Genomic DNA, 136,550 nt, shown 5'->3' with positions numbered 1-136,550 from the left:
ATTTATTTATTTGGCTATACCCATTCTTAGTTGCACCATGTGGAATCTAGTTCCTTGACCAAGGATCAAACCCCAGCCCCCTGCATTGAGAGCTCAGAATCTTAGCCACTGGACCAGCAGATAAGTCCCATGAATACACCCTTAAAATTACAATAATGAATATCATTCTCTGTGTACTTACCCTGTGCTGACTGTTTAGCAAACATCTCACTTAATCTTCTCACTAACCCTGCTCTCTACTAAGATTATTCTCTAAGGAGGGGATATGAGTGGTATCAACATATGAGGAAATCAAGGTTCTGTTAGGTAGGTAGAATAGGGAAAAGGAGTCCTTCAGGCAGAAGTCTTCACTCTGGTCCTCGGACCTTCCTTGTCTTTTAGCCACCGCCATTTTGGACTCCTTTTCCCTATTCTACCTACCTAACAGTTCCAAGAACTGTGTACTCATCAGTGTGTACAGTACTTGGAACACAGTAGGTATTCAATAAATATTATTGAATGATGGTAATTAAGTCTCTTGTTAAAGGCCATACAACTAGAAGTGGTGAAGTTAAATTTCAAAACCAGATCATTTGACCCCAAAATCAAAGGACTTCAGAGAAACACCATGAGCACAGGCAGGGCAGGAAATTTGTAACTTGGAGTTTAGGCAGTTGCACCTCTGACATTTCATCTGACTCCTGCATGAGGTAGGCCAGCAAGACAGAGCCTGAAAAAATACCGATAATTCCAACAAAGCCTGTCAGCCTCTGGTACAGCTCCTTGAAAATGACTTTGAGCAATTGAGCCACACGCATTGGCAGACATTAGCTCTGGTACTGTTTGACTCAGAAACTCAACAGCCCCATTCCTGGCATGATTCTGAGCATAATTGTCTCCTGGGTTATTAATTCATCTTTTGTTCATAGCTGGAAAGATGGGGACAATGTATGTTTCAAAGCTGTCAGCGCTCTCTTGATGAACAGTGTTCTGTTCGTGGGAGGTGAAGCTGAGGGAGGAGGTCTGGTTATTAATTTCCAGAAGTTACGTTGTTCAGCCTCAGTGAGATGTTTATCAAGGGGCTAACACTCTTCCCAGTAACTTATTAGCTATATTTGGAGGCATGTTAAGTTTTGGAGGCCACAGGGCACTGTTTGATATGCGTCAGCAGTGATTCAGGACACAGAAGGTATTGTCATCACCCCCCTGAGTTGCTTCTCAGCTTTCAACCCAGGGGCAACTTTTCTCTAGGAACACTGGCCTTGAGCATTCCTTGGTGTCTCCCTGCCCTGCTCGCTTCCAAGGCTATGCAGAATCTGTTTTTTCATCTTCAACGAAAATGTGTAAATTAATTTTAAAGGGGCATTTTGCTACTTCGTCTGAACTTGCCAAAGACTTGATAAGATCACAAAAAGGACAATGAGGTTCTTTCAATTATTTGACAATGGGTGGTGAGCAGTCAGAAGGGAGGAAAGTTGGGCATCATTTGAGAAAGAAGATTCATCCAGGCAGAGACCTGTGGAAATGCCCTGTTGTCCAAAACCAAAATGAGTCAAAGGAGAACAGATAATGGTTGTTCCTGGGAGGGACATGTTGACCTTCGACCTAAACCTGGAACTGGAGCCAGAGCCTTTGTTTTGGGCCATATCTCTTTAGGATATCATGTTTGTTGCTATGACCCACCTTCAAATCACATTTGGAATGTGGTTTTGCCTCTTCTCACCACAGCTCATCTGTACGCCCATCATCTCCCCTGGTGTTGCGCAGATATCCATATCCTGGCCTCCCTCCAGGCCGTTTTCCTCACAGCAGCCTGGGTAATCTGTTAAACCCGAGTCAAACATGCCTCTATTCTGCTCAAAAGCTTCCTGTGTCTCCTCACATCTCTAGAAGTAGAAGCCAGGGTCCTCTGCACCCTCCATGACCCAACTGTGTGATCTAGCCCCTCTCTTCCCTCGCTGACCTCCTCTCCTACCCAAAGGTAGGACCCAAAGTAAGGGCTCAGGTTTCACTCTCCAATCTTAGATTGGCGGTCTAGGCTTCACCTCAACGCATCCCTCTCAGGAACAACGTCTGCCTTCCTCACACCTCCCTTGCCCTCTGGTCCCGTCATGTTTTAGGCATGGATCCATTTCCAAGAGCCTTTCTCTCCTCCTTGCTTGCTCTGCTCCAGTACATTGGTGTCACTGATCTTTCTCAAACACACCAGGCTCTCTCTGCCTCAGGGCATTTGCACTTGCTGTTTTCTCTGCCTGGAATGCTCTTCCCCCAAATAATTGTATGGCATGCCTCCTTATCTCCTTTAGGACTTTGTTCCCATGTTTCTCTCTTCTCTGACTATGTTATTTCCAACTCCTTCTTCCTCCCATCCCTGCACCTTAGTGCTCCCTCTCCTGATTTATTTTTCACATGAGCACTTTTCATGACCTAAAACATAATTATATATATTTTATTTATTATATCTTACCAATTCAGGGGGCAGAGTTTTTTTTGTCTATTTTGTTTATTGTTGTATCCTTATATCCCTAAAGCTCAGAAGTGTACCTAGCACATCATAAACACACATTACATATTTGTTGAGTGTGGAAATGAATACATGGAGCATTAAATGAACAACTAAACTCTGCATGGTGCTAGTGGTAAAGAACCTGCCTACCAATGCAGGAGACAAAAGAGACATGGATTTGATCCCTGGGTCGGGAAGATCCCTGGAGAAGGGCATGGTAACCCACTCCAGTATTCTTGCCTGGAGAATCCCCATGGGCAGAGGAGCCTGGCAGGCTACAGTCCCTGGGGTTGCAGAATAGGACATGACTGAAGTGACTTTAGTGCAAACTCTGCCCAGACTTGAGCTACATGTGCATGGTGTAGAAGATATGCTGTCTGCTCTAAAGAAATGCATGATCCATTTGGGAAGACAGTAGTAGGGGAACTGGTCATTCAGATGTTTTTGCTGCGAGACACAGGAACTCACTCAAAAATACTCTCAGGACTGAGATTGATTTTAAGGACAGCTGTTAACTAAAGCTGGTCCAAGAACCAGTAAGCCATGAGGAGCCAAAGGCCGCAATGGAAATCCCCTCTGCTCCTTTTCCCCATGGTTTCTCTTTCCTGTAGAGCCTCTGGCCCAACTCACAGGTCCAAGTTTGTTCTCTTCAACTGCCAGACTTCCCCCCCTCCATTCCTCACTCTGTCATCCAGATCCCAAGAGAGTGGTTCTGTCAGATGTTCACTGTCCCCGTGTTGGGCAGAGGCCCTCACACCTCATGGGTCACTGGATATGCCCATGGGTGAGCTGCCCTTGACCAGGTACCTACTCTTGAAACAGCCTTGCTCTAATTTCCTGAGCAGATTTGGGTCAGTCAGTCATGCTCAGGACAGGAAGAATACAACAGTTTGGAATTCTTTGGATTTTTACATGGATTATTTATAATTATAGATAAATTAAAAGCATATATAAGGAAAACTAGTCTAGAATCCTAAATACCATTAACACCTTGGTATACCCTTTTCCTTGCATGTATGTATGCTCATTATTTTTTATATTTTTTAAAATATACTTTTTAATAAAATGATATCTACTATATCATTTTATATTTTTGGTTTTTTTATCACTTATTAACCATATTTCATGAACATCAGTTCAGTTCAGTCACTCAGTCGTGTCCAACTCTTTGTGACCCCATGAACTGAAGCATGCCAGGCCTCCCTATCATCACCAACTCCTGGAATTTATTCAAACTCATGTCCATCAAGTCGATGATGCCATCCAACCATCTCATCCTCTGTTGTCCCCTTCTTCTCCTGCCTTCAATCTTTCCCAGCACCAGGGTCTTTTCAAATGAGTCAGTTCTTGACATCAGGTGGCCAAAGTATTGGAGTTTCAACTTCAATCAACACCAGTCCTTCCAATGAATATGCAGGATTGATTTCCTTTAGGATGGACTAGTTGGATCTTCTTGCTGTCCGAGGGACTCTCAAGAGTCTTCTCCAACACCACAGTTCAAAAGCATCAATTCTTCGGCGCTCAGCTTTCTTTATAGTCCAACTCTCACATCCATACATGACTACTGGAAAAACCATAGCTTTGACTAGACGGACCTTTGTTGGCAAAGTAATGTCTCTGCTTTTTCATATGCTGTCTAGGTTGGTCATAAGTTTCCTTCCAAGGAGTAAGCATCTTTTAATTTCATGGCCACAGTCACCATCTGCAGTGATTTTGGAGCCCCCAAAAATAAAATCTGCCACTGTTTCCACTGTTTCCCTATCTATTTGCCATGAAGTGATGGGACCAGATGCCATGATCTTAGTTTCCTGAATGCTGAGTTTTAAGCCAACTTTTTCACTCTCCTCTTTCACTTTTATCTTGAACATCATTTCATGTCATATCCAGAGATATATTGGTATTTAATTATTGAATAGTATTTCGTTTTTTTGGATATATTGTAATTTATTCAACCAATTCCTCATCCATGGATATTTAAATTGTACCTAGATTTTTAAGTTATGAAATATGCTAAAGGAATAGTTGTGTTTTTTTTAAATACATCTACAGTTACTTTCTTAGAAAAAATTCCTAGAAGCAGAATTTCTGGGTTAAAGAACATAAACATTTAAAAAATAATGATATTAACCGCTGACATTTATTGAGCATGGTATATACCAATCACTTTACATGTCACAATTACAACATGCATACGAAGTAGACACACCTATTGTACCATCCTGCAGATGAGAACACGTTCGCAGAGACATGAAATTACTTCCCTAAGATCCTATGGCACGTAAGTGGCAGAACCGGGATTTGAATGCAGTAACTCTAGCATAGAGCCCTTAACCTCTAAATCATACTGCCTCCCAGGAAAAGTAGGACCTTTTGGTAGAAGGAAAGGCCCTATTAGGGTCTTCAAGGGAGGTTAGCCAGCTATAAGCAGGACTGACCCAACAGGCCACGTGCTGCTGGTAGATTCATTCTTTAACAAATGACGTCTGGAGGGCCTCTAATGAACAACAATGTGCCCCTTAGCAACATGCAGCTAAGGTGTTTCATTTTTGACCTTTCAAGGTAGAGTTGATTTGGTATCCAGCCAATAGACCCCTGGTTGGGAAAATATTGACTTTACTCATGAAAGGACTGGCAGTTTAGCTGGCAAGATCATTCACTCGTCTTGATAACTTGTGTTTCTGGAAAATTACTAGCCTAGAGGAGCCTGGCAGGCTATAGTTCATGGGGTCACAAAGAATCAGACATGACTGAAGTAACTGAGCACTCATGCACTCTAAAAATTGCAACACAAGGTTGATAAGTCCAACTTCAGGGTGATAGAAGGGATGCATGAGTGCATGCTAAGTCATGGGTTGCCATGCCCTCCTCTAGGAGTCTTCTTGACCCAGAGATCAAACCTGCATCTCTTACGTCTCCTGCATTGGCAGGTGGGTTCTTTACCACTAGCACCACCTGGAAAGCCCAATAGAAGAGATTAGAATGGGCAAAAGGGAGCTATAAGTGACTTTCAAAAGGCGGACTGGAGTGGGAGGCCAGGTGGCTGCTGGGCGGCTCTCTCATGGTTGAGTCATAGGTGAGCAGGTGTGCACTTGGGGAGGGATAACAAGTCTAGACTTCATGAAATAACAGTCCTCCAGCCAACAGCGAGAGCAGGACTAGGTGTGACCCAGAAAACCAAACATAGCTTTTTTTCCTGGAGATAGTTTATGATGATGTGGAAATGGCACCTGAAAGGTCTTGGCTTCCTTACAGGTACAGGGATTGCACATTCCCAATGAAGAATTAGTACAAGTGGTCTGACACATAGTCATCTAACGAGTCAGAGTTTGTAGAAGACCATGCCAGGAAATCTTACAGCCCAGGTAGAGAGTGCTTGACACTGAGAATTCTACCCCTCTCATCTTTTTAACTGCATGTTGCTGGTGTCGTTTACTCGCAAAGTTGTGTCCGACTCTTTGTGACCCCATGGGCTGTTAGCCCATCAGGCTCCTCTGTCCATGAGATTCCCAGGCAAGAATACTGGAGTGGGTTGCCATTTCCTTCTCCAGGGGATCTTCCCAACCCAGGGATCAAACCCGGGTCTCCTGCTTTGGCAGGCAGATTCTTTACTGCTGAGCCACCTGGGAAGCCCTTTTAACTCCATACTTTGAAGATATTTATACAGATAAAATACATACATCTTTTGGGTACATACTTTAAGATATTTATGCAGATAAAAAATGCAAAACTATGTTACACATGCAAGCATATACTGAAAGGACATCCGCTAGGTTTGCCTTTGTTCCTTGCCCATACAGTTTCCTAAAACAGAGCTCCCCTCACCTGTGTGGAGAATGAGGAGCAGGCAGCAGCACCCCTGAAAAGAGCATCCTGCCCTGAGTGTACTGACTTGCCCATCACCTTCCATCCTTCCCGCAGCACTTTCTCAGGTATGTGGCTAGGTGTCTGCAGCGGGCACAGTTGATTGTCTCCTCCCATGGGCCTGGTACCACCCTCCTTCCTAACTGAATCCCAGTTCTATTCAGTATCCCCTCCTTAGTGAGGCCCTTGTGCTTCCAGGTGGGCTGTGACCATCCCCAGCTTCCTGAGGCTGGGTTTTGATGAAGTTAAGCTACTTCGAGTGACCCTTACTCTTCCTCTTACTAGAGACAGTGTAAGCCTGAATATGTGATACACTTCAGACCAATAAGAACCGAGAAGATTAGCTCCTTCTTAAAAGAGAAAGAGGGATATTTCTTTTATTTGACATTTTTATGTTTTTACGTGATACTTACAGCAGTGGCTGCCATTTTATCCCCACAAGCTAATAACGTAAGGGCAAAGCAGTAGACTTGCGCAGAGGGCAGCAAAGCAGAAAAATGGAGAGAAACTGGGTTCTTAGTGATGTCACTAACTTGGGAGCCACCCTATCACAGGGCTTTTTGTTATGTAAAATAAGAAATGCTTCTTGTTGTGTGAGTCTTTTTGACTTGAAATTTTCAGTTACTTGCAGGCAAAAACATTTTAATACAATCCCCCAATATTCTCATACCCAAAGAGCTTCTGGCCAGCAGTAGGTGATGTTAGAAGCATCTGGCATCTCCTCTCCTCCTCCCTCTCTCCCAGGGAAAACATTCTAAGAGGCATCTTGGCTATGAAAACAAATTAAACAGAATTTCACCACATTGATTGGAAGAGGTGGCGTTGATTGATACACATCCCACATCAACCAAATTAGTTCTGAGAAATGTCGCCTGGAATTCTCGAAACCAGGATTCTGAGCTCAAGACTTCAAATGTTGGTGGTAAGCCTTCAAAAATTATAATTTTTGGCACACCAAATGTTTTCAGACAGCTATTTATCTCACTCTCGGGTGCTGGGTGCCAATAAATTTTACTAGTTTATTACAATAACATGTAGTGTTTCAGTTCAAGACAAGATTAGTAATAATTGATGATGTGGATAATCTGGCTCTAAAACTCATAAAAATCACAATTCCAGTTCCATTTAAGGAGAGTCAATGCCATTTAGATTAAGAAATGACCTAAGCTTAATCCAAAATGGTTATAAAATTTTGAAAGATTTCTCCCTTAACTCTCATATAAAACCTAGACATCTGATGTATCACCATTCTCTGACTATAAGATGAAGACATGTTTCCTATTTTAATGTCCAGTAAAATGACCCAGAAGCAGCTCTTCTTTCTACAGTACTCTGGAAATCTAGTATTTTATACTCATAGTGTGTGAGGGCAATGAGAGATAGTTTTACCTCAGCAGACAGCTAGATCCATGACTATCACAGATCAGGTGACCAGGAAGTTCACAAAATCTCTAAAATTATCCTCTCTTAGCCTCTCTTAGGATTCAAAAAGAACAAATATAATTCAATATCACAGATGTTGCTAAAAGCCAGCAGCAGGCAAGGGCCTAGGACTTGTATACTACTAGTTGGTGAAGTTGGGTGCACATACCCTCTTCAGGGCTTGAGAAGAGACTAATTTGAGGGAAGTTGGGGCTCTGAGTTGCTATGATATGGACATTAAGTAAAGGAATGTGACTTTATTTTTTAATCAAGGGATCACTGCATAATCCTCATTTGCTTTTTCAGATGGGTTTTCCTTCCTTTCCACCATGCTCTGTGCCCCAGGAGGCTGGAGATTTGTATCCACAGGCTTCTTGGTCCTCGAAGCCTCTGGTTGGGTTTGCCAAGGAGTTCTCATAAAAGGCTAGAAGGCTGACAGAGAGTGAGGATGGGTCTTTATTCCCTCCAGCTCCCTCTCGGCTCCTGTGGGCAAGCCCCTGCCATCTGTTATTCCCAGGTTCTGGTAACCCCTTCAGGCCTAGGAGCAGGACCAACTTCCCATGTTGCTAAGCTCTGGGCACCTCATCACCCCTGACTGGTTTCACTGGACAAGAATTAACCCCTTCTCACCTTTGTCAAGGGCCTCTCAGGTGGCACAGTGATAAAGAATCCGCCTGCCAATGCAGGAGACACAGGTTTGATCCCTGGGTCGGGAAGATTCCCTGGAGGAGGAACTGGCAACCCACTCCAGTATTCTAGCCTGGAAAAAAATCCCATGGACAGAGCAGCCTGGTGGGCTACAGTCTATGGGGTCGCAAAGAGTCAGATACAACTGAGCACACACACACACACACACACACACACACACACACCTTTGTCGTTGGTCCCTTTGTTGATCTTTCCTCAGTTACTGTCACAATTACAGTTCCAATTACAGCTGCTGTTGGTCTCCTCTTGGGCCTTGACTGATGATATTGTTCAAATGCCCAGGCTGCTCATGAAATAAGAGCACTGAACCAGCAAAAAAAAAAAAAATATATATATATATATATATATTTAACTTAGAAAATTTTTCTTCTTGAAATTAAAATGTTTTTATTTAGGCAAAATATGAGGTCTCATTTCATGACGATTTTGGCTATAAGCTACTGTCATTTCTTAATCCTGATTGCCCCTCCTGTCCCTAATTCCTTCCAGGTACTTGCTGAGTTCTTATGAATTTGTGATTTCCAGACAGCTTGCTGTCCCCTCTTCCCCCTGGTGAATCTCTGAGTCCTTAATATGGAAGTCTGGCAAAGAAGAAACATCATTGGCTTAGGTTTCTGCCTATGAAATCATGAAGATAATGAATCAAATAAATGAGATCTGTCTCCTAAGAAGTTATCAACAGTTTAGTTAATTTCCACCAAGGTTTACTGAAAGCCTATAATATACAGGCTCTGGGGGTTCAGAGACATTTAATATACACTGTCTGACTTAGAGAACTGAAGGCCTGGTGGAGATGTTCTAACCTTTCACAAAGGGGAGAGCAGGACAGTGAGTTGTTTGGAAATCGTGAATTGGTCGCCACTAGCAAATGCCACTTAGAACTCAGCAATAGGTGGGCAGTTTAGATGCAGAACACCAGTTTTTAGCCAAAATGTTCATGCAGCGGGAACTCAGATTTTTCATACACACACCCTCAGTTTTAAAAGGGAGGGGAATAGAGTTAGGGTCCAGGAAGGAGTGGACTCATAAACACATGAGTGTTGCCATATGCACTAAATGCTAGAATGGGATTGCATGCAGTGTTATGGGAGCACCAAGGAGCACTGGGATCTACCCGGTATTTGAGAAAACTTCTATAAGACAGTAACTGGGCTGCACTTTGGAGAGAGTTATCCAAGTGAAGAAAGATGGGCATCAAGTAAGGGAGGAGAGGAACAGTGAGGGCAGGCACAGCGTGTGAGGACAGCTAACCACAGCTGCATGCCCAGAACAGAAAGAGGCTCTGGCAATGAGCAGGACGCAGAGGGCCAGGTGAGGCCTGAGACCCACGACCGTGTGCCACACTTTGGGTGTGCACCCAGCCCCTTCATTTATTATGCTCCTTAATCCTGCTGCTTCCCTGGGGCTTAGAACAAAGGATGACAAATTATTAGAGACTTATCAATGGAGAAGACATCAATTAAAGCCTGTATAGCAAACTGTACTTTTACACTTTTCCTCATCTCCTATGTAACTGACTCCCCCACACCCTTGTTTCTTTGATTTAGCTGAAGATGGTATTTGAACCAGAATTCTAACATACCTCTTTGTGAGTTTCTCATTTTTTCCTGGGTGTCTCCCGTGAGATACACATGTTAAATAAACTTCTATTTTTCTCTTATTAATCCATTTTGTTACAGGGACCCCACTGAGCATTTAGAAGGATAGAAGGAAAACAATTCTTTTTCCTCCCCTACTTTATCTATAATTTATCTATCTATCCTTCTACCTATCCATCTATCCATCCATCTATCTTATCCATTCATCCTATCAGCTCTATTCCACTAGAGAACCTCGTGTAATACTGGTAACCTCCATCAACCACTATAGGAATGGTGCCAAGGCAGGGCAGACTGCCTCCCCCTAACTGGTCACTACTGTTAGTAGTCAGGAGCCATCATGGTGACGGGCAGCAGCCTCCATGCATAAAACCTACCTGGTGAGTGCTTCCTTACAAAGCCAAGGCTTTCTCCAGGCATCTGGAAGGGGATGACCACCCTTTCTCCTAGGATACTGCTTCTTACCTGTGGGAGGGGAGATTACAAGGCTTGGCCGGTTCACTGTGATATGTGGGCTCCAAAGTGAGGGACTGGATTCTTTATGGAGTTCTCCAGATGACCAAAGGACCCCCTCTCCCCAACCCCTTCATGCTTGCTCAGATGCTTCAGAGCGACCAAACTGGGTCCCTGTAATTGTCATGGGACACCTCGCAGGTGCACAGTGCTGTGGCCCAAATAAGTTGAAAAGGAAGCCAAGTAGAGCTGCATCCCTCACAGGAATGCACCCCTCCTGCCTGCTCTGGGGAACAATGCTCAGGCCCTGGAGAGGCAGCAGCTACAGGAGACGCTTTAGCTGGACAGGGAAGCCTGGCATGCTGCAGTCCATGGGGTTGCAAAGAGTTAGATACAACTGAGTAACTGAACTGAACTGAAAGGAGACCCTTGTTTCCTTATCTAACACAGTGAATGTCATCTAATGTAGGAGTTACTGCAAGTCACAATGTGGGGCCGATGACGAACTAAACCCTGCAGGGACCCCTTTCCTGTGTGATGGCCAGCCCAAGACAGCATTTCAGGGGGCTACAGAGATATGCAGAAATGTGTTGCACAGTTCAGTTCAGTTCAGTTCAGTCGCTCAGTCATGTCCGACTCTTTGCGACCCCATGAATTGCAGCATGCCAGGCCTCCCTTTCCATCACAAACTTCCAGAGTTCACCTTGTCCATCGAGTCGGTGATGAAATCCAGCCATCTCATCCTCTGTTGTCCCCTTCTCCTCCTGCCCTCGATCCATCCCATCATCAGAGCCTTTTCCAATGGGTCAACTCTTCGCATGAGGTGGCCAAAGTATTGGAGTTTCAGCTTTAGCATCAGTCCTTCCAAAGAATGCCCAGGACTGATCTCCTTTAGAATGAACTGGTTGGATCTCCTTGCAGTCCAAGGGACTCTCAAGAATCTTCTCCAACACCACGGTTCAAAAGCATCAATTCTTCAGCACTCAGCTTTCTTCACAGTCCAACTTTCATATCCATACAGGAACACTGGAAAAACCATAGCCATGACTAGATGGACCTTTGTTGGCAAAGTAATGTCTCTGCTTTTGAATATGCTATCTAGGTTGGTCATAACTTTCCCTCCAAGAAGTAAGCATCTTTTAATTTCATGGCTCCAATCACCATCTGCAGTGATTTTGGAGCCCCTCAAAATAAAGTCTGACACTGTTTCCACCGTTTCCCCATCTATTTCCCATGAAGTGATGAGACCAGATGCCAGGATCTTAGTTTTCTGAATGTTGAGCTTTAAGCCAACTTTTTCGCTCTCCTCTTTCACTTTCATCAAGAGGCTTTTTAGTTCCTCTTCACTTTCTGCCATAAGGGTGGTGTCACCTGCATATCTGAGGTTATTGATATTTCTCCCGGCAATCTTGATTCCAGCTTGTGCTTCTTCCAGTGCAGCATTTCTCATGATGTACTCTGCATAGAAGTTAAATAAGCAGGGTGACAATATATGGCCTTGATGTACTCCTTTTCCTATTTGGGGCCAGTCTGTTGTTCCATGTTCAGTTCTAACTGTTGCTTCCTGACCTGCATACAAATTTCTCAAGAGGCAGGTCAAGTGGTCTGGTATTCCCATCTCTTTCAGAATTTTCCACAGTTTATTGTGATCCACAGTCAAAGGCTTTGGCATAGTCAATAAAGCAGAAATAGATGTTTTTCTGGAACTCTCTTACTTTTTTCACGATCCAGCGGATGTTGGCAATTTGATCTCTGGTGCCTCTGCCTTTTCTAAAACCAGCTTGAACATCTGGAAGTTCATGGTTCACGTATTGCTGAAGCCTGGCTTGGAGAATTTTGAGCATTACTTTACTAGCGTGTGAGATACATGCAATTGTGCACTAGTTTGAGCATTCTTTGGCCTTGCCTTTCTTTGGAATTGGAATGAAAACTGACCATTTCCAGTCCTTTGGCCACTGCTGAGTTTTCCAAATTTGCTGGCATATTGAGTGCAGCACTTTCACAGCATCATCTTTCAGGATTTGAAATAGCTCAACTGGAATTCCATCACCTCCACTAGCTTTGCTCGTAGTGATGTTTTCTAAGGCCCACTTGACTTCACATTCCAGGATGTCTGGCTCTAGGTGGGTGATCATGCCATTGTGATTATCTGGGTCGTGAAGATCTTTTTTGTACAGTTCTTTTGTGTATTCTTGCCACCTCTTCTTAATATCTTCTGCTTCTGTAAGGTCCATACCATTTCTGTCCTTTATCAAGCCCATCTTTGCATGAAATGTTCCTTTGGTATCTCTAATTTTCTTGAAGAGATCTCTAGTCTTTCCCATTCTGTTGTTTTCCTCTATTTCTTTGCATTGATCGCTGAGGAACGCTTATCTTATCTCTCCTTGCTATTCTTTGGAACTCTGCATTCAGATGTTTATATCTTTCCTTTTCTCCTTTGTTTTTTGCTTCTCTTCTTTTCACAGCTATTTGTAAGACCTCCCCAGACAGCCATTTTGCTTTTCTGCATTTCTTTTCCATGGGGATGATCTTGATCCCTGTCTCCTATACAATGTCACGAACCTCTGTCCATAGTTCATCAGGCACTCTATCTATCAGACCTAGTCCCTTAAATCTATTTCTCACTTCCTCTGTATAATCATAAGGGATCTGATTTAGGTCATACCTGAACGGTCTAGTGGTTTTCCCTACTTTCTTCAATTTAAGTCTGAATTTGGCAATAAGGAGTTCATGATCTGAGCCAGATCATGTCAGTCAGCTCCCAATCTTGTTTTTGCTGACTGTATAGAGGTTCTCCATCTTTGGCTGCAAAGAATATAATCAATCTGATTTCGGTGTTGACCATCTGGTGATGTCCATGTGTAGAATCTTTTCTTGTGTTATTGGAAGAGGGTGTTTGCTATGACCAGTGTGTTCTCTTGGCAAAACTCTATTAGCCTTTGCCCTGCTTCATTCCGTATTCCAAGGCCAAATTTGCCTGTTATCCCAGGTGTTTCTTGACTTCCTACTTTTGCATTCCAGTCACCTATAATGAAAAGGACATCTTTTTTGGGTGTTAGTTCTAAAAGGTCTTGTAAGTCTTCATAGAACCGTTCAACTTCAGCTTCTTCAGTGTTACTGGTTGGGGCATAGACTTGGATTACTGTGATATTGAATGGTTTGCCTTGGAAATGAACAGAGATCAATCTGTCGTTTTGGAGATTGCATCCAAGTACTGCATATGGGACTCTTTTGTTGTCCATGATGGCTACTCCATTTCTTCTGAGGGATTCCTGCCCGCAGTAGTAGATATAATGGTCATCTGAGTTAAATTCACCCATTCCAGTCCATTTTAGTTTGCCGATTCCTAGAATGTCGACGTTCACTCTTGCCATCCCCTGTTTGACCACTTCCAATTTGCCTTGATTCATGGACCTAACATTCCATGTTCCTATGCAATATTGCTCTTTACAACATCGGGGAGCCTGCAAACCAGCTGGGAGTGGAGATCACCCAGCATACCACTGAGGCTGAGACGGAGGTTTAAGCCTAGAAAAGTTAACTTCAGAAGGAAGGAAAGATGGTGGAAAGAATGAAAAAAAGGGAGAAGGAGAGAGAAAAGAGAATTAAAAAAAAAAATATTCCTGCACTTGCTCTGGGCTGAGTGCACACATTTTCTCATTAACCCTCACCATAGCTCCACAAAGAGAGAGCTATTATTACTCCCAGGGCATGCAGACACAAAAGGGAAGCACAGGGGTCAAGAGATTTGCCCACCGTCACCTGGCAAGGATTCTAACTCCCACATGCCTGGCTGCAGGGCTTGGGTATATATGGAAGAAGAAGGTGAGATGGAGGGGACAGAGGACAACGTTGGGGGCGAGATGTACAGAGAGACAAGCTCCTGGGTGCTAGGCATAGAGGTTCCTGGGGTCACAGGGCTAGAAATGAGAAGAATAGGGAATGGAGTGTCTGCTCCCCCAGGGTTAAGAGGGCACTTCCTTAGCATATAGGGTGAGGGCTCCAGATAACCTTTGACTGTTTTTCCTGGATTCTTCTCCCTGGAAACATGTGCTTTGTAAGTTGCACTCTTTCTTATTGATGTTTGTCTTCTGTTTATTGACCTGTTCCCTTGGAGCTGCTCAGAACGGTTGTGGCCTGTGGCCGCTTTTCCTCGAAGTGGAACCGGAAATTGGGAGCAATGGGAGCAAGAAGGGAAAGGTGGGGCCATCATGGCTGTGGGTGGCCAGGAGACTGCTCCTGGCCTCTTGGGAACCCGGCCCACCCACGGAGCCCTTCCCTCCGTGGAGCTTTCTCTATTACCGGCAGACCCAGAGGCCTTTCGGCAGACTCAGGTCCTCTGCAATTTCCATGGGCCCAAATCCTTCTCCTGAGGCCTGTGCCTTTGCCAAAATGGGCAAAGGATCCTGTGGCTGGAGGGATAATTGGAGATGCGTGGGCCGGGCAGATGTCCACATCTGACAAGACCAGCACTTTAAACAGCCTGGAGAGAATTTCAGTCAGGCAGGAAGACTTCTGTACCGACATCCCACTGTTCCCTGGCCATAACCTCATTCTGGGTATTACTCAACAGCCCCTCCAATCACACAGAGCCTCAATCTGAAACCATATGGAAAGGAAATCTTTATCTCACCCACTGCCTGGAAAGCCTGCTTTCAGCCTCCAGGTCTTGGGGGCAAGGAGGCTGCCATGGTGGCGGGGATGACGGGCAACCTCTCCCCACCACCCCCTCCTCCACTGAGGGTTTAGCATCCAGACCTGCATCCGGTCTTGCTGTCTTCCAAGAACGCGTGCAGGCCTGAGAGGAAATGGTCAGCCTGGAGCAAAATCAGGTGGGTGAAAGCGAAAATGAATCTCCTTTAGGTTCCCCTTGGGTTTCCATTTGTGGTATTACTGAAAGCAGGGTCAAGAGGTTGTCTGGTTCATAACCCGGGACGAATCTGCTTCAGAAGCCTACTGGGGGCCAGCAGGGAGGCCCTGTGGGGCTGAGTCACACTTGCCAAAAGTGGTAAGGCAGGCAGCCCCCTGCATCTGGAGAGGTGGCCTTACCCAGGAAGGGTCCTTGTCCCTGCTCCAAGCCAGCTGATAACCAACCCCTGAACTTGTGCGTGTGTATCTTTTAACAGCATTGTTGAGATGTAACTATATAACAGCGTTGTTGAGATCTACCATGTCATCTACCATTTAAGGTAAACAATTCAATGACTTTCCGTATATTCACAGGGTTGTGCAGTTATCACCACACTCTAATTCTGAAAATTTTCATCATCCCCAAAAGCAATCCCACACACCTTAGCTGTCACCCCCTTTATAACCTTCCCCACCGCCCACCCCCAGCCAGACCTAGGCAACCACTAATCTTCTTTCTTTCTCTTATCTACTCAGTTGATTCTGAATATTTTCTATAAATGGAATCATACAGTATGTGTTTTTTTCTGGCTGGCTTCTTTCACTTTAGCACAATAGTTTTCAGGCTCACCCATGCTGTAGAATGTAAAAGTGCTTCACTTTTTTGGTGAAAAACATTTCATTCTGTGGGTGTACCATGTTAATTTAGCCATTCATCATGGACATTTGGATTGTTTCTACCTTTGAGCTATTGTGAATTATATGCAATGAATATTCATGAACAGATTTTTGTGTAGACATGCATTTTCAGTTCTCTTGAGTATATTCCTAGTAGAGCAACTGCTAAGTCATATGGCGAACTCTGTTTAATCTTTTGAGGAACTACCAGACTTTCCCAGTGTACCATTTAGCACAACATTTTGCATTCTTTCCAGCAGTTTATGAAGGTTTGAATTTCTTCACATCCTCAACAAGCATTGTTTATTTTCTTTTTCTGATTATTGCCGTCTTAGTGGGTGTGAAGTTGTATTTCATCATGGTTTTCATTTGCATTTCCTTGATGGCTTGACCTTTTGTTTTTTGAGAGTTCAAATCTGTTTTAGAACTTTAAACCTTTCATCTTGCAACCTAGTCTCCTGCTCTTGGCAGCCAGAGGAGTGGAAACTTTTCCCTGAGCCATGACAGCATCAGCTTCCTGACCACCCTGAAAAACTGGGGGTTCATTCTGCTGTTTTTTTGAGATTTGCTCACCACTAACACCTTGCCTAGAAAATCCCATGGATGGAGGAGCCTGGTAGGCTACAGTCCATGGGGTCGCTACTAGTTGGACACAACTGAGCGACTTCACTTTCACTTTTCACTTTCATGCAATAGAGAAGGAAATGGCAGCCCACTCCAGTGTTCTTGCCTGGAGAATCCCAGGGACGGCAGAGCCTGGTAGGCTGCTGTCTATGGGGTCGCACAGAGTCGGACACGACTGAAGTGACTTAGCAGCAGCAGCAGCAGCAACACCTTGTCAGTTGCTCTTCATTGAACTTTACACATCTCTCTTTATAAAAACTAGGATTCTTCAACAAGTTAATAGCAGGGGGAAAAAAGTGAGGAAATACTGTTCTAAATTTAAAAACACATGAGACATAACAACCAAATGTAATGTGGGCATTGTATCTGTACCAGGATTTAAACAAATAGTAAAAAGACATTTGGTGGGTATTCTGAGAAAATTGAATATGTACAAAGTGTCAGATGACAGCAAAGAATTGTTTCTAATTATGTTCTATATGATGACTGTGATGTGGTTAGACAAGGAAAAGTTCTAAACATTTCTAAAGAAAATGTTATTAAAGTAAGTGGGGATAAAATGACATAATATCTAAAATTTACTTTAAAATATAACAAAAAGGGCGGAGAAGGCAATGGCACCCCACTCCAGTACTCTTGCCTGGAAAATCCCATGGATGGAGGAGCCTGGTAGGCTGCAGTCCATGGGGTCGATAAGAGTCGGATACGACTGAGCGACTTCACTTTCACTTTTCACTTTCATGCATTGGAGAAGGAAATGGCAACCCACTCCAGTGTTCTTGTCTGGAGAATCCCAGGGACGGGAGAGCCTGGTGGGCTGCCATCTATGGGGGTCATACAGAGTTGGACACAACTGACGCGACTTAGCAGCAGCAGCAGCATAACAAAAAGGGAAAAAGAAGAAATAGATGAAGCATGGAGAGCACAGTTTGGATGATGAAATATTGAAGTTTACTGTTCTCTCTACTTTTATACATGCTTAAAAATTTTTATAATAATAAAAACAAACACAATGGAAACACCCTAAGATCTGAATATAAACTATAAACTGAAAAACTTGATCCAATATTTGAGTCCCAGACGGAACACTCTGCATCTATATTATTAGGTCTGCTACTTGAAAAGTAACTGATTTCAATGTATCATTTGTGCTGTATTTTAACTTACAAGCTACAATATTAGCCAATGTTTTAATATTGGCTTAAGGCTTTTTTTTTTTTTTTTTTTTCTTTTGAGTATGGGGCCTTTTGATTGGCATTTGTATTGTTTCTCTTACATAGACTCCAGCCATAGTATCTCATCTACAATTTTCGATTCTGGTTTCTTCAAAGGGGAACAAGAAGATACAGACACTGCAGAGCAATCTACATGTTGAATATCTCTACATATTTATTATCTTTCACCAAATACCAACATTTATTCCACATGCCAAAACTGACTGCAAATATCTATAGGAATCTAGCTTAGTTTACTCCTCATAAACTAACCAACAGCTCTGTTTTGCAGTCATGGTTAATATAGTGGGCTAGAAGGAGATCAGAAAAGCTTCTTCTCTATCTGAAAAAATTTGAATTAACTGACTGATTTCTCATCTTACATCAAGTTCTTTGAGTGATGGGTACCTGGCTAACAAGTGTGCCGAGTCTGGGGTAGGTCAAAGTGGTGCTGGCAGACTGTAGTTCTTTCCATAATTGGACACGTGGCTGGGACCAGAAGCAGCGCACAGGGGAAGGGAGCTGGCACATGAGGTGAGGAGGGGGAGCTTTTCCATCAAGTAGTGTTAGCGACTACCCTTTCCTCTCTGGAGATTTAATTTGCTCACCTGGTTCCCACAACAACTTATACAGAGAATGGGGACAAGTGACTAAAATTCAAGCCCTCTGGACTCAGTCACAGCCTCTTCAAAATTCAGCTCACCCTGGGGTGAGGGTGGGCATAGCTGAGTATCTGTTTCTCACTCTCAGGTGGCTTGGTGGCCACATCCTTGTAGAACATGATGTGCTCTTTGTGGGAGCAAGAGAGAGAATGCCTGCGAATCACTGAACATCACAATTGGCAGGGGCTTACTCCAAGCATCCCATTTTACTGACGAGATTATGTTCTAGACAGAGGGTGCGGCTTGTTATCAACTTGACCGCAGTGCTGACCATGTTCAACTAATAAAGATATGCTAATCATGGATTAATTCCAAACTTCTGCCTTCAATTCTATCAAACTTAGAAGGACACTGTGTTTCTGGATGATAATAAAGGAACAGAGTGACCACTGAAGTGCTAGCAAAGTGACGACAGCATATAAATGAGACCCATTGTTGAATGAGAAAAGATCTTCTGTGACCTTATAGTACAAAGCTTTTTGCTTTGTAGATGAGGACACCCAAGCTTGGAGCAGGTAGTGAATGAATTAGCTAAAGAATGAACTAGGAAGAGCCAATATCCTCGAAATTCATCATTTGAAATAGGTACTAGCTGGTCTTCTAAGAGCCTCATGTTGGCTGGGTTAATTTTATCTCATGCATCTCGAGGCTTCCCTGGTGGCTCAGTGGTAAAGGATCTGCCTTCAGTGCAGGAGATGCAGGTTCGATCCCTGCATTGAGAAGATACCCTGGAGAAGGAAATGGCAACCCACTCCAGTATTCTTGTTTGGGAAATCCCATGGACAGAGGAGCCTGGTGGCCTATAGCCTATGGGGTTGCAAGAGTCGTACATGACTTAGCAACTAAACAGACTTTAGACAGACTTTCTCTGTCTCCAGTGTCTGGCACAGCACATAGTAGATTCTTGATAAATGTCCTTTAACTGAATTATTATTTAAGGCAACACAGCATAAGGCACAATATATATTCCATACAGAGATTAAAAGGTAGTCAAGACCACAGATGGCTGAAGGGGTAGGACATACTTCCTGAAGGAGATAGCATTGAGGTGGACCTTGAAAAATGGGAGGAATTTTGAGAGGTGGGTTATTCCCGTAGGAAGTGGGAAGAGCATGTTCTCCACAGAGGGAACAGCGTGTTAAGGACGCAGAGGGCAGGGTGTCCAGATGTTTGGGAAGCGTCTAGACATCCACCTCCATCCAGTTGGCTGCAGTGCAGCCCTGTAACAGGGGAGTTGGTTCCCTGATGGGCTTGCCACCAATGGCCCAGAACTCCGTCCTTCATCATCATGAGGCTCTGGAGAGGTTTATCGTTTTGCGGGTTGGGAAGGACATACAGGATCCATCATTGGAAAGAGACCTTGCAAGACAGTTCAGAGACAGGAATTTCCCCACTTCATCCAAATGCTCTGGCTGTACGAAAGGTTAGAAAAACACTGGTGACTGTCTCTTACGGAAAATACTTTCAGACCATTTAAGCTGTCAGGGAGATAAGCGTCCTTATGATGGTTCTGGTGATCCAGGCCCGTTCTGGCTCAGAAAGTACAAAGACGCACAAAGATTAAATATGCCGGAGGAAAATATTTGCTAAACATCCTCAGATCTTCAGAAAAGTTCAAGAGAAGTTCAAATTTGGGGCTGAGGTTGGAGTCAATGTTGATTTTATCAGCACCTGTTTGCCCAGAGACTTTAGAAGAAATGTGGTTTGTATTAGTACTGTTGGTGATGGACAGGGAGACCTGGCGTGCTGTGATTCATGGGGTCGCAAAGAGTCAGACACGACTGAGCGACTGAACTGAACTGAACTGATTGATGCTGATGGAGGAAACTGCAGTGACCATTGATTGAGTGTCTTCTTTTAGGCTCTTACGTATGTCTTCCCTAATCTTTTCGGTAACTTTGAAAGGTAGATAGCTTTAGAGGTAAGTGGTAGGGGCTGATTTTGCCTGCTTAGCAAGCTTTTCCATCACCCTCCTATTGGTGGTGGCCACGTGACGGCGGATTGGCCAATCATAATCATTCATCTCCTGGCCACAGTGATTGGACCCAAGGAGTGGGCGATGACCCAACCTGCACCAATCACAGACCTTTCCTGAGACCGTTACCTTGATGATGAGAGAGAGAAGCACCTCCTGCTGGGCTGAACTGAGATATGTGTGATGACGGTGCTGCAGTCTGGTCTCTACCTCTGCCCAGTCCTGCTGCCTTTACTCCCTCGCAGGTGTGGGGCCTGAGCACTCATATCAAACACCTTCTTTCTTATTAATCTATTTCTCAGCGTGATCTCCCAGGGAATAGACCAAAGAGGAGGAGAAGGAAGAGGATGACAGTGGTTGGGATGAGGAGCTGATATCCAACTTCACAGAGGATTTTTCTTCTAGTCCATAGTATAATTAAACATAAAAATACAAGCATTCAGGAAGCCCTCAGAGCCTATCCAAAATCTTTATTCGCGGAAGGCTTAAACTAACAACTTTCCATCAGCTGCCAAGAGGGCTAGGATAGTTTGGAGGTGGTTTTGCCTAAAGGCTGAGGAGTGACCCAGGTGGCCTCTCAAGAATGCTTCTGGCTTTGAGTCTCTGTCAGTTATGTTTTATGTATCTGAGAGATGTTTTGAATGGATTATTTCAGAGACACTTGTAGTTTGCATGGGTTGAGATTCAGTGCCCTTTGTGCTGAGCAGGCACTGGTGATGAGTGCCTCAAAAAAGGTATGGGATTTCAATGGCAGTCCAATAGAAAGGATTCTGCACTCCCAATGCAGGGGGCCTGGGTTCGATCTCTGATTGGGGAACTAGAATCCCATATCCTGTGTGGTGTGGCCAAAATTTAAAAAAAAAAAAAAAAAGAAGAATACAAACTGGGGATGATGCAGCCTTTGGCCAGCCTGCTAACTCCAATCAGTCACTGTCACCGCTCCATTGCCGACATGATTGCTGACCTCAGGTCTAGGGTGGGCAAGTCCCAAGCAGGCATTCCAAGATCTAAGACACTAAGAACCCTCTCCAGAGCAGGGCAGAGACCATCTCAGCAAAGCTATGTGGTCTGGGGCTGGGGCTGCCTCACACAAGGGGCCAAATGGGGTCTGAAATCAGCCTGCACTCTGCTTGCTGAGCCGTGTGCCCAGCAGATGCTGTGCCCACCTGGAGGACACATTGTCTCTTTCTGGCTCACACAGGCACCACACTGACTAGTTTCTCCCACCAGGAGCACACCTTCCTTCTTTCTAATCGTTTTCCCACATGAATTAAAAAGGAGTCTGAGGCCCCAGCATGAATGATCGCCAGGGACGGGGACACACCTATAGCAGGCAGGTTTGTTCACAGTCCACAGGCAAAAAGATTTAATTTGTTTTCACATTGAATAGGCTGATTACATTTGACAACTAAATTTCTCATTGTCCTCTCATCAACAAAAAGGATTTGGAGCCCTAGAGAAAGAACTTGCCTTTTGTTTCATGCAGGAAGTTCACAGTGTTCCTGTGAACTTAGCTCACAACCAGACAAAAAGATTAGAGCTGGGCGTATGGAGTTGACTCAAAAGCTTAGAGTGAGACCAAAGAAGAGCCAATATAATTTTTCTTTACTTCTTTTCTTGTGGCCATGCCAAAATAGACACATTAGTCAACATCTTGAAATCTTTCCTACCTGCACTACAGGTACCTGAAGCTGAGGTCTTGCCAGAGGCTTGCTGCAGCCCAGGCCTCATGGCATGGCCTCTTGGTCACTCTTAAGGGGCACACGGATACCGTGTAAGGGACAAGACTGGCCACTTCTGGTAAGTTGCATCCACTGCAATGACACACAGACTGAGGGCCTGGGGCTGGTGAGAGCGTTTAGCACATTTGTGCCCCAAAACCTTATTCTGAGTAAGTTGGGAAAAGCCTCTCTAGAGATACTAGAGAAATGAGAATAGAACTTGGCCTTGAGCTGTTCTCCGGGTCAATTTGATTGAATAACATTAGTAAACAAATGCATAAAAATAATATCTCAGATGAACAAGCTAGCCTGAATGATGGGGCCTGGAGTATCACTTGTTTGCTGTAATTTGAGCAACTTTGCCTCTGAGTTTAACATTTGCTCTTACTGAGGAACTTCCCTCTAATGGGAAAGGAACATAGTCACTATACCTTAGCAAGAATGAGTTTGTCATCTGGAACCAAGGGAATAAGAAGAGAGGTCTGGGGGTTGTATGAGGGTTGGAATGATTGTTACCAAATGCAAGTTTGTGTACCTGACACACGGTGAGGCCAACAAACCAAAACATCAACTTTTGGAGCAGAGAAAGGTTTATTGCATGCAAGGAGATTGGATTGTTCATGCTTAAAAAACCCCAAACTCCTCAAAGTGTTTCCGAAAGCATTTTTTAATGGCCAGGTGAGGGAGAGGTGTCCCAAGGTATGTGATCCTCTCGAGCACAATATTCTTTATTTTTTTTTTATTTTTAAAAATTAAAAATATGTAGTATTTATCGTTATTGGAGTATAAGTGCTTTACAATGTTGTGTTAGTTTCGAGCATGATTTTCTGATTGGCTGAAGGTGATCAATCCTTAGGCCCCAGAAGGTCTGGGGACTACATGCTCATGATCATCAAGTAGTTAATTTCTTCCATTTGGTGGTGGTTTTTAGCATCTGAAAAACTCAGGAAACATGCATCAAACACTATTTTCTGGATACTTCAGAGAGGAGCTACAGAAGATATGAGGATGGATCTGTCCCAGGAAGGCCCCATAGGGTCCTGCTGGGTCACACAATGATGGAGGAAGAGGAAGTGAAGCGGGGAGAATGCCTGCTGTGTAAGTTTGGCCCCATCCTGTGAGCTCGCCTGTTCCATGAACTTGTTCTGGGTTAGGCTATGTCCAGACTTAGCCTCTGTTTTGCAGCAGGGAGTTAGGAGAGGTGGAATTCCTTGTTTCTGCACAACAGGGGTGCCTCCGACTTCGAGACATAAACAACAAATGCCACAGCCTGAGTCAGACTTGGGCTGTGGGACCCCACCAGGATCAGGGAACAGCCAGACTGAGAAGAGACTGAGCTCCCTGAGCAAATCTATTTTGAATTCCAAAGTTAGCCAGAAGCATCTAAGAAAATAAATGCAGCAGAAATAACTGTCAGCAGAACACAGCTGCTCTGTTTGTTCTGTGGGACTAGGTGCCGACAGAAAGCCCTCCTCTTACAGACAGAACAGCACCCAGTAGGATTTGGAGAAAAGAAGCAACAAAACATCCAGAGTGTTTATAACTTTGAATTACCTGAGTTCCTTGTGTTCCAAAGTGTTTTTCTGCACAAAAGATCTTAAATCATGTGGAAGTCCACTCATCGATTTACCCATCATCCACCCATCATGCACTTACCCACCCATCTGTCTGCCTATCCATTACCTGCCCACCATCCATTCATTCATCCCTCCATCCATCCATCCCTCTATCCACCAAATGATACTTGATACCTAGTACATGTGTCAGTCCAAGGACAGTCAGCCACATATACGCATCTACTCACTGGGTGGGTAGAAAGTAGATAGCTCTTTTCTTTGGTAAAGGAGATAGCTGGCAGATATACTAAGGCCCAGTATGATGCAGTATATTGTTGTTGTTTATTCACCATGCTGTGTCCAACTCTTTGCGGCTCTATTGACTGCAGCCTGCCAGGCTCCTCTGTCCATGAGATTTTTCAGGCAAGGATACTGGAGTGGGTTGCCATTTCCTACTCCAGAGGATCTTCCCAACCCAGGGACCAAATCGGAGTCTCCTGCAGTGAAGGCAGATTCTTTACCACTAAGCCAACAAGGAAGCCCCAAGATGCAGTATAGCATAGACATAAAGAGCATAGTCACTGGAGTTAGCTGTGTTTTAATCATGATTCTGTCACTTTCTAGCCATGCAGGAAAGTTATCTAACCTCTCAGTGTCTCAGTTCCACTCTATAAAGTGAAAAATAATAATAGTTCCTACCCTACAGGACTATTGTAAGGCTAAGATGAGACTATGAATGTAAAATGCTTATCACAGTGCCTGACACATATAATGTGCTCAATGCAACTTAACCAGTGATGTTCAAAGTAGGAATTTGAACAGAACCACAGTAAATTCTGCAGTGTCTAAAGAGGTAGTGAGAAAGGGGAATTTTCCAAAATGCAGAAAAATGTGTCAAAGGCCACAACCAAGCTCTGGGGACACTTTCCAATGCCCCAGCCTCTGGTCATGGAGAGAGGAAGCTGATGGTGGGGTAGAGGGGAGTTAAAACCTGGGGCTTTTTTTCCCCCAATATGTTTGTCTTCATGGAAGAGACCTAGCAACAACTGAAGCCAACAGTTCTGTCAAAAAGCATTCTGGTGGGGAAAGCCAGGGAATGGAGAATGTTCCCAGAAGATCAGAGGAAAAGATCAGAAGACCTACGAGGCAGAAACCTTGCAGGATCCTAAAAAGGGCAAACTGACAGCCAGGGGAGCCTGCAGAGACTTTGAGAGACAAGACACATCAGAGCCTGAGAGCCTGCGGGGCCCTGGCTCTTCTCTATTAAATATTCCCCAAGGAAGCAGTGATAAAGAGGAGAAGTTAAAGGAGAGACAAAGCCCAGGATCAGACTAAGGGTTTCTATAGCTGTGACCGCAGTGACTTCTATAATCCCACCTGAATGTCTGGAGAAAGGAGAGACCCTGGTTTAGTATCACACATCTGGTGATACAGAGAAGCCAGATACTGTCTCTGGCGGAGAAGAAAGGTAAACACCCTAAAGAAATCCCACCTGGTCTCTGGAAAATGGGAGTTAGGGTCGGGAGAGGGGAGGATGCCATGATGAGCAGGAGAAGACTCTCTCTGATCCTGCGACCTGCAATTCAACTTCTCTGGGACTCTTTCTGTATATCTTGAAGATAGATGGTAGGTCTCTGGACACCCCCTGCCGATGGCAGTGAGGCCCACCATCTGGCTGCCTCCACGTCAGAGGGACAGGATCAAGGCAAAGCCCGAGGAAGACTGGAGACCCAGGGCAAAGGAAAGAGGATTACTGGAGAATTCCGCCTGCTAGTGGTGGATCTGCTCTGGGAGAAAGCCAGGCTACCAGGGCGTTCAGTTCAGTTCAGTTGCTCAGTCATGTCTGACTCTTTGTAACCCCATGGACTGTAGCACGCCAGGCCTCCCTGTCCATCACCAACTCCGGGAGTTTACTCCGGGATTATTTTTCCCGAATTATCAAAAAAGTAAGAGAGTTCCAGAAAAACATCTATTTCTGCTTTATTGACTATGCCAAAGTCTTTGACTTGTGTGGATCACCACAAACTGTGGAAAATTCTTAAAGAGATGGGAATACCGGACCACCTGACCTGCCTCTTGAGAAATCTGTATGCAGGTCAGGAAGCAACAGTTAAAATTGGACATGGAACTATAGACTAGTTCCAAATCGGGAAAGAAGTACATCAAGGCTGTATATTGTCACCCTGCTTATTTAACTTATATGCAGAGTACATCATGAGAAACGCTGGACTGGATGAAGCACAAACTACAATCAAGATTGCCAGGATAAATATTAATAACCTCAGATATGCAGATGACACCACCCTTATGACACCACAGCTACCGGGGAAGGTGCTGGTTATCTCGAGGCTTACACAGCATAGAGCGCACTGCTTTGAGGGCAGACAGTCCTGAGATTCCAGCAGGGCTGCCCTGAGGATTCTGGGACAAACTGTTTGAGTTTGTCCAGTATGTGTCCTGTGCAAGACACACACAGAATCCCACCTTATCCTTTGATACTCACCAGGGTTGACTCAAATACCCAATCAAAGACCCTGGAAAGTACAAATCAACCCACAGATATCTGCAGATTCTAAGAAGGCTTATTCATTGTCAGCCTCGAATTGGCTTCATGTCTGACTCTGCTCCCTGTTCTACAGCTGCTATCCTGGTTTTGCATCACAGTGACCTTTGTAGAACTCATTCCCTTCCCTTGGTTTCCAGTAAAAAAGCTGGATCCACCAGCTTGTGTAAACACTTGTGGTATAGACTCTTCTGAAGGCACAAGGAAGCTGTGGAGGTGGTTACTTTGGAGCAGAGCGACTGACTGAAGATTCTGAAGTAGATTTCCTTGTTTGTAGGGGTTCATTGGCCTCTCAGCAATTAGGCTGGTCATCTTTCTTCTCTCTCCACTCCCCTCCACAACTGGTAAAGACCAAGACGCTGACGTAAAAGGTGCATTGGAATAGTTTGTTCAAACGTATCACATTGTGGCTCGGTAAAAGCAATATTTCTACATCATAACCATGCTGTGGTTTTTAAATATATGCTTTAAACTATTAACCTCTTAATCAATATTTATAAATTAACACACATTATATGTGATTTGGGACTTCCCTGGTAACTCAGACGGCAAAGAATTCACCTGCCAATGCAGGAGAGGCCGGAGACGTGGATTCGATCCCTGGGTCAAGAAGGTACCCTGGAGTAGGAAATGGCAACCCACTGCAGTATTATTGCCTGGACAATCCCATGGACAGCAGAGCCTGGCAGGCTACAGTCCACTGGGTCACGAAGAGTCGGATACAACTAAATGATTAACACTAACATTGCCTAAATAATAAGTGATTTTAAGTATGTATATGTAATTAAAACAACACATTAACTATTATACACAGATGTGTCTGTTTCATTTATATCCTGACACATTTGTATATTCACAGCAACAAAACCTTAAATGCTCCCTGGATAAATGGAGATGCTCTAATATCCAGAGTTACCTCATCCTTGTTACTTGCCCAGTGTTTTGTGTCCACTGCTTCACTCTCCTGGAAGTGGTAGCTATATCTCCACACACACTGTCCAGTGCAACGTAACAGTCTGTCCTCAGTCAAAGGTTGTTGAGTTGTTGCTGTTATTTTAGAGATAAGAAATGGCAACTCCAAAGGGTTAGAAGGAGCCAAAGCACACAGCCATTAATGAACAGAGGTGGCTGATTCTAGAATAGTTTCCAGCATCCCAGCCAGGGCACAAGCCACTCTACCAGGCAAGGACTCATTCCTCCTACGCCTTTGGGAACAGAGCCCCATAATGAGGCACAGATTCTGCAGAGCCTTGGATTGGAAGCCACGGAGCTGGAGATATCTGGAGATGTGTTTTTCTTGGATATGACCGTTGCCCAGGCCACACGTAATTCTGGCCTTTGGATAATTTGTTATCAATTGTGATAGCTGGGAACCAAAATTGGCAACATTTGATTATTTGGTTTAGAAAGTCGCATTTTTTTTTCATTTCAGACATTATCTCTTTTATTTTCACATTCTTTTCAACACATGATAGTAACATTCTCTGTGGCCAGCAATGTGCTTGTGGGGAGAGCACATCCCTGGGACTCACTTTTCAGAGGGGACAAGCTCAGTGGAAAATTTGCAGATGTATGGGAATGTACGGAATGCGAGGAAAAGGGCTTTGACACAACAGGAATTGCAGCAAGGTTGGTCATGCTGCAAGCTGGTGTGGTTTGATTGCCAACAGTAAATTTAATTATGGAATAAAGAAGGTTTTTTAAATCAGTTTTTTCAGATTTTGGAAATATATTCTCATGAGTTGAAAAAATGTAGTCTCCAAATATAGTTTTAAAAACAACACTTTAGACACTTCTGGTGATCCAGTGGTAAAGAATCCACGTTGCAATGCCGGGGACATGGTTCGAATCCTGGTTGGGAACTAAGATCCCTCGTGCCTTGGAGCAAATACTAAGCTGGCGCACCATAAGTAAAGAGTCCACGTGCCACATCAAAACATCATACATGACGCAAGGAAGACCCTGCATGCCTCAACTAAGACTCAACGCAGCCGAATTAGTTCATTAATTTAAAAAAAACACTTTAAAGGAATGCTACCATTCTCCTAAATAGGAAGTGTGTGTGTGTGTGTGTGTGTGTGTGCATGTGTGCGCTTGTGCATGTGGGTATGAACATGCACATGTTTAAATCTCCCTGACTTCTGGAGAAGGGGACAAGTCAAGCTTTCACAGGCAGAACCGTCTCTGGGTGGAATCATGCCGTTGCCATAGGCTGTTTCCTATCTTGCTGCCTTCCCCCAAGTTAGTGGATCAAAAAGTCCTTGTTGATGTCCCACCTCTCCCCCTTCCCCTTCCATCCCTCTCTAGGCCCTGGCTGGCTCTCAGGGTCATCCCCCATGAAACACTCTCCTAGGGAGGCAGCTGGGGAGGACACACCTCAATTAAGTGATTAGATCCCAGACCATGAGGGTGAGAGAGACCTCAGGGAATCCTCTGAGGCAAGGCCTTCATTGTACTCATGGAAAAAGGCTTAAGGAACAAAGGCCTGAATTGTCAGTGGGGACATGAGGGTGGACTCTGATAACGATGTTTGGGGGTTCCTTAGTGCTTCCCCAGAACCCAGGACAGCTGGATTCTGATGGAGGGGATCATCCTTGAGATACCAGCACCAGTCTATTCTTGGCCTTGTCTCTCTCCTCCCACACCCCTGCCCCCAAATCTCTGTCTTTGAATAGGCCTTGAGGATCATACCTCTGAATACAACTGCAGGAAGACCCTTCCAGATTCAGACCGCTGGCAGAGCAGGAGAGTGAATACTTCCTCTTGAGAGGATTGTTGTTTAGTCACTAAGTCGTGTCCGACTTTCTTCTGTTGCCATGGACTGTAGCCCACCAGGCTCCTCTGTCCATGGGATTTCCCAGGAAGACTACTGGAGTGGGTTGCCATTTCCTTCTCCAGGGGATATTCCTGACCCAGGGATCAAACCTGAGTCTCCTATGTTGGCAGGCTGATTCTTTACCACTGAGACATCAGGGAGGCCCTCTTGAGAGGATTACCCAGGCTTAAACCATCCTTGTCAAGAACAAATATTTACCGTGAGTGCTTTATTTGCCTATTCTGACTGTGCTGGGTCTTGGTTTTGACATGCAGGCTTTCTGTAGTTGAGCCTAGTTGCCCCGCAGCATGTGGGATTTTATTTCCCCATCCAAAAATCAAACCCTTGTCCCCTGCATTGGAAGGTCAATTCTTAACCACTGGTTCACTAGGGAAGTCACACCGTGAGCCTTTAACCGGCAGCCTCTAAGATATGGCAAATTTACTGTTTCAGAAAGATGAAGAACCAAAAAGGAAGTTGTTAATTCTAAACTTGATTTATAAAATTTGTTGGCATAAGTGTCATTCCCTTCTTTCCTGACTTATACACACATATAATTCAACACCCTCACCCTACAAAGGAGTCTCATCATTCCAAGGAGATTCCAGGTCTGTAAAGGGCCCTCGAGATGGGATCTTGCTTACCTCTCTGGCCTCATGCTGGACCTCTGGCCCTTTCTCTGCATCCAGCCATCTTGTCTTCTTCCTGGGGGATGCTTTTTCTGATTCCCCACTTCCAGTCTGGACCCCCGACCCCACCCCAGGTATCCACTGTCTTAGCAACTTTTCAATCTTTGTAGAATTTATACAATTATATTTAAGCAAGTAATTGAGTAACTAGCTGGTTATTGACTCCACAGTCCTGAATGCCAGCTCCCAGAGGGCAGGGACATCTCTGTTTTATCCCTCAAAACCTTAGGACTGTGCTTTGGTACATAGTGGGTGTGAAACATTTGTTTGAATGAGTTGTAGGTGTGGGAGGTTGGAAACGTCTGGACAGCCACACTGAAAATGCAATGAGTTTGGCCCAGCTGATTAGCTCTGGGAGCCAGAAAGATGCAGCCTGGGTGGGTGGGGCAGGCAACCAGGGGCCAGGGAGAGGGAGGCTCAGCCTTGGAGCATCTCACAGAAAGGCCTGCACTGCCCTGCTGATCTGGCTCCTCCAGTGTTGAGCAGAGATAGCACCCAGGGATGTGACCTCATGTTCCTTGTTTTTCTGAGCAAAACAGAACTAGAAGGAAAAACAACACAACCTTAATGTGTTCCTTGAAGGCCTGGGGATTACAAGGAACAGGACAAGTTGGTGTGACCAAATTCCCTCACACTGCAACCCCAGAGGGCCCTGGTGTTCCATAGGCTTTAGGTGTTTGTGGCTCCTGTTGACTGTGGGCTCGGGAGTCAGAAAGACTCAGGTTCAAATCTCCCTGTTTCTATATGCTGGCTGTGTGAACTCAGCCAAGTGACATAACCTCTTCTCCAGCTTCAGCATGTTTTTTGGTAAAATGGACATGATTCCTGGATTACTATTGTAACTAATAAATCATAGATGAGGCATATGACATAGAGGAGACACTGTAAATAAAGATTATGATGGCTTGTTTACTCTATTAGCTCCTGGAGGAATGTGGATATTTATTTCTGAGAACTTTGACCCTTCTGTTACTGGGAGTTAAATAATAACTCATTGTGTGACGGGTGTTTATATATCTGTTGTGTGTGTGCTCAGTAACTCAGTCATGTCTGAGTCTTTGTGACCCCATGAAATATAACCTGCCAGGCCCCTCTGTCTGTGGGATTATGCAGGAAAGAATATTAATTAGAAAGGTTTGCCATTTTCCCCTCCAGGGGATCTTCCGTACCCAAGGATCAAACCTGCGTCTCCTGCATTTGTTGGCAGATTCTTCACCATTGAGCCACCTGGGAAGCCCTTATATAGCTGTTGAAAGTTTGTTTTTCAAATAATAAGAAAGTTGCTTTTTCTCTAACTAACTCTTTGGCCCCATTAAATCCAAGTGTAGCACTGACTCTGAGGCTCTGTGGTTGGGGTTATCTCCAGCAATCAGGACTCTCTTGGCTTGGTGAGAAGAGAGCTCCCCGTTCTGCTGTCTTAGAAAAGCAGGTGTGGAGCCTGCTCAGGTGTGGAGCCCCATCGCCAGGTAACATGAGGAACACATCAGGAAGCCCACACATTCTTGAACGATGAGCTGAGCTCTTTGTCTGCTCCTTATAAGGAGCGAGTTATCATCAGTCCTGCAGAAAGGTCACTGCTATTTCTTTCTTTCTGTCTGTCTCCTCAAGCGGCTGAAATGTTTTATTTTTTATTTTTTCCTCAGAGGGGTGGGGTGGTGATTAAACAAGGTAAATATGCCAGTGCTTCAGCTATCCAACTATGGGATGTTGATAGGCCCTGTAGTCAGCTTTTTTTTTTTTTTTTTTTTATCCTAAGGACTCTAGAAAGACGGATATTGGAAGCCTCCCCTTCCCCTAAAGATGAGTCAGACTGGGGAGACTTGTTTTGTAGCCAGGGGGCAGACACAAAAGATTTTTACCTTCCCACAGCTGCTTGTTCCTTTCCTCCCTCTATGGTAGCCCTCTGCACTGATGATGAAGTAAGAGGCTGCTGGGAAGTGCAGGGGACCCAGGAAGTGCCAGGTGGTACTTTTCCTCTCAAAAAGACCCGCTTTTCACACCTGTACAGAAGTAAGGATGTGAGGTCCCCACTCCAGAATCACTGAAGTTTGAGCCTCCCCTCCTCCCTGAAGCCCCTATCCTGCTGACCCCTCCTCAGTCTTTAGGATGCCCGCCACACCTCCTCACGCCCAAGTCTGACATTCACCTGCCAGTCTTTTGAATGGATTGGGGTGCTTTCCTGGTCACGTGGGTCTTAGCTCCTCACCAAGCCCACAGGTTCCTCACAGGCAAGTGTGTCTTCTCCTTCTTCTGTGGGCCTGCCTTAGTGCCGGGTATTAAGTGGCTGCTCAGTGAAAGATGGTTGATGGCTTGAGGGAAAGTGAATAAGGTGCCATGAAAGAAAGCCTGGATGCTCACCTTTCTATGCTTTGCTGAGAAGGACCCCGACGTGGTTGAGAACTGGCTAGCTATCTGAAGGCATGTAAGTCTCCTCCACCTGACACTTCTCCTAGCTGCCCCTGGAGCTCGCCAGGCCCAGCAGTTCCGCTCTCCCTCCCTCTTGCAGGTGTCCAGTGGTAAAGTCTACTTCCCAGTTGCTCCTCCAGTCCCATGTGACTGAGTGCCAAAGGGCACCCAGGCCTGTGCACAGACTCCAGTGTAAAGGAAGCAGAGCTACTGTCCTCCCCAGGAACCTTCTGTGTAATTCAGGCATGAAGACGCACCCTGGACAGTATCTACACGGGCTCCCCCTTTCAACATCAGCCTTTCTTCCATCCCTGAGGGATGTTTACAAAGCTTTTATCATCTTATCCAATTTCCTGCTGTTCCTTTCCACAGCCTGAGAACATGGACCAACTTCTCAATGTTCCCTTTGTGGTTCTCTGACATCCCTCACGGACCTCCTTGGTTTTTTATGGATTTTATTGTTAATCATCATAGGAGCAAATCAGAGTAACAGGCATGGGAGGTTACAATGTTCCCTAAATTGTTACTTTTTTTGTTCAATCAATTAAATGAACTTTATAATCTGAGCAAATACAGGATTTGACACACATACACACACAAACAAGCTTACAATGTAAGCTGAAGTAAGGATCAGAACAAAAATACAAAAATAGGATATATAAGGACAAAAAGATTATTTATTTCTTGTTGGAAAAATTCAGACCCAAATCATTACTTTAAACTTCTGCTTAAGGAAGGTAAATTTGGTGCAACTTTTCTAAACAGGAAGTTGGCAATATTGCCTTTAAAAGATCACATACAACCAAATGTAAAAATAAACTCAAAATGGATTAAAGACTTAGATGTAAGACCTGAAATCATGAAACTCCTGTAAGAGAACACAGGCAGTAAGCTCTTTGACCTTGGTCTTAGTAATAATATTTTGGATGTGTATTCTCAGGCAAGGGAAACTAAAAGCAAAAATAAACAAATGGAACTAGATCAAACTAAAAAGCATTTGCACAGCAAAGGAAACTATCAACAAAATAACTAGGCAGCCTACTGAATGGGAGAATATATTTGAGCAAATAATATATCTGATAAGGGACTAATATTCGAAATATACAAAAAAACCTCATACAACTCAACATCAAAAATCCAAACAATCCAATTGAAAAATGGGCAGAGGACCTGAAAAGACATCTTTTCAAAAAAGACGTAAAGATGCCAACAGACACATGGAAAGATCCTCAATATTGTTCATCATCAGGGAAATGCAATTTAAAACCATGATGAAATGTCACCTCACACTTGTTAGAATGTCTATTATCAAAAAGACAAGCAATAACAAGTGTGGACAAGAATGTGAAGAAAGGGGAACCGTCATTCACTTTTGGTGGGAATGCAGGCTGTGCAGCCCATTATGGAAAACAGTATGGAGGTACCTCAAAAAAAGGTGTGGCTTTCACTTCCCCCTTCCTGCCTCCATTAGACTGAGCCCACCCTGGCTCCAGAAGGACCCTGCCTTCCTGAATGCTCACTGCTATCGGGATGCCCAGTGCGGCTTTCAGGGCAAACACACGTGAACCACGGATGCACACATGCCCCAGCCTATTCCTGCAAAGCCCCCATCTCTGTCTCCTGTGGTCGCTCTTCCCAGTCCACCCCTTCCAGGTCTTTCCCCACCTGCCATACAGGTCACAAGGGCATGAACTCCTGTATCCTTTCTCCACCTTTGGTCAGATCTGTGGCTTCGCAAGCTGTGAACTGACAAATTGCTGGTGGGGACTCTCTTTCCCACCATTGTTTCACTGGGGAAACCCACTAACCGGTGCAGGGAGGGGAGGGGTGCAGCAGCTCTGAGGCTCCTCAACGCCTCCTCCAGCAGCTGTGACCCTTGGCTAGCTGTTTAAGAAGAAAGTGCAAGTGGACTGCAAGGGCACTGCTGGCATGGGCATCAAAAGAGGTGGATGGAATCCCGGATCTGCCTGTGCCTGCAGGCAACACTCCCAGCGTAAGGATGGCCGTGAAGGTTTTAGGAGCTGATACAGGAAAGCACATTGTAAATTGTTCAGCTCTAAGTAAATGCCAGGTGTTGTTACCCAGAAAGGGACATGAGTCAAAGGATAAGACCAGAAAAACTGTGTGGTTCTTGTCTGCTTTACTCACGGCTGCATCCCCAGCACCGAGAATGGTGCCTGACACATGGCTGGTGCTCAGTAAAAGTTTTTTAAATGAATGAACAAATGAAGGCACTGTCTATGGGGTCTTGGTGGTTTCTCCATTCTCTCTTTTGACCTGTGGCATTTCAGACTTATCCCCCAAGAAAGCAGATGCTGTGGAAAAGTGGGAAAAGGTACTGGAAGAGCATGGTTTGTTTCTTGCTGTGTGAATTTGGGCTAGTTTTTCATCACTCTGGGCCTCAGTTTCCACATCTAGCAAATGGAAATGATAATATGACCCACAATCTTCATCCCAGGGGTAGTGATAATAGCAAATGAGAGCACTTAGGTTTAAAGGCTTTCCTGGGGCTTCCCTGGTGGCTCAGTGGTAAAGAATCTGCCTGCCAATGCAGGAGACATGGGATGGATCCCTGGTCTGGGAAGATCCCGCATGCTTTGGAACAAAATATCAATAACCTCAGATATGCAGATGACACCACTCTTATGGCAGAAAGTGAAGAGGAACTAAAAAGCCTCTTGATGAAAGTGAAAGAGGAGAGTGAAAAAGTTGGGTTAAAGTTCAACATTCAGAAAATGAAGATCATGGCATCTGGTCCCGTAACTTCATGGGAAATAGATGGGGAAACAGTGGAAACAGTGTCAGACTTTATTTTTTTGGGCTCCAGAATCACTGCAGATGGTGATTGCAGCCATGAAATTAAAAGATGCTTACTCCTTGGAAGGAAAGTTATAACCAACCTAGGTAGCATATTAAAAAGCAGAGATATTACTTTGCCAACAAAGGTCCGTCTAGTCAAGGCTATGGTTTTTCCAGTAGTCATGTATGGATGTGAAAGTTGAACTGTGAAGAAAGCTGAGCACTGAAGAATTTATGCTTTTGAACTGTGGTGTTGGAGAAGACTCTTGAGAGTCCCATGGACTGCAAGGAGATCCAACCAGTGCATTCTAAAGGAGATCAGTGCTGGGTGTTGTTTGGAAGGAATGATGCTAAAGTTCAAACACCAGTACTTTGGCCACCTCATGCGAAGAGTTGACTCATTGGAAAAGACTCTGATGCTGGGAGGGATTGGGGGCAGGAGGAGAAGGGGATGACAGAGGATGAGATGGCTGGATGGCATCACCAACTCGATGGACATGGGTTTGGGTGAACTCCAGGAGTTGGTGATGAACAGGGAGGCCTGGCGTGCTGCGATTCATGGGGTCGCAAAGAATTGGACACGACTGAGCGACTGAACTGAACTGAAGCCCGTGAGCCTAGAGCCTGTGCTCTGTAACAAGAGAAGCCACCACAATGAGAAGCCCTCACAAAGCAACAAAGAGTAAGCCCCTGCTCACCACAAGTAGAGAAAAGCCTGAGAAGCAATGGAGATCCAGCATAACCAAAAATAAAAATAAAAACAATTTAAAAAGTCTGTCCTATGGTGCTTTTTAAGGATACCTTGTTGTTTTTAAGAAAACCTTTTTAAGTTATCCTGTACCGTTGGAATACAGCAGCCCAGAAAGGAACCCTTAAAAGACCCTTGTAGACCCTCAGCTAGGTTCCACTAACTAGTCAGTCTCAAAGGTGAAAAAAAAAAACCTTTTATTTATTAGAAGTTGCCTGTACTAAAATGAGTGGAGTTGTGTGTGTGTGGGTGGAAATTTGTTTGGTTAGAAATTGAATTCCTGGTCTGTGGCCAACCTTCCCTAATGATCCATATAAGGAAAGGGAAATACTCCCACACAGAATCAGTTTACAAAGTCTTGAGAAATCAATAACTCTCTAGGTTTATCTAACAAACGCGCCCGCTCCTGACTCAGCTTGCTCTAGTCAGGAGCCTTTCGGGAACGCAGCGAGCTTCCTAAACAGACATGAGAGCTCTTCTGTCATCACTGAAACACGTCTTCTGAGAAGCAGGGCTGAGCCCCAGCACACAGACCAGCTTGGACACCCTCCATCCACAGGGCCCAAGGCTGCTTGCAGAGATGGCCGCACTCTTATGCATATCAGATTTCCCGTCTCCTCTCCTCCCACCTTTGCCCCTGCTTGCTGGCTGGGCCTGAAGTCTCTTTGAGGAAAACACGGTTTTTCACTGATGGTTGGAGAGAGAGCCTACATGAACATACATACCCCAGAACACAGCTTACATTCCTACCAGGCGGTCCCCTGTCAGAATCTGAAGAAGAGCAAGGGACCCAGAAAGGGAGACTTAGGAACAAGAACAAGTTTGACCTGCTTTAGAATTTGGTCAAGCATCAGCTCTGGACCACAGTAACTGAGGCACTTTTTTGCCCATGTCCATCTCACCCATCCACACAGAACACCTTCCATCACTGTCTGCTTCTTGACCTCAGAGAGATTCAAAGAAGGTCTCCAAGAAAACACATGCCCTGATTTTTAGCCTTTTGTCCGTGAGGCCCAGGACGTAGGTTCATGGTTCGCTGTGCTGAACAGGGACATGAACTATGTAGGCACATGGAACTTCGGAGAAACCACCTGACCTCTCTAAGCCTCAGTCTCCTCATCTATAAAGTGAGGTGGTTAAACTGGAAAATTTCCAAGTTCTTTTCTAGTTCTAAAAGACTGCTCCACTCCCCAGGTCAACTGGTCCTGTTTGGATTCAGTAGAGCATCGGTGATTCTGTCTGTTGCCCTCCCCAGTGAAGAGTCACAGGGCACACCCGATGTAGTCCTTTGAACCTCTACAATCGATCATGCATGGGTCCTCAAGCACATCAGAGCTATCTGCATTCCTGGTCTTTGAAGCTTCCTAGCTGTGTGTGACCTTGGGAAACCTTTGTACTTCAGCTTCTTTATCGCTAGAAGAAAGCGAAAGCCCCTGCCTGGCCAAGTCAGTGGGAGATTAGAGTTGATGGATTTCTTTCTTTCTTTTTTTAGAATAATGCTTGGCTCATCACAAGGCAGCCAAGGAGTTATTGGCTCCCTTCCTTCAGTCTTGCTAATGGAGTCATAGTGGACTGAATGTGTTAGGAGAAGGTAAATTCCGAAAGTGCTTCACAGATGTATCAGTTAGGCTATTGGCTAAGCTGCTGTAACAAAGAGACTTCGAAATACAGTGGTCCAAATGTGTTCAAATTTAATTTCTTTCTTATTAACAGAGGTCATAGCTAGAGGTAGGAGGTTGCTGAGCAACTCTGCTCTGTGAAACTTTGATTTTCCACACCCTGCTCTTTTTCGAGACCAGCTCAGAGCCCATCTCTCTCGGAGGCCCTGGGTCCCTCTTGTCCACAAGGATCACATGTAGTCAGTTCTCCTCAGCAGACACTGCACTCACTGCCTCACAGGGCTGGATAACTCTGCAGGTGAGAAAGCTTTATCTCTCCCACCAGACTGGGAACCCCTTGAGGTCAAGGGTCATGTCTTCTTGACATTTGTCCTCATGATGCTAGCATGTGGTAAGCTTTCTGGGAGGGTTTGCCCCGGGGGCGGGGGTGGGGGGAAGCATTCCTGGGAACTTCAGCCAGCCACAATCATGAAAGCTGAGGTGTTTGCTTAGTCATCACCGCTACATATTTTTCAGATTAATTACCATGCAGTTTCTTCATATCTTCCAATAAATGAAAGAAAAAATGTGTGTTGAGAGTGTGTGAATATTAACTCATAAAAATCCCCGACTCACCACGAAATTTCAAGAAATGTCCTACACTTGAACATGGAAATATGGATTCTCCTGTCGTGTGTAAGTTAAGAGCCTTTGGGTGGCCGAGTTGACTGTGGTGCCCAGTGGAGTGAATATTTTCACTCTATGGGAAGTTTATAGAATCAAATTTCATAGTGGAAAAACTTGCTGCAGTGGTTAGTTGTGGTAACTGCCCCTATTTAACTGGTTTATGGCTAATCCCGGGCTTCCCCAGTGGCCCAGTGGTAAAGAATCTGCCTGCAACTCAGGAGACATGGGAGATGTGGGTTCAGTCCCTGCATTGGGAAGATCCCCTGAAGAAGGAAATGGAGAAGGACAGCAAGGAGGCTGGTGTGGCTCTGCTGGTGGAGCAGAGTGATTGGGGAGTAGTGATGTGGTCAGACAGGTCTGGAAGCCAGACCGTGTAGGGTTTGGAAGGCTGTGATATACTCAGACAATGTGCTATATCAGATGAGAGGTCATCCAAGGGTTCTGACCACGGGGGAGGTGAAAGTTTAAAAAAATCACTCTAATAAGTTGAGATCAGACAAAGGAGACAAAAGTAGAAGCCAGAGAGCAATTAGGAGAGAATTGCAAGGAGGTGACGGTGCCATGAGGCAGCTTGGTAGTAGGAGCAGGTGAGCAAGGGTCTTGTTCTGAATATATTTTGTAGGTAGTGCTAACAGGACTTGTTGACAGATGCAATACTGGTATGAAAGAAAGGGAAGAGTTAAGGTTGACTATGAGGGTTTTGGCAGGCTGGAGCTTTTCAAAGTACAACATGCTATATTGTACTTCCCAGGAAGTACAATATGGGACAGTAGATTTGGGTGTGAGGGGCTGGTTAGACACCAAGTAAGGTTGGGGCTTCCAAGATAGTGCTAGTGGTAAAGAACCCATCTGCCAATACAGTAGACATAAGAGTCTCAGGTTCAGTCCCTGGGGTCAGGAAGATCCCTGGAGGAGGGCATGGAAACCCACTCCATTATTCTTGCCTAGAAAATCCTATGGACAGAGGATCCTGGTAGGCTACAGTCCATGGGGTCACAAAGAGTTGGACACAACTTAGCAACTAAACAACACCAAGAACAAGTCAAGTATAGTTGAAACCAGAGCTACAGCAGTGACATCAAGTCATCACGTCAATGACATCATGTCATTTAAGAAAATCTTTATTGAGAGCCTGTTATGTGTGGGCTTTTGCAGCTGGGGATAACCAGCCAGCCTCCACCCCCAAGAAGCTTCTATTGCAGTTGAGGAAAATTACACTACCTGACATGTAGATAAATACACAAGAAACATAAATTCAAATTGCAATGGATGCTGTGAAGAAACTAGAACAGATAAAGGAAGAGAGGGCAATTCAGGACAGGAGCGGTGGTTTCTCTGAAGACATACTATTTGAACTGAAACCAAGGTGATGAGAAGGAGGCATATGGTATTCGGGGAAGGAGGGAGCGTTCCAGGCCAAGGGAGCAGCCAGTGTGGAGGTCTGAGATGGGAACGTGCTTGGCTGTGTCAGGATGACAGAAAGTAGACAGCTGGTGTGGCAGGGACACAGTGAAAGGGGAGCTGTGTGGGGGACAATGTTAGAGAGGTGGGCAAGAGGTGGTGTGGTCCAGGTTGAGTCTTGCTAACTTGGCAAGAACACTGGGTTTCATTTCCCAGTGGGGGGAGTGGTGGTGGGCTTCGGTTTATCCTGACGGCTGAGTGTGGCACGGCCTGTGAACGAACAGGGAAACAGGCATGAGGGATGTCCTAAGTGATGAGAGCAGAAATGGTCACGTGAGGGAGGGGCTCAGGTGATCTTTGAAGACCTTGCTGATGGACTGAATGAATGAAGAGGAAAGTCTAGGATGACTTCTAGGTTTTGGCTTAAGTAACGGAATGGCTGCTGGTGCTGGTTACAAGACAGGGGCAGACTGGAAGAGGGCCAGGTGTGGGGGAGAAATGAAGAGGTCCACAATGACTATGACTATAAGATGATGTTAAATTTGAGATGTCTGTTAGCCACTTTGCAATTCTGTGTGTTATCTACAAAGGAAGTCACATATACATTCAATTAATAATTGTTGAATGAGTGAGTAGACGCAGGCCCTTTTTAGATGAGGGAGGCCAGACTAGGAGTTAAAGACTGGCGATTCAGAGTGATGATGCTAATGTGACACAGTGGGAAGTCATGTCCATGATGTCATTGTCATCATCTGGAAACAGTGATCTCTCTTTATAGGTGAAGGGTTTATGTCAGGGAGACACTGCAGGACCAATGCGCCTGCCCCTGGGGGCAGATCCAGACCCTGTACCTGTGCTTCTTCCACTATCCTACACTGCCGGCTGCTGAAAAAGCCGCCACAGGATGTCCCACATGATGGGGAAACAAGTGTGGCCTTGGGGACATGATGGGTGACTCTGGCCGGACAGAAGCTTGGGACCCAATGCCAGCCAGAAATGGCTGGGGCCATCAGCCTTTAGTAGGCAGCCCAAAGCTGGCCAGAGCTTCCAAACAGGCCTGACCCAGCTCAGTGACAAAAGTGATAACACCCTCAGGCAAGGCTCCTCTCCAAGCCCTGTGAACCAGAAATACCTTGGGGGGAAGGTTAGCTCTGGCTTCAGGAATGGAATCCAGGCCAGGTTTCTTCTGCAGGAGCCAGGCCTCTTCTCTGGGCAGTTGACTTCAGTAGAGCTAATTAATGAGGGGGAAGGAAGGGTGGGTGTGGTCCCTGGCCAAAGCTATAGCCTCTCACGTCCCTGTCTTCAAGTCTACAATCTTACAACTCTTTCAGAAGGAACTGAAGAGTCTCTTGATGAAAGCGAAAGAGAAGAGAGAAAAATCTGGCTTGAACATTCAAAAAATGAATTTCATGGCATCCAGTCCCATCACTTCATGTGAAATAGATGGGGAAATCAGAGAAACAGTGAGAGATTTTATTTTCTTGGGCTCTAAAATCATTGCAGATGGTGACTGCAGCCATGAAGTTAAAAGACGCTTGCTCCTTTAAAGAAAGGTGATGACAAACCTAGAGAGCATATTAAAAAGCAGAGACATTACTTTGCCAGCAAAAGTCCATCTAGTCAAAGCTATAGTTTTTCCAGTGGTCATGCATGGATGTGAGAGTTGGACCACAAAGAAAGCTGAGCGCCGAAGAATTGATGCTTTTGAACTGTGGTGTTGGAGAAGACTCTTGAGAGTCCCTTGGACTGCAAGGACATCCAACCAGTTCATCCTAAAGGAAATCAGTCCTGAATATTCATTGGAGGACTGATGTTGAAGCTGAAACTCCAATACTTTGGCCACCTGATACGAAGAATTGACTCTTCGTGAAAGATTGAAGGTGGGAGGAGAAGGGGATGACAGAGGATGAGATGGTTAGATGGCATCACCGACTTGGACATGAGTTTGAGCAGGCTCCGGGAGTTGGTGATGAACAGGGAAGTCTGGTGTGCTGCATTCCATTGGGTCGCAAAGAGTCAGGCATGACTGAGCAATTGAACTGAACTGAACACTTTCAGAAAATTTATTTTGGTAAATGTTCACATCAAAGTTAAAAATCTAGATATTTATTTTGCAGATCAAAGTAATGAATTAAATAGTAACTGTAACAATGAGTCTCAAGCGTAAGAATTAATGGGGAGAAGAGATGATGTCTTAGTCCATTTGGACTGCAGTAACAACATACCACATATCTGGTGGCTTATAAACACCATAAATTTATTTCTCACAACTCTGGTGGCTGGGAAGTCCAAGATCAAGGCATCAGCATGGCCATGTTCCCTTGAGAGCTCTCCTCCTCGATCATAGCTGGGACCTTCTCTCTGTGTTCACATGATGGAACTTCTGGAAGCTCTTTTATTGTTTACTCACTCAGTTGTGTCTGATTCTTATGACTACATGGACTGTAGCCCAGCAGGCTCCTCTGTCCATGAGTTTTCCCAGGCAACAATAGTGGATTGGTTTGCCATTTCCTTCTCCAGGGAATCTTCCTGACCCAGGGATCGAACCCACATCTCCTGCACTGGCAGGTGGATTCTTTACCACTGAGCCACCTGCGAAGCAGGAACCTCTTTTATATAAAGGCACTAATCATTCATGAGGCTCCCCACTCATGACCTAAGCACTTCCCCCAAAGCCCCACATCCTAATACCATCACAGTTGGGGCTTAAGATTTCAGCATATGAATTTGGGGAGACACAAACATTGTATCCATAGAAGATAGTATTGTGAAGTGATCAAGAATTCAAAATCTAAAGCCAGAATGCCTGCATATGACTCCAGGCTCTATTACTTACTAGTTACGTGCCTTTGGGAAAGTTTCTTCATCTCTTAGTTACCTCAGTTTATTCATCTGTAAGATGGGGATAATAGTAGCACCCTATCATAGATTGTACAGAAGATTAAATGAGTTAAATAATGTTAGATACTTGGGATAGTGCCTGCACATAGTATTCTATAGGTAAAGCTACTATTAAAATAGTATTGTTTTTATTGCTCAGTTCAGTCGCTCGGTCGTGTCTGACTCTTTGCGACCCCATGAATCTCAGCACGCCAGGCCTCCCTGTCCATCACCAACTCCTGGAGATCACTCAGACTCACGTCCATCGAGTCAGTGATGCCTTCCAGCCATCTCATCCTCTGTCGTCCCCTTCTCCTCCTGCCCCCAGTCCCTCCCAGCATCAGAGTCTTTTCCAATGAGTCAACTCTTCACATGAGGTGGCCAAAGTACTGGAGTTTCAGCTTGAGCATCATTCCTTCCAAAGAAATCCCAGGGCTGATCTCCTTCAGAATGGACTGGTTGGATCTCCTTGCAGTCCAAGGGACTTTCAAGAGTCTTCTCCAATACCACAGTTCAAAAGCATCAATTCTTCGGCGCTCAGCCTTCTTCACAGTCCAACTCTCACATCCATACATGACCACAGGAAAAACCATAGCCTTGACTAGATGGATCTTTGTTGGCAAAGTAATGTCTCTGCTTTACTGCTAGAAGCTTATTAAAGAGGCAAACTTCAGAGTCATACACATAGAGTTTCTGTTTCGGTGGGTCCCACTGAATTTTTCACAAGCACTACAGGAGATTTTTTATGCAATTGCAACAATGCGATGCTTTGAGAAAGCCCTGGATTATAAGGCAAAAATAGGCATCCAGGAACAGGGCAAGGTGTGATGTACCACAGAGAAAAATGGAAGTAAAGAAAAATGTGCGTGTGTGGTAAGTTACTTCAGTCATGTCTGACTCTTTGCAACCCTATGGACTGTAGCCTGCTATGTTCCTCCATCCATGGGATTCTCCAGGCGAGAATACTGGAGTGGGTTGCCATGCCCTCCTCCAGGGGATCTTCCCAACCCAGGGATTGAACCCACATCTCCGGCATTGCAGGCGGATTCTTAACCACTGAGCCATCGGGGGAAGCCAAGATTAATGTACTCTTCCCCGATTCACAATTTCATATACTTCAATGCTCTGTGTTTACAAAGGAATCCATTGAGCTCTTGCAATAGATGGAAAGTGGTTTTCAAAGAGAATAATTTAATTGTAATAATGATTTTTTTCATATTATTTTATTTTTATATATATCTCTCTCCACTAGATTATTTGAGATATAATTCACATACCATAAAATTCAACATTTTAAAGTATGGAATTCAATTTTTTTTTAGTATATTGGCAAAGTTGTACAATCATCTCCACTATTGAATTGCAGAATATTTTCATCACTATCCACTGAGAAAAAAATTATATATATATATATACACACCCATTAGCACTCCCCATTCTCTCCTCCCCCCAGGCCCTGGCAACCACTAATCTCCTTTCTGTTCCTATGAATTTGCCTCTTCTGGTCATTTCATATAGAAAAAATCTCACAATTATGGACTTTTGTGATTGGGTTCTTTTATTTAGCCTGCTTTCAAGGTTCATCCATTTTGTAGCATGTATCAATGTTTTTTCCCTAGCCAAATAATATTCTATTGTAAGGGTATATGACATATAATTTATCCATTCACAAGTTGATAGGCATTTAGGTTGTTTCACTTGTTTGGCTATTATGAATCATTCTGCAGTAACATTTGTGTACACATGTATATGTAGATGGGGGCTTCCCAAGTGGCTCAGTGGTAAAAGAATCTGCTTGCCAATGCAGGAGATGTAGGTTTGATCCCTGGGTTGGGAAGATCCCCTGGAGAAGGAAATGGCAACCACTCCAGTATCCATGGACAGAGGAACCTGGTGGGCTACAGTCCATGGGTTGCAAAGAGTTGGGCCTGACTGAGCGACTAAAAACACAGCATATGTGTGGACAGATGTTTTCACTTCTCTTGAGTATATGCCTAGGAGTAAAAGTGCCCATGTGGTTATTCAATGTCAATTTTTTTTTAAAGTACTGTTGTCCAAAGGAATTTCACTATTTTATAGTCTTAGTAGCAATGTACGAGTCTCAATTTCTCCACATCCTTACCAACACTTGTTTGTACACTCTGTCTTTTTTATTTCAGCCATCCTAGTGGCTGGATGGCATCACTGACTCGATGGACGTGAGTCTCAGTGAACTCCGGGAGTTGGTGATGGACAGGGAGGCCTGGCGTGCTGCGATTCCTGGGGTTGCAAAGAGTTGGACACGACTGAGCGACTGATCTGATCTGATCTGATCTGAGTTTGTGTGAAATGTTATCTGACTGTGGTTTGATTTGTATTTTTCTAGTGACTAAAGATGTTGAGCATCTTTTCATCTGTCAGTTTCTGGCCCTGCCAGGTTTGGGGTGCCCAAGCTGGGATACCAGGACGTGATAGTATTTACAACACTGCTGTTGACTCCTTCCCATCAAGCCTAAAGAGGTACATATTTTATCAGGGTAGGAGCAAATATTTAGGCTCTTTCTGCAACAAATGTGGTTTTTACCTGAGAGCATAGCAAAAGAAATTAACCAAAAACTTTTAAAAAATCATTTCACAAACCAAATGAGTAGTTAAAGAAAATAAACTAACATAAATAAGGTTTAAGAGAAACTCTGTTGGAATAAATTTTATTATTAAAATACTTGCTAGAAAGGTATTTATTTGCAGTGAAACCTGCTGAGCTGGCTTACCCGCCTGTACTTGGTGAGGGGCACCACTGCTCCTGTGGACAAAAAAAATATCACCGCCGTTTCAGTAAACAAAGGATGCTGCAGCCATAAAAGTATCAGCCACTGCAGCTGCCCCAATAGTGCATTCAAGGGGAATTTAGGATGGAGAAAAACTGGATTCCAGGCCTAAGTAAGATACATATCGAAGGAATAATTTCAATGAACACAGACTTTTATACCTTCTCATACACAGAAAAGATTAAAATCATTAACTTGAGATGTCTGGGTTTGTGTGTGTGTGATTAGCAGTTATCTTTTAATGTTCGACTGTGCAGGGAGTTTTGCTTGTTGTCTCTTCCTCCAGCAAAAACTCCTATATATCCTAGCTCCTCCCATAGCTCGTTGGAACAGTCCCTCAGGGCTATCTGCCATCTTGGGCTATAGTTCTCAGTAACGCCCCAGATAAAAGGTAATTGTCAACTTTTAGGTTGGACATTTTTTTTCAGTTGACATCCCGGACTTACAGTGATCCTGTAATATACAAAGATAAACAGGCATTTTCTTGGAACTAGGAGTTAAACTTCTTTCAGAGAGATCTCATGACAACTAACTCACCCAACGGGATGTTTCCTGACTGCCGAGGCGTTTATTGGAGTCCTCAGTTGCTCAATCCTAAGAATTTCAAAGTGTTCCCAGTCTGCCGTCTGGGGATTAGAAGGCTAAATTCCTGGGGGCCTGGAAAGGGGAATATATCACACAAAAAAATCTAAGCCTAAATTTGATGGGAAATGGATTTTATTTTCACTTATAGTGCAAACCAGGAATTCTCTACAAATGAGACAGCAAATCTAGTGGGACTCCTACCTAGGACATTCTGAGAGGTTCCAGAACTTTTGTCGTTGTTCAGAAAATTCTAAATTTGGATGTCTCCTCTCCAGGCACGTTCTCTCATCCTGTGAGTGTCATGATGAATTACTCTGCTTTTTAAGAGCTTATAGTGTAGAAATCTCAAACCAAGGCAGATTAAAAAAAAAAAAAAGTTTGCAGTTGTTTACACAATATTCTATTCAATGAGGGACTTGTATCAGAACCTGAGTGTTAGAACAGCTTTTCCGTCTGGGAAGCCGGCTAACTTGGAGAGACAATTACAGAGAAAGAAGGGCCAGTGACGGCTGCTGTAGGTGATATTTGTATATCTCATAAAAGGTCTGGCCCTTACCACTTAGTGGCCATGTGGTTTTGGGCAAATTACTTTCTGTGAACCTCCATTTCTTCCTTTGGAACATCATGATAAGGCTGCTTGCCTCAAAAGGTTAATTTGAAGCATATATAAAAAATGAAGGGAGCACTTGGATTTGTTTTGCTTTGTTTTTCTCCTCAAACTCCTCCCAGACCCCAGCCCCAAACCCAGGGAATAATTCCAGGCATTCAGAAAGTATTCTACAACAATTTTCTTAGATGAAACAAATCCAGTTTTCTGGTTGGATAAAATATTGAATAGATGAGGCATTTTGTCATTTAACAAATATTTATTGGGTGCCTCTTATGTTCTGGAGACTGTTCTAGTACTGAAGAGACAGCTGTGAACAAAACAGACAAAAACCCATGCCCTCATGGAGCTTCCATGCTAGAAAGGAATGAGAGAGACTCTAAATAAATAAATCTTGAAAACAAAATGGATATTACTTCGAGAAGAGTGTTTTGATCAAAAATAGAGCAGAGTAGGAGAATGCAGAGTGGCAATGGGGAGATGAGGCTAGAGATGGGTCAGGGTACTCTATTTTTTTTTTTTTTTTAGATACTTAAAATTTATTGAAGTATAGCATACACAAAGAAAAGTAGACCAGTCATGAGTGTACAGTTCAGTGAGTTACTGCAAAGGTAAAACATCAATGTACCCAATATAAACAACTTAACCCAAAGCTCAGAAATGTCCCTTGAGATACTTCCCAATCACCAGTCCCTTCCCCTTCCCTAAGGTCAGTGCTACTTTGATCACTAATGAAAAAGATTAGCTTTGCCTGTCTTTAAACTCTATCCCCTGGTGGCTCAGCAGTAAAGAATCCGCCTGCCAATGCAGGCGATGCAGGAGATGGATTCAGTCCCTGGGTTGGGAAAATCCCCTGGAGGAGGCCACGGCAACCCTCTCCAGTATTTTTTCCATGGGCAGAGGAACCTGACGGGCTACAGTCCAGGGAGTCGCAAAGAGTTGGACATGACTGAGCTACTAAACAACAAAAACAAACTCTCTATAGTGGAATCATCAGAAGGTCGAGATGTTTTTAAGGGCTCCACTTTATAGTTTCAAAGGCTAGATTCTTTGGGAGTGAGTTAGTGTCCCAGGGCTCATTTCTAAAGAGGCGTCATCTTCCAGCTCAGTGGTCATTCGACTGGTCCCAGGCGCCGGGCGGACAGGCGCAGGGTCAAAAGCCAGGCAGCAGTTGTGAGGGAAGCAGACAGGCAGATGGAAGGAGACCCTGGGGCCATGCTCCAGGATACCCAACCCTGGCAATTAGATCATTTTGGGAAAGATTCTCCCACCTTGGTTCTGTCTAAAATGCCCCATACTGTGTTTCCTTAAATAGCAATGGATGGAGACTGGCTTCACGCACTTCAAAGCCCTTCCCTGTTTGCATTGCACGAATGACACATTCCTGTCCAAAGTCAACCAGACAAACAGCTGCTAATTTCCTAGCAACACTGCCCTAGCCATTCTTGCATGGAATGGAATTAATCCTGGCACAGAAATAGAGGTTTATATTCAGAAAAAAAATAAAAAAGAAAGAAAACAACTCATAATTCCTTCTCCCCGCCTGCCCTGCTACTCAATCTCCACCCCCAGGGACCATCTTGGACCAAGCTCAGCCAGGGATTCCCGTTCTTCAGCAACTTGAAAGCCCTGACTATGTGATAGCTTTGTTGAGAGGACTCACATAAGTATTAGTACTTACAACACTTGAATTTGTGGAAAGCTGCCGTGGACTGCTTCTTGACTTCAGGGAATCATCAGTTTCTGCCTCATGACAAGTTTATCAGGAAGTCTGGGCAAGTGATTTAGAATCACATAATATCAGGGTAAAAAGGCTTTACCGAACTGTCTGGTGAAGAATGGAAAGTAGGTTGTATCCTGCTTGTTCCAGTGCTTGCTGTTGGCTCCAGGTAGCATGTCTGTGACAGCATCTCAGGCAGCTGGGTGGGAAGGGAAGCAGTGAGTGATTGATTGGCAATGTCTGCCATGGATGAGAGGTAGCAAAGGGCCGCCTCTTGGGTATTTACCATGCCTGATCTGGATCCAACCTCTCATTTTACAAATGATTGAACTGAAATTCAGAGTTGGAGTGCCCCCATTAAGATCATCCCCCCAGTGAGAAGCAGAACGGGACCTCAAATCCAGCCCTCTAACTTTTCACCTGAGCATTGTTTTTAACACCAACTCATTTGCTTCTGTTCATAAGGTCTGGAGAGGGCTGATTTAGTGAGGCAAGGGAAGATCAGGGAGCTGGCTGGCTCTAACACCTAACACGAGGCTCAAGGGAATGAGCGGTCCAGCTTGGTTCCTGCTTACCCACCCCCACCAGTGCCAGCGGGCTGCATCTTCAAGCTGTTGTGGATCCAGCAGGAAGAATGAGGGATCCTCCCCATGCAGAAATCCACGGTGATGCCCGGGGGCCTGAATTCCTGATCCAGAGCCTGACTTTATTCCCTCCTCCCTGTAATTATATTGCCCTCATCCAAGAGTCGGGCACCACTTAGCAATGAAGCACCCACCCATCATTCTTACCATCCCAGCTTGGGTGTGCTCAAACTTGTGATGGTATGCACAGAGAAGCTTTTACTTTTTACTCAGAGTCATGTTGACATAAATTGCATTTACTTCTATTTTAAAACATAGCCTTCTTGTCTAAGAATAACTGATTTATTTGGTAAGAAAAGACTTATGTATGTGGATGTCACTAGAAGGGCAAAGGGACAGAGAGGTTTTTTCCTTTTTAAATTTCATTTTAACTTATCATGAGAAAACTTTTCTTTAAAAATAAAATAAAATAATCCCTGGCTCAACTGAGAATATTTGCCCTTTCTTTTGGCCCAGGACCTGGTCTCATGCTAAGCTCCATGCTGGTCATCACCTCCTCCTGAAATGCTCCGCTTTCTCGCCAGGCAGAAGCCATTCTTCCCTTTCGTGTCTAAAGTTCTCCTTTGCCTTGGGATAAGAAGAAAATATATTTAGTTCAACAAACACTTACTGAAGTACCTTCAGTGTGTCAGCCTCCGTGCTCAGTACTCAGGACTCAGAAATGAATGCACTAAACCCTCAGCCCTTGAGAAATTTAACTGGAACTTGAGACAGAGAACCACAGTGCTTAGCTTTGTGCCCTGTTATCTCATTTAATCTTCACCCTAAATCTGCTCTTCTAGTGGTCAAGGCTATGTCTCTTTTCTCCACGTTATCCTCAGCACCAAGCACAATGCCATGGTCCTGGGAAAAGCTGTGACTCAGAGAATAACTGATTGCTTAAAACCTCCCTGAAAGGTAGGCACCTTTTGCTTTTTTACAGATGAAGAACTGAGGTTGACAGAGACTAAGTAGCCTCTCCTAAGGTTTCCTAGTAGTGATGACTTTGGTCCTTTGTTTCCAAGCCCTTGGTTTTTTCCTCCCTTGTAGCACTTCTTCACCTTCTAGGCCCGGTTTTCTCACCTGTAAATTCAGGGGATCAGACTGAATGATTCTGGATGCTCTAGACAATTCTGGATGATCCTGGACTATCCCTTCAAGTTCTGAATTTCATAGCCAATCTCCAAAGTTGATGTTAGAATGCATATACCCATTTTCTCTGGAAGGATTTTTATATGTTGTTATTTTTAACTTGCATTTCTGTTACCCTTATTACACCACCAGCTCTTGGAGCTTAATATTTCATTTTGTAACTCATTTGTAGCACCCTCAGATCTGTGTTCTATGCTCAAAGACTTCTCATTTTTTATAGTTCATGACTCTCTATAAACATGCTTTATTTATGCTAAGTAAGTCATACACACTTCACTTCCCCAAACCAGATTTTTTTCCTATTTTCTCTCAAAAATGGCAGCATGATTTGAGTGCTCTTTGGCAGGCATCAAAGGTTCTCATGTCATAGGATGCAGAAAATATTTATTGCAAATAATGATTCTTAATTTTGAAAGGAAAAACACAGACTTCAAAATTTTGTGGGATCATAAAAATTCCATTTCATACACTAACAATGAAAAAGTGAAAAATGAGGTTAAGAAACAATTATATGTATGGCAGAAAATGACACAACATTGTATTCTATAAAGCAAAGCAATTATTGTAAAGTAATTATCCTTCAATTAAAAATAAATAAATTTCAGAGAGTGTTTTGCCTATGTTCTCCTCTAGGAGTTTTACATCACAGCAGGATCCTCTATGACCCACCTCCCAGAATATTGGAAATGAAAGCAAAAATAAACAAATGGGACCTAATTAACCTTAAAAGCTTCTGCACATCAAAGGAAACTATTAGCAAGGTGAAAAGACAGCCTTCAGAATGGGAGAAAATAATAGCAAATGAAGCAACTGACAAACAACTAATCTCAAAAATATACAAGCAACTCCTACAGCTCAACTCCAGAAAAATAAATGACCCAATCAAAAAATGGGCCAAAGAACGAAATAGACATTTCTCCAAAGAAGACATGCAGAGGGCTAACAAACACATGAAAAGATGCTCAACATCACTCATTATCAGAGAAATGCAAATCAAAACCACTATGAGGTACCATTTCACACCAGTCAGAATGGCTGCGATCCAAAAGTCTACAAATAATAAATACTGGAGAGGGTGTGGAGAAAAGGGAACCCTCTTACACTGTTGGTGGGAATGCAAACTAGTACAGCCACTATGGAGAACAGTGTGGAGATTCCTTAAAAAACTGGAAATAGAACTGCCTTATGATCCAGCAATCCCACTGCTGGGCATACACACTGAGGAAACCAGAAGGGAAAGAGACACGTGTACCCCACTGTTAATCGCAGCACTGTTTATAATAGCCAGGACATGGAAGCAACCTAGATGCCCATCAGCAGATGAATGGATAAGAAAGCAGTGGTACATATACACAATGGAGTATTGCTCAGCCATTAAAAAGAAAACATTTGAATCAGTTCTAATGAGGTGGATGAAACTGGAGCCTATTATACAGAGTGAAGTAAGCCAGAAGGAAAAACACCAATACAGTATAATAACACATATATATGGAATTTAGAAAGATGGTAACAATAACCCTGTGTACAAGACAGCAAAAGAGACACTGATGTATAGAACAGTCTTATGGACTCTATGGGAGAGGGAGAGGGTGGGAAGATTTGGGAGAATGGCATTGAAACATGTAAAATGTCATGTATGAAACGAGATGCCAGTCCAGGTTCGATGCACGATACTGGATGCTTGGGGCTAGTTCACTGGGACGACCCAGAGGGATGGTATGGGGAGGGAGGAGGGAGGAGGGTTCAGGATGGGGAACACATGTATACCTGTGGGGCGGATTCATTTTGATATTTGGCAAATCTAATACAATTATGTAAAGTTTAAAAATAAAATAAAATTAAATAAATAAATAAATTTTAAAAAGAAAAAGCAATTCTATTTACAATAGCATCAAAAAGAATACAATATGTAGAAACATATTAGCAAAAGAAGTGCAAGATAAAAATTTTAAAACCTTGTTGAAGAAAACTGAAGATCTAAATACATAGAAAGACATTCTGTGTTTGTGGACTGGGTTAATATTCTTAAGATGACCACTCTCCCCAAAGTAATTCACACATGCAACACGATCCGCATCAATATCCCACATGGCTTTTTTCTTTTTGGAATTTGACAAACTAATACTAAAACCCATATGGAAGTGCAAGAGACCCAGAATAGTCAAAACAATCCTTAAAAAGAACAAACTTAGAAGACTTATACTTCCTGATTTCAAAACTGCAAAGCCAAAATAATCAGGACAGTATAGCATGAGAATAAGGGTAGACATATAGATCCGTGGAATGGAATTGAGACTATAGAAGCAAACTCTTAAATTTAGAGCTAGTCAATTTTGAGAAGATGCCAGGGCAATTCAATATGGGAAAGATAATCTTATTAACCAATGGTGCTGGGATAAATGCATTTCCACATACAAAACAATGAAGTTGGACTCCTAGCTCACATCATGTACAAAAATTAACTCAAAATGACCAAAGACCTAAATATAAGAACTACCATTATAAAACTCTTAGAAGAAAAGATAGGTGTAAATTTTCACGATCTTGGATTGGGTGATCGTTTCTGATATGTGACACCAAAGGCATAAGCAACCAAAGGCAAAAAACAGGTAAATTGGACTTCATAAAAATTGAAAATGTTTATGCTTCAGAGGGCACTATGAAGAAAGTAAAAAGACAAGCCACAAAAGGAGTGAAAGTATTTGCAAATCATATATCTGATAAGGGTCTGCTATACAGAATATATAAAACCACAATTTAAAAATAAGCCAAGGAGGAATTCCCTGGCAGTCCATGGTTAGGACTCAGTGCTCTGACTGCCGGGACCAAGGTTCAATCCCTGGTCACGGAACTAAGATCCCACAAGCTGTGCTACACAGCCAAAAAAGTAGGCCAATGATTTAAATAGTCAATTCTCATAAGAAGATAGACAAATGTTCAATAAGATAAGCGCATAAAAAGATGCTCGACATCATTTGTCATTAGGAAAATCTAAATCAAAACTGTAATAAGACGCCACCTCATAAACACTAGGATGACAAAAGTAAAAATACAGACAAAAACCAAAATAGGATGAGGACAATGTGAACCTTCCTTCACTGATTGTGCAAATGGAAAATAGTGCAGGTCTTTGAAAAGTAGTTTAGCAATTCCTCAGAAAGATCAACATAGAGCTGCCATATGACCCAGCAATTCCTCTCCTATTGTGTATAAACAGGAAAACATTTTTGCACACAAACTCTTATATATGAATGTTCAATATTATAGCCAGAAAGTAAAAATTGCCAAAATTTCAATTAACTGATAAATGGATAAACAAAATATGGTATAGTCATGCAATGGAATATTATTTGGCAATAAAAGGATGAAGTACTGATTCCTGCTACAACATAGATAAACAATGAAAACATGTCGCGTGAAAGAACATACTCAGAAAAGACCACATGTTATATGATTTCACTTATGCTGTACAGAATAGGCAAATCCATAGAAATAGGAAAGAGAATAGAGTATAGTGAGCATACTATAAAGCGCTGAGTTTTGCACTATAAAGGGGTGACTATTACATATATATTACAAATATACATTATATCTCAATAAAATTTTGTAGAGTTGAAGAAATTCAATAGGAAAATGAGACACTAACAGAGCCCTGGCTAACCACCATTCTTAGCACCCAGGAGGCTCCCCACAACTACCGGGGCAAGTCGCACCCACAGAACTAAATCTGCATGGATCCTCAGAGGTTGTCTTGTCTACTTAGTTAATGATTCTTCAACCACCTCTGCAATAGTCCCGCCGGTTAATCATCTAGCCTATCCTTGACTAGGCTCTTTTTCTTTCTCTCCACGCCTCTGTTGAATGCGTACTATGGGCTCAGCTCTGGGCTAAGCACTGAGAATATACTTTGCAATGTTGTCTCTAATGTAATAAACATTTATTTGAATATTGTAATGTGTAAGATGTTTTGTTTCTATTCCTTTGTGTTTATTGATATCCATTTTAGTTTGGATTCTACCAGAGGAAGATCATGAGGCAAAGATTCAAGTGAAAATTGTTTATTTGGGGAGTACAGTAACACTGGTAGAGAAGTGAGAAAGGGATCCAGGGAAGGAAAGGAAGCCAAGAGATCAGCTACCACAGTGAGCCACAGAAGCTTAATCCAGAGGGAAAACTCTGAGACAAGGTGTAAAACACTCTCCTGAAAAAGGATTTCATCCAAGAGCCAAGGAGCTGGGATATTTATGCATTAATTCCAGAGTCCCTGGCTGAGCACTCACGCTGCATGTATGTTACATCCTAGCGTCCCTGGCTACTGAAGGAAGCAAGGACTATTCAGCCTTCCCCAGATCTAAATTGGACGATGGGAGAACCCTCAGGCACGTATGCAGATTCTGGCAATTGGTGTTTGACGGTACCTGTGGTCCAGGGGATACAGATGGGACGCTGACAGCATCAGCTAGAACACCTTCCTCCTTCCGCACGCAGGAGATGGTGTACGGGAATACACAGAATGCCATGAATTAGGTAAAGATGAAGAGAAAAGAAGATATAAAGAAAAATTAGCCTTTCCGGTGAAGGCAAAGATCCTGTTCTGTGCTCATTTGCTCAGCCGTGTCTGACTCTCTGTGACCCCATAGACTATAGCCTGCCAGGTTCATCTGTCCTTGGAATTTTCCAGGCAAGAATATTGGAGTGGGTTGCCATTCTTTTCTCCAGGGGGTGTCATCCAGACTCAGGGATCGAACCTGGGTCTTCTGCATTGCAGGAGGATTCTTTTACATTGAGCCACAATGATCCTAGTGGGCTCAAAAAACAGATGCTATTTCTTAGCATATCCTTTAAACTCTGGCTCTCCAAAAATACAACACCAAACTGCCTTTTGAAAAGGCAAAACTGAGTTGCCTGCTTATCACAAACTTGAAACAGTCTCAGTGGCATCTCACAGGTGAGAGGTTTGGTGGGTTGGAGATTTAGTTAAATGTTAAGCCTTTCTTGCAGGAGCATGCTTAGAACTAAGGAATCCAATATAGAGAAGACTGGCCAACATGGAAAGGCGATGGTTCTGATGGGAAAGGCAAGGATTTTGAGCTAAGAGTTTCCAAAAGTCTTGTTGGGTGTTACTTACTAAAAAGTTGGACAGTCATGAGTTCATTTAATGGTTTTGAGGCAGCAGTTCCTGAGGTGAGCAGAGTGATTTGCAAGGTTAATCCTCCTGAGCCAGTGTTTTGTGGGATGGGGAAGCAGTGCTGTTGCTGCAGTAAGCCATGTGGGCAAAAATGATTTCTGTTCATAGCTTCAGCCCCAGCTTATGACATCACATGGTAAAACATAATGAAAGTAGTTCCCTAGAAGTCAGCCACACGCAACCCAGGTACCCAGAACTCTTGCTAAATAAAGGGATAAAAACGTGCACACATTCCATCTTCAAGGAGGGGTAGGATTAAAGCGGAAATCAGGATGCAGGTGTGTGACAGCCTCTGTGGGTGTCAGCAGGCTTGTGACCCTGGGCCTGTGGGATAGACTGAGAACCTAAGAGCCATTTTAATGTTTCCTCAATCAGGGGGTCCCCAACTTCAAGGACCTAATGCCTGCTGATCTAAGGTGGAGCTGATGTAATAATAATAGAAATAAAGTGTACAATGAATATAATGTGTTTGAATCATCCTAAACCCCCCATCACCACCACCACTACCGTCCATGGAAAAATTGTCTTCCTCGAAACCAGTTGCTGGTGCCAACAAGGTTGAGGACTGCTACCCTAAATGACTCCTCTGGTGGAGAGGTGCCCCTGCAGCGGGTCCTGCCTGCCTGACTGCTAGGTTGGGCAACTCTCTCACTGGGTCCAGAAAGGAAGTCACAGCAAGCCAGGCTTCCCTCAGCAACCCCTCCCAGCCCCTGCTTCTCCCTGACTCATCCTGCCATTGTGGCGACTGTCCTGTTCTCTGTGGGGACGTTCCTGGGGGTGGCCGGAACTCTGGGCAGGACTCTCTCCACTACCCTAGCCTGGCAGGATCACCGAAACCGCAGGGCTGCTCCATCACTTCTCCCCGGGGCCACTGATGCCAGCATGTGATGCCGGGCACTGTACAGACCCCAACATGCATGCGCCACTGCCCTCACCAGGGGCTCGCCGCGCCCCGAGCAGGCAGGCAGGTAGTATCATGCTGTTCTCCCTGGAGAAGAAGGAACTGGGGCTCAAGGTCAAGTGAGTGAAACAGCAGGTCAGCCACCAGGCCTTCTGTCTTAGTGCAGAACTGTTTCTGGGGTCAGAAACATCCTTGTATTCGTATCTCTAAAATAACTGTGACAAAATTGCCGTGTGAGGCTGTGGTTCCACATCCAAACAAGAGAAACTGGTTTGCATTTGGCTGCTGTCTATTCGGCCTTGCTGTTTAAACATTCACAAATACACGTGATTATTTTTTCCATGATGATAGTAGTAATAGAGCTCATTACAGAAAATGTGATTAGAGAGTAGATTTCTGTGCTTCAGGAGGAAAACTTTTGGACTGTTTTTTGGGGAAGGTGACCTCATCTTGAATGAATGCTCCAGGGGAGGGCGGGTCCGGTTCAGGGGTTTTGTATTTCTAAGGAAGGACCCACCAGGCCCATCTTACTCTTCAGGAGGGTAATTAAGTAAATAAGTACTTATGTTTTTAAGGGCTTAACAGACCATCCTGTTCTTTCTAACAAGCTGTTAAGACTTATTGCGTAAGATAAGAAAGAGCTTTTGTGTAACGAAGCTGGGGGTGGTGGGCATTGCTCCAGGGGGACAAAGATCGGTAATGGATGGCTCAGCAGCCACACTGCATCAATGAGGGTGGTCTGAAGCTGGGCTCGTGTCCTCAAAGTGCCCAGTGACAGGACAGTGGGGAGAGCAGTAGGGGGAATGTTCTGACATCCAGGGGCTGTGCTGGACCAGAAGCTGCTGGACCCATTAGTAAGGGAGAGAAGACCACCCTCCTGACCCCAGAGTACATGACTGACTGATCCATATGAAGCTTCACAGAAGCCTGCCCATCACACCTCCCAGCCTAGGACACCTATAAGGCCTGGCAACCTGGTCCTAATTTGAGGGGTGGATTCCTTCTTCTGTATTTGGAGGTCAGACAAGAACACCTAGGGCAGCCTGAGCTGGGAAGGGAGGGGAAGAGAGGCCAGTGTTGAAACATACAGAAAGTTGCAATTCCACACACTTGCCCCTCCCAGCAAGCTCAGTTAACAGTCCCAGGCTCTGGAGAGCCTTCCACCGGTGATCCTCCCTGGAGATCAGGAGGAGCTGGCTCCAACTCTTTCTCCAACACGGGCTGCAGCACCTGTGCAGATGCAGCCTTTAGCCAGAATGTTCCACCCTAGGAAAAAGGCAAGTCTCAACACTCAGGAGTACCAGTGACAGCGCCTTTCACCACCTTCCTTCTTCTCTAAGTCAGCAGCCTCTTGCAGCACCTCAAACTGATCAAAGCTGCCTGGGATTTGGCAATCCAGATCCTTGCAACAGAAGGCACTTATCAGTGGAAAGGGTAAGCCCCAACGTCAGTAGAGCAGTGAGTGTAGTAAGACGTTCCGAGCCTCTTAGCTCCAGGGTGCATGCAGGGCCTGTGATCCTGCTGTTTCCCCTGCTTGGGGTCTCAGTGGGATGGAGCAACTTTGGGGTGACCCTTCAGACTTGATGAAAGTCCAACCATCTCTGTCTACTGCCTCTCTAGTTCCCAGAACCCCTGTGAGGCAGGTGATGGAATGTGACTGAATCTTGGCTTGCATATTGTAAGGATCACACACATTTTTGTTTAAATTGAATTCAGTAATGTGTAAGCCACATGGGGGAGGGGAATAACGGCCCCCTCCATTGTTGTTTATGTCTTGATCCCCAGAACTTGTGACTCTGGTAGGTTGCATGGTAAAGGAGAATCAAGATTACAGATAAAATTTAAGCTGCTGGGCCTTACGAAGCATCACTACAAATAAAGCTAATGGAGGTGATGGAATTCCAGTTGAGCTATTTCAAATACTAAAAGATGATGCTGTGAAAGTGCTCCACTCAATATACCAGCAAATTTGGAAAACTCAGCAGTGGCCACAGGACTGGAAAAGGTCAGTTTTCATTCCAATCCCAAAGAAAGGCAATGCCAAAGAATACTCAAACTACCACACTATTGCACTCATCTCACAGGCTAGTGAAGTAATGCTCAAAATTCTCCAAGCCAGACTTCATCAGTATGTGAACAGTGAACTTCCAGATGTTCAAGCTGGACTTAGAAAAGGCAGAGGAACCAGAGATCAAATTGCCAACATCTGTTGGACCATCGAAAAAGTGAGAGTTCCAGAAAAACATCTACTTCTGCTTTATTGACTATGCCAAAGCCTTTGACTGTGTGAACTGCAACAAACTGTGGAAAATTCTGAAAGAGATGGGAATACCAGACCACCTGACCTGCCTCTTGAGAAATCTGTATGCAGGTCAGGAAGCAACAGTTAGAACCGGACATGGAACAACAGACTGGTTCCAAATAGGAAAAGGAGTTCGTCAAGGCTGTATATTGTCACCCTGCTTATTTAACTTATATGCAAACTACATCATGAGAAATGCTGGACTAGATGAAGCGTAAGCTGGAATCAAGATTGCCAGGAGAAATATCAATAATCTCAGATATGCAGATGATACCACTCTTATGACAGAAAATGAAGAACTAAAGAGCCTCTTGATGAAAGTGAAAGAGGAGAGTGAAAAAGTTGGCTTAAAACTCAACATTCAGAAAACTAAGATCATGGCATCTGGTCCCATCACTTCATAGCAAATAGATGGGGAAACAGTGGAAACAGTGACAGATTTTATTTTGGGGGGCTCCAAAATCCCTGAAGATGGTGACTGCAACCATGAAGTTAAAGATTCTTTCTCCTTGGAAGAAAAGTTATGACCAACATAGATAGCATATCAAAAAGCAGAGACATTACTTTGCCAACAAAGGTCCATCTAGCCAAAGCTATGGCTTTTCCAGTAGTCATGTATGGATGTGAGAGTTGGACTATAAAGAAAGCTGAGCACCAAAGAATTGTTGTTTTTGAACTGTGGTGTTGGAGAAGACTCTTGAGAGTCCCTTGGACAGCAAGGAGATCCAACCAGTTCATCCTAAAGGAAATCAGTCCTGAATATTCATTGGAAGGACTGATGCTGAAGCTGAAACTCCAATACTTTGGCCACCTGCTGTGAAGAGCTGACTCATTTAAAAGACCTTGATTCTGGGAAAGATTGAAGGCGGGAGGAGAAGGGGACAACAGAGGATGAGATGGTTGGGTGGCATCACGGACTCAATGGACATGAGTTGGAATAAACTCTGGGAGTCGATGATGGGCCAGGAGGCCTGGCATGCTGCAGTCCATGGGGTCGCAAAGAGTTGGATATGACTGAGCAACTAAACTGAACTGAATTGAACTGAGCCAAACAACTTTAAGATTGGAAGAATCCCAGATTATTCAAGTGAGCCCAATATGGTAACTAGGTCCTCAAATGTGGGGGAAGAGGGGGCGAGAGGAAGTTGAAGTGGTGAAATGTGAGTGCTCAGTGTACCCCTGCCGAAACCTTGATTCTAGCCCAGGGTGACCCATGTCTGACCTCTTACTTACAGAACTGTAAGATGATAAGGTTGTGCTGTATCAGCCTCTACGCATGCATGCTAAGTCATTTCAGTTGTGTCCAACTCTCTGTGACTCTATGGACTGTAGCCTGCCAGTCTCCTCTGTCCATGGGATTCTCCAGGCAAGAATACTGGAGTGGGTTGCCATAAGAATCCCATGGACAGAGGAGCCTGGTGGGCTATGGGTCCATAGAGTCACAGAGAGTTGGACACAACTGAAATGACTTAGCACGCATGCATAGAGGTTGACACAGCACAACTTTATCATCCTGAAGTTCTGTAGGTAAGAGGTCTGACATGGGTCACCCTAGGCTAGCATCAAGACTGTGGTAATTAGTTACAGCAGCCAGAGGAAACTAATACACTGTGTAGTTACAAATCTTCAAGAAACAGCTCTCTAAGCATTGATGAATGCTTCAGAGTTTTCAGATCTCTGCTTCAAACAAGGAGATCACTCTTGCTTCATTTTCTAGGTTTCTCCAGATCTTGTGTTTCAAGAAGAAAATATATTCTTAAAGTTCCTAGAATTCCTGGCTGCAAAAACAGCGAGGAATCTCAACTAAGTGGAGAGCGAGTCTAAGAAGGTGTTCTTTTCTCCAGTCCCCGTCTCTGCCCATCCTGTATTGATGGAGGTTCCATAACCCACTGATCACACTCAGTATCTAACCCAGTCTGGGTCAAAACTCCAACCTCAGATGAGTTTAAATCTCCCCTTTCCTGTCTCGATGGGGAAGTCAGGCTTCAGCTCGGGACTTGAAGTAGTTTGGTGTGTGGTACGTCCTCTCTTCACCATCCCTTTCGAGGTCAAGTTGCTATAAGCTAGAGGGGGACAGGGAAGAGGAGGAAGGGGGAATCAGGTGATCTAAAATGACAGCTCACCTGTCTGTGCTGGGAAGATGTTGCTAGTCTCGCCTTGGCTTAGTCATGGTCCACATGATACTGGATATTTTGGCTGGTGCTCTGATCTCAGCATGGGTGGGGGTAAGATTTTCTCTGGCCCATTCCAGCCACATCCGTGGACTGAGTTCCCCCTTGGAGCAGCTGTATTTCCTTTTGGCTAACATTGTTCTGTGCCTTTTCCGTGCTCACTTGGCCTATTGGCTCATGGCCAAGCAGCTATCAGACAGGCCCCTCCCACCTCTACCCAAGCTGAGCCTGCAGGCCTCTGCCTGCAGAAACCTTCAGCTTTTGGTCTCCACACTCCAGGGACATGTGTTGGCCCCCTCAAGAAATTCCCCAGTCTCACGACATTCTGCTTCACTCCAATGGCCCTCTCAGTCTTCCAGCACGTCCAACTCTCCATGTAGCTTTGGGGAGGAAGTAACATTTTCCCATGAACACTGCCCTGGTGAAAACTTGTCCTCTCCCTCCTTCCCCCGGTTCTCCACTTACGATGTACAGGAGAGCCCAGAGAGGCTGGGGGAGCTGGCAGGGCCAGTTCTGAAGCCTCTTATGAAGCCTTGAGTGAGTGGTCTGGCCCCTCCTTAGAAGGAGGTTCCTAAGGCTCATGTTGTCAAGTATAGTGTGGACCTCCCTTTCCCATTCAACTTTCCAAACCAGCAGCTTTTCAAAAACTCCCATCTTTTGGTGATGCCTTTTCTAGAAGCCTGGGTTAATTTTAACAACCACCCTAACTACTAAGACAGAGGACTTGAAACAAAGTTGTCTGTGAGCAAAGTCTTTAGGTTTTGGGTGTAATGAGATGAAAAAACCCAGCCCTATCAAAGTAGAAATGGGAAAGAACTGGAGAGTTTTTCTAAATATGAAAGAACAGCTGGTGGGGAGAAACCAGACCTTTGAGCTCTAGGCACCTCCCAGGACACAGCCCTTACCTTCTCCGCACTTCCAGCTGCTAAGAAACTGACTTTGACTCTGGGAGGAGCCCTGCTGGGGCTTATACCGGTGCCTTACCAGTCAGCACTGTGAGTGTAGATGAAGCCACATTAACGGTAATGTGAATCTACTTGTACCTGCCTCTTACCCTCCCGTACAACACTCTCTCCTGGCGCCCACCGCCCAGTCCCAGAGGCCTCTGCGTCCCAAGACAACCCCCGCCTGCCTGTGGAGATCCCTGGGCGCAGCAGTCACTGTGCTATGCCCTGCTCTCTGCTAAGCTGGAGCCTCAGGTGGTCTGTGGAAAGGACGTGGTCCTTTCCCCTCCATGCGCCCCAAGCTTAAGGGTCCCCAAGTAGTGCTCTTGTGCCCTTGGGTTTCCTCACTTTGACAAACACTTAACATGTACGGTGTTCTAAGCAGTATGAAAGCCTTCATTCATTTGACTTCATAGCAACCTCTGAGCCAGGAACTACATATCACCAGTGGACAGCCAAGGAGCCCAGCACAGAGGGGCTTAGGTAGCTCACCCAAAGCCACTAAGTGAGTGAAACAAAACTGGAATTAAAATAATAATGCCCTTCCTCTTCCTGTGACCCAGATAATACATCCAAGGGGCCAGACTGAGGTTAGATTCCACTGGGCTGAAGTAGGAACCACACCCGATCTCCAACACCTGAAGCTGTGTTCCAGGTGTGGCTCACTCTCCCTGGCTCTCTCCTTGGAACAGGTTCTCCAGAAGGTTCTCAACCCCTTAAAAGCCAACCGCTGGCAGGCAGTCCAAGCAGGCTGAGAGGCCCGAGCTCCCCACAGAGGAGGAAGAAACTGGCTCTGTTGAGGCGAGTGTGGACCCTTTGATCTGATACAGGATTTGGGGTCTAGCTTAACTGCTTTCTTCTCAGGCAGGATCTTTGGGGAATGACCCTTCATTGGCCTGCAAAAGACCAGTGAGGTGGAGCACCATGGGCTCCACAGGCCAGGCTGGAAGTACCCCCTCCCTATCTCCAAGCTCAAGGAGACTCACTTCAGAAAAGTCCCTGGGCTCTGCCTGCTCAGGAGGGGAGCCCAACGCAGAGTGAGCACTAGGTCAGGAAGGGATATGTACCCTTTCCTGCCCTCCACTGTCTCCTGATTAGACAGTTCAGCTATGATGCTGTTGAAAAGAGGGAGCTGACAGTACACCTCAGGGAGCTTCAGTCTGTTCTAGTGTGAGGATGAAGGGGGTTTACACTGGGAAGTTCTCTTTGCTGCATTCAGAACCTGGGAGAAGTGGGAAGGGGATGGCTGCCTGCTCGTCCTAAGGCCACTTCTACCCTAGGCTACTTTGACCCGGCAGCCCCGGGTCATGCTGAGCAGCATCACAGACTCCACCAACTGTAGGGTGGCTGACCACAGGCCAAATGTTTAGACGAACACACAGGGTGAAGGCAGACTCCTTCCCCAGCCCTTCCTTCCTGCCAGAGTTTGGGCTGACCTCCCCCAATGCTAATGAACAGCTCAGAAATACTAACAAGTGCCTTGGCACCCGGAATCCAGGCAGCATCACTTCCAACGTGAAGCTGGGCCAAGTCTCGGCCCCAGTGCAGTCTCAGGGGTTTCCTAGGCCCCGTGGAGCCTGGTGGCGTGGGACAAGCAGAAAGGCTCATGACGTTCCCAGAAGGCTGGCTCATTAGAGCCAAACGGGCCTCACACAGACCCATTTCTGGGTCACAGAAACTTCCACCTGCCAGGTAGGTGTGAACCCCGGCCCCTCCCTGATACTTGGTATATGGAGCAGGTTCAAGAAAGCCTGAGGTCAGATCCTGATCTCAGAGAACATTTATGTGAGGATGGAAAACAAGAATCACAAGACATTTCTCCCCAGGGCCTGCCCCTTACATGGGGAGATGCTGTGGAAATTGTACAGGGGACACGCTGAGCCCATCCTCAGGCCGTGAAGGCTCCGTGTGTAAGGTTAATTCAAACCTGTTTCCCTGAGCCCTTGTGTGTTTTCAGAAGGAAACTGCTCTCCAGGGAGAGCTGTATGAAACAACACCTCCATTCCCCCGGCTCCCACCTCCCTACTGCCTGGTGGAGACAGAGGCCCACACCCCTGGGGTCACATTCCTCTCCCGGGGGCTGGGTATCCATTTCACCGTTCCCACACATCCTGCTGGCTTTCCTCTGAGTGTGCACACCCCTGCTCAGCTGGGGCTGCGGGAGATGAGGCAGACAGAAGCTATGAGGCCTTGTCCAGCTCCACTCCCACTCCCCTTTCCGTACCCCTGCACATTCTGCAACTCTGGATCTCTCTGTCTGCAGGAGCTCTGGCCTACAGGTGGGGCAGACTTACCAGGGGCTGGTGCCCTCCACCAGTGAGTGGCAGAGGGAACTGACCGACGAGTTCTTCAGCTTCCTCACCCAGGCTAGGGGGAGTCAACACCAGGACAGGTCTAGACCGTCTCCTAGAGGTCCCCGGTGGGAACGGAGCATCTGTCTACACAGCACCCTGTCTGGTCCACGCACTTGGAATTTTATCCCCTTCATCATGAGCCCATTTAAATCCACAATGGGTAGAAAGTGTAGAAAGAGGGAACATCAGAGAAAAAGTGTCTCCTTTAGGACCTCATCAAGCCCAAATCCAAGAGCAGATCTGGGTGAGGACTTTATTTGAGCAGTGGGTTTGGGTTATCGTGTCTTTGGGTCAATAATGACCTCGCTGGGCTGCATGTCATCTGAGGCCACCAACAACAGAAACCGTGGCACAGTTATCCTTTTCCTAAGGTGCCTGGCACGGGCTCGGTACAAGTAGGTTCTCAGTAAACATTAAACTCAGTGGAGTTCCCTCACTCCAGGGAAGTTTGGAAGCAGCTTTCCAGAGACACCCACGTGAGAGAGAATGGCTCTCGGACTTTCTGTCCAACTGAAGCCACCAATGAACAATAGTTGAGGCATCCCAACATCTCATTCATCTCCATTACAGGAGCAGTCTGCATGCAGGTTCATGAGTGGATGTAGGGCCCTTGTGTGAGGACTCTGGGATCATCTTCACAACAGGGAAACTTAGAGCCCAGCCTCCCTCCAGGGCAGAAGGCCAAGGCCTAAACTGAGTATTGCCCTGTGCCCGGAATGGCAACCAGGATGACCAGGGCTCTTTTATGTGCTGTTTCTACAAGGCCCACTCTGAACACTGATCCATGGTATAATAATATTTGGTCATAGCATTTACTTATTATGCATAATTTATTATCGCACAGGGAACTGGGAGGGTGTGGAAAAATCCTGATTAGAATCTGAGCTTGGGAAGAGGATTGAGGAGTCCATTTTCTATAACCCTGCTGAAAAATTCCCTAAAAAGTTAAAGAAGGAAAAAGGAGAAAAAAATGGCATTGGCACTTGCAGTGAAGACCAGATCATCAAGTAGTATTTGTCACCTTCAGGTCTTACACAACTGGTCCCCAGAGACTCCCAGTTACTGCCTTGAGATCTCAGTGTCTGCAAACACTGCTGGGTTAGTAAGCTTGGGAGGAATTGGTGAACCACCATGTCTGGGCTTTTCACTTCCTTGGCCTGAGTCATGCCAGGCAAGCTCACCTCTACTTCCCAAGAAATGCGGAAAAATGAGGAAGGCACACATATCTGGGTGTGGTGTTGCTGGGACCCAGCCAGCCCCCAGATTCTCTGGTTGCAGAGCGACCTGGCCAGCTCACACAGGTAGCACTCTTGTACTTTTAGAAGAAAAAAAAGCATCCGAGTAAAAGTGGAGGTGGAGGGAAGGCTGGACAGGAATATTTTCCCAGTCTACTCTGCTTAGGAATTAAAAGTTTGCTGGGACACACTTCTGATGGCTTTAAATATTACAAATGATACATTCCAGAGGGAACACAGTCCCCACTGGATATGGCCCCTGGAAAGTATTTAATATCGCTGACTGCTGTGTTTTTCTACAACCAAACTAGACCTCCTTGAAAACAGTGGCTGATTTTCACTGCTCATCTCCTATGCAGTGGTCCCCAACATTTTTGGCACCAGAAATGGACTTCATAGAAGACAATTTTTCCAGGGACCAGGGCAGAGGGATGGTTTCAGGATGATTCAAGGGTATTACATTTATGTGCACTTTATTTCTATTATTTTTACATCAGCTCCACTTCAGATCATTAGGCATTAGATCCCAGAGGTTGGGGACACCTGACCTACAGGTCCTTTCATGCATGTGCTCAAGAGTATATTGATCTACTTTGATCTCCTGTTGTGTAAGACAATTTCCTGCAGGAAAGAACAAGTGGTGAATTCATGAAACTTGGTACAGATTTTGATCTCGATTTATAGATGGGACCATCTATAAAATGAAGCAGGTTGGGCCAGTCTGTGAGGCCAGTTCTGGCTCCAAATCGTGAGTATGGAAGAGTGTGGTCAGAGGGAGGCGACCGGCTGCTGGCCAGTAGGGCAGGTGGGTGCTGGGGCCCAGGGTTCTTCAGAGACCAAGTCCGCATTCCCTTTTTGCCACCACCAGGATGTACACACAAATCACATCCCAAGGTATTATCTCTGGGTGTATAGGCAAATACTGATTTAAATAATTTAACGAATTAGTATTTGCTGAGAACCTCCTGCAAACAATGGACTGAGGGGCTGGGTTGTGAGGGATACAAAAGGTGAGCATGTCAAGACCCTTGTCCTCAAGGAGGTTGGGCCCAAGTGCCAGCTCCATCTGCAGCAGGCTGTGTGTCCCTGCACACACAACAACCTCTCTATTTCCTCATCTGTGAAACAAGGAAAATCAAAGCAATTTTAGTTGTTAGGAAAATGAGAGATAATATTAATATATGTACAGCTTGTTGGACTGCTTCTAGGACTGGATTGCTGTTAAGAAATAGATATTACATGTTGAGTTTCCAGACAGTGCCTAGCACTTGGTAGGTATTAAGTAATTGGTAATGTGGGGAAGCAGAATTTGCCACCCCAAAAATAGGTCTCTTTAGCATAAAGATTATTTTAGGCTGGTTATTTTATATTTTGATTTTTTTCCCTTTTTTTAAATTAAAATACAATTGATTTATAATGTATTAGTTTCAGCTGTATAGCAGTGATTCAGGTCTCTCTATATATTCTTTTTCAGATTCTTTCCCCTTATAAGTTATTATAAAATACTGAATATAGTTTACTGCGTGCAATACAGTAGGGCCTTGTTGGTAATCTAATTTATATATAGTAGCGTGTATATGTTAATCCCAAACTCCTAATTTATCCCTTCTCTCTTTCCCCTTTGGTATTGTCTGTTTATTTTTTAAAAAACTGAAGACATAGAAGAAGCTCTGAAAATCAAGAATTTACACCTTGTAGGAGACACTTACCTGTATAAGGGAATCTTGACTTGTAGGGGTGTCTCCCTTGCAGAGGGAGGTGACTCAATTTCTTGAAACTCATCTGTGGAGAAGGCAAGGACTTAGATCTGCATGATACCTTACTCTTATTACTGTGCTTTTCCTGATATCCTCTCATAACTCCCCTCTCCTCCAGTATCTTCTTTTATCTTCAGCTGAGAATGGTATTTTGGATGAGGGTTTCTACCATTTCAAGGAACTACTTGGTTTTCCTGGGTCTCTCCCAAGTATACAGGACACAGACATATTATTAAACTTTTGTTTGTCTTTCTGTGTGTCTCACGGCAATTTAATAATTAGACCAGCAGAAGAACATACACTGGAAGAAGGGAATGTTTTTCCTTCCCTACAGTAATTGCTGTAGCTGCTGTTAATAGGCTCTTATCATTTTCTTAGCATGGGCCAAAGATAATAATACTTTCTGAAGCGAGGAGACCTGAGAGGCCCCAAAGGAGGGGAGGGCTCAGTGAACGGAAGCTCCAGCCGAGAGCTCTTTGTTTACCAGACGCACCACCTATAGCCATCACACCCCCACCTTCGTTCCTAAGAAGCTACTCACATGCTTGTCATTCATTCTCCAGAACCCTTTCACTCACCCTTCCACAGGTCTTTCTAACAGGAAATACAACTGTCAGCAGATTTCTTTTTTTTTAAGTTAAAATCAAGTATTAAGAAGAAGAGGTGGCAAGAATACACAGAAGAACTGTACAAAAAAGACCTTCATGACCCAGATAATCACGACAGTGTGATCACTCACCTAGAGCCAGACATCCTGGAATTCGAAGTCAACTGAGCCTTAGGAAGCATCACTATGAACAAAGCTAGGGGAGGTGATGGAATTCCAGTTGAGCTATTTCAAATCCTAAAAGATGATGCTGTAAAAGTGCTGCACTCAATATGCCAGCAAATTTGGAAAACGCAGCGTGGCCACAGGACTGGAAAAGATCAGTTCTCATTCCAATCCCAAAAAAACGCAATGCCAAAGAATGCTCAAACTACCCCACAATTGCACTCATCTCACATGCTAGTAAAGTAATGCTCAAAATTCTCCAAGCCAGGCTTCAATAGTACGTGAACCGTGAACTTCGGGATCTTCAAGCAGGATTTAGAAAAGACAGAGGAACCAGAGGTCAAATTGCCAACATCCGTTGGATCATCGAGAAAGCAAGAGAGTTCCAGAAAAACATCTATTTCTGCTTTATTGACTATGCCAAAGCCTTTGACTGTGTGGATCACAATAAACTGTGGAAAATTCATAAAAAGATGGGAATACCAGACCTCCTGACCTGCCTCCTGAAAAATCTGTATGCAGGTCAGGAAGCAACAGTTAGAACTGGACACGGAACAACAGACTGGTTCCAAATCAGGAAAGGAGTATGTCAAAGCTGTATATTGTCACCCTGCTTATTTAACTTATATGCAGAGTACATCATGAAAAACTCTGGGCTGGATCAAGCACAAGCTGGAATCAAAATTGCTGGGAGAAATAACAATAATCTCTGATATGCAGACGACACCACCCTTATGGCAGAAAGCAAAGAGCCTCTTGATGAAAGTGAAAGAGGAGAGTGAAAAAGTTGGCTTAAAACTCAACATCTAAAACTGAAGATCATGGCATCCAGTCCCATCACTTCATGGCAAGTAGATGGGGAAACAATGGAAACAATGACAGATTTATTTTCTTGGGCTCAAAAATCACTGCAGATGGTGACTGCAGCCATGAAATTAAAAGACACTCCTTGGAAGGAAAGCTATGATCAACCTAGGCAGCATATTAAAAAGCAGAGCTATTATTTTGCCAACAAAGTTTTGTTTAGTCAAAGATATGGTTTTTCCATTAGTCGTGTATGGATGTGAGAATTGGACTATAAAGAAAGCTGAACACCAAAGAATCAATACTTTTGAACTGTGGTGTTGAAGAAGACTCTTGAGAGTCCCTTGGACTGGAAGGAGATCAAACCAGTCAATCCTAAAGGAAATCAGTCCTGAATATTCATTGGAAGGACTGACGCTGAAGCTGAAACTCCAATACTTTGGCCACCTGATGTGAACAACTGACTCATTTGAAAAGACCCTGATGCTGGGAGAAGAAGGGGACAACAGAGGATGAAATGGTTGGATGGCATCACCGATTCAATGGACATGAGTTTGAGTAAACTCTGGGAGTTGGTGATGGACAGGGAGGCCTGGCATGCTGCAGTCCATAGGGTCACAAAGAGTCGGACATGACTGAGCGACTGAACTGAACTGAACTGTAAACCCACACTGTCTTTTGATTGGATCCCTCCCTGCTCTTTGAAAGAGGTAACCCTGGTCTGTGTGTGGATCCAGAAAGCAGCTTTATTATCTTCCACAGTTCAAAATGGGTGGCTTTGGAGACTCTCCCTTAAGTGGGGCTGAGGCAGGTAGGACCAGGCCACTGCCCCAGAAGAATGTATGGAATCCCTTTGATCCCTAAAGAATGGATTAACAAGGCTTCTTGGTGAGTGAAGAAACCTGCTACAAATTCTAGCATCCAAATTCGAAGGTTTTCAAATTCTTATTTCTTCAGGCTATTCCCTTCATTAATTCCATGCACATCAGATTTTTTTTTTGCTCTTTTCCTGAGCTCCTATTTTTCTCTGAAACCATAACCATATTGCAGGGGTTGGGGGGTGAGGGCAGCAGGGATTAATAAACTACTAATTGTAGAAAAGGTTTTTACTTCTCTCTCCCACAAAAGCTTTATAGGCAGAACTTTTATTGCAGTTTCCTTTTTTGCACTTTATAGATTTTGTGTTTTTTACAAATTGAAGATTTGTGGCAACCCTGCATTGAGAATTCTCTGGATGCCATTTTCCCAACAGCATTTGCTTATTTTGTGTCTCTGTGTTACATTCTAGTAATTTTCTCAATATTTCAAGTTTTTTCATTTTTACTTTATTTGTTATGGTGACCTGTGATCAGTGGCCTTTGATGTTATTACTGTGAATGTATAAGATGGTCATGTAAAATGGGGCACTTAATCCATAAATGTGGTGTGTGTTCTGACTGCTCCATTAGCCATTCCCCCTCTCCCTCTCCTTAAGCCTCCCTTATTCCCTGAAACATGACAACATTGAATTTAGGCCAATTAATAACCCGACACTGGCCTCTATGTATTCAAGTGAAAGAGTTACCTGTCTCTCGCTTCAAATCAAAAGCTAGAAATGTATGATTCAGCTTAGTGAGGAAGGCATGTCCAAGGAAGACTGGCCAAAATCTAGTTTCTTGCATCAAACTCTTAGTCAAGTTGTGAATGAAAAGAAGAACTTCTTGAAGGAAATTAAAAGTGCTACTCCAGTGAACACACGAATGGTAAGAAAGCGAAACCGCCTTATTGATGATGTGGAGAAAATGTTAGTGGTTTGGAAAGAAGATCAAACCAGTCACAACACTCCCTTGAGCCAAAGCCTAATCCAGAACAAAGCCCTAACTCTCTTCAGTTCAAGGAAGTCTGAGAGAGGTGAGGAAGCTGCAGAAGAAACTGGCACGTGGCACTCTGACTTTCTGGGCCTCACTTTCTTCAACTGTGATCTGAAGTTAATCATACTTCTTAATACCCTGTTCCTGTGAGGGGTAAAACATGTGCAAAGTTAGAATGTGTGGTATCTGGCACAGTGCTGAGTCACGAAATACTAGAAATATTGATTCCTTCTCTCTCCCCTGCCTCCTGCCCTCATTGTGTTGCCTTATTGCTGCTGAAATTTCAGTAGCTGAAGATATCTTAATATTGAAATGTGGAACCTGGAAAATACTGTATGTTTATAGAGACAGAAGTAAATCGAGTTAATCTTTTTTGCATGGCTATTTACACATTTTCTAAATATCCTGATTAATGGGGAAGGAAGATCCAGAAAAGGAATCAGGGACTTTGCCCTAAATATTCATAAGCCTGGGCCTTGAGCTTTGGTTTCAGATGCTGTTGTGACCCTCAGAGCACACAGGCCAGGGAGCATCTGTGCTGTTATAAAATTATCTTCCCAAGGTCCAAAGACTGCAGCTTTGGAGACAACCGTGAGTCAGCACCAGTAGTGAGGTATGAGTAGCGAGACCGTCACTGATAAGGAACAGATGACTCAACAAACGAGTCTTCAATTAAGTATGACTACCTGAACAAAGGTGGCTCAGTGGTAAAGAATCTGTCTGCCAATGCAGAAGACACCGGAGACGTGGGTTTGATCCCTGGGTCGGGAAGATCCCCTGAAGGAGGAAATGGCAACTTACTCCAGTGTTCTTGCCTGGAGAATTCCATGGACAGAGGAGCCTGGTGAGCTACAGTCCATGGGGTTGCAGATTCCGACACGGCTGAGCACGCACCCCCCCCCCACACACGCACACATACACCTGAACGAAACTCCATGTAGGTGGGTATGCTGTGCCGAGTTGTTGGGGAGAAGGGACAGAAGTCATCAGGACCATGAAGTAGGAGCTTTCTTCCTGAAGGAACTCGGGAGGTGCTCCAGCAAACACCCGTGCACCCCTCTCTGCCAGCCCCTTCCGCTCTCAGATCCCTTTTTGCTCCAAGAATCATCCTCTTGGGGAAACATTTACTACTTTACTCATTACTGCCACTCTCCTTTTTTTCTTCTCTAAACCACACTTCTAAATGCCAGGGCTCAGGAAAAGAGCCTCTCCCTTCTCTGCCCCTCCAGTGTTACAGAACTACAAGCACCTATCTTAGAAGGTCACGTGAATCACCCAGGCATTTCCCAGAAAGAGTCTGGCCCATTCTATTTATAAAAGCAGTCACAAAAGGAATTCTGTGTTGCATTCAGTATAAATGCTGATAGATCAGCATCTGCCTGGGGCGTCCTCAGGGGCACAAAAGAACCGTCTTATTTCTCTCCAAGCCTCAGTTGGCTCCTGCCTCCCACTCAGCTCCCAGAACCTCGCATGCTAATATGAATGATTTCCCAAGCAGCAGGGCAAGTGGTGAGATGCTGCAGGTTTTACTCATCAAGATTTTCAGCTCCAGTTCTGTGCTCTGGGGGACCTGCAGGCTTTGAATCAGGCTCTTCCCTCAGTCCTGGTGGGGACAGGGAGGGAGCCAGGACAGGGTTTGACAGGAGAGGCCCCCCGGCCAAGCACGGCCCCGGTGGCCCTGGTGGCCTGCGTCACAGGTGAACTGCTTTCCCCTTTTGCAGCTGGAGCCTGGATCTCCTCTTCTATCTGGCTGCTACTGTTCACACACAGACCGCTCGCCCCAAAGTTAACAATGACTGATCCCTTCTAGAGCTCTCTACCTGCACCTCTCCTTCTGCCTATCTTTGTCCCCCTACTATTTCCTAGAAGACCTTGTATGCCCCTTACCTCCTTGGCTAATGAGACCAGGAAGTTCTGGAAGGCAGGGCTCTGGTCTGGTTTTCTCCCTCCCCAGCTCTCGTCTCCCCACTTGGAGCAAGGCTTCAGATCTACTTGATTGTTTCCAAAATGCCGACTCGGCCAACTCCAAGTGAATCTTTACTTTCAAGGATCCCTTGACCAAATGCGTGTCCAAAGTTAGAGCTGTACCCATCTGACAGATCCACAGATGTCATTGGCTCAGTCCTTCTTATCTGGAGCTCTCTCCCTGGACCCTACATCCTCCCCAATAAACATCCAAGCAGAAGGTAAGGGCTGAATGGATAAGAGGGACCTGCTAGGTCCAAGACCCATGGAAGAAACCGAGGGAAGCAAGAGGAAGGGAGAGAATAGGGAAGAGATTCCACAAAGAGGAAGAGGAGGGAGGCAGGCAGAGAGGAGAGTGACTGGAGCAGAGGAGACAGAGAGACAGACAGAGAAGCAGGGAGGAAGGCAAAGAGGACAGAGAAAGGCAAGGGAACCAGGGGGGAATGGCAGATGTCTCAGGCGGGCTGGGGGTTGTCGCGCCACAATTTGTCCTAATTCTCGAGTGCCTGCTATGGGCCAGGATCTGTTGCAGACCCTCAGGGATACAGTGGTCAAGAAGACTCTGTGACAACCTAGAGGGGTGGGATTGGGTGTGAGGTGGGAAGGAGGCTCAAGAGAGAGGGGATATATGTATACCTATGGCTAAGCCATGTTGATGTATGGCAGAAACCAATCCTTCAACTAAAAATAAAGAAACAAAATTTTAAAAAGACAAGCTCTTTGCTCAAGGTGTTTATATTCCCATGGATGACTGATGACAAATAAATCAGTATATAATAAAAGTTGTTGAAGAAAAATAAAACAGGTGCCAGTACTCTTGCCTGGAAAATCCCATGGATGGAGGAGCCTGGTGGGCTGCAGTCCGTGGGGTCGCTAAGAGTCAGGCACGACTGGGCGACTTCCCTTTCAATTTTCACTTTCATGCATTGGAGAAGGAAATGGCAACCCACTCCAGTGTTCTTGCCTGGAGAATCCCAGGGACAGAGGAGTCTAGTGGGCTGCTGTCTACGGGGTCGCACAGAGTCGGACTCGACTGAAGCGACTTAGCAGCAGCAGCAGTCTACTCTCAAATAGAAGGTTCTGACTCCTAGTCCAGTGCTGTTGTGTTCATGCAAAAGACAAAACACCTCAGACACTGAAGGAGATGCTTTTATTCAGTCTATTGCAACAGGGAGAATGTTCATTAAGGAGGAATATCAAATAAAGGGAAGGGACCTGGGGCTTCATACATGCAGGTGAACAAGGGAGTCATCCTGAATCTTACAGGAGCCTTGAGGAAGGATGAAGATGGGTCTATCTCAGAATATTTGAGGGTGATGGTCATTTGAAGTTTCACCTGTGGGTCACAAAAGGATGGTGGTTGGGTGGTGAAAACTCCAAAGGGTAGAGGATTTTGCGTGGCTGTTTTCCTCAGGTTAAGTTCAACCCTGTCACAAATATCACCCTAGCTCCATTATTCTAAAAGCTAAATGTGATTGCTTCCCTGTGCTTATTACCTGCCCCTTAACTCTGGACTTCCCTCAAGCTGCACACAGGGCCCTTTGGGGCCTAACTCCTCCCTGCTCCCGAGTAGCTGAACTGGGAAGGCACAGGGAAGGGCGCACAGGAGAGGACCCTGTGCAGGGCCCCCCCATCATCTCTGCACACCTGCCTCTGGCCAGAACTCAGTCACGGGGCCACACTCACCTGTAAGGGGGACTGGGTCGTATAGTCGAACTGTGTACCCAGAAAGAAGGAGAAAATGGATGTTTGTGGTCATGGCTAGCTGGCTTTTCAGGCTGTTTCATCTCTAGGAACATCCCTCTGCCCTCTTCCTGGACCTTTCCTGATTATATGACACCTATGCATCCTTCCAGAGTCATTTAAGCATTCCATCCTTTAGAAAGTCTTGCTTGACTATCAGTGTGGGCCAGGTACCCCCAAAGGCCTCTGTAGCACCCAAGGATCTGTTACAATACCAATCATGCTAATCTACAACTGTTTATTTTCTCATCGGTCTCCTTACACTAGACCTTGAGGCATTAGAGACTGTCTTCTGTCTCTCTGTCCTTGGTGCCTAAGCCCTGCTGGGGCACTGAGTACCCAGTGATCCGTAATGTCTGTCAAATAAATAAATGGATTCTGGTTTGCTTCTAAACTACCAGGATAATTTTAACCAAAAGAGACCAGAGAGTCCCCCTTGTAACCCTAATAAAAGGTTTAATTTGAGACCCGGGCCTGGATCAGTTCTCACAGTGAGGCCTCCCAAAAAGACACCAAGCATTGTTGATATTAGGGTGCAAAGAGAGCTCAGATGCCTTACTTTGAGTTCAGCTCACTAACCCTCTTTCACAGCCTGATTGGCCCTTAGAGAGGAAAGAGAACTGCATCCCCGCTTCCTGGCAGATGAGGATGGAGGGAACAGGTAGGTACCCTTTGTGTGCGTTGGGCAAGGACCGTAGCAGACCTGGAGGGAAGGTGACAGGTTGCAGTGGCCTTACGCTCATCTGGGTAGTCAAGTAAGCAGTTACATGATGACACACGGGTACAGCATCCGTGATCTCATCACTCCAAGCCAGTTTGAGTCAGGACCAAAACCAGTAAAATCTTATTAACACGCGAGAGAAAGGCTGAGTCATTTCTATAATGACTGGCTTATGGCAGGAATCTTTACCAAGCCTGAGGATGAGAAAATAGCCTCTTTTCATGTCGAATTATTGGCTGGAGTCTCATCTTTATAACTTTTGAAGAAGGAATTACATGGCTCACACATCCAAGACAAGTAGGGAAATTGCCTTAGGGCACATAAGTAACCAGACCACAAACAGGACTCGGACCTAAGGCCTGAGGGGGCAGAGCAGCTACCCACAGCATCCTAGGTCTCCTGTTTTCTCCTGTGGAGTCCTAGTTATGTGCATTGGTTAGGCAGGAACATTGAGCTGCCCAAGTGATAAAGATAATGATTATAGCTTACATTTACTAAAACTTAAAATGCACTAGGGGGCTTCCCTGGTGGATCAGTGGTAAAGAATCCTCCTGCCAGTGCAGGAGACACGGGTTTGATCTATGGGTCGAGAAGATCCCCAGGAGAATGAAGTAGCAACCCCCTCCAGTATTTTTGCCTGGGAAATCCCATGGACAGAGGAGCCTGGCAGGCTACAGTCCATGGGGTCACAAAGAGTCAGACATAACTTAGCAACTAAACAACAACATAATGTACTAGGCACTAAGCTGGGAGATTTATATGTGCAATCTTGATTGATCTTTGCAATTATACATACAATTCTCAACTCTATACTTACTACATGCATTCATTGCTTTATGTGGGAAACATAGTGTGTGGAAGATGCTGAAAAATTCAGCTCGCTGTGTTCCAGCCACACTGGGCTTTGTTTTCCAAAGATCACGTCAAGCTTGTTTCCCACCTCAGGGTCTTTGCACAGGCTGTTTCTTCTGTCTCAGCCATGCACTTTGCCCAGATCCTCCCCTGGGTTTACTTCTTACCTCTCAGGCCTCTGCTCAAATGCCACCTTCTCCAAAGAGGCTTCCCTGATCTTCCCCCATGAAATAGACCCCAACTCCCACCTGTTGTTCTCTGTCTCATTGGTTTCCTTGTCTTTCTTCATAGCATTTAATAGTACTCAAAATTATACCAAAGATTTATTCATCACTTGATGAGTGAAACAAGGACTTTTTCTTACTTACACTGTCTCCAGGATCTTGAAGAGAGCCTGGCACATAGTAGGAGCTCAATAAATATTGGTTGGGTAAATGAATAAATACAGTCCCTGGAGAGCAGGGCCGCATCAACAGCTGCTCAGAGCACACAATTCTCAATGAGAACCAACAAAGCAGGACTTCCCTGGTGGGTACAGTGATAAAAATCCACCTGCCAATGCAGAGAACACAGGTTAGATCCCTGGTCTGGGAAGATGCCACATGCACAGGAGCAACTAAAGACCATGGGCCAAACTACTGAGTCTGCGCTTTAGAGCCCGTGAGCTGCAACTGCTGAAGCCTGTTCACCTTCCTAGAGCTTTCGCTCCACAAGAGAAGCCACTGCAGCAAGAAACGCAGGCACTGTAACTAGGGAAAGCCAAGGCCCAGCAACGAAGACACAGCACAGCCAGAAAAAAAAAAGACCCAACAAAGCAGAGGGGGGTGGAAAAAGGAGAAGAAAGGAGGAGGCAGCAGAAAAGCTCTCTTCAGATGTGAATTTAACTACATTTGTTTAGTTTTCCTTATGCATCCAACTTAGTGACCCACAGTGTCTCTTTCAATTCTCATTCCTGTGTAGTAGGCAATTATAGGGGAAAAGGGGAAATATAAGAATAGAGAGCAGAAACACACTGACATCAATTCCTTGATAAACTCTTTATCCATAACAGGAAAGAGGCTTTTATATTAAAAAAAAAAAAAAAAACAGATTCCCAATTGCTTATCTTTGTGTAGCCCAAACCACAGGATTTTGTGTTTATTTTTTTATGATTCAGCTTCATAAAACCCACAGGCTATTTAATTTACTATGTTTACTTTTACTATAACTTCAAGACAAAAGATTTATTACTAACCTCCACCCTTCCCTCAACTCAGCTTGCAGAATCGCTTCCATAGTTTACGTATATTGATTCAATTCTCTGGATGCCTGTGCATTTCCTCTATAAACTGTTTCGTCAACTTTTATGGAAAAGGAGGCTGAGTTTTTCTAAAGACGTGTCCAAACTAAAATTTCATTTTATAATAGCATTAAAACAGCATTTTAATTACATGTTAGAACAGTCTGACCTGACAAAATCTTGCAGGATCCTAGTCTGAAATCCTGGGAGCCTCGAACAACCCCCACCCCCCACCCCCACACACAAAATCCTCCCCCTTATTAAAATGAAGAATTCTTCAGTGGGTTTGGCCTCTCCTTGTTCCTTTTGGCTGGTCCATGGTCTCAACTAAACTTATGCACTGAGGTGTGGCTACCATTACAGGGGTTGTGCAAAATGGGGGAATCTGATGGGCTCTGAGCTTTGAGCAGGATCCCAGTTTATGTAACAAGCCCCAATCTGACAGCTCCCTAGGCCTATCTGCCATCTGGTGAACTTGACTGGTCCCTCCACTCCACCCTCTCTGCACCAGTGGGAGCCCATAATTCCAAGCGGTGGCTAGGATTAGGGTCAGAGGTCACCCTATTATGGCTCAGATGTACTTAGTGCTGCAGCAGCCCACAGCCTACTTTCCAGAGGTGCCAGGAGCTCTTCAAGGAAAGTGCTTAGTTGCCCAGTCATGTCTGACTCTTTGTGACCCCATGACCTTGTAGCCTGCCAGGATCCTCTGTCCATGGGATTCTCCAGGCAAGAATGGAGTGAGTAGCCATTCCCTTCTCCAAGGGATCTTCCCGACCTAGGGATAGACGCAGGTCTCCTGCATTGCACGCAGATTCTTTATTGTCTGAGCCAGGAGGGAAGCCCTCTTAAAGGAATAGTTATGCTGAAATAATAGACACTTAACCCCTGAACAATGTCAGGGAGATGGAAACGGTAAACCAGTGTAACTTCAGAGAGATTTTTGGGTGCTCATCCCCTTCTTTGTGTCCTGATGAAGAGAAATTTGTGTATGCTGTTGAGCCCCGATTCTCATCCATCACACTAAGCTTCACAGGAGGAAATTTGGGGAGACCCCTTCTCCTTCGAACACTCCTCCTATATCTACCAGAATTATCCCTTCCTGTAAACAACTCCTCTTCAAAACTTACTTCTGATTAAATATCTGCTAAAGGTGGGATGTGAGCCTCAGAAGGCATTTTTTTAGTTAAACCAGCAAACATGACACAGCACCTTATGGCTTACAACAGGGTTCAATCCTTAACCCTGGATATTCTAACTACCTTTTTGACAGTGGGAAACCCAAAGCTGAGACCATAAAGAGAGATGAAGACTGCAGTTTGAGTTTCAATCACTTTGACCATAGGTTTCCTGGTGGCTCAGATTGTCAAGAGTCTGCCTATAGACCTGTGTTCAGTTCCTGGGTTGGGAAGATCCCCTGGAGAAGGAAACAGCAGCCAACTCCAGTATTCTTGGCTGGAAAATCCCATGGACAGAGGAGCCTGGAAGGCTACAGTCCACGGGGTCACAAGGAGTCGGACATGACTGAACAACTTCACTTTCTTTCTTTTGATATCATTTTACAAGCAAGTAGGAGTAATGAGACTTCCCTGGTGGCGCAGGTGGTAAAGCATCTGCCTACAATGCGGGAGACCGAGGTTCGACCCCTGGGTCAGGAAGATCCCCTGGAGAAGGAAATGGCAACCCACTCCAGTACTCTTGCCTAGAAAATCCCATGGACGGAGGAGCATGGTAGGCTGCAGACCATGGGGTCGCAAAGAGTCGGACACGACTGAGCGACTTCACTTTAGGAGTAATGAGAGCAAGCCTAAGTAAGCCTGGCTCTCTCTGGGCAGAGACCCCACTGCCACTGCCAGACAGGGTGCCACACTTTAGAGTTAACAGAACATCCCCAGGCTCTTGTCCAGGAAATGACACTGGGGCTTACTGGACCACAGCTACGAGCCCATTAAGGGCAGCGGCAGACACCAACACACTCCAGTAGCCTCAAGGGCAAATTCAGAATGACCCCATAACTGATTTTCGTAATGCTCTTATGGGCAAATGGGACCCAATTTCCATTGCACTCGTGTTTCAGAAAGCAGTGAGTATACAAGGAAGTCAGGAGAATCTTCCCATCAAAAATGTTTAACGTAGGCACTGAATTTTTCAAAGGATAGGACTTAAGTAATTGAGTATGTGATTTCTCTGAAATGTCTTGTCCCCTGATGACCCCAGATTAATGAGGGGTTACCACACATGCCCACTACTCTACCAAACCTAAGTTCTAGCACAATATTTTTTTAAAATCTGTCCAAAGTTGCTGCTAAACAATGAAAAAATTTAAAAAGTTCCCCCATAAGCTTAAAGTCTTTTATTCTATTAAAATGAAAATAAAGTCTTCTTTTACCCAGTAAGCCTCCAAAATTCTCAAATTGTTGGCAAGGAATTAAAATATTGATGTGACATATTGCCTTCATGGTATTCAGTGCAACATTTTATTCTTTTTCATTTTTGTGCACCATATTTTCAGTGAATGTCATAGAAATAAACGTTTTCTGCAGTAAATATGTTTCAGATATATTTGCAATTCTTAGAGCTCTAAGAGAGAAATCAACAGACCAACACCCAGATCCCCATGGCTGCCTGCCAGGCCGCAAAGGCCTGCTGGGGAAGGAGACAGGGTTTGACATCTTATCAAGTGCAGAGTTTTTGACTGCTCTCCTGGACTGGACATGCTTGTTGCTGAGTCAAGTCGATACTGCCTAAAATGACTCTAGGATTGTCCATTATTAAGAATAAGTAACATGTTCTTGGGGCCTGCTGGAGTTCTCCAGGGGCAGGAAGGATTAGCAATAGTAAACAGATCATACAGAATGCAGACAGACTACAAATTAAAATGCATTTTGATTACTTTATGAGTCTGCTGTGTAAGACACAGGCTACTCCTGTTGATACATTGATATTCACACAAACACAGATGCCCTGCAAGAAGTTGGAGAGACCTGCCCTTCTGAGGAAGGCCTCAGGTGTCACATCAGAGGGAGCCACTTTGAGCTTCAGAGGACACAGGTGATGTGCCTGGCCAACTAGGGGAGGAGGCAGATCCTCTGTGAGGGGACAAGACTCTGGCGATTTTTTCTTTGGGCCAGTTTCTTCTAATCCACAAGGAGGTCCAGCAAGGGGCCTCTACAGCTGGTTGAAGCTGGCCCAGACATAGTATTCCTGAGATCACGAAGGGTTATGACTTGAGACCTGTGGAGCTTCAAAGCACCCACTGGGGTTCCTCACGTCAAGCTTATGAGAGTGTTTCACCTTGGAGGACTGCTCATTCTTCCTTACTCTGTTGGGTGTCATGGAGGTGGGAACCCTTGCCTCTGAGCTGCCTTCAAGGAAAGATCCTGGAAAGGAATTGCTGTTCCTCCCAGGTTCCTCACCTTCATGGCTAACTCTGCCCCAACTCTATCAGTCTTTCAAATGGGCTGGCACTACGGCCATCACTACCAGGGCTTCCCAGGACTTACCTGACCAGGTGTGAACAACATGTTCATCACACCTGAAACAGGGTTTTTTTTTTTTTTTTAATTACAAAGATTAAAATAAATATAAATCAAGTAAGAGAAAAAAAAATACAAATGGTGAGATCTACCAAGCACGGGGTTGCTCTGGGATAACCAGCTCTAGCCACACCTTGTCTGGGCTGCTGACACAGCTTCTGGTCCTGGCTGCTTGTTCCCTTACTTTAGTAGCCCCTGAGAGACCACATCCCAAAGCCAGCTTTCAGTCCAGAAAGATTATATACACAGAGTTTGGGGGAAGAGGAAGGAGTCCACTCAAGTCCCAGTTTGGACAGTGGAGTTGCTGGAGGGGATAACAGGAACACACACTCTTCTAGGTGGACAGTAATAAACAGAAGACATAGACATAATGTCACACCCACTGGCAACCAGCCTCTCAGTTCCTCTTGTCTCATAATGGCTTTCACGTGAATTCATTCATGCCACAAACATCTCCTGAGCACCTACTGAATGCCTGGGCCTGGGTTAGGTGCTGGGTTAAGTGTTGATGGAAATATTAATAAATAAGGTTCGGCTCCTGCCTTTGAGAAGCTCAGATCTAAAGGGCAAGTCATTGTAATCTCTAGAACATTTTACTAGCTTTCTAGCTGTCTCCCTGCTTCCCAACATTCCCCCTTCAATCCATCCTCAGTTTAGTAATCATGGGAATTTCATTAAAACTTAATCACATCTTGTTACATATTTGCTCCCACAGCTTCCCATCTTGCTCATAATAAACCCAGCATCTTTATAATGGCCTAACAGCTGAATATACTCTGACCTCCCTGTTGCCTCTCATCCCACTTCTTGCTTCTCTTCCTCTCATCCATTACAGCCGCCCAGCATGTCCTGCCTCCGGATCTTTGCTCTTACACTTTGCTCTTCCTTGAATTATCCTCTCCCACATAATCCCTGGATCATTCTGCTGCATACTTCAGATACGCCCTTGAAAGCTATCTTTTCAGGCAGAACTTCCGTAAATCCCTGCAATGGACTGAACTATGTTGGACTGAACTGTGATCCCTCAAAATTCATATGGTGATGTGACTACACTGGAGGGAGGGTCTTTAAGGAGGTGATTAAGGATAAGTGAAATTATGAGAGTAGAGCTCTGATTTGACAGAGCTGGTCCCCTTATAAGTAGAGGTAGAGACATCAGAGCGCTTTCCCTACCACATGAGAACACAGAAAGAAGGCAGCCATCTGCAAGCCAGAAAGAGAGCCCTCACCAAACCCTGACCATGTTGCTAATCCAGACTGCTGGCTCCAGTACTGTAAGAAAATGCATTTCTGTTGTTTAAGCCACCCAGTTTCTGGTATTTTCTAATCGCAGCCTGAGCTAATTAATATACTCTCCTACCCTATATTAATTAGCTCAGGCTGCAATTTTAATTTCTACATCACATCCTAACTTTGCTCCTTATGTCATTCATCATGGTCTAATATTCTACATATTCTGTTTATTTTATTTTTTAATATAAATTTATTTATTTTAATTGGAGGTTAATTACTTTACAATATTGTATTGGTTTTGCCATACATCAACATGAATTTGCCACAGGTATACAAGTGTTCCCCATCCTGAACCCCCCTCCATCCTCCCTCCCCGAACCATCCCTCTGGGTCATCCCAGTGCACCCACCCCAAACATCCAGTATCATGCATTGAACCTGGACTGGCGATTTGTTTCATATATGATATTATACATGTTTCAATGCCATTCTCCCAAATCATCCCACCCTCTCCCTCTCCCACAGAGTCCAAAAGACTGTTCTATACATCAGTGTCTCTTTTGCTGTCTCGCTTACAGGGTTATCGTTACCATCTTTCTAAATTCCATAAATATGCGTTAGTATACTATATTGGTGTTTTTCTTTCTGGCTTACTTCACTCTGTATAATAGGCTTCTAGTACAATGTGATATGAATGAGGACACACAAAAGAAAAACAAAAAAAGAAAGGGCAAGACACTCCTGTACAGACAGTGTCTAAGGGAGAATTGGCAGCTGTTCATCCCACCCCCACCCCTCGGCAGACTCTGAGACAGAGCTGAGCGTGAAGGGTGCCCCTGGAGTCTCATCTGTGGAAGGGCAGGAGAGGAAGCAGAGTGGGCAGAGGAGAGGCCCAGTGGCAATGCATGCCTGGTGATGGTGTCAGTGACCCACGGGCTCTCTGGTGCTAAAAGGCCCTTCAGAGTTAGGCGGAGATTACTTCACAATCTGCACTGATCAACCATCTGGCCACCAGAAAGGGGCATGACTTGGGCAGCTGGGGCAAACATTGGGGAGCTGGACAGGGTCTACTGACAGCTCATCCAGCAGATGGGGCAACAAGCCCTGGGATTCAAGGGACTGGGGTGATGTATCGTAGCGCCCACCACAGCACCCAGAGTGTTCAGAGAGCAGCAAGGTGAGGATCAGAGGGGCTTTTAGTCTTCTACCCAGAAGAATTGTGAAGGCTTCACTGAGAAGAGTCCCAGATGATGAGGACCACTTTTCAGGCAGACAAAGAAGGGCAGAAACACAAGATATAGTGCCCACGGATTATTGTTGCCTGGTGGACTGGGGACGGTGTGTTGAGAGGAGGTGAGAGGGTAATTCTCTCCTTACCCACCATGGAGACCTGACTTCATCCCTTCCGTGTCAAGCAGGGTAGCCTCAACTTGTTCCATATACACTCGATGAGCATAAGTATGTGGATAAATATTAAACCCCTGTGGCCAGAAAGATAATCAAATCATGACTGGCTGATAAACTCAACAGGATCTTTCAATCGGCAAATATTTAGTCTGTTAATAAACACAGTCTGTTCCTCCCTGACAGTGGGGCTGAAGTCCATCGCCTGCAGTGGACAGGGAGGAATGGGCCCCGCACCCCAGACTGAGCAGCTGGTTCTGTGTGATCTTAGTCCAGTCGCTTCACCTCTTGGGATCTATTATCTGTAAAGCAGAGCTAATACCTTCTTACTGGGTGCTGTGGCTTAAAGGTGATACTATATTACATGGTGGGCCATGGTACTGCTCTGCAGCCCTCAACAGCTCACTGGGCTGCAGGAAGTGCACCCGCCTGCTTTAAGGCCACCGCGGAGCTTGGCTGCTCTGTCACCAAGACACCATTAGGGCCAGAGCAAGCCCGAGGACATAGTTATGTAAGCGATCTGCTCAGACAAACCCAGGACTGGTAACGAGCAGAAATGGGAAACAAGCAGCCTTGGTTTTTCTCCTCTTGCTGGTCCTGGGCTGGGTTTAGAGATGGTTGCTTAGCGACACCGCTAATTCATCCTTGGGGCCATCACGCCAAGGCCCCCGGTTCCCACCAGGGAAGGAATGCCAAATGCCTCGGTGCCAGTCTGAGCTTTCATTTGTGAGGATTATTTTGACAGTTTTTGCTGAAGGGGGTTCTATTCTGAGGTAAACTGGGGACATTCCTCTGATGGGAATTACCGCGGGATAAAAGAAGGGCTGGGAGATGGGGGTGGGGGGACGGGAGCTGCAACTTAGGGTTCCTGCCCACCCTTTTCATGAAGCAGATTATTCCGGAACAGCACTGTGACTAAAGAGAAGCTCTACAAATGGGCCTTTGTTTCAGGCTTGGCAGGGAGAGTGCTGGAATCCTCTTTTCAAGTCTGAGTTCCGGCCCAGTGCTGCGCTGCCCTCGGACTCGAAGGCTCCTAAGCCATTCCGAAGTGGGGCTGAAGGAGATGAGTCAGAGCGCCTGCGGGCACCTGCCCTGGGCTGTGAGCTCGGAGTTTCTGGATTGTTCCCACTGAGCTGGCATCCCAGAACTGTCAGGGCCCCTCCACGCTGGGGAGGGCAAACACCGGTCACTCTATCAGCCCACAGCCTGGATTCCAACTGCTTTTGAAAGTTGAGAACACTAAGGGGTGAGCCTGTAACTGTCCGATTTTCCGTAAGATTAAAAGGAATGAGTGACAACATTTTAAGAAAACATGATTTCCTGGGTCAGTTGCTTCAAATGCAAGGAGGAAAACATTGAAAAAAGCAGTTAGAGTAGCCTGGCTTGTTTTAAATTCATTTCATAATGCAAGTTTACAATTAGAGGACTCATCCTAAGGGCAACTAACTGAAGAAATCAACTTTCAGTGAACTTCTAAATGAAAAAAATTCCGTAAATCACTCGATTGTCCAGCAAAACCCCTCCTTGAAGACAGAAGTATGCCGATCCCACTGGGACATGTCCGGTAGTAACAGGGTCCTGCCCTCAGCAGGTGTGGCTCTCCACTCCCCCTGCACAGGGGCAGAATTTATACCCATTCAGCTGGGACTGTCCCTCATGGATAACACTCTGATCAGTAAGCACCAGATGAGCTGAAACTGCCCTACAGTTCACAGCTGCTACCTGAAGCTTTTATTTTTTTTAATAATGTCCAACAGCCTGATATACAAATCAAAGACTAGTCTGTGTCATGGGGTGATGAGCCTTTTCTAGTTTCCGTCTCCTATAGTCTGAAAATCCAAAATGCCTTCTTGAGGAATTCCCTCCTCTCCTTTCTTAAAAATCCCAGGGAGAAAAAAACATGGGAAGCAACCACTTAGAAGTGCCCATTAGTCCTTTCTCAGTAGGAAGGAGAACCCTGTGTACAAACTGCTAAGAGAACCAGAGATAAGGAGAGTGGAGTGTAATTATTGAGCCCTATAATTCAGGGATGGAATCAGTGTGAGGCTTGGAAGATTTGTAGGGTCACTGATGAGTTAGCAAACCCTATTAGCATGAGTATCCATTACAAGAATAACCTGAGATCCTCATCCCTGCCCTTACCCGCCCCTGCCCATGCCAGTCACTGGAAGAAAGGAAGGGTGGGGGAGAGAGTTGGACGTCTACTCTGACTTTTCCAGTTTGGGGTGCAAGACATAGATATTTATCCAGGTCAAATCAAAAGAAGAGAATTGCACAATAGCCCTGAAAAAGAATATTTATGGAATGTTCTCAACTACTCTTCTCCTGCTCTTCTACCTCTATCATGTTCTTGTCCTCTGTTCAGTCTTATTTTTGTCTCCTGGCTCATGCTTTGGGTGTTACCACACCTCCCCACCCTCTACTCCCCTTAACTTTGGATGCCAAGACCATGGACCCTGCGTGGTCCCAGCTTCATCTGCTTCTGAATGTGCCCTTCTGGGTTTTGCTCCTGATGTTAACTCGTCCTCTAGATATTTTTAGCTGAAACTCCTGGGTGAGCCCATCATCTTGAGCTAGGTCATGTCCGAGGTTGGTGAACAGACTATATATATGACCTTGGGTTAGCAACTTATCCAAGGCCATTTCCTGTGGCTGGAGGACAGCCTTGGGGAGGGAGATAGAAAAATGATCTTGTGTATCAGATATGGCTAAGGCAGACCCTTCAGCAGATGACCCCAGTTTTCTGGTGTTTAATGTAGACAACCCTTCAGTTCTGGCTGAATAACATAGCACCAGTTTTCAGCAGTCTGTATTGGATAGTAGGCAAGCATCCGGGTGAGTATTTCATTTTGCATGAAAACTTTCACATTCAAGGGTACAGACATGAACAAATTGTGAAGTGCTTTCAGTGTTCAGTGAATTGCCGGTCTTTGGAGAAGACCAAACCTAAGTGAGGTACAGTCACACAGAACTAAAAGGTTAGCGTGTCTAGAGTGTCTCAGCCTTTGGTGCAAAAGCCTTGGTCCTACAGCTCTACTTTGGGCCTCAGCTCTACTTTGGATCCAAGGAACTTGGGAGAAATAAGAAGAGCTCTGGGCTAGGGTCAAGGGAGAGAAACTGTCAAAGCTAAGGGTCCAGATGAAGGAGAACTTCACCCATCCCCAGACAGCTGGGTCTCTTACCATCTTGCCCCTTCTCTCACTCCCACACGCCCCACACTCTCATCAGATGACTTCATCTATGCTTAAAGGAAGGTTTGACTGTGACAGTTTGTTCTTTTAGAAAAATCACCATTAGGGGCTGTAAGTCCTAGCCTCCCTGTAAAAGTTATGCTCTCATGCTCCTCATTCTGACCCCATAAAGGGGCTCTTTGTGCTTCACAAAGGAGAAAGGCTCCTATGTTTCTCCTCTCAAAACTCTGCTTTCAGTACTTCACTTCTGACACTCAGAGCACTTCGCCTCTGGTCACCAAATGTGTGTGAGTTTTTCTCCCATACCAAGAGATTTCCAGGCATCAGTGGGTGTCCTCTACAATGTATTCAATTCTGACACTCTCTACCTAGAGATAACATTAGATCACACACATGAAGGGTTCAGTCCCCCACTTCAAATGCCAATTGCAAGTCCAGATTGTTACCTGTGCTTGTGACCAATAAGCTACAAATCAGAGGCTCCCATGACCCCCTCTTTGGGCTCAAGTAATTTGCTAGAGTGGCTCAGAATTCAAGAAAACAGTTTACTTACTGCTTACCAGTTTATTGGAAAAGGATACATTCATAAAGGGTACAGATGAACATCCAGATGGAATGTTCATAGAACAAGTTATGTGGGAAAGGCTGTGGCACTTCCATATCTTCTCTGGGCACCCCACTCTCCCGGCACCTCCGTGTGTTCACCCCAGAAGCTCTCCAACCCTTGTACATTTGGGATTTTTGTGGAAGCCTCATCCCATAGGCATGCTTGATTATTAACTCTTTTTTTAGTCTCTCTCCCCTCTCTGGAGAATGGGGGGTAGAGCTGAAAATTCCAAGCTTCTAATCATCAGTTGGTCTTTCTGATGACCAGCCCCCATCCAGAAGCCCACCAAGAATCACCTCATTTGAAAAAAAATGTTCCTCTCACCCAGGAAATTCCAAAGGATTTAAGAGTTCTGTGTTAGGAACTGGGATCAAAGACAAAATATGGGATCAAAAGAGGTCCCTAATGTTTTTCTCACTTAAGAAATCAAAAGGGTTTTAGGAACTCTGTGCGAGGAACCCAGGACAGAAGCCAATATATATCTTTTTTTCTATTTTCTCACACTGTGGAGGTTCCCATGGCCCCCCTCTTTGGGTTCAGTCATATCCTAGAGCTGGTCACAGAACTCAGGAAAACAATTTACCTACTGTATTAACAGTGTACTATAGGATATAGTCTTCTCTTGTAGCTCAGTCGGTAAAGAATCTGCCTGAAATGCAGGAGACCCGGGTTTGATTCCTTGGTCAGGAAGATCCCCTGGAGAAGGAAATGGCAGCCCACTCCAGTATTTTTTCCTGAAGAATCCTATGGACAGAGGAGACTGGCTGGCTACAGTTCATGGGGTCACAAGAGTTGGACATGACTTAGCTACTAAATAATAAAAGGGTGTAACTCCAGAACAGCCAGATGGAAGAGATGCCTAGGGCAAGGTGTGGGAAGGAGGCAGGAAGCTTCCAAGCCCTCTCCAGGTGCCCTACCCTCCCAGCATCTCTATGGACAGGAAACTCTCCAAACTATGCCCTCTTGGGTTTTTATGGAGGCTTCATTCCAAGGTCCAATTGATTAAATTATTAGTCATTGGCAATTAAGTCAACCTCCAGCCCCTCTCTCTTCCCCAGAAGTGGGAGGGGAGGAACTGAATATTTCAACCCTCTAACTGTGTGGTTGGTTCTCTTAGAAACCAGCTCTTATCCTGTGATCATCTAGAGGCTTTCCAAAATTCACCCCATTAACATAAACTCAGATGTGGTTGAAAGGAGTTTGTTATGAATAACATATCAATTTCATGCTTGTAATTTTGAAGCTATTTCAGGAACTGAAGACAAAAATCAAAAGATTCCTGTATCACTCTAATCAATCGCAGCAGCACATGCTTCTTAGCAAAGGAGGGAATCAGTAAGTGGTAATGGATCATCAGTGTTGGGGGTACTGAGAGTTCCTGACATCACAGTGATCCCCCACATGAATAGCAAAATATAGTTTCTTATTTGAAAGAATTTTGAGAAGGCATTCTTTCCAACTTTGGGTTTCCCCAGTGGCTCAGGGGTAGAGAACCTACCTGCCAATGCAGGAGATGTGGGTTCAATTCCTGGGTCAAGAAAATCCCCCCTGGAGAAGAAAATGGCAACCTACTCCAGTATTCTTGCCTGGGAAATCCCATGAACAGAGGAGCCTGACAGACTATGGTCCATGGGGTCGCAAAAGAGCTGGACACAACTTAGCAACTAACCAACCACAGCAATTCTTTCCAGCTTTAAGTTTCTTGGATGTCAAATAGTATCTCAAATTATATCTAAATAACTTTTAATATTAATAAATGAAAACATGGATTCAATTTTCCTTTTAAATGTAATTTTTAATGAAAAAATACACAACTAACCTCATTTTAACATTTTTTATGACTCCACCACCTCATGATATTCCTTCTGATAAGCTCAAAATATATCCATATTCCCACATTATTACTATCATAAGATAAACCAATTAAACCAGTTTTGTTCTTTCATTGAAAATATCTAGGTGATTCAATTAATTTATTTGCATTCTTATTAAAAATCCATGGGAAAACTTTCATCATCAACCAATCAGTATAAAAATAAAGAACAACTAGAACACTTAAAGAACTGCTAGCACTTCAGTGCTCGAGAGGCATTTTTGAGGGCTGTGTCCCAGCATCCTTGCATCTGAGTTTTTTCAGCCACCCTCTAAGATTAGGTGACTATGAGAAATTTCAGATCACAGTAAAGTATATAAAACCCATGCCAGCTGGTAATCACCACTGCCATCTTGCCTAAAAGAATCCATGCCTTCCTGAAATCTTTGTGAACAAAAGTAGTTTAGCTGATAGCCCACATGACCCCGGCAAGAGTACCTGTAAAGGTTCATAACCTCATAACAAGGTTCATAATAATTTGTCTGTCAACGGTGTCTAAAATTCCTGATATAAAAAGCTATAAATCATTAGGCCTCTAAGAATCATGAACACTTGATTGTGTTTGCCATAGATGTCATCATGGAAAATTCTGAAAAGTCTTGAAGGGCTTGGGTGTGCTCAGTCACTCAGCTGTGTCTGACTCTTTACAGCCCCTTGGGACTGTAGCCCACTAGGCTCCTCTGTCTATGGGGTTCTCCAGGAAAGAATACTGGAGTGGGTTGCCATTTCCTTCTCCAAGGGATCTTCCTCACCCAGGGATCAAGCTCACGTCTCTTGCATCTCCTGCATTGGAAGGCTGATTCTTTACCACTGAGCCACCTAAGAAGCCCTAAAGGGCTTTCTCTCCATATAAGCTGTAAATGCAGAAAGGGTGAAAGCTTAAGTTGGGGGTGTTGGACTGGATGCAGAAAAGAATTTGGCCAATGAATTCAGATTCACTTTCCATATGTCATTTTTTTAAGAGCTTGCTTTTTAATTAAATGAAGCATGTATTATAAAAAGGGTGCATATTATCAATGTACAGGTTGATGAATTTTTACAAAGAACATAGTTCTGTAACCAGCATTTTGAACAAAGAAAACCAGGTTATCACTAACTACCCAGAAGACCCAGGTAGACTTCCTTTATGAAGGGCAATCCCAAACTGATTGGTTTTCTGTTTTCTGTAAAAGGTAGCACATAGAGTTCCCCTTTAGCGTCTGTCTGCCTTCACTCACTCCCATGTTTGAGAGTAACCACAGTGATGCACTAGTGGGAACTGTTCCTTCCAACCCCAGTAATGCACTCCACTGTGGGGAACACGCCCCGGAGAATTCAGTGTATTACTGATGGGTATTTGGGCCATATACTCTGAACCAATGGTTGTTGTTGATTTGGTAAAGTTCTAAAAAAATAATCACACATTTGAGAGAGACAAGTCAGGATTTTGATGCCAACATAGACAAAAATAATAGAGGGACCACTTTACTTGCTTAGATCTCTAGCTTTGTTCTGTTTTGCTTCCCCTGTCCAGCCCCTAGTCTCAGGAGAAAAAAGTGAGTCATGCTTCTGAGAACATAACTGTTACAAGGAGGAGATTTGGAATTTCAAAGAATGAAGGGGACCCTTGGGTCTGCTCCAATGGACACAGGAAGTTGCACGTGTGTGGAAACTTCAGAGAAGCCATCTGGTCACTGGAAAACCCTCTGCAGACATCTTGGAGCAGCTGGGATGCCTTGCTCCACCCACGGTTATTATGACTTCAGTCTCCAGTGTCTCAATAAGTGAGGCTATCTGGCCACTTCCCACACCCCAAAACTCTCAAGAGAAAGTGAGATCGTGAGATGTGTATTTGATTCAATAAGCAATGGGGCTTAATGAGATAGATTTACCTTTCTATTTTCAATATAAATTTGACCAAAACCTTCCTTAGCATTCAGCTCACATTTTTCTCTCTTGTTCGCAAACACGACAGTTAACCTGCGGAAGATTTCTTTGGGGAACTCACTGTTCTCTGCGCACCTCATTTACTATAACTTGAGGTAAAGCTAGCTTATTTCCACAATGTTTATGTCTGTCTGGGTGCAGTGATTTAATATATTCCTAAATACTTTAGTCAGGTAACTCTTGGAATTTACTCTCTGATCACCAGTACATAATTTCCAAGTGACTTTGGGATCTAAAGAAAACAAGAGTAATCATTTGAGGGAGGAGACTGCGAAAATACAAGGAAGTGTAGTGTTTAGATTCATTAGAAAGATTTTTAAAATATTTATATTAGTATCAAGAACTTATTTATGTTTCATTTCTTGCCAAGGCTTTGAAGAAATTACATGTATATCCTCAAAGTTTTAAAGCATTATTTCATAAAGAATATGCTACTGTTTATAAATGTAAATGTATGAGATGCTTTTAAAGAATTAAGGCTTTTATTATATTTTTTCTTTTTTCTGCCTTTCTTTACTGCATACGCTTTTTTACTTGGTTTTTTTTGCCCAAACTTTGTAATTTCCCATTCCAGTAATGTGATGGTGGTTTCTAAAAGGACATCTGGAAAACAAATTACTGATTTCTCAGATTGAGCGAGTACCTATTCTATGGTTCAAGAGCATCAGTCTCCTGATAAAGTTCATGGAAAGGCTTGATGTACAAAAATATGATGATGATAACATTTTTCCAGTTTTGTTGAGAAATTATTTACATACGTCACTATGTAAGTTTAAGGTATTCAGCATGATGGTTAGATTTACATATATTGTGAAATGATTACCACCATAGATTCAGCTAACATTCAGTTCAGTTCAGTCGCTCAGTCATGTCCGACTCTTTGTGACCCCATGAATCACAGCACGCCGGGCCTCTCTGTCCATTACCAACTCCCGGAGTTCACTCAAACTCATGTCCATCGAGTTGGTGATGCCATCCAACCATCTCATCCTCTGTCGTCCCCTTCTCCTCCTGCCCCCAATCCCTCCCAGCATCAGAGTCTTTTCCAATAAGTCAACTCTTAGCATGAGGTGGCCAAAGTATTGGAGTTTCAGCTTTAGCATCATTCCTTCCAATAAACACCCAGAACTGATCTCCTTTAGAATGGATTGGTTGGATCTCCTTGCAGTCCAAGGGACTCTCAAGAGTCTTCTCCAACACCACAGTTCAAAAGCATCAATTCTTCGGTGCTCAGCCTTCTTCACAGTCCAATTCTCACATCCATACGTGACCACTACAGAAACCATAGCCTTGACTAGATGGACCTTTGTTGGCAAAGTAATGTCTCTGCTTTTTAATATGCTATCTAGGTTGGTGATAACTTTCCTTCCAAGGAGTAAGCGTTTTTTAATTTCATGGCTATAATCACCATTATCTCCCTATATAGATTCAATAAAAAGAAAAGAAGGAGAAAAAAGTTTCTCCTTGTTATGAGAACTCTTTCCTATGTATCTCACAGCAGTGTTCGCTGTAGTCATCGTGTTGTACAGTACATCCTTAGTACTTAGCTATCTTACAATTGGAAGTTTGCACCTTATGACCACCTTCTTCCAATTCGCCCTCCACTCTCCACGTCAGGTAATCACAAGAGTCTGACATCTCTTTCCATGATTCTGTGAGTTTGAGATCATATAGTATTTGTCTTTGTCAGACTTACCTCTCTTGGCATAATGCCGTCAAGTTCCATCCATGTTGTTGCAAATGGAAGGATTTCCTAATTTTTTAGGCTGTGTATGTGTGTGTGTGCATATGCCACTACTTCTTTATCTATTCATTCATCACTGGACAGTTAGGTTTCATGATGATAATCCTTAGGATAGCTATAATATTAAAAAGAAATCTAAAAATATAATAATAACAATAATGTTCTGTGTAGACCCTGAAAGCATAAAAGATATAGAGAGTTCTTCTTCCTACCCATGACTGTCAGTTCTTTAAGCCAACACTTTCTGTGCTTTTAACTTGTTGTGCCAGTCACTGTGTACTCTAATTTGCTTTCAAAATTAATCTTCACAATTAGTCTATGAGGTAGGTAATAGAGCCTTCCCCTTTTTACAGATGAGGAAACTGGGCTTAGAGAGGTTAGTGCCTTGCAGAAATTACAGTTATGAGTGACAGAGCTGGAACTTGAATCCCACCCTGACCTGCAGCTTGAGCATCTGCCTCTGCTATGTCCACTGCTCTTGTACGTGGAAGCTGCCCATGAAGACTGACAGTGAGGCCAAATAAGGCTGAACTCAGAGGCACTGCCAGGCCTGAGAGAGCCAGAGACTTAAATTGCTAACTCCAAAGTAAAGACAACTTCCATTGAATTTACTGAAAATAATGAAAACTAGTTCTCCAACAATTTAGGGGACAATATCAGCACTAAAATGTGGTTGTGGTTTTGTCTCTCTTTTTAAGCTGGTGACATGAAGGGAATTCTACTGGAGTGTGAGGAGTATTATGTCCCTTGAATATCTACTTTGCGCTGTTAGGTGTTAAGAATAGAGAAGTGAACAAAACTGGTTCCTACATCGAAACGTATAAACATGTGGCCACTGCATCTTTGACACTGGGCAAATTGTTTTTCCTCTTAAATCTGCGTTTATTATGAATACCTAGTCAATCTCTTAAGGATTAATAATCCATAATGGATATCTCTTTGTCTAAACTGCTAAAGTGTATTCTTCCCTACCATATGTAAGTTATTCATGAATAACACCATCAAGTGACCGAATAAGAATGCAGACTTTTTTCCTTTAAAAGTTCATTTGAAAATTTTCTGAGTGAACTATAGGTTTAATTTTCTCCTACAAACTTTTCCCACATTTATGTAAGTCTCTCCTTCCATCTTGCCAGGAAGAGTAGCCTTGTGCTAAAATCAAGCTCAAAAACAGATTTATGTTAGGCAGGATCCCAGTGAGACAGAACTCTAGACAGTGAGAGCCAAAGTAGTAGAACTAGCCATGTAGGACACCTGATCCTATTTCTTCTTTGAAAAATGGAATTACTGAAACTTTGAGAAATGAAGTGGCTTGCCTATGCTCAGAAAGAAATAACTAACAAATCCAAAATTTAAACCCAGGTCATCTTTTTTTTTTTTTTTTCCTACAGTCCTATGGTTCATGTCAAATTTAATCCTAAGGTCATAAAAGACCCTAGTGTGTGCTCTGGCCCATCACTTTTTCACAATGCTTGGATGGCATCACCAACTCAGTTGGACATGAGTTTGAGTAAACTCCGGGAGTTGGTGATGGACAGGGAAGCCTGGTGTGCTACAGTCCATGGGGTCGCAAAGAGTCAGACACGACTGAGTGATTGAACTGAACTGAACTGGAACAGGCAGATTCTTAGTGAAAGTTGGTTGAGTAAATACATGTGAGGGGACTCCCAGCTTCTGGTGTAATCCCAGTTACCTCCCCATTAGCCATCTCTGTGCTGCATCTCCCCTGCCTTCTTGGACCAAATTATTCAACAATGCTAATACCTCTCTTGCCTGAGCAGCAATAGCAAGCACAGCACCTACAGAGAGAGAGAGATATATATATATATATATATATATATATATATATATATATATATATATATTACTTGGGCAGAGGTGGAGAGCAGTCAGAGCTATTTAACCAGTTCATTTACAAGGATGTATTGACCCCCCCCTCCCGACATGCCACACAGATACTGATGCAAGAATGTTGTAGTAGTAGGAGTTGGTGACAAATCTAGGGCATAGAGAACAGAGAAAAGTAAAGGGAATGTCACTAAAGTGAAAGTGAAGGTTGCTAAAGCATACAAGAATGCAATGCAAAAGCAGGAGAAAATTGGTGACTTAACTGTCTTGATCAAGGTCACATAGCCGCTTGGTACCAGAGTAGGGATTTGAACTCTGGCATTAAGATTAGTCTGGCAGCTTCACATGCTGCTACTCTTCCAATAGACCAGAAGCCATAGTGCCTAGTTTGGGAAATACTTAAATAGGGATAAAGAATGGTACAGAAGCATAAAGGGCAAGGGACAAAAGAAGATGCATATAATCAGTGAAAATGTTTATGGAGAACCTAATTCCTGTGTGTCAGCCCTTATTATGGACTAAACTGTGTCCCTCCCACATCCATATGTTGAAGCCTTAACCCTCAGTGTGACTATATTTGGAGACAAAGCCTTTAGGGAGGTAATTAAGGTTAAGTCAGATCATCAGTATGGAGCCTTAATCCAGCAGGATAGACGTCCTTATAAGAAGAGGAAGACACCACTGGAGAATGTGTACACAGGGAAAAGGCCATGTGAAGACACAGCAGGAAGGTGGCCATCTGTAAGCCAAGGAGAAAGGCCTCAGGAGAAACCAAACCTGCTGGCACCTTGATCTTGGACTTCAAACCTCTGGAGCTGTGAGTAAACCAGTTTCAGTTGGCTAAGCCACCTAGTCTGTGGCAGTTTGTTACAGCAGCCTGAGCAAACTAATACAGCAAAGATGAACAACAGTGAGGGGCTTCTGGGGAAAATCCTATCTCAGTCTCCTTCTGCTCCAAGCTTGCCTGGGCCCAGAGAGGAGATGGGGAGCTGACACAGGCAGCTGAAACTTCACCAGGTATTTTCAAGTTACTCAGTGCCATGCTGAAACAAACAAGGAAAAAGACATGAGTAATGATGAAAGTTGTAGAAAGCCATGATCAATTTATCATTTTCTGTGGCTTATCTGTTTGTATGAACGTTGTCTCCTTGGTGGTTTCACGAGAACAAATATTTGTCTCAGAAAACTCATTTCTTGAAAACTCGGAACAAATCTAAACTATTTGGGGCTTCAGATTATCAGTCAAGAATGAATTTCATTGGAAGAATCTGTAGAGGGATGTCAGCAAAAACAGCAGAGAAAAGATCTCTGGAATAATCTTTTCTATAAAGCAATTAGAACACTGGCAAAAAATTGTCAGAATCAACTTTTTTCAGAACTCTGGAAATTAACCAAAGACTTGTGGCAAACTGAGAAGAGTTTATTCAAGAAACAAGGCTGAATTTCAGAAAGAGCAGCAAGTTTTGTGACATTTTAACTTGCTGTGTTTCCCCTCCCCAACTCAACAGTAGCTTTGATAATCAACAGCCCACAAGTACAGTGAAAATCATCAGCCTGGCAACTGCAGGAGGAGGCAGAATAGGGCTAGAACCCCTTCAAAGCCCTTTTTCCCAGGTGATTGTTATTATTTGATCTATCTGGTGGTTCTTGGGAGACCCACTCACAAAGTTGTCTTTATTTAAATTGACTTGAAGTTTTACTCACTGTGAAAAAATCCTTTGCCCAGAGGCATTAGTTGAAGACAGTACAGCTGCCTAAGGTGGCAAATAATATTTGGGTCAAACAGTAGGCTAGCCAAAAATCTTAGAAGAAACATCTGGGGAATGAGATATCTATGCTGCTGCTGCTAAGTCACTTTAGTCATGTCCGACTCTGTGCGACCCCATAAACGGCAGCCCACCAGGCTTCCCCGTCCCTGAGATTCTCCAGGCAAGAACACTGGAGTGGGTTGCCATTTCCTTCTCCAAAGCATGAAAGTGAAAAGTGAAAGTGAAGTCGTTCAGTCGTGTCTGACTCTTAGTCACCCCATGGACTGCAGCCTACCAGGTTCCTCCGTCCATGGGATTTTCCAGGCAAAAGTACTGGAGTGGGGTGCCATTCCCTTCTCCGGGGATATCTATAGAGAACCTTGAAAAACTTTGACATGCTCCTGGGAATCTAGAGTGCTACATGCATGTCCAGGGCTATGCACATGCTCAGGAAAGACCCAAGAAGAACCAGGCTGACCCTGAGGCTCTACACAAGCAGGAAGTTAAGGCTAAAACAGAGTTTGGAATCTGCCTGTCTGAATGTCAAAGGTGTTTCCCAGAGACTCACAGAGTTCCTCAGCAAAGACCGTGAGGCTTACTAGTCCCAAGCATTTACTCAGGTTTCTGGGGCTTCCCTGGTGGCTCGGGGTACAGAATCTACATTCCAATGCAGGAGACATGGGTTCGATTCCTGACCTGAGAAGATCCCACATGCTGCAGAGAAACTAAGCCCATATACAACTACTGAGGCTGTGCAGGAGAGCTTGGGAGCCACAACCACTGACACCGCGTGCTGCGGCCACTGAAGCCCTCGCGCCCTAGAGCCGGCGCTCCACAGCAAGAGGGGCCTCCGCGCCGAGAAGCCTGCGCGCTGCAACAGGAGAGCGGCCCGCCCACCACAAGAGAAGAGCCCGCACAGCAGCGAAGACCCAGCACAGCCAGAAACAAATATTAAATAACTAAATCAAATTATTTTTTAAAAACCAGGCTTCTGTCCAATCATTAACCACAAAGCTAAATAAGCGGAGACTTTAGTAGCCACACAAGACAAAATATACCGAATTAAACTACAGAATTAGTTCAGAAAACAGGTCATCACTAAACAAAGCACCAACAACACTAGATGCTGAGTGGAGAGACACTGATTTCCAGAGTTACCGGGTTATGTTTTTTAATGTACCATTTTCAACGACAAAAAAATATGAAACACGCAAAGAAACAAGAAAGTTTGGCCACACTCAGAGGAAAAAGCAGTCAATAGAAACTGTCTGCGTGGGAGCCCAGATGCGGGGCTTGCTGAACAAAGGCTTTAAATTAGCTATTTGAAATATGTTCCAAGAACTTAGGAAAACTATGCCTAAAGAACTAGAGCAAAATATGAGAAAAATGGCTTACCAAATAAAGAGATGAAAATTATTAACAAGAACCAAGTAGAAACTCTGGAGTTAAGAAGTACAGTACTGAAATGGAAAAAGTCACTAGAGTTCAACAGCATGTTTGAGTTGGCAACAGGAAAAAAAATCAATGAACTTTGAGACAGGTCAGTTGACATTATCCAGTTTGAGGAAAAGAAAAAAACAAATGAAGAAAAATGAACAGAGTATCAGAGAGCTGAAGGACAATACAAGAATAGCAAAATATGCATAATGAGAGTACCAGAAGAAGAGGAGAGAAAGGATTAAAAAGAAGAATGAAGAAATAATGACTGGAAACTTCCCAAATTCGATGGAAAACACTAATGACCCAAGAAGCTGAAAACAACAACAACAAAAACAACTCCAAGTAGAATGAATTAAAAAATGAACACAGATAATAATCGTATCATAATCTAAGAGAACACTTAAATCATAACCAAAGCTTAAGAGAAAGAAAGAATCTTGAAAGCAGCAAGAAAGAAGTGGTTCATCATGTACAGAAGACTTTCAAGAAGATTAAAAACTGATTTCTCATCGGAAGCCATGGAAATCAGAAGGCAGTGGGATGATGTATTCAAAATACCGAGAGAAAGACTGTCCATCAAGAATTCTAGGTCCAGCAAAGCTACCTTTCAAAAATGAGAAAGAAAGCAAGATATTCCCAGATAAACAAAAACTGAAAAAGAAAATCTGTTACTAGCAAACCTGCCCTACAAAACAATACTAAAAGGACTTTCAAGCTTAAGTGAAAGCTCTAGACAGTAACATGAACCCATAGAGCACAGGTAAAAGATAACTACGTAATAAATATAAAAGGCAGCATAACTGTGTTTTTTGTTTTTAATTCTTTTTTCCTTCTATTTGATTTGAAAGACAACCACATAAAATAACTATAAATCTGTGTTGACAGGCAAACAATGTAAAAAGATGTGATTTGTTTGACAACAACAGCAAAGGAGATGGGAGAGAATGGAGCTACACTGGAGCAAAGTGTTTGTATACTTATTGTTAAGCTGTTATTAATTCAAAATGGACTTCACAGGTGGTACTAGTGGCAGAGAATCCACCTGCCAATGCAGGAGACACAAGAGACTTGGGTTCAGTTGCTGGGTCTGGAAGATCCTCTGGAGGAGGAGATAGCCACTCACTCCAGTATTCTTGCCTGGAAAATCCCATGGACAGAGGAACCTGGCAGGCTACAGTCCATGGGGTCACAAAGAGTTGGATATGACAGTGACTGAGCACACACGCTATTAATTCAAACTGGACTGTTATAAATTAAGATGATGATTGTAACTTCTGAGTCAACCATTAAGAAAACTTTGGAATAATCTGTGGTACAGATGATTAAATCCAGCAAAGCCTCACTAGTACTAGCAAAACAGTGGTAAAACCAGTATGAATTGGTGAAATCTCTAAAGAAAGGAAATTCTTCATTGAGGACATCATTTTAATCAATTAATCAATTAGTTTATCAATACACAGTAACTGGAAGAGCCTACAAGATGTTCTTTCATTCGCCTTAGACTGAGGGTCTATTATGTGTCAGGCACTATATGATGCTGTTGAATAGAGGCTTAGCTGAATCTGTCTTAATGAAGTTATGGACCCATAACTTCTAGCAAGGTGTCTATTTCTGTCATTTTAATTTCCTAATTACGCTGGTCTCCCTTGATAGTCTCCCTCATTAACCATCTTCATATCTAATCTAATCCATTTACTCCCTCAGCAAATATGTGTTGAATTCCTGCTGTGTGTCATCTGTTAGCGATACAGTGGGGAACAAGGCAGGGGGCATTCTTGTCCTCCTGGCCTTAGGGAGCTTCCATGTCATGTGTCACGTTGTGTGATACATGGTAAGGGGTGAATGTGCTGGAAAGAAAGTCAAAACCCAGGTATAGGGAGGGGATGCTTTCAGGTAAGGGGATAAGGAAAGAACAGAAACCTCAATAAAATGCAAAGATCTGGGGAAGGAGTGTTTCAGGAAGGGGACTAACTATGAAAACTGAGGGGGACTCCTGAAGCCTGAAAGCTCTAGAGCCTGTGCTCTGCAACGAGAGAAGCCCCCGCAGTGAGAAGCCCATGCAGCACAACTAAAGAGCAGACCATGCTCGCCACAACCAGAGAAAAGCCTGTGCAGCAACGAAGACCCAGCGCAGCCAAATAAGTAAATGAATACACAAAATTATTTTTTAAAAAACTGAGGCAGAAAGAGTTATACCTGTGAGGATTAGGAAGGTGGCCAACGTGAGTGGGGTCTCTTCTTTCGACATTCACCCTGCCTTCTGTGCCTCCGACTACAATCCAATCCTTAGCTGTGGCACTCACGTCTAAGTTACTTCAAGAATCTTCTTATTCTTTTTGCCCCAAGTCTGTGTCCCACATAATTTATTCTACACTCCACTGCCAGAAACATTTTCCAGAACACTTTCATCTTGTCACCTCACAGTTAAGAAGGGCCAAGCCCTTCAGTTCCCCCAGAGCATTTACTGGTTTCTGACCTTGTACCGGACACTTTTCTGGGCACTGTGCCTCCACCAGTGCAGCACGATGACCAGCTTCCTGCTCTCACAGGGCTTTCGTTCCTGAAGAACAAGACAGACACCAGACACATATCAAGATAATTTCAGGTAATAGTGTCGTTGTTAGTCACTCAGCCACGTCCAGCTCTTTGTTACTCCATGGACTGCAGTCTGTCTGTGGAATTCTCCAGGCAAGAGTACTGGAGTGGGTAGCCATTCCCTTCTCCAAGGGATCTTCCTGACCCAGAAACTGAACCCAGGTCTTCCACACTGCAGGCAGATTTTTAACATCTGAGCCATCAGGGAAGCCCAAGGCAATAGTAAGCGCCAACAAGAAAGCAGAGAAATTGTGACAGAGTGGATGACCTGAAGAGTTCTGAGGTGGTCCGGAAAATCTGGGGGTAGAATCTGTTCCAAGAGTGGGAACAGCAGGTACCAAAGCCCTAACATGGGGTCCTTCAGGGGCTGACCTCCTTGGGGAAGTGTCCATCCTCTATCTGAGTGCTTGTCAGAATGGTCGTTTGTCACCCTCCTGCAGACTACAAGACCATAGAGCACAAGAACCCTATCTAATTCTTACCAGACCACCTGCAGTGCTGTGGGTCACTGATGACCTCCTAGGGAACTGAACTGAATCAAGCTCTGTGTCCTAATCTGGCCAGTGGGGTCACAGAGTGTTGAGCTCCAATCCAACCTTAACTCACATTCCTGAACCTTTTTAAGCTAGCATCCTCTCTGTCCTCCCGTCTCTGGGTAAAACTTGGCAAAGTTTACAAACTTTAATAAATCAATATTATAGGAATATAAAATTTCAGAACACAAGTTATTCTTTGCCTCATTACATAAACCTCCTCTCAAGAATGAAAAGGTTTTCCCTGCTGGACTGATTTAGTCAACTCTTTGAAAAAGCATTTAAACTTTTGACATTGATATTCACAATAGTGACTTGTGGAAAAAGCTTTATCTTGGTGTAGCAGTTTTGTTTAAAGATGTTTGTTGAAAGACTGTCACTGCTTTACTCATTGAATTAATATTAATAATTAATATTACCTTTGCACTTCCCCTGGTGGCTCAGCGGTAAAGAGCCTGCATTGCTGGAAACATAATGAGATACAGGTTCAATCCCTGGGTCAGGAAGATCCCCTGGAGGGGGGCATGGCAACCCACTCCAGTATTCTTGCCTGGAGAATCCCATGGACAGAGGAGCCTGGCAAGCTAGGGTCACAAAGAGTCGGACACGAGTGAAATGACTCAGAACACATGCAATATTCCCTTGAAGCACTTCTGTGTGTTAGGTATGGCACATGTTCCTGGGCATACAAGGGTGAGTAAAATATACACATTCTGTTGCTTATACTTTACTTTCCTTATACTTTACTATACCTTATACTTTACAATCTTGTCAGGGATACAGGTTAGGAAATAATAAAAGAGACAAATACATAATTTTGGCTTATGATACATTCTTTTAAAGAAACAAACAGCATACAGGACAGAGAATAACAGAGAGAATTTTGCATAGCAATTTGTGGTCAGGGAACACCTTACCTTTAAACATTGACTCAGCTATGCAAACAGAAGGGATGAATTTCACAAATTTTATTAAATTCTAAATAATTTGCTTAACACTGACAGGTAGTTTCCGATCTTCCATGGCCAGTATACCTTTGTACATTCTTACAGAAAGGATGTATTAGCTGTGTCAACACTCTGTTCTTTGTGTCCCAGAAGCATATTCTCTACCAGTCATTTGAGCTGGATAGAGTGACAGCGTGTTTCCCAATGAGATCTATCCCTCTGAGGAGTTCCAAGCATGCAGATGGCTGTGGTCTCCTGGTGGTCAGGTCCCACAGCCACCCAGCAGAAGCCTTGCAGGGCACACAGTTTGCCTGGCTAGAACGTGGTGTCCACAGAACATCTGGGGGACACTGGGGTTGGAGACCAGTGACCATGTCCGTCCCATGGCCACAGGCCTCATTCCACCCTTGACCAGAGACTTCACAGCCCTGGGCTGTGGGTCCTGTGAGGCCCACAGGAGAGCATAGACGAATTAGGGCCGATACTTCAGGACCTCACAGAGTTAATACAGGAAGGCACTTATGAGTCCAGTTAAATGGTTTTTTCTGAAGCAGCTGCCCCAGTCTTCTCAGGAGCATGAGAAGCATGAAGCAGGCTTGGAGAGCTGTGTCTGTGCATGCCCAGGGCAGACAGAAATTGTTGTGAATACCAGCGACCAACAAACACATGTGGAGCGTCCCTCCCTGCATTCCTGAAGGGAATGTGGAAACACTAATAATGAGAAGGACAATTAGAAAGTCACAGGACAGAATTTGGTGAGATCCCTGAGCTGGTTTTAAACAATTTGAGGTATTCTGAGCAGGAGCCCCCAGCAAAGAAACATGTCTAGGATTGTTGGACGATTATCAGTTAGTGGTTCATCAAATAAAACAAAGTGTTTCTAGTCCAGGCCTGCAACAGGTGGAGAAAGATAAGAATAGCAATCAGGGAGTCAAGGGAGAGACCCCTGTGTGAGGCCGAGTAACCCAGATGTGTGGCCATGTCATTTCTCCTCAGATGAGTTCCCAGTGCGGGGAACACTTACTTAGTCCTAAGACTAAACTCAATTAAGAACCTTAGATATAAATTGATCACTGTTATGAGAGCCCATAATTCCCATAAGCATTTCTGACCAAGGATGGTTTCTCCCTTTTATTCATTCACCAAAATTTGTTGAGCTCCTACTATGTGCCAGGTACTATTGCTGCTCTGTCATCAGTGCCTCCAAAGTCAAAGAGACAGTCTCTGCCCTCACAGAGTTCACTTTCTAGTGGAGTCGGTGGGGGAGACAGAAAATAGACTAATAAATAAGCAAGTGCTATGAAAAGCACTAAAGCAGGTAAGAAGGGGATGAGGGTGCAGGGTGATGCCAAGGGGGCCTTCAGAAAAACCCTCTTTAAGGGATATTGCCTAGAGGGGTCAAGGAGGCCCTTCTGATAAGTGACATCTGTGTAGACAGTACAGAGTAAACTGTCTGGGAAGATGTAGGAAGAGGATTCCCACAGAACAGGAGAAGCAAGTGCAAACCCTGGGGCAAGGAGTGTTCTTGGCATGGTCGAGGAACAGCAAGAAGCTGTGTGGCTGAGCAAATGAGGGAGAGGACGGTAGGGAATGAGATCAGAGATGTAGGCAGGGGTTGGACCGTGTTAAGCCATGAAAAGACTGGGATAGGAGCTGTGGAAATGTTTTGAGCAGAGAACTGATGGTATCTACTCCAGACTTTTTGGCTGAGTGTACAAAACAGAGAGGAAGCAGGAATAGCCCAGGGAGGACACAAGGGAGTTAGATCATTCACAGGTTGTTAACATGAGATTCCCCAGCCATACCAGGAAGCCCTGGTGAAGGTGAGTTAAGAATGAGTCACATTTCAAAATTATAGAATTTCAGTTAATCAGAAAGTCTGTGAAATGCCACAGTCCTATATAGTAGCCGCTAACCACATGTATATATTGACAACTTGAAATGCAATTAGTGTGAATTGAGATGTTCTGTGAGTGTAAATTACACTGAGTTTCAAAGACTTGGTACCAAAAAAAAAAAGAAAGAAAAGAACAAGGAAAAAAAAAAAGAAACTAGAAAGTGAAGCATTTCATTAAAAATTTTATACTATACTAATTAAAAGTTGAAATGATAATGTTCCTAATATACTGAGTTAAATAAAACATACTCTTTTCTCTCCTTAGAATTTTTATCACATAATAGCACATATGTCACATGTTAACTTTTTACTATATATTGTATTCCCAGGTGGCTCAGTGGTAAAGAATCTGCCTGCCAAGGCAGGAGAAGCGGGTTCAGTCCTTGAGTTGGGAAGATCCCCTGGAGAAGGAAATGGCAACCTACCCCAGTATTCTTGCCTGGGAAATCCCATGGACAGAGTAGCCTGGTGGGCTACAGTCCATGGGGTTGCCAAAGAGTCAGACATGACTGAGTGACTAGATAACAACCACAACCCTGTTAGCCACACAGTTTAAATGCTTGATCTTGGATTGAAAGGAAGGTCATGAGTGCCAAGCTGTTGGCAAGCTGCTCTGAGAATTTTCAAGTTTGTCTTAACATGGGCATTCACAGAGCAAGCTGTAGACAAGTTTTGATAAAAAGAATAATGTGGCCTCTCTTCTCAAAGGATTTAATTTAGCAAAGTAATGACAAAGGGAAGTAATCTCATTTAAAATAGGACCACATTTTTCAAATGAAGTCAAATGCTTCCGTTACAGGCTCTTTCTCTTTTTCCTGCTACCTCTGACCCCATGGCCTCCAAATCACATTCCTTATGGTGGAGTTCAGTCGTTAACGGATCTAAATATGACTTACCTTAGGGCTCATGGAATTCAGACATTAGGGCTAAAATTTATCCCCTCAACCAGGAGGAAGCAAATCCTTCTTAGACTTGGAAGAACCTGCTCTAGAAATTAACTTCACCTATTTCTTTTTACTTTTTAAAATGGAGCTACTAGGAAATTCAAAATTAAAATTTGTGGCTCACATTATATTTCTGTTGGACATCACTGGTATTATAAACTGACTTACTTATACAAAGAAATCCTTTGTGATTTCAAGACTTGAACATTTTTCTAAAATGTGTTGTCCATTTTCTGGTTTTAGTAGGCAAAGTTATGCAAAATATAGCTAACGTAATTGGACTTACTTTCATTAAGCAGCTGAGCGTGTCAGTGATTTTGCATCACCAAAGCTTTGTTCTAAACATCTCTCAGTGTCCCGGTTCTTGTAAAGATGGTAAAATGGCTCTTCCACACTGGCTTTGCCCTTGGAGGGGCCCTGGCCTGGAGACCTGAGCCTCACAGGTTCAAAACATGAACTTCATAGGTTTCCTGGCTGAGCTCCTAAGGACAAATTTCTCAAGAGTTCATATGAGAACAGTGACTTCCCAGAAGGACAAGCTTTTCTGGGTCATTCTATCTGGCTTCTTGCTAATTAATTTTTTTACCTGCCAAAGGTATCTATGCCATGAGTTGGGCCCCAAATCCAGGTGGGGCAATGCAAGCTACAGGGTGGATCCATTGCGCAGGGGCCAAGCTGTGCTAAAGATGAACGGCTTTACACGTGCAAGGCTGGGTGTGGGAATGGGGTGGGCAGACCTCACAGAGACGGCCACTAACGTGAGCTCACCTCAGCTGTATGTCTCCCAGTCCCCCCTCAGCTTTCCAACATCTCACTTCCCAGGAATAATCAAGCTTTACAGGAACAAGTTAAACTGTTCAGATTCTCTAAAGGTGTCCATACCCACTCAGAAAGCAACTTAATAAGAAAGGAATCATCAGGAATCAGAACATTTGGGTTAGACCATCCCTTCGCTCTGCTCTCTGTGGAAGAGATTGTTCAGGAGGGCAAATCCATCCGTATTTGGAGTCTGCTTGGTAGGCAAAGACTGTGAGTAGGAGAGATAGAAGGGTGTCCTAAACATTTGGAAAAGCGAGAGGGGTTAAATCATAAAGCCAAATCACCCAGTAGGTTGAAGAAGAGCCATTTCTATTGCTTATCTTGGAATAAATATTCAAGAGATATTTATGGTCTGCATGCATGTCCAATCTAAGAGTCAGTGAGACAGAATGATTCCTGGGGCAGAACAAGACACGACTGAAGTATTAACATATGGAGGAATGAGTTAATCACCCACAGAAGCACAGAAAGGAGGGAGTTTCAGAAACAAGTTTGACTGTGCCTGTTGGTATCATCCCAGGAGACTAGGGTGAATTTATTTGAGGTGGATTAGAGGTCAATGTGGAGAAGGCAATGGCACCCCACTCCAGTACTCTTGCCTGGAAAATCCCATGGATGGAGGAGCCTGGTAGGCTGCATTCAAGGGGTCGCTGAGAGTCGGACACGACTGAGCGACTTCACTTTCACTTTTCACTTTCATGCACTGGAGAAGGAAATGGCAACCCACTCCAGTGTTCTTGCCTGGAGAGTCCCAGGGACAGGGGAGCCTGGTGGGCTGCCAGACGTCTATGGGGTCACACAGAGTCGGACACGACTGAAGCGACTTAGCAGCAGCAGAGGTCAATGAGGACATAGAGGGCCCAACTGAGGAGAAGGACATATCTGGCTGTCAGAGCCCAGATCATCCAATATCTGAGTCCTAGAACTATTAATATGCTACTAGGTTCTTAATCCAGGATCACTCAGCTGACAATTTGGCTTCCTGCAGCTTTCCACTGTGAGAGACTGTGCTAATGAGATTTATTTGATTATCTAGCCTGTCTAAGAGTTATATTTTTCTATCCTAGTTAGTTAATTGAATTAATAGTTAAAGATAGCAACATTTTTGAGCATAGAATTTATTCACACAATCAAGCATTTAAATGAATTGTGTCTTCAAGTCCACGAGACTTACTCAAATGGCAGATTCAGTAAGTCCAGCTAGTGCATCCTTCCTATCGAGACCCCTGTGTGTTACTGAATTCCACTGCCTTCCAATGCAGTCTTCAGCAGCGAGTGCAAAGAATCACATTCCAGTCTGACTGAGATGGCCAATTTGGAATCTGTAAATCCAGTCAGCTGACCACAGCCCCACACTTTGGATAGCTGTGTGGACTATAGGTGTTGTTGTTGTTCAGTCTCTCAATTGTGCCCGACTCTTTGCAGCCCCATGGACTGCAGCACACCAGGCTTCCCTGTCTCCCAAAGTTTGCTCAAACTCATGTCCATTCAATCGGTGATGCCATCCATCCATCTCATCCTCTGTCGTCCCCTTCTTCTCCTGCCTTCCATCTTTCCCAGCATCAGGGTCTTTTCTAATGAGTCAGCTCTTAACATGGAGTGGCCAAGTATTGGAGCTTCAGCTTCACCATCAGTCCTTCCATTGAATATTCAGGATTGATTTCCTTTAGGATTGATTGGTTTGATCTCCTTGCAGTCCAAGGGACTCTCAAGGTGTTGAGAAGAGAAAGAAACTGAGTTGAATGTTTATTTACCTGAAAACAGCTCTTGGATGTTTTTCAAAGGTCAGTCTCTATTATCAGCATTTTGATGTATGAAAATATAAAATCAGTGTTGTAGTTTATTCATGCCTGCTGTATAGTCAGGCCACTCAAGATGGGTGCTCTCTTGCTCTCTGTACATCCTCTGCTCAAACAGTGCCTGCTACACCTACACCATACTCACATGACTGACCTTCCCACATACTGGCCGAAGTACTGATTTTGAATCAATATTGATTCAAAAATACTGATTATTTTTGAATCAGTGTTTCATATAACTTTTTCTCTTTTTAAAATGTTTTATTATTTTAATATTTATTTCATTTTATTTTCCCCTGGTGGCACAGATGGTAAAGAATCCACCTGAGATGGGTTGGGAAGATCCCCTAGAGGAGGAAATGGCTGCCCACTTCAGTATTCTTGACTGGAAAATTCCATGAACAGAGGCAGACTACAGTCCATGGGGTTGCAAAGAGTCAGACAGAACTGAGAACACATGCATATGCATATTGGTTATGAAGGTAAATGTCAGAGCTTAGAAACCAAAGAGGACACAGGAAAGAAATCTTGAGAGGAACAAAAGTGGACATTTCTACTCCCCCTGGGGATGGAGAGACAACAGGTGGTGTCCCAGGGTGAGGACTCTCTCGTTGGGTCCATGGAGGAGATGCAGCCAGCAGTGGGTGCACAAACCAAAGTAGGGGCTGGGGATGGGTGGAAATACCTCAGCTTCTCCCTTCCTCCTGCCTTCTAGTCTTCTACCAATTCCTCCCAATGACTGAATTTAGCAGTGAGGAGGCAAGGGAGCCTGGAAAATACATTTCCCTACTTTAAAGGGCTAGACAGAGAAGGGCCAATCTTGAATGTAACAGCAAATAGATACTATGCAAAAATCAGCAATGTAGTGGTAGGTAAGCCACAACTATAGCAATGGGTGGGTGGGGATGGGGAAAAGAGAGACTGAAAGTTTACTGTAGCCAGTGATTAAAGAGAGGAGTTGGTGGTCCACAAGGACTTTCTTCTGCTTATCTTGAGCAAAAGTGATTATCAAATATTTTAAAGGATTTTTAGGAAAGTGAGGGAGAGTGTCATTAAAATGAGCTAAAATCCAGGAAGCGTGAACTAGTAGGGAGTATTAAAGAATAATGCATGCTTGGTTTGCAAAATAAAAGGTTTAGAAGTAGCACTGAACTAACTTCTTATGGATACAATTCATTATAATAAAGGTGGTCTAGAAGGATGGAGATTAAAAACAGACTCAGGGGGAGCCCCAAACCAGGACAGAGTCAGCCCCAGCTCCGGAAGAGAGTGGAAGGCTATAGGTCTGGACCCCCAAGTGTCTCACTCTAGGATTGCAGAGGGCAATCCCAGCTGACGTTTGCAAGGCTGTCCCATCCCTGGGGTGAGTAACCATCATTTAGTCACTCATTTCTCGTTGACTCCCTGCAGTGTACTGAGAACTATTCTAAGCAATGCCAAGAAGAAAGCAAGCAAATAATAGGAACGCCTCAACCCTTCATGGGAGCCAGAACAGTATAATCTATCCCACTGGGAGGAGGAGAGGGAGGGATGCCCCTGGCAGGGAGTGATTGGAGAGAACATTTAATCCCTACTTCCTGGGTTACTCCTAGTTCTGATAGACACATTTATGGCAGTTAAACATGCACTAGGGACACATTTTTTCATTAATAAAGATAATACTCCAAAGTCCAGTATTTCCCCCTGGGTCCTAGTTTATTCAGTTTAATTCAGCAAATGTCTGTTTGCATGCAAGCTAAGTCACTTAAGTCATGTCCAACTCTTTGAGACCCCATGGACTGTAGCCTGCCAGGCTCCTGTGTCCATGGGATCCTTCAGGCAAAAATACTGGAGTGGGTTTCCATGCCCTCCTCCAGGGAATCTGCCCCACCCACAGATCAAACCCACATTGCTTATATCTCCTGCATTGGCAGGTGGGTTCCTTACCACTAGCGCCATCTGGGAAGCCCAACAAACATTTCAGTTCAGTTCAGTCACTCAGTCGTGTTGGACTCTTTGCGACCCCATGAATCGCAGCACGCCAGGCCTCCCTGTCCATCACCAACTCCCGGAGTTCAACCAAACTCATGTCCATCGAGTAACATTTATGGTGTATCAATTCTGTGCCCAGAACTAGAGATACAGAGACAAACATTTTCTTAAAAAAGCATGGATCCTGCCCTCAGGAGCAAAATCCATGTGGTTTCAACCCAAAAATTGCTGCCAGAGACTTGAGTCCTCTGCAGGTTCTTGCAGAGGGTAGAAAGTGACTTCCCCACCAACACAAAGCAGTGGTGTGGGCAGGGCGATGTGAAGCTGACCTGAGCCGCTTCTACAACCCTCCAGTCACTCCATCTGAGGGCTGGTTCTCAACAAGGGAAAGGTTTTTTGACTTGGCCTCCTAAAAAGAAGTTCAGTGCTCTTTTCAGCAGCACTACAGTAAAATTAGAGACATGGAGAAGATGAGCACGGCCCCTGAGGAAGAATAACATACAAATTCAAATGAAGCATTTCATATTTTTCTAAATAGGTGGAGCACAGGGCTTCCCTGGTGGCTTAGAAGGTAGAGAAACTGCCTGCAATGCAGGAGACACAGGTGCAATTCCTGGGTTAGGAAGATCCCTTGGAGAAGGGAATGGCCACCCACTCTAGTATTCTTGCCTGGAGAATCCCATGGACAGAGGAGCTTGGTGGGCTATATAGCCCATGGGGTTGAAAAGAGTTGGACACGTCTGAAGCAACTAACACACAGAGGATTTTTAGGGCAGTGAAATACTCTGCATGATGCCATAATAATGGATGCATGTCACCACATTTGTCCAATCCCATAGAATGTGTACCATCAGGAGAGCACCGCAATGTGACCCATGGACTCTGGGTGATAACAATGTCACTGCAGGTTCATATATGGTAACAAATGTCCACTCTGGTCGGGGATGTTGATCACAGTGGAGGCTGTGCATGTAGGGACCAGCAAGGGGGTTGGGGGGATAGTGGGAAAATCTCTGTACCTTCGATTCAACTTTGCTGTGAACCTAAAATGGCTCTTTTAAAAAACAATCTTAATTTTTTTTATGACTAAAAAATAAACAAAAGAAGTTAAGGCAGCTGAATAAACTCCCTGGAACAGCCAGAAAGAGGTGAGGCAGGCCCCTGAGCCACTCTGCAGGGGCCTGAGGAAGTTCAAACAGTTCTACAGCGTGAGGACCACACAGGCCAGCTCTGCCTCCCCATCTGGCAGGGGGGAGGGGGTGGACACTGGCATATCGTAGTCTAATTTCCCCCTCTTATACTAATGCTTTGCAAAAAAACCTAAATAATTTAGCTTGCTCCAGTATTATCATTTACTTTTTGATTTACTAATAAGTAGGGGGAAAATATATCTGAACAAATTTCTTATATTGTAAATCTTTTTCTTCATAAAACAAGTCATGTCCAAACCTGGACATCCTTGGTATAGAATCTCCATCTACTGGAACATCTATTTGCCTTGGAAAATTAAATTTGTAAGCATAATCAAGGCCGTAGACAGCCAGCCAAGTGTGTCTGCTTACTTAGTCACAGGATATTGAGTATCACGTAAATAGCAACTTGAGCAGAGCTTGCAATCTGTGTGTTCCAGAAAGGAGAAGCGGTCCTGGGGTCCTGCTGGGGCCTTCCCCACCCTCTACCCCTAAGCCTGGAGCTGAGCGGGTTCATCTAGGAAGCACCTCTCACTTACTCTAGCCCAGGGCAGACCTTCTCATCCACCTCACCCCTGGCTTCCTGCTGCCTCATTCTGAGTTAATTTGTCTAGAAAAAAAAAGTTAGCCTGCCGGATCTGTTCATAAATAGCATTTTAATCATGACACTAACCTAAAGGTTCGTGTTCCTTTCAACACCTGGAGACATCGGTGAACATTCAGACTTTGTCTAAACAGTGTCACTATCGTCATTGGCTGGAGTGACTAAGTCAAAACATTGCACATTGATCCAAAAACTGTTTGGGGATGAACTTGAGGGTTGGGCGAATTTTTGGTTTGTTTGATTTTTTGGCTTGTTAGTTAAAGCAACCAGAGTTTAACAGATATGGGAGGGTGGGGTCAATTTCAGGGCCTACTCTTCCTCCCTGGAATTAATTAAAAAGTTATATATCAAGGTTAACGCCTCGGCAAGCAGCAAGCAATGAACTTAGCTGTTAATAGAAGCTGAATCCACCCTTGGAGAGAATAGACAATACAAGGGAAAACAACAACAAAAAAGAACAGAAGGGCATCCAAACATTCCCTGCCTACCACTCACCAGGGGATGCAAATAAGGAAACAGCCTCTGGAATTTTATTTAAAGCCCTACACCTTCTTTGTTTGTTTGTTTGAAGGGGCACTTTTCCCTAGTTTTCAAAGTCCGAGTTGTTTTAATACATATTAATTTAAGAAAGCCAAGTGAGATTGAAAAAATAAAATAGCTCCCCACCAAGAACTGATGGACAGAGGAGCCTAGCAAGCTGCAGTCATGGGGTCACAAAGAGTTGAACACAACGGAGCGCGCACGCGCGCACACACACACACACACACACACACACACAGAACTGACCATTCCTCTCTTGAGCACCTTCAGCACTTACTGTTCTAACCAGGTCTAGGACAGCATCTTCTGGGTTACAGCACATACATCTGTCTTCACCTCTCTGGGCCCCCTTGAGGGCAGCAGGGACATCTTGATCTTCCTGGTACTACCCCAGTTACTTGCCCTGAGCTGGCTCATAGTGGGTGCTGAGGGTGGGGTGCTAGCAGGCTGGGTCATGGTGAAGTGTACATGCTCCGGAATCAAAGTACCTGCTTTGAACTCTGGCTCTGACACATCCCAATGTGTGACCTTGAACAAGTTTCCTTAGCCTTGCAGAAGACTGCTGCTGCTGCTAAGTTACTTCAGTCATGTCCGACTCTGTGCGACCCCATAGATGGCAGCCCACCAGGCTCCCCCATCTCTGGGATTCTCCAGGCAAGAACACTGGAGTGGCTTGCCATTTCCTTCTCCAATGCATGAAAGTGAAAAGTGAAAGGGAAGTCGCTCAGTCATGTCTGACTCTTCACAACCCCATGGACTGCAGCCCACCAGGCTCCTCCGTCCATGGGATTTTCCAGGCAAAAGTACTGGAGTGGGGTGCCATCGCCTTCTCCTAAGCAGGGACAATTACAGTACCTGCTTCTCAGGAATTTCATGAGAAGTAGATTAGATAATCCCAGGTCACAGCAAGCACTCAATACATCCTTTGACCAAATCATGATGACCTAGACAGAAAAATGTATCAATGCTCGTAAAACAATTAGTACCTATCTCTCTCTCTTTTTTTTTTTTTTAGTACTTATCTTTGAAGAGTTCGGGGAAAAGGGAAACCTACTCATTTCAACCAGTGCTTACTACAGATGGGAGTGATAGGAGGTGGATATCAGGAAAAAACACACTACTTGTGCAGTATTATCAAGAAGGCTTTAAAGAATTGAGGTCTCAAGAGCTCTTAATTGAAGAGAGCTTGCCCAGGACAGTCTTACAGGCAAGTGAAAGAATCCCTGAAAATCACTCTTTGCCTGGCTGTGAGCTGTCCCTCTCAGGTTCTGTCTTCCTGAAAGCCCTCCCGAGACAGCACATCACTGCTGGACTTGGAAAGGGATGGATACCGAGGAGGTTCAGAGCCTGTTGTGCAGTCATTGGCCTCCCAGCCTTGCCCTAGGACATCGCCCACATGTCCACCTGTCTCCTATGTGTAATGTGCTCCTCAAGTGTACCTGCTTACGTCATTCTGCCTGGGACCTGGGTATTCACTGTCTGCCAACTGCACAGCTGGGTCTTAGTAATACTAGACACTGCTAAGCCTGTGATAACCAGAATCATTGTGTGTGCCAGTGAGGAAATAAAATAAGCAGACCCACAGCAAATGGCTCCTAATATCTCAATTAATTCTAGTGACAAAGAAATGGTGAGTCTGAATTTGGTCTCAAACTCTCATAACCAGTTTATATCTGGGTGTTTTGAACCCAGTCTGTTTAGAAGGTATGTTCACAGAAACTGAACTATAATCCTTAGAAAATAAATATTAATTTTAAAAGTCATTTAGAAATAGTAATACTTTATACAACCAACGTATATCAGCCATGAATATAAGCTCTGGACCACATTCCCAAGTCTCTAAGATAACAAAAAATAGACTGTGAGGTTTGGATCACTGTGCCTTTTGTGCCCATCTTACAGGTGGGAAAAAGTAAAATCCAGAGAAACCAAATGGCTTACATAGCTGCATCCATGTACACACAACACATACATTGCTCCTTCTCACTGGAAGGAGCACGTGCCACTTTTCCATGACCACTTTTAATTTTAAGACTCGGCTAATTCACAAGGCCTCAAAATCCAGTCTGTTTTGCTCTTGGATTAACTGTGCTATTTGAACTAAAGGCTTAACTTGTTCTTAATCATCTTTTGGAAATGCTGACTTAGAGAATTAGTGCCCGGCCCAACAGGCCCCAGGCACAGATGAAGCAAAGACCCAGTACACACACTTTTCCAGCAACAGAGAGTGCTTGGATGGGAGATCTGGGAACCAGATCGTCAGGGCGCCTGTGTTAGAGTCAGCAAACCAGGGTTAGAGATCAAAGCAAAGACAAGGATAATGGAGGTTATCTGGGGAGTCATCAGATACGATACGATCAGAAAAGAGCACTGTGACCAGAGCCAAGACTTTAGTGATGGCAGCAGCTCTCTTGGGTAACTCAAGAGTGGGTGGACTTCTCTATGAAGGAGAACCACAGAGAGGGTGCCTTTCACACGCCTGCTGTTATGGCTATCCATCACTGATGAAGGACGGGGAAGCCTAGAGTGCTGTAGTCCATGGGGTCACAGAGCTGGACATGACTTAGAGGCTGAACAGCAGCAACAACCACTTTTGAGGCTGTGGAACCATCCATGCCCCACCAGGTTAACAAGCAGCTGGGAATCAGAGTCTATGAGTACTGCCTGGCAGAACTGGAGTAATGTCTCCAGTTATAGCATGACATTTCTACCCTATGTAGATGGAGGCAAAGTGACTTTCTCATGTACAGGGACAAGGCACTCCTTTCCGTGTGGGTATTTGAGTGCAGCTGGTAAGAACTTGTGATTTGTGTCTGTACAGACAACTCCAAACTCCTCCATTATCAAAAGAAAATTCTCTCCATCTGACCCCACAGCTCCCTGACATCACACACACTAGCTCATTCAACTCCGGTTGCCCCTGTGGGGTTTTTCTCTTCTGGCTGCCCTTAATGATGATTGGAACCTTATTCCTAAGGGGTAATCACGTTTCTGATGAGAGGAAGAGAACCCAAGGTGATTTTTTCCCCTAGGATCAGTCTCAGTTAGGGGTTCTCAGGCACCATCAACGTTTTTCTAGGCAGCTTTAAAGGTGATGCAGAAGTGACCACATAGGCAGGGCACAAAGCTAATGACTTCAATACGCAAGGAAGGCCTGGACATCCAGGCACTGGTGTCTCATGACCTGCTCCCAGAGGCAGGCTTGGACAAGCAAGGTTGCTATGAAGCAACCTGGACTGCATTTGGGGAAGTGACACCCCATGGAGGAGTCAGTTCCATAGTGGAGGCGGCCCCTGTACCCCACGGTGGGAATGGAGCTGCAGAAGCCCTCCGGGGCTCTCAAGTAAAGAGGCATCATCAGATAGAGACATGTGGAAATACAGGTGACTCCAACAAGCTCCGTCTTGAGCCTGGGTATTTGCATCACGATGACATGAATTTGTAAATGAGAAAAGGCATGTAGAAGGCAGATAAGTGGAGGTGATATGGATTAAACAAACATATTAGCTCCATTGTGCCATAAGCAAAAAGTAGGTCAGAAGGAGCCTCCTGACCCAAACTCTTAATTTATTCATCATAATCATGACCTATGTTTCTTAATTGGCACCAGAAATGCTGAGGAACATTTAAATTCATGCTGTCAGGGCAAAATAAGCCATTTTAAGGTACAGTCTCTTTTTTTACTGGTCTAGAGAGGAAAAAAATATCTGAATGTGGAAAAACATTAAAGACAAAGTGAGTTGGAGATAAAGCAAAAGAAGCCCTTTATTCTCAAAGAAGGCCAGATTTTGGCTTGACTTTCTTTGGGAAATCCGCGCCCCCCCCACCCAACTTTTTTTAAGCCTGGAACCTCAGAGAGGGTCAGCTTTCACAGGTAGAAAATATTGAGGAAAAAAGAAAAAAGGACTTGAATCCAACAAGTGTTCTCCACAGAGCTTTCATGGGCCATGTGCACATTTCAGTGCTGTCCCTGGTGAGGGCAGCACATATCCTGTAGCTCAACTGCCTGTGTTCAAGTCCCAGCTCTGCCTCTCGTCAGCTGCATAACCATGGACACATTCCTAAACCTCTCTGGGCTTTGAGTTAACTCAAGTTATAAAATTCTACCTACCTCTTACAGGGTTGTTGTGAGGATTAAATAAGCTAATACCTAGAGGATGCTAGAATGATATTTTACAGACATTTTTACTAGTTCCAAATAACAGAAGTAGATGGCTGATAAGGGCCACTGAATATTTCCAAATACTCATTTGCTTCTCCACTGGCACCATGACATTACCTAAGAAGAAATAAAAGGCTAAATATAAAGGGAACAAAGTTAGTTTGCAGATTTCCTGGATTCTCAGAAAGTGACATCATGTCAGAGCTTTGTCTAGTGTGTTGTCCGTTCATCTGGCAAATATTTGATAGGTGCGTCTAAGCGTTGGAGGTCCTGGCCTTCAATGAGGGAGCAAGGCAGATATGTTCCCACCTGCATGATGCTTAGACCAAGGCAGAAGAGAACAGCATCCTCATAACCTCAATACAGGTCAGTGACAGCGCAAGAGGTTAAGTATGGGATTCTGACTGCCGACCAGATGGAAGGCTGTGTCTTGAACAGACCCAGCTCCCCTGGTGCCCAGCATAGGCCAGATACATAGTAGGTGCTCAATAAACATTCAAGGAACTAATGGATATGGCACTTACTGTGCTGTATTGTATGTCTCATGTTGTCCTTTATTTCCTAATCTTCAGAGCAAATCTCCTTCATTTTTGTGACCCCAGCACCTAACATCATGCCTAGCATACAGGGTGGTGGTGGTGGTTTAATCACTAGGTCATGTCTGACTCTTGCGATCCCACGGCCCCTCGCCCATGGGATTTTCTGGGGAAGAATACTGGAGTGGGTAGCCATTTATTTCTCCAGGGGATCTACCTAGCCCAGGGATCAAGCCAGGTCTCCTGCATTACAGGTGGATTCTTTACCAACTAAGTGTGCCTCTAGGGAAGCCTCCTAACACATAGAGTATGGGGGTGATAAATGTTTGTTGAATTGATGTGAATGACAAATATGCCTAATGCGTCTCTCCCGTCTCTCCCCCTGTTCAACTGTGGAGGCCTTTCTTGCTTTAATCCAGAAGTGAGAGACTTGACAAGATTGGTAGCCAAGTTATTCTCAGGAGTTGGATCTTTTCATACCATTAAAATTACATACCTTACTGGTTTTCTGTTCACTCTCAGCTGCCATGGCCTCTTCTTTCTTACGAAAACTCTCCTCCTTTAGTGTTAGGGTCCCACCTGTCCTCTTGCATTCCACTGGAAACTTTTATATCTCCCCTTGCTCGCAGGTCATCAGCCTCCCCAGCAAAATAGCATGATCACCTCCCAGTCTCAGTCCTAAGCCTAGTGGTAGCCATTGTTGCTGTCAGATCACTAACATTATCAGCCTGCTCCCTCTAGAAGCAGACCCACCCCTTGACCCCAGGAGTGGACGTGCGGCCAGACTTGTACTCCTCTGGCAACAGTGCTTGGTCCAAGGAGCAGACATGTGCCTCAAGCAGGGACAAAGTCCTTCCCGGTCATAATGGCTGGACCCTGGTGTGATGAAGCTGAAAGGATGTCACCCTGGCAGCAACCAGGTCCTACCACATGGAGTTCCCCCGCAGAAACAAATGGAGACCAACTGACAAGTGGGAGATGGGAGACAGAATAGACAAGAGCGAGAGAGAGACACAGTCTTAGAGACTCTCGTTTCTGCTTCCAAGACTCATAAGCCTGTGGATTCCCCTGTAACATGAGCTAGATGGAGCAGGGTGCTGCTGCTGGCCAAGTGGTTTGCTGTCACCATAGACCCTCCTTCAAGACCTTGTCCACTTTTACAGCTTTGACCAAACTCCTAAGCAAATGGTCCCTAATTTCTATCCCTAACCTCTATCTCTTCACAAGCCTGTACCTCATTTCCAGCTCTCCATGCATGGCATTTTTCCTGGACGTCACTGCCCACCCCCCAACTTCAACTTGTGTAAAGCTCTTCATTGCTGAGCCAACAACTCCCAGACTCTATCTTAACCTGTGGTGCCACGTTTCTCTCCCCTAAGACCTTCCTCCTCTCTCTCCTTCATGCCCCCACCCACAATCAGGCACTGAAGTTTCTTCCTTCACACTGATTCCTACAGCTGCCCTTCCTTCCTAGTCCTCAGCCACCACTTGGGTTAGGGGCTTAGCTTCCTGATGTGGCCCCCTGACTCAATTCTTCTGGCACAGGGTGACCAGGGGAGTAAGCGTCCTGAGGTTCTGTCTGCTGAATCAGGTCCAGGCTTCTTAGCAGAACCCACAAAGCTGCCCACGAGCCATTGTCCTAGCTTCCGGCCACACTTTTCACCTACAGGATTTAGAACTGTGAGTTGCTGAAACATTGTAACTTAAAGGGTGATGGTTTAGGAAGGCAATCAGAACTAGCCAAACATTATAAACATGCTCCCAATGTAGAAATAATTTGGCTAATTCAGGAATTACTTCCCAACTTGAAAGCTCTGTTTTGCAAGAGGAATTGATAGAAGAGGATGGAGCATTATTCACTAAAGTCAGCAAGAGATTGGATGCTGCTGCTTCTGCTAAGTCCCTTCAGTCATGTCTGACTCTATGCGACCACATAGACAGCAGCCCACCAGGCTCCTTTGTCCCTGGGACTCTTCAGGCAAGAATACTGGAGTGGGTTGCCATTTCCTTCTCCAGTGCATGCATGCATGCTAAGTCGCTTCAGTTGTGTCCAACTCTGTGCGACCCCATGGACAGCAACCCACCAGGCTCCTCTGTCCACAGGATTCTCTAGGCAAGAATACTGGAGTAGGTTGCCATTTCCTTCTCTAAGAGATTGGATGAGGTATGGACTAAAATTTTGGAGCATCTGTCACCTATACTATTTTCTAAAATGTCTGCAAATGAATTATATTTTAAAAATGAATCTTCCTATGCAAATGATTTTAAACTGGTTATTTCATTATTTAAAAAAATATTTCATCTGAGGTGGTTATTTCAAAATTTTTTTTTTGCATTTTTCATCTGAGGAAATCCACATCTAATTATTTTTTACTATTAGACTTACCTTTTTAATAGAATTGCCTTTCTGGATTGCAATTCATTTTCTTCCACATACAAAACTTTGAGAGTTCATCAATACATCCAACCTGATAAAGTATATGTACTTCATTCAAGCCCACAGCTAATTTTCTGAGTTAAAGACACCTGTTTGAACGACTGACTATGATATACCTAAAGCTTATTTTTTAAAAAATTTGCATGAAAGGAAATTTAATAAATAACATAATTAAGGTTTTTCATATCCAATCCAAAATGCTGACAGAAAACCATACAAAGCCATTATACAGGAGTGATTTTTATATAACAGGAGAAAGATTATTTTTGTTTTATACCCAAAGTCTAGCAGGGAACTCAGCATCAGGTAAGATACTCAAGCATTTATTGACTGACTAGATTTTCTATTCCTCAGGTTAGTGCATCTGTTACTGTAAGGCCAGGCCACTCAGGATGGCAGGTCTCTTGCTCTTGGTACATCCTCTGCTTGATCAGCACTTGCTTGTGTGCATGCTAAGTCACTTCAGTCGTGCCCAACTCTTTGCAACCCCATGGACTGTACAGCCTGCCAGGCTCTTCTGTCCATGGAATTCTCCAGGCAAGAATACTGGAGTGGGTTGCCATGCCCTCCTCCAGGGGAACTTCCTGAGCCAGGGATTGAACCCACCTCTCTCACTATCTTCTACATTGGCAGGTGGGTTCTTTACCACTAGCGCCACCTGAGAAGCCCCCAGCACCTGCCTTACCACAGGACTATCCAGTCCTTCGAATTATAGGGCTTAATTAGTCCCTGGAAACTGATGAGACAACCTGATGTCAATTTCCCCTGTAAATAGTAGCCTCCTCCTCCCACAGGAAATGCTGCCATTTCCTGCTCACTGTTTGCCGAACATGGTGGGGTGTCTCTCCAGGACCCTTCGTGTAAGATTCCCCCATCCATTAAACCATTAATGTGTCTGTCACTGTCTCCCGGCTTTTTCATCAGTCTGCATCGCCAGGCTGGGCAACTGCAAGGCTTACAGGCCCGCAGGGTGCAGCCACACGGTCAGGTATAAGGACTTACAGAAGTGGGGAATTAAGGGATGCTGCCATGAAATGATACTATATAAAACCTGTTAAATCATCTGTGTCATATTAAGAAGAACATGTTAAAGGTTTACATTTTAAATGACTTTTTGTTACTAAAAGAATATCCACTATTTACATTTATGATTTATTTTATCAACATGGTATGTAGAGAATGTATGATGAATATTTACTGTTTCTCAAAATGAAATATGGCAGGTAGTTTGATAAGCCTTAAGCTTATAAAGAGAGTTGTGTGCTGAAAAAATAATCTACTCCAAGGTTTGAACTGGAAGCTTTTTCTCTAAGATTATACTTTTCAGAATACTGGTGCTATGGGATAATGTATTTGGTAAAGTTGCTTGTAAGGTAAGCTAATAGATGTATTTTTGAATGACCAGGATAATATATTCCATTGTATGGGCTGTCAACTATTTAATTTCTGTCTAAATATTAACTGTTGGGCTAGTATGTATTTTCACAAAATGCAAAATCATGACTGTCAGTTTTTCCATGACTATTCCCTGCCAGATGTTTTTTAGGTTCTGCTAAGTCACATTTTTTTCCCCCCAGAACTCTGTGTTCCCACTCTTATTCCCTTTGGTCTTTTTCCTATTTTGCCTTTTACCTGAATTTTGGGCCAAATGGTTTTATTGCTCTTTTCACTATTTCATATGAATATAATAGTTTCACACAAATTACTCTCAATTTCATCTTCTGTCATAAAGTTTAACCTATCCTTTTGCATCCGGTCCCATCACTTCATGGGAAATAGATGGGGAAACAGTGGAAACAGTGTCAGACTTTATTTTTTTGGGCTCCAAAATCACTGCAGATGGTGACTGCAGCCATGAAATTAAAAGACGCTTACTCCTTGAAAGGAAAGTTATGACCAACCTAGATAGCATATTCAAAAGCAGAGACATTACTTTGCCAACAAAGGTTCGTCTAGTCAAGGCTATGGTTTTTCCTGTGGTCATGTATGGATGTGAGAGTTGGACTGTGAAGAAGGCTGAGCGCTGAAGAATTGATGCTTTTGAACTGTGGTGTTGGAGAAGACTCTTGAGAGTCCCTTGGACTGCCAGGAGATCCAACCAGTCCATTCTGAAGGAGATCAGCCCTGGGATTTCTTTGGAGGGAATGATGCTGAAGCTGAAACTCCAGTACTTTGGCCACCTCATGCGAAGAGTTGACTCATTGGAAAAGACTCTGATGCTGGGAGGGATTGGGGGCAGGAGGAGAAGGGGATGACAGAGGATGAGATGGCTGGATGGCATCACTGACTCGATGGATGTGAGTCTGAGTGAACTCCGGGAGTTGGTGATGGACAGGGAGGCCTGGCGTGCTGCGATTCATGGGGTCTCAAAGAGTCGGACACGACTGAGCGACTGAACTGATCCTTTTCCAGGAGAGATACATTTTGTGCAATTTATTCAAAGGAATTATTAAGCCTTTCTATGCAAGAAAAGCTATCAGATGACTGAAAATCTTCTGAATCACTCCAGTATCAAATCTTGTAGGAAACTGAAAATGAAAACCAGTTCACAAATTTTGCATTTGCTTTCTGGTCTTCAGCTGGTTCTCCTGATTAGCTTTTCTGGCTGTAGCAAGGACCATTACTCATTAGTTAGATCGCTGGAGCTCACTGTAAAGTGATGCTTTACAACACATGGTTGATTTGTATTTTCTTACCAAGTTGAGTTCATATGGAATATCCACTGCAGGCCAGTAGACAGAAAAATTTCAATGACAAATTTCATCTCTAGAATGCCAGTGAAAATATCTGGCTGAATGAGTGGTTTCAAAAAGTGTTTATTGATTCAAAACATATTAAAAGCCTACCATGTGATTAAAATTGTATGAGAAATGTAAAGAAAAAACCTAGTCCTTATTCCCCCAAGGGATTGTAATGGGAAAGACAGACAACAAACACAAGTTGAAATCAAGTAAAATATTTGATGAAATTAGGTCTGTGAAATCAGTGGGAAGTGCCATAAAAGTACAGAGGAAGCACTGAACATTACCCCAGCCACTCAGACTCATTGCCCACATTTCATCACTGGTTATGCAAAGGAAATGCAACCTCTTCTACTTAACTCCACGCATGTGTGTTTGAAGGAGAAACCATCAGAATATTCCTGCTGGAGAACAATGAGGTCCCTAAACTGCAAATATTTTATACGCCAACTGCAGAGCATTATTGGATGCCTATGGATGAATAAAATAAAGTGAGCCTTAGTTTACGACCTAATCTCACTTCCATGCTTTGAGAGAAGGAAGTGTGGTTGTGGAAAGAAAGCTCCTGGGGTCAGAGAGCAGATCTGCATTGTGAGATGACACAAGCAGGTTCATGCAGGCCAGCTAAGCACGGGATCTTCGTCTGTGAATGCATGTCTGTGAGGTCCCCCCCCCAAATCTCAAATAAGTGGATTGGTCAGGCCAGCCTGACTATCATTATAGCTTAGGAACTTTTCTAACTTCTGAATTTCCTAGGTGTATCATATAGGAGGAAACTTTGGTAACTGCTGAGCTCCACTTTATTGAAGGGGATAAAAATATTGTTTTAATAATTTGTCTCTGTGCAAAAATTATCAACAGTGAAATTTTAGGAATGTACTTTGTGTAGAGCAGCATTGGAAATCATTTGGCCACAGGCTGATCAACCAGAAAAAAAACTTTACTATGCAATGTTAATTTACCATAGCCAGTTTTCTTCCTCTTCTTCTTGAAAATGGTAAATTTTTTTAGCATTTTCTGAATCTTAGAAAATGTCATTCTATATTCACTCAAAAACCCATGCTAACACCCAACAAATTCTTCTTCCCTGCCTAGTAACTTTAGTGAATATGCAAAATATATATTCATCTAATTTACCAACCTTTATGGCAACTTTTGTATCACAATATAACATTGAACATAATTTTTCTTATCGAATTGCTGATCTTGACATTGTTTAAAGCCTTTCATGATTTCAGGAGAGTCGGTGGCTCCAAATACAATCCAAATACAACTCCAAATACAATTACAGTGCAGACAGAGCAACAATTCCTTGCATCTTGTATGGCAGTGGTCCCCAGCCTTTTAGGCACCAGGGGATGATTTTGTGGAGGACAATTTTCCGCTGATTGGGGTCGTAGGTGCTTTCAGGATGACTCAAGCACATTGCATTTATTGTGCATTTTATTTCTACTATTATTACATCAGCTCCACCTCAGATCATCAGGCATGAGATCCTGGAGGTGGGGACCACTGTTGTAAGGCATTAGGTTGAAGTGCAACATTTTCTCCCAGCTGTTTTCAAAGAATCACAACCCAGGTGGCCAAAGATCTGTTAGGAAAAATGCCTCAGGCCAAAGACTGCAAAAAGGAGACTTGCATGGCTTGGTTTTGCAAATATAAGCTTTGTGGGTTTTAGAGTTGGGAGAGAGCTCAAAGAGGAAACCAGCAAGTGCAGCTTTCAGTTTCTAGGAAGGAAGGACTCTGCTAAACCTGGACGTGCTATTTCAGTTCAAGGATAGGAGAAAATTAAATTTTGCAAAGTTGTATGTCTTTTAAAGTGAGTTTAATGCTGTGCTTCAAGAGGCTATATGAAAATGTGTATACAGTGTGCACTAAAATGAAGGGCTAATTTCTCTGGCGGGGAGGAAAATGGGAGAGGAGAGAAAACAGACTCTATTCTCCTAAAAACTCTGCAGTCTGTCTCGGAGGCAACTACAGAGTAACAGTAATGATTGATGGCAATAGTTTGACAAGACCCCGTACAGAGCCACTCAGCGGAATAAGAGTTAACCTTCTCCTGCCTTATAACTTTACAGCAAAGCTCAGAAGAGGAAGCCAGAAAAATCAGAAAGCTTGACTGATTACATTAAAATTTTTCATTTAATGGTTTCTTTAATTTGAGCGGAACTAACTCAATCCCACAAATGTCTTCTTCAACGTGAGAACAATCCTTTCGGGAACCACAAGGCGGCATATGTCACGCCGGAATTCTCCCAGAGGCAAACTGCCAGATTTAAGAGAGTCCTTCCTCGTTCACTAACACGAATTGGTCTGCGTTGTGCCTGGACTGACTGACCTTCGGACCGGTCGCAACACTTGCATTGGCAGCACCTCATAGAAGACACCTAGGCTAAGGGCCCCGGGTGGTGGGCAGGCCAGGTATCATTGCCTTGGGTGCGAACAACGAAATTGCCGATGCTGGCAGAAGGCTCTGCTCCTCGTCATGCTGTTACTTGGCTGCAGATTCTAAGCTCGCCCGACGTGGGCAAAGCGCCCCAGAAATGCTCTCTGGGGCCAGAGAGGAGCCCCCGGCCAGTACTTTCTATTAACCTTGGTAGGTGCTGCGCTCCCACCGGCCTGGACATTGCATCGCCAAATGGAAGGGAGGGAATCCTCTCTTCCTCCCCAAACTCCATCCAACCTCCCTTTATTCCTTCCCCACAGACCTGCCGCCCACTCAGGCAGGACATCTGGATAGGTGATCCCGGGGTCAGGAAGCTGGGGCGTCAGGGGATCTGAGCAGCTGGGACCCTGGTTGCCCTCAGCACCTGGACCGGCCAGCAGCCGAAGGACACTCACGCTCGGCGGCGGGTTGAATCACGGGTGAATCAGTCCTTGCAGGGTCCCGGAGTTTCCTACTCGCAGGAGGCGGGGCGGGGTGTGGACTCGCTGAGGGCCGCCCCCGAGGCGACGAAGGCGGGCCGAGGGCGGGGAGTCAGGAGGAGAGGTGGGGGCGGACTCAGCGCAGGCGGAGGCGCAAACGTGAGCTCCGCTCTTTAAAGCGCGGCGGGGACGAGCTCCCACAAACTCTGGGCTCCCCGCATCCCTCCCGGTTCATCCCGCAGCCCTAGGTGCCTCCAGCCCAACCTCCGCAGCATCCTCACCTCTCCAGCCTCCGGGGCTCAGCGGAATTTTTGAGACCTCGCCGTCAGCTCCGGGACATGGCGACCCCCAACGGGCCCCGGGTGCCCTGCCCCCAGGCCGCAGTCGCTCGGGCTCTTCTATTCGGCTTAGTCCTCATCCAGGGGGCCGGAGTCGCCGGTGAGTGGCACCCGCCTCGCAGAGCCCTGGGGCGAGCCACCGGGAGGAGGGAAGACAGGTCTGGCTGACCGCGGGCTCTCCCCGCCCCGAGGTGCGGCTCGCCAGGGACCCGCCGCCCCTTCTGCTCGAGATGCTTGCTCTGGGCATCCATTGTTGCCTAAGTGCCTTTGGGAATCTCGCTTTAGTTTCCCAGGGAGCCGACACCTTGAAAGTGATGGGACAAGGCTCCGCACCTGCAGGGGTCGACAGGCAATGTTTGAATGTTATCCTTCATTGTATGTGAACTTTCCTTAATGAGAAACGGCTCTCGGTCTTCTCTTGATCGTCAGTGTTTTAGATTGGGTTAGTCAGTCCTTCCAAAATGTCGCTTGGATTGGAGCAGGCGCCACATTTTGCATGCCCTGTAAGCCTGTTCTATGTGAGACGCAGGCAGAGACTAACCTGAGAACTGGCAAAGAAGACCTTAACAATAAGGTATCCTAACCGAATACAGCCGACAGTGTACATGCTTATTGTCTGCCTGGGTGTCTGTGGAAGTTTCAGTATAGTGACTGAAATTATTCATGGGGTTTAGACAAAAGTGAAAAAAGTCAAGATTTGTTTTTTTTTTTATTGGATGCAGTCCTAACTCTTCTGACACGTGTGGGCTTTGCCCTTTAACATATTTTACAGAAACCCATCCTAGCCGGCTTTCCCTGCTAAGTTAAACCTGGAATCCTGCCCTTCCCCCTTCTCCAGTTGGTCCGTGGATACCCTGGGCCACTGAAGGCTCCTGAGCTGTGCTTCGGTCGTTCTCACAGGGCTTTCCCCATGAATAATTTCAAACAAGGACTTAAAGATCCTTGTGTGTTTCCTTAGATCACCAGGTCGTCTTGCCATGAGGAAACTCTGGGTTTAGGAAAATATTGCTGATTTTTTTTCTTATGATAATTGAGTTAAAGCTTTTGTGGTTAGGAAAATATTAATGTGAGGTTTATGATGATGTTACGGAGTGGGAATGTTTTATACCATTAACATAAAATTGTATGCTGAGAAGTTCATGTAAACATTAATAACTGTTTCTCTGTTGTTTAAAGGCACTACAGATGTAGTGGTAGCATATAATATAACTTGGAAGTCAACTAATTTCAAGACCATTTTGGAGTGGGAACCCAAACCCATCAATCATGTCTACACTGTTCAGATAAGGTAAGCTAGGTACCAAAAAAAGAAAAATAAGATTTTTGTTGTTTCCACTTTCCTGTGCTGAATACAGATGTCTTTAAAGCTGGTTGATGGATGAAATTATTTAACAGATAACAAAGAATAAGAGGGCATTCATGATAATTTCTTGGAGAAAGAAATGGCAACCCACTCCAGTGTTCTTGCCTGGAGAATCCCATGGACAGAGAAGCCTGGTAGGCTGCAGTCCATAGGGTCGCACAGAGTCGGACATGACTGAAGCGACTTAGCAGCAGTAGCAGCATGGTAATTTGCTGGCCTGAGTCATACTCATCAAGTCTGTAACACTGACAGACCTTAAACTGATAGAATGTTTTGTTTTCGGAGATGATTGGGGAAATTTGTGAGTATAAGCTGTGGAGATGTGAACTTTCTTGAGCAAGCCATGGTGGCACTGATAGATGTGGTCGTGGATCAGTGATACCTCATTTCTCTAAGTACACACAGCCTTTTCCGTGCTGTCTAGACTGCCAGCTGGATCTAACATGTTAGAGAAGAGGTAGGGAGGAGTTCGGACGCATACGTTGCCCTTAAGCAGTGTTTGATTCATTAATCTTTGGATTCGTGATTCAAAATTCCGTTGCATACATGATCTTGGAGGAGGTCAAATCCGTGACTCACTGAGCAGGGAAGGAATACACCATCAAGTTTTTGGTTTTAGCAAGTTTTTTGTTTCTGAAATGTTCTAGGAGGCTTGGTAGAGATCTTATTAAGTAGAGGACAGCAGCTATGGTAACTAAGACTCCTTATAGAAGGTACAGTCATGTCGCTGACTAAAATTAAAGGTTTTTTGCTGTTTTAACTTGTGCCAAGTCTTTTATAGCATTTGAAATGCAGCTCTTAAGTATGGAGTGGGTCTTTTAGGCGGATGTTCTTTTTTTTTTTTCCAACATCAACTTCATGACAACTATTGCCAAGCCAACAGGGAAGAAAATTTGTGTGTGCATGCATACATGCTTGTATATATACAAAGAAAGATTGAGAGGAATTTAGAAGTCGAGGTAATAATTACAATTATGGCCAAACTTGTCAAATCAGATTCCACTCGATGAAAGTTACTAATTCCACAAATGCAGGCAGGGCTGAAGTTTACCTTAGTAGACACTTTGTTTCTGGGTAGTGAAAAGAAGATTTTAGGAAGGATGCTTACCTCCTAAATATATTGAATCTTAAGTTTGGTGAACGTGAGAAAACATATTTCTGATTTACCAGAGTTTTAAACATTTAGACTTTGTCAATTCTAAGTTCTCAGACTGCAAAGCTACTGTTATGTAAGCGTGTCAAGTCAAGTCCTCAGCTGCAAGGCTGCTATTATTTTAGCGGACATGGCCTCTGTGTGCAAACAACCTAGCGCAGAGCTGCAGCTTGGGGGCGCCCGCAGGCCCTGGGTGGGGCTGGTTCTGGCCCAGCCGGCTGTCTCTCCTGTGTGCTAGAGGAACTGTGAGTGGTTCCAACACCCTGCCGGAGACCCACACTCTTCCGTTACCAGCCCACGGGTAAATGGGATTCCTAGGTAAAGGGACCATAGTAGTCATGTTATAGAGGAGGAAACCGGCCCTGGAAAGGTAAGGGACTTACCTTGGAGTGCGCACAGCAGGGTCAGGAAGCAAGGCCTACGGAGCAGCGCACACCCCCACCTTCTCAGTGGGTTGCGTGAGTCTCATGTGAGACTCCAGAGCCGGAAGGAGGAAAGACAGCCTTTCCCACTGGTCCCCTCAGTGCGCCTTTCTCCCTCCCGGTCGTCCTCCCTAGAGAAAGCACCTGGCTCCTCCAGAGCCAGCCGCCCCACCACCAGCTTGTCCCCAGACACAGGGAGCCACAGCTGTGCCCGGAGCTCCAACTGCATTTTTCCCTTTTGGAAACAGTTTTCAGTCGCCAAGTGTTACTGGCTCAAGCCTTACCACCCAACCATCCCCTGAAATACTGGTTCCAAAAATTCTAAATTGGAACTTCCAGAGCTTGTAGAAAATAACCTGCTCCTTAATTGGTGGGTCTGAATTATGTTGGGATTTTTTAGTTCAGGCGGGACTTTTATTATTTCCAAATCAGGAGATTTTGCAATACCCAGAGGAACCTTGGAGGCGTTTATAGTGTTAATGCTGATAATAGCAGTCAGAGGAACTGACTGCAGAATTGCCCCTTCCCAACCGGTTTGCAGTACTTAAAAGCTCTATAACTTTTGGTAATTATTACCTGTGCTAAATTTTTCCAGAGGTCTGTGGTTCCTCCTGTGAACTGAAGGAACCACAGATGCTATCTCTCAGATGGAATGTAGCCACAGCACCCAGAAGTGTTTCTCCTGTTATCTGAACAACTTGTTTGCCATAGCAGTGGAGAAGAATCATCAGGTTCTTGTTCACTTTTTAAAATAGAAATGATGCAGTTTTAAAAAATGCATTCTGGTCATTTTGGAATTAAGGCTGCATCTCTACTTTTATCACAGAAAAGTAGAGAAATCTAAGAGTATGTAAACATATTTCTGTCTTAATCTTAGTTTGTGAATTTAAGGAACAAGAGTGTGTTTATCCACACCCTCTTAGCCTGGTTATTTAGTTCAGACTTTTAAAAGATTCTTATTTATGGTTCTTATGCCTGGATCTAGACAGTTAAATCCCTATGGCAGCTCGTTTCCTCCCCAGTTCAGCCTCTAAATGTAAACCATCTAATGCTCCACAAATCCTGGCCATGTGCAAGCCCTAAAGCCCCACTGTTTGATGGAGGAGCACAAGGGCGTGGAAGTACCAGGCTCACTTAAGTGCTTTAATGAGATATCCGTGCTGGGGCCAGGGAAGGGAGAGATCAGTTCTGAGCAAGGAGATCTGGAGTTGCCTGTAGACGGTGGGATTGCAGTGTGGCCTGGAATGATGGGCAGGACACTCTGGGGGTTGATGATGGGAAACAGCAGAGCAGCTGTCAACTTGCGTGGGACACTTGTGCGTGCATCAAGTGGCACTGACATTTTAATTGTTTCAGTTCTGTAGAATAGTTTCACTTTTTTCATAGAAGTTCTTTATATCATTTCAGGATAATTTCATTTTCATTTTAGTGCTTTAAATCATTTTCTGTTCTATGATCTTACAAAAGAAAAATCTGTCTTAAGAGACAGACTCAGATCTGTCCCAGTCTCAGACTTTGACAGACACTACCTGTATTGTTACTCTATAATTTTTGATGGCTCATCCTGTGAAAGTGAGGGAGGCAAGTACTGATCGTATAATGAGAGGGACAGACCCAGCTCTCATCTCATAAGCTGTAAGACCTCATACAAGTTACCTAGCAGCTCTGAGCTTCAGTATCCTCATATGTGAGAAAGATCCAGTACTTTCTTGAAAGGATTAATACCAAACGAAGTAACATGTTTAAGGGTCCAGTAGAGCGCCTGGCTTATGGTAGTTTTAATAACTGTTAAGTAACCACACCAATAATGGTCACAATAGAATGTAATAGAATAGAATGTATTATTATATAGACTCTATGACTGCATTGACTATATTCAACATAGAACAGAATGTGATAAACAGAATATAATGATATAAGTAGACTAGTAAATAATTGAGTCTTGATGGAAAATTGTCACTTCTCCCACATAGTCATGACAAATCATCTATAGTTTAAGAAAGGTATTTAAAAAAATGATTCAGAGCACAGACCCAGTAGTCAAACTGCTGTCTGGCTCAAAAATCCAGCTGTGTGACTTTGTGCTGGTCATCCAACCTCCCTTTGCCTCAGTGGCCTTATCTGTAAGAACAAAGACAATTACAGAGCGCCCCCCCCCTCCCCGCCACCAAAGGTTGCTGAGAGGACCTGAAGTGCTCAGCGTAGCAAAGACCTCCTCAGGATTGCTTGTGGAAGTCAGTGTTGGAACACAGCACCCCAGCCAGAAAACAGTTACCTTGTTGGATGCAAATCACAATGTTCCATTTCTCTTCCTTCCTTTCCTCAGCCCTAGATTAGGAAACTGGAAAAACAAATGCTTTTACACAACAAACACGGAGTGTGATGTCACTGATGAGATTGTGAAAAATGTGAGAGAGACATATTTGGCGAGAGTCCTTTCCTACCCCGCAGACACCAGCAGTTCCACAGTGGAGCCTCCGTTTACCAACTCCCCGGAGTTCACACCCTACCTAGAGAGTAAGTAGCTCGATTTGTAGTAACTGTTCATTCTTGTTTTCATAAACTTCTAAATATTCTGTGAGCTTGTGACCCTTAGGAATGATTACATTAAAAAAAAGTTTATCCATAAACACATCTTGTTTTCTCAGAAAGTAGTACGTGCCACAGCCCTCTTCGCTCATTCTGGATGTGGTAGGAGGCTCATGGGACGTGAACTTTGGAGTTGATAAAAATGTCATCAAGTAGCTTTCTCTACCAGTCTGTCCCCAGACCCTACCAGTAACTGGCTGGATAGGGGGCAGAGAGTAGGAAATTCACAAAGGCTGGCAGTTCCAGTATTTCCCCATATATATTGGTGACCAAAAAGTTCCATAAGATCTTATGGAAAAGCCCAAATGAAATTTTTGACTGACCCAATATTTAGGAGATTTTATACATCTTCTGAATTTATGTCCCATCATCAGACCAGAAGTCCCAATTAGGGTTTTTCACAGAAGGTTACAAATCCACGGGGCAAGTTCGGTTTCCCTCCCATCCCATCATTGGGCTGCTGACCTTTTTCCTTGCTTGACCAGGATTTGAGTCCTGTGATGTGCTGGCACTTGCCAGGCCAGCTCCCATCCTGCTTCCTTCATGCTGGTCTTGAAAATACAGAATGCTTTTCTCCCTAGCCTTTGCTAAGGGAGTACAAAGGATTCCTGCCAAGTAGGAGATGCAGAATTTTCATCATGGCTATGGTTCTGAACTAAGTATTTTAAATAAACAAACATGTAGCACATTGAGAAGAGTGACATCAGCGGCTCTAGTAGAAGATTTAGAATGAAAGTGTTGTGTTGTAAAAAAAAAAAAAAAAAAAGAAAGTGTTGTGTTATTGGTGTTTTTATGTTTACCCTGCTGATACCCCACGGGGAGCTTCTCCAGGCAGGGGTGGAGAGAAGGGGGCAGAGAAACAGGCAGCCCCCTTTCCCCTTAGTGTGTACTCTGAGGGTAGAAACAGGGGGCAGCCTCACCCAGGTGAATCGGACGACCTACCCTGAGCCATCTGCCAGAGCCTGTCTTCAAACTCCTTAGTGCTTTTAGTCGGGTGCCTCTCCCAGTTCTGAGCTTAGACCCCACCCATGACCACCTATAGTAACTACAGGTTCATTGATACTTATTCTCCCTCCATGGGCAGCATCCTCATGATTTCTTTTTATAGTTCTTGAGGATTTTTAAAAATAATTTTTATTTATTTTTATTTTTGGCTGTGCTGGGTCTTCTTGCTGCATGGGCTCCTCTCTAGTTGTGATGCACAGGCTTCTCATTTCGATGGCTTCTCTTGTGGAGCATGGGCTCTAGGGCACATGGCCTCAGTAACTGTGGTTTCTGGGCTCTAGAGCACGTAGTTGCTGCGCAAGGGCTTAGTTGCTCTGAGGCATGTGGGATCTTCCCAGATCAGGGATCAAGTCCCTGTCCCCTGCATTGGCTGGCAGATTCTTTAACACTGAGCCAACAGGGAAGCCCTGTTCTTGAGCTTTTTGTAAGCTACTTCAAATCCTTTTTTGGTGCAAGAGAGAAAATAGTTTATATTTCTGTGTGCTCATACACACACATCCTTGCCTATAATTCCTATTGAATTATGAGGATTCATTTCACTATTATTCAACCAAAGCACATGAGCTAATTGAGCCATCAAAGAGACCTGGTGGTTAAAAGTGATTTTTCGAGATACCAAGAACGTTTCATGGGCTTTCCCACAGCCTCTATTGTATCTAAAATATGGAATCTTTTGCAGCTGTTTGGTTAACCACATGTGGCTGTTGAGCATTTGAAATGTCAGCTAATGCCATATGTGTAAAATATACACTGGATTTTGAGAAAGATCTCAAAGTTTTCATATTGATTAAATGTTAAAGTTACAATATTTTAGCCATATTGGGTTAAATGAAATAGATTAACTTCACTCGTTCCTTTTTACTTTTTCTAACGTGACCACAAGGAGATTTAAAGTGACATCTGTGGCTCCCAGTGCATTTCCACTAGACAGCTCTGCTGTAGAATGTCTCGTGATTCAGCTCCGGTGCCAGGGAGCTGGTTCTTTGAGGTATTTCGTGAGGGATGACTAGGTGGTTATTAACCATGATAACTCAATGGGGTTCTACTTCGTATAGAACTCTTTGGTCCCAACGAAGCTCATTTTCTGTGTTACAGCAAACCTTGGACAGCCAACAATTCAGAGTTTCGAACAAGTTGGGACAAAACTGAATGTGACGGTACAAGATGCACGTACGTTAGTCAGAGCGAACAGCGCATTCCTAAGCCTCCGGGATGTTTTTGGCAAGGACTTGAATTACACACTTTATTACTGGAAAGCTTCCAGTACAGGAAAGGTGAGCATTCTTTTGTTTTTATGACTTGTTTTAAATTGCAGATCCTTGATTTCACTTCTTCTCCACGTCAAACATCAAAGCAAGTGGTTGACAGGGCAGTGTTGTGGAGTGGGAAGCAGACTGCTGTCTTGGTTCACAAGCAAGTCACAAGCAGACTGCTGTGACTTCCAGCTGCTTTGCACTGGTCCGCCTCCCAGATTCCCAGCCAAGGGGCAGGACCAGTCATCTCTAAGGTTCCTACCAGCTCCCACATTTCTTCTTCTATTGAGGATCCCAGAAACAGAATTTGTTTTTCATTCAACAATTAGTACTTCTTTCCTTTTTTCCTTTCTTGCAGATATCTTCTAAAGGGGCTAAATATTGGGTTGACTATATCGAAAGTGGATGTCTTCATCCTTGGGGAAAAAAATCCTTAGCAGTTATCAGGGAGAGCTTGATGAACCAGCTGACTTCCAATCTTTATGTCAGATGTGTCCGCATAGGCTGGGCTTCCCTGGTGGCTCAGACCATAAAGAATCTGCCTGCAATGCAGGAGACCCAGGTTCTATCCCTGAGCTGGAAAGATCCCCTGGAAAAGGGAATGGCTGCCCACTCCAGTATTCTTGACTGGAGAATTCCATGGACTGAGGAGCCTGGCGAGCTATAGTCCATGGGGTCGCAAAGACTCAGACACAACTGAGCAACTAACACTTTGATTTTACTACCACAGTGACTTAGTAAAGGCAACAGAATTCACTCTGAGCCTGGATGAATAAAGAACTCTTATCTTTTAACAGAAAAAGGCCACGACAAACACTAATGGGTTTCTGATTGATGTGGATAAAGGCGAAAACTATTGTTTCCATGTTCAAGCAGTGATTCTATCACGAAGGGTGAACCAGAAGAGTCCAGAAAGTCCCATCAAGTGCACTAGCCACGAGAAAGTTCTGTCCACAGGTGAGGCTCTGCCCATGATCTGGGAGGCAGGGCTGCCTTCCACGGGACTAGCTCCATCCTCAGGACTAGATGTACTATCTTCAGGGGAAAACTGCCTCGGTTTTTTGTGGTTTGCGGGGGGTACTCATGATTTTAGACATTTAGTTTCTGTGTCGTTCCCTTGTATTAACAGGTGTTTTTTAGTTTTTTTTTTAGCACCTAGCATGCGCTAAGCTCTCTGCTGAGCAAGCCCTGGGCCCACGGTAGACGTTTAGGATTTAGTATCAAATCACAGATTTCTCTGGGCGTTTTTTCATACTTCTGGTTTGTGGGGAGCTTCACCAGCTCACCTGGTGAACCAGATGCAACAACACCCCATAGACGTTTGTGAGCACCTAGCATGGGCTGCTGTTACCCCAGGGTCATAACCCATGAAGCAAAGGGATTGGGGCTAGCAGATATACCATGTGTACATGTGTGTGCCTCACTGGCACACATGTGTGCACACATGTGCCACACCAGAGCACAGACGCCAGGTAAGCAGTGGATCTTATCTGGAAGTGCCATGGAGGCTCAGACATGTGCACGAGGCTGAGAACCCAGGAATCTGCCTCCAGGCTTGATTGGGATGGTGCTCTGAGTACTTTAAGGGAACAAAAGAGTGAGAGGATAGTAATAATGACCTAGTGCCTTGCTGAGAGGCAGTTTAAATATTTTAAAGTCACTTTAAAAATTCTTTCCTGTTAACTGACATTGACAGTTACATGTAGTTACATCTACAAGTATCTTTCTAGACTGTGAGCATTATCCAGTTTGTTAAATGCTTTTTCATTGTTGTCAATTGCCTGCAAACATCTAGGGTTTGAGAGATTCTTTCCTAATAGAAATGTGTGGTGGAGAAAAGAGATTTCGAGTTACACAAAAGCTGGATGGTGTAATTTGGGGTTCTGCTCACTGAAAAATGAGATTCAGGCTCTCTCTCTGAGTTGACCTGGTACCTTTTATTTTTCAGAACTTTTCTTCATCATTGGCACAGTGATGCTGGTGATCATCATCTTCATCGTCGTCCTGTCTGTGTCTCTGCACAAGTGCAGGAAGGTGAGAGCAGAGCGAAGTGGGAAGGAGAACACGCCGCTCAACGCTGCATAAAAGATCCTGCTCTTGGAGCTTTCTGCCAACGCTGCAGAGCTCGTGCTGCACTGTGACCAAGAGCTCTTAGGGCGGTAGCACACATGGAAACACAAGTGACTGTTCTGGAGCATACAGAGCCTGGGGCTCGAAGAAAGTTCTTATCTGACCTCTTCTTGCGATTAGCATCTTGGTTTCAACATCAGCATTAAGACACTTTGGAATGTAATGAGCGGTACAACCAACTCCAAGTTTTTAAAATTGCTATTTTAACACTAAGGCACCTTTTGCACGTATCCTGCTTTCAGACTGTATATTTTCTACGTTCAAGTTGAAGCCAGATTATCTAAGGAAAAACAAATGAACAAATGCCTTAAAAATTCCTGCATGGACTTTTGGAGAACTTTTGAGAGGCTGACATCAAACCATGTGGGAAAGTAAGGTGGAAATCGGGTGGACTTTCTAACGTATGTCTGTCTTTTTGTAATATGGTGTTTAAGGTCTTTTTTTTCCTTTTTGAGTGCTTTTGGTGGTTTGAACAATTAGCAAATGTTTATATGAATGTGTTAAAAGCAGAAGACTTGTATTTGGGGCACATTCTTAATATGCATTACAGTTTAGCACTTTAACTGACAAGCGCTGTTGATGAAACACTTGACAGCTAACTATGTTTTTATAAGACTACTCTACCAACAAATCATATCGAGTTTAAGGTTTAAGGTACTTCAGACTTTATGGTCCACATTGTATGTATTTATATAATTTGAAAAAAGGTTTTATATATGGGGATTTTCTATTTATAGAGGTAATATTGTTGTTTGTATATTTTGAGATAATTTATTTAATATACTTTTATATAAATAAAGGTGACTGGGAAATATGACTATTACATGTTCCAGTTATTATTTATGGTTTGGCCTTTGTATTGTTTGATTCTACTGCAGTACCAAGTGACCCTGAAATTTTTAGTGGCTTATGACAATGCTATCTTTATGTTACACTTATGGTTTGGTGGCTGTGGATTGACTGCAGCTCTTCTTAATGTCTTCTCATTCATTCCAGGACCCAAATTAAAGGTGAAACCCCTTTTAGGATCAGGACAGTGAAATGAATGTGGCTCAGTCGTGTCCGACTCTTTGCAACCCCATGGACTATGCAGTCCATGGAATTCTCCAGGCCAGAATACTGGAGTGGGTGGCCGTTTCTTTCTCACAGAGGGCAAAGCAAAAAACAGGTAGAACAGGCAGCCATGTCTTCAGGCTTTAAGCTGCCTCCTAGGGCTTCCTAGGTGGTGCTAGTGGTAAAGAACCCACCTGCCAATGCAGGAGACTTAAGCTGCCTCCTAAAACTTCTGCTCCAGAGTGACAATATGTCACTTCTGCTTATGTACCATTGGTCCAGGCTGGACATATGACAAAGCCTGACATTACCCTGTGGGAGGCACCACAGGTCACACGGCAATGGGCATGGATGTATAGTTTCCAGGGAAGGGAGGAAATTGCCTGCCATCTACCACCGACTTAATGGGAGAGAGTTCTTCCCATGGGCATTAGTTTGAGTTGCACATGATGGTTAGAGAGGAGAACAGAAGAAAAATTTTTGGATTGTTCAAAGAAAATTGGATAAAAGGACAATGTAAGATAGGAAGAGAGAGAAGTGGAGTGGGGTTTCTAGAATTAATTAAAAGCAAACTAGATTGAGGGGCATCCCAGGTGGCACAGTTGGTAAAGAATTCCCCTGCCAATGCAGGAGACACAGGAGACATGGTTTCGATCCTGAGTTGGGAAGATCCCCTGAAGTAGAAAATGGCAACCCACTCCATTATTCTTGCCTGGAAGATTCCATGGACAGAGGAGCCTGGTGAGCTACAGTCCATGGGGTTGCAAAGAGTCAGACATGACTGTGTGCACACGCACGCGCGCGCGCGCGCACACACACACACACACACACACACGGTTGAGAGCCCTGTGGCCTTGCCAATGGGCTGTTAGACACAGCTGGGTCGAACTGACTTCACTACCTCTGTCTGGAATGTAGAAAGTGAGTCCTCCATTCAAATGCAAATAAAATCTAACAGATGGGTCCTGATCTCACAACTGTATTGAAAGAGGATTCTAAGAAGAGATGAAAATGAGACTCCTGGCACCCCAGTGAGCCACAGTCTTGTTTGCTTCCTGTGAGGCGGGCGGGGGGGGGGGGGGGTGGGGGGGGGGGGCGGGGGGGGGGGAAGCTATAGTGCTGCCTAGAGAAGGTCTCAGAGGGCACCCCAACCTGCACATGGTCCCACAGAGGAGACCCTCTGCAAACACCCAGCTCACTGCCCACCTGTTCATGAATTTTAAATGCATTTTGTTCTTTTGCTCTAAAGAACTCTAAGCATTGTCAGTAAAATTCTAAACATGAAATGCTGGATATAACACCATATTCTAAGGAAGCACAGGCCAAACAAACCTTTCACGTCTTCATAAAGATGGCAGCCTGAAAGAAGGGAAAAAAAGGTAGATATTTTAGAGA

The 136,550-nt window shown here is 44.4% G+C and overlaps 1 protein-coding gene, 2 long non-coding RNA genes and 1 other non-coding gene across 8 annotated transcripts; 2 read left to right on the top strand and 2 right to left on the bottom strand.

Annotated features, from left to right (window-relative positions):
• Positions 1-46,900: 46,900 nt before the first annotated feature.
• LOC147375844 (uncharacterized) lies at positions 46,901-49,323 on the bottom strand. The gene is made up of 2 exons (XR_015160537.1): positions 49,214-49,323; positions 46,901-48,309 (listed from the first exon to the last, which is right to left on the bottom strand). It is a non-coding gene; the product is annotated as an uncharacterized LOC147375844 (long non-coding RNA).
• A 23,936-nt stretch (positions 49,324-73,259) lies between these two features.
• LOC147375842 (uncharacterized) lies at positions 73,260-123,969 on the bottom strand. 5 transcript variants are annotated; one of them, XR_015160532.1, is made up of 4 exons: positions 123,693-123,969; positions 99,466-99,829; positions 75,813-75,996; positions 73,260-73,464 (listed from the first exon to the last, which is right to left on the bottom strand). It is a non-coding gene; the product is annotated as an uncharacterized LOC147375842 (long non-coding RNA). The 5 variants fall into 5 exon arrangements; XR_015160533.1 differs by having other exon boundaries at positions 99,746-99,829; XR_015160534.1 differs by having other exon boundaries at positions 123,826-123,969.
• On the top strand, positions 109,200-109,304 carry LOC147375843 (U6 spliceosomal RNA). Its single transcript, XR_015161699.1, has one exon. It is a non-coding gene; the product is annotated as a U6 spliceosomal RNA (small nuclear RNA).
• Positions 123,909-134,919, top strand: F3 (coagulation factor III, tissue factor). The gene is made up of 6 exons (XM_086391310.1): positions 123,909-124,287; positions 125,364-125,475; positions 129,452-129,642; positions 131,815-131,993; positions 132,770-132,929; positions 133,921-134,919. Exons 1-6 carry the CDS (start codon positions 124,188-124,190, stop codon positions 134,055-134,057), a joined length of 879 nt encoding a protein of 292 aa, XP_086247436.1. The 5' UTR covers positions 123,909-124,187; the 3' UTR covers positions 134,058-134,919.
• Positions 134,920-136,550: the final 1,631 nt, after the last annotated feature.

The sequence above is a fragment of the Bos grunniens genome, chromosome 3 (assembly GCF_055505025.1).
Source record: "Bos grunniens cultivar Pamir isolate PY7600 chromosome 3, Bosgru_T2T1.0, whole genome shotgun sequence".
Classification (NCBI taxonomy): domain Eukaryota; kingdom Metazoa; phylum Chordata; class Mammalia; order Artiodactyla; family Bovidae; genus Bos; species Bos grunniens.
The sequence above is the reverse complement of the archived record's forward strand: the minus strand, read 5'-3'. Positions and strand labels throughout refer to the sequence as shown.

Excerpts from the sequence above, each read along its gene's own strand:
- F3 (XM_086391310.1), top strand. The coding sequence starts at position 124,188 with ATGGCGACCCCCAACGGGCCCCGGGTGCCCTGCCCCCAGGCCGCAGTC. Across the intron at positions 125,476-129,451 it reads GTCTACACTGTTCAGATAAG|CCCTAGATTAGGAAACTGGA; the intron begins GTAAGCTAGGTA and ends TCCTTTCCTCAG. Across the intron at positions 131,994-132,769 it reads AAGCTTCCAGTACAGGAAAG|AAAAAGGCCACGACAAACAC; the intron begins GTGAGCATTCTT and ends ATCTTTTAACAG.